General features: G+C 40.2%; 1 protein-coding gene across 1 annotated transcript; it reads left to right on the top strand.

Moving 5' to 3' along the window:
• Positions 1–38,936: 38,936 nt before the first annotated feature.
• On the top strand, positions 38,937–121,038 carry LOC140458089 (sodium- and chloride-dependent GABA transporter 2-like). Its single transcript, XM_072552153.1, has 14 exons — positions 38,937–39,155; positions 52,058–52,192; positions 54,645–54,785; positions 64,884–64,971; positions 79,123–79,255; positions 81,064–81,198; positions 86,204–86,307; positions 86,525–86,649; positions 95,972–96,084; positions 96,998–97,135; positions 99,879–99,981; positions 101,467–101,567; positions 105,631–105,801; positions 120,281–121,038. The coding sequence occupies exons 1-14, from the start codon at positions 38,978–38,980 to the stop codon at positions 120,428–120,430; spliced, it is 1,815 nt and encodes a 604-aa protein (XP_072408254.1). The 5' UTR covers positions 38,937–38,977; the 3' UTR covers positions 120,431–121,038.
• Positions 121,039–125,448: the final 4,410 nt, after the last annotated feature.

Here is a 125,448-nt window from a genome sequence, read left to right on the forward strand (position 1 = left end):
GAGAAAAGCATCCTCTTAAAGAAATTCACTTACAACAATCGTTTTTGAGTTGGGGTCAATGCCATTATGCCACTATTTGGGAAGCTTGACTCATTCAACCATGCCATCATAGACTGAGACCAGTATGTGAAAAGAATGTGCCTTTTATTCTTGGAAAATGACATCAGGGCAGATGAAAAGCAATGAGTAAACCTTCTGACTGCTGGAGGAGGAGCAGCTATTTTGGTTATTAGGAGCCTAACTTTCCCTGAGGCATCAGATACTAAAACCTTTCAAGCGTTGATGGATTTAGTTAAGAAATATTATGACCCCAAGCCTCCTCTAATACTAAGTGTGTATTATTACAAACTGGAACATCGTCTTCCAGACCAAGTAGCAAATCTGGATGCATTAAGCCACCTTCCACTGGCAGATACACCACCCATGGTGCCCCCACTGCAACAGTCCATTATGATTTTAAATTTTCTGGATACTTCCAGTCAAAACTGACAATATCAGAGTTTGGACACAGAAAGATCTCATCCTGGCAAAACTGAAACAGCTGATGGTGATGGGGGAAATCAAAGGGCCATTGCAGTCAAAATTGAAACCTTTTTGGATACAGAGAGACCAGATCATGGTAGAGGATATTATTATGGGAAACAAGAGTGAATGTCCCAAGGAAAGGTTACTGCCAGATACTGGCTTAACTTCACCACAGTAATCCAGGACTTTCCAAAGTGAAGATGTTGATGAGATGTTATGTCTAATGGCCAGGATTGGTTTGAGCTACACTGGAGGAGCAGTGCCCAGAGTGCCAACAAGGACAAAAATTATGACCAGCAGCTACCCAACAACATGGCAATGGCCAGGTAAACCCTGGACCCAGTTACACATTGAACCCATGAAAGGACCTGCATAGTCAATGTTCTTAGTCATTGTGGCTGCCCACTCAAAGTGGCTGGACATGCATGAAGTTCATTTGTCAAAACATGTGGATGAGAATAGAAAAACAGCGCGCAACTTTTACAATACACAGACTTCTGAACATGTTTAGATTAGATTACTTACAGTGTGGAAACAGGTCCACACTGGCCCAATCCGACCCACAACCCACTCCCCTACATTTATCCCTTCATCTAACACTACAGCCAATTCACCTGACCTGCACATTTTTGGACTGTGGGAAGAAACCGGAGCACACCCACACAGATGCGGGGAGAATGTGCAAACTCCACACAGTCAGTCACCTGAGGCGGGAATTGAACCCGGGTCTCTGGTGCTGTGAGGCAGCAGTGCTAACCACTGTGCCACCGTGCCACCCATGATAACAAGCCATCATTTACTAGCAGGGAATTTAAGTATTTCAAAAGTTGAGTGGTGTTTGAAATATAAGGACAACTCCATATCATCCATCATTCAATAGTCTGGCAGAAAGACCAATCCAAATTTTGAAGACAAGCTTAAAGAAACAGCCTACAGCTTCTCTAGATACTAAATTATTTGATTAGAAGACTACCCTTCATGCAACTATAGGGATAGCTCCAGCAGAATTGCTATTGGGAAGAAGATTCAACGCAAGATTAAATATGATCTTCCTGGACTTGATGGGAGAAGGTGAAAAAGTATAAAGAACACCAATGCTGAACACAAGACTCCGCTAAGTGAGAGAGACAGTTTACTTCATGTGATGAACTTTGGTATAAGAACAACATAAATGACTCTGCATGATTAAGAGACAATGTTGATGAAGTCAGGTCCAGTGATGTATAAAGTTTGGATAGTTGTGATGGTCCTGAACAAGCATGTGAACCATCGGAAAACTGCAAACTCGAATAACGGTGTAGGAGCAAAATGGCCTGACTCCTTGGCTGCCTTTCTGACTGTTCCAGAACCCGTGGGTTCTCCCCCTCTGTCAAACACTGAAGATACCTTGGAATCTGAGATGGACATGGCCGATGTTACTGCCTCCACACCTTTGCTGCTTGAGGAAAAGCATAAATTTCTTCCGAGAAGCTCTGGGTGCAAGAGGTGAGTTACTGTGCATTACACGCTGCCCATATCAGAATCAGAGTGGGAGGAACCTGACCCAGTGCTAAAACGCTGCAAGGAGAGCTACAACGAAAAGAATTGTGCGATGTCCTTGGACACGGGACAATGCAGGGGTGGGGGTGGTGGGGAGGATGTGGTATTTGTAATAAAGTCAGCCCAAATGGACTTCTTGAATGGCAGCTCCCTGACTGGGGATGTTCATCTGGTTTAATCAGGGAGCTCTGGCTAATATATAAAAAGGGTGAGTGTCAGAGATACTGATGGACTGGTGCCCGATTCTGTATGAGGCAGTACGATAGTCAAGGATAGTTACTGTGTATATAAAAGGTGAGTGGGTGATGGGATTCAGGTATCAGTGGAATTATTTCACCCACCAGTCGGGGGTTCCAGTACTGAGTTGAGGACAGCACTCCATATCAGTCCAGGCAATTGGCTATGGTCAGGTCTCTAGTTTCAGTGTTCTCAGACATTGGGTCTAGGCCCCTGTAGTTCAGATTGGTACACAGTCAGGCCAGCAGCTCCAAGCAGCCAGTTCAAGGGGGTGGAGCTAATACAGAAGAGGAAGCTGGGCACCTCTTAGCCAGGACTGTCCAGTTAGGTTGTTCAATGGCTGGGCCACACTCGGTCCATCAAGTCAATACATGATAATTCAGGGCCAGTGGGGAGGCAAAGGTGACTGCTGCCAGGATTAGGGGCTGCAGGTTGCAGGAAAGGGGGATAACAACTGTGAAGGAGGGCAGCAGTATCTGCAAGGATAAGATAGAATGGATTGGAAAGGTAGGGCACTTGGGCAGCTGTCCAGGGGAAAGGAGCATCCTGGTTTCACAGGGAGGACAATGTATGCATGATCACACCTGGCATGGTCATCTCTATGTTAGGGATTGGCAGAGGGGGGAAACAATTGGGCAAGTGCAGGCTTTTGTAGATGGGTTGGGTGGGGACATGAGGATGTGCAAATTCTCTCGGCTTAACGGGAAGTTCTGCGGTACAGAGTCAGAGCAATTTCAACTGGAAAGACTAAGTAGGAAGAGGAAATAAGAGGCTGGCTACATAAACTGTTTTCAGAAGAAGGTCATCTCCTGTACACAGGTATATATAAAATGCAGGGTCAAACAAAAACTTCAGTCTTGGTCTGTGTGTGCTAATGGTCTGATGTCCTAGTGTGTGGATTAGTGTTCTATGAAGGTCACAACTTTGAGAACAGTTATTAAACATTGCTGCTCTTCAGGTAAAGAAAGATATAAGATATCTCATTCAAAGTGCTGTGAGACAGATAATAATTATAGTTGACCTGCAAAGTCAATAATTTTGAAATTGATTACCAACTGCTATCTATAATATTCACTGTAACAGCCCATATCCACAATGTTTGGCTATCTATTCTTCACAAATACGTCAGAGACTGATTCATATATTTTTCTTTTAACTTTTATCTTTTTTTCTTGGAATCATTCTTATCCAAATCTGTGTGTATGTGCGTTGAATTATTATTTTTTCTTGGGCTTAGTACCAAATAAACTCATTCTTCTGTTAACTCAAGAAAGCCTGGTTAAATTGGCCCCTTTTAAAACCTGAATTCCTTTGGTCTGGAAGAAAGAAAAGGATTCTTTTTAAATAGGTTTTAACGTGACCAACAGAGAAGTGAGTCAATGTCATTCTTCCTCACCTGAGAGCTGAATGATTTGGAATATCCTAACTGAAAACATAACAAATTGGGGAACCCCTTCTGGGATCTGATTGTAATAAATGCAATGCTTATTTGGAGACGTGACACAGATGCAATGAGTAGAATATTTACAAAGGCTTCCTCTATGTGTAGCAATTATGTGATGCTGTAAATGTTGGTTTCCATCATTAAGGAAGGCTATTCTTGCACTGTGAGCAATCCATAAACACCCAGTAAATTGATGCCTAGGATGAGCGAATTATCCTGTGATAAGAAGATGAATGAATTGTTTACAACCTCTGGAACTTTTTTATGATTTGGAGATGCTGGTGTTGAACTGGGGGTGTACAAAGTTAAAAATCACACAACACCAGGTTATAGTCCAGCAGATTTAATTGGAAGCACACTAGCTTAATCAGGAGCGGCGCTCCGAAAGCTAGTCTGCTTCCAATTAAACCTGTTGGACTATAACCTGGTGTTGTGGAATTATTAACCTTGGAATGTTTTAAACTGAGTGAAGATCTCATTAAAATGTCCAAGATTAAGAAGTGAGTTGAGAAGCACTGAAGCATTATTTCTCCCGTTGTGGAATCCATTGAGGAATCTAGAACAAGGAGACAAAGTTCCAGGTTTAGAGGCCATTCATTTGGAACTGGGATAAGGAGAGATTTCACCTCTCATCATGAATTGTTAGAATGTTATACACCAGAGGCTCAACATTCAGGATGGATGAGCAATTTTGTTCTCTTAGGAAATCATCGGTGCTGAGGAGCAGGAGAGAAAGTGTAAATGAAGCCCCAACCATCCTATTTAATAGCTAGAAGCTTTATGGACCAAATGGACTCCTTTTGCTTCTACTTACTTTGTTCTTCCTTTCAGCAGTGCTTCAGAGGGCTCAAGTAAATGTTCAAGTGAGTTTAAATTAAAATATGATAAGGAATGCAATCAAAGTTAATTTATAAAGGAGGGTTAATATAAGATAACTATTAGTATTTTACCAACTTAAGTGAAATGATTTCATGAATTTCTCCAAGCAATTTACAGTGGTGATGTTACTATATGACTCTTTTCTATCCTGAGCACAGACCACTCTGAAGAACTCCACTTCGTGTCAACCTGCCAAAGACTGCAGCAGGATGTGGTCAGAAGACCCTATGGTTAATAGCAACACTTTATTCTTCGCATGGATTTCTTGTTGACCAGGAGAAGTAGGAATATTCCTCTGGGCACCAGAAGAAATCTTTGGGTCTCCCCTGTCACAATCATCTCACAATTCTCCAGGCCCATTGTCAAGGAAAGGCCACCAGCATTCTCAAAGATCCAGCTCATCCTGGCAATGTTTTTCTATAACCTCTACCATTGGGGAGAACGTACAGAAACCTAAACAAACACACCAGCTGGTTTCGAAACAGTTTCTACCCTACTGTTGTTAGAATACTGAATGGACTCTCAAACTCTTAACATACACCTGTACCTGTGCTTTTGTTTTTGCCACTGTTTACCTACTGTTTACTTATCAATGCTACATAACTCTGTGGTCTGCCTGTATTGCTCGCAAGACAAAGCTTTTCACTGTGCCTTGGTACACGTGACAATAAGTTCAATTTAATTCAATTCAATTCATCATGGCCTTTTTTTAACTAACATTCACTGTAACAGCCTAACCATAACATTTAACTATCATGATGCTTTGCTACAATTGATAATTTTCAAAGTGCATAACTTGCAAAAGGAGCAGAGAAAAAGGGTCGAGGTAGATAAGTGGCAATATAATTTACACACTCATAGCTTCTTGGAATGATACAGCACAAATGGGAAGCCATTAGGAATTTTTCAAAATTCAATCCAGAAAAGACTTCATATTATAAAAATATAATATTACAATAGTAAGGTTTTCACCTGGTCTTTCCAACTTACAAAAGCTTGCATTCCTGTGCAAAGGAACCTAAATCAAGACACTTAATACTCATTGATGAACTAAGCTATTTTTAACCATTTCTGTGCAGAGTATCCTAAAAAATAAATGTTAACAGCATAACCCAGTGTTATTAACCAAAATTGATTCTTCTCTGAAACAATGGAAAAAACTATATGTTATGCCTCTACTGTCTTTTTGCAAGAACAATCCATTTGGTCCTATTCTCCTGTTCTTCTCTGGTAGATCAAAAATATTTACTTGTGAAGTAATCACCTAATTCCTTTTTGAAGGGTATCATCAAACTTGCTTTCACAATACCGTCTTCGAATTCTCAAAAACATATTTTCTTTTTGCCTTAGTTCATGCAGTGATTGGCCAAGGTGGATCTCATTGAGTATGAGATCTGATTGGGCTGTTGACCTGGGCCAATCAGGGAGCCCAGACTGACAGATATAAGCAGGAGTCTCAGGGTCTCCTAACTCTAGGGGCTGGCTTTGAGCTAGCTGGTCAGATTCCAGGTACTGTGTGCATGCAAATAAAGGCTGACTTGACAACGTTATATATGCCTCTGTACAGTTATTTCAGTGGCGATGAAGGAAAGCAGTACGCTCCTAAAGAAATTTCATTCACAACAGCCATCTTTGAGTTGAGGTTAGCATTTCTGCCATCATAACTTTATTTGGGAAGCTTGACTCATTTGATCCTGCTGTCAAAGACTGTGTCCAGTATGTTGAAAGAACATGTTATTTTTTCCAGTCAAAATAACATTGGTGCAGAGGAAAAGCAACAAGTAATCCTTCTGTCTGCTTGGTGTCCCTTAGCAATTTTGGTTATTAGGAGTCTATATCTCCCTGAGGCACCAGATACTAAAAGCTTTCAAGAGCTTAACAGATTTAGTTAGGGAACACTAAGCCTCCAGGTAAAAACAAGAACTGCAGACGCTGGAAACCAGATCCTAGATTAGAGTGGTGCTGGAAAAGCGCAACAGTTCAGGCAGCATCCGAGGAGCAGGAAAATCGACGTTTCGGGCAAAAGCCCTTCATCAGGAATAAAGCCTCTATTCCTGATGAAGGGCTTTTGCCTGAAATGTTGATTTTCCTGCTCCTCGGATGCTGCCTGAACTGCTGTGCTTTTCCAGCATCATCTAATCTAGAACACCAAGCCTCCTCAAATTCTGAGATGCTATTGGTTTTATTCAGTTGTTCAAGTACCAGGGCAATCTGTATTGAGCTTCTTGACCAAGGTTAAGATGATTGGCAGAGGCATATGACTGGGTTAACCCTGAATGAGTTGCTGAGAGACAATTTGGTGTGTGAAATAATGACATAACCATGCACAAGTGTCTATTAGCTGAAGTCCAACTGGTCTTCAAACAGGCACTGCAACTAGCTGTGTCATTACAAAAAGCAGCAAGTAAAGCATGTGAGCTACAGAGTATCCCAGTGGAAGTGGACACCCTCGCCAGTTAGACTGAGCTTGAGGAACAGCACCTGAGTGAAGACAATCACAGAACCTTACGCAGTACACATCCTGAGCAGAGGCACCCGAGGTCAGCCCACAGCAAAATCCCAAACAAAGCCGAACCTCGGCCAAATGGCTGAAATGTTCACCAGCATCCAGGCCGGCAAACTAGTATGCAGTCTTGAGACAGCAAAAGATTTCTATGAGGCCTGACTTGAATAAGAGGACTCGTAGGCCAGTATCCAGGAGACTGCACCCCCTAGAAAGTCTACCTCAATGTGGTTTGGAACAGTTAAATTGCTTAGCAGCATCTAAATCAGAACCAACCAAAGTTAATGCCTGGTTAAATGGTCACCCAGATCTCATGGACATCGATACTGGTGTGGTTGTATTAATGGTTGCAGAACTGGTCTTTAACAAGATTTGCTCTGGACTCCAACTCTTCATCTTGTGCAATACCTTGGCCAGATTGAGAACATATACTGGGGAACTGGTACAAATTAAGGTATGACTTCAGTTCCTGTTACCTACTAGAATCAGTTCGTGCAGTTACCATTGATTACAGTAAAAGCTGGATGTCAATGCGAGGCCAGGTCACATGAAAGCTGCTTCCTAGCAAATAAAGCAGGAGCAAAACACACTCAGCCCCTCAGAGCAGCCAGAACGCTTGTCATAAAAGGTTAGCTCACCCCTTTGTCCAGCATCAAAGAAACATCAGAGCCTGAGATGGATGCAGCTTCGACATTGTCTGCCTGAAGAAGAAGAGGAATTTCTCCTGGCACACTACAGGCTATGGTCCTGTACATGTCACCCATGTACAAGTCAGATTCAGGGGAATCGGATCGGGGATGAAAACGTTCCAGGAGAAGCTACAAGGAAAGGAACAGGCCTGCATCCCCAGACATGGGGGCGGAGGATATAGTGATTGGAATGAGGTTGGCCAGGTGGATCTTGTTGACTATGAGATCCCTGACTGCAGCTGTTATTCTGGGCCAATCAGGGACCCCAGGCTGACAGATTTAAACAGGAGTCTTAGACAGTCTTCTCACTCTAGGAAGTGCTTCTGAACTAGTTGGTCAGAGTTCAGGTACTGTGTACGTGTCAATAAATGGTGACTTGGTGGTGGAATACTGGCCTTTGTGCAGTTATATTAGTTCACTTTAAGTGTTTTTCTGAATTATTTTAAATCTGTGTATTCAGATTATAGAAACCTCTGTCACTGAAGCCCTATTGACTTTGTTAAAATCCTTCAATATTATGAACACCTTTACTAAATTTTCCCTTAATTTACCTGCTGCAAGGAGAATAAACTCAATTTATTTAGTCCTTCATAATAACTGATCTTTTATTCCCAATGCCATTCCAGTAAATTGACTTTGCATCCTCTCTCATGCTTGATATCCTTGCTAAAGTAGATTGACCATAATGTTCCAACTGGGAGTTTAGAATAACTTCCTTGCTATTGTACTCCTATCTTTTATTTGCTAAAACCAAGGATCCCATGTGTCTTTTTAAAACCTTCTCGACTGAACCTGCTACCTCCAAGGATTCACGTAAGCACAATAATTGTACAGGCAATGCAGAAAACATAAAACAGTTTTTTTACCAAATACTTCTCACATGGTCTGATAATTTACAAGATGCTTGAAGGGAATAGTCTTTCACAGACACTTCATGTGAACATTACACATGGTGGGGTAATTATTTTTGCCCACTGTGTGAAGCTGAACTGTCAGTTTCGATTCTCCTGATACTACTGTTCTGCAAACATTGAAGGAAGACTCAGTAAATATTCTCTGATCAACCAGCCTCTAAACAAAGATTGTCAATCAGTGAAGTTCAAGGATTCAGATGTGCATCCTCGGAACTGAATCACTTTCTTTTTATACCTCATGCAAGGATATGTTTACTAATACTTTGTCCACTTAAAATTTGATTAACTCCATTGTCAGATGTCTGCAATTTGATTGACGTGCTGTCCTGCAGTTAACTGAGCTCATATCTCTGTGTAGCTTCTAATTTAGTGAGAAAACATGGCTTCTGCATTAACTCTAGTTAATTTTAAGGCACAGTTACTTTTTCTATCTAAACTCATGAAAAGATGCGAAGACAAATTGTCAGATTATGTAGTCTGACTGTAGCCACACTGGTTGGAAGCACATATTAGAAAAATCATATGGCTGTGTTAAAACCTGTTTACAAAGAGTGATGGTTTTAAAAAGTTGCAAAAAAAAATGCATCATATTAACTTCTTGTGGTTATGTTTCTGTTGTACTAATTGTGTCAACAATTTCTGAATATAATTTCCCAATTCAATTTGTAAAGTCATATGTCATAACTACTTGTACTCAATTTAATGTTTTTGGGGGGAGGAGGTAAGGAGTAAATGATAGTTGGGGATAGAGCCCAAAGCGAAAGAAGAACAGTTGGTCGGACAAAGGATTGGACAATGATCTGGCTAGTACGGTGAACAGCTGTTAATGAAGACTGTTAGTAGCTAACAATGGGTTATGTGTAATAGCTGACTATGTGATAACAGGTAAAAACTGGATTAGTGGTGCTGGAAGAGCACAGCAGTTCAGGCAGCATCCAACGAGCAGCGAAATCGATGTTTCGGGCAAAAGCCCTTCATCAGGAATCAGGAATTTTTACCTATGTGATATCAGGGCCTGTTGTGTGGGTGTGCAGGCTAGGACATAGGAGAGTTCAAGCCCGAAAGTTATTCAACTTGATATTGAGTCGGGAGGGCTGCAGGTTCTGCAAGTGGAAAATAAGGTGCTGTTCTTCCAGGTTATGGTGAGCTTTGCTGGAGTACTGCAGCAAACTTGAGACAGAGATATTGGCCTGGGAACAGGGTAGTTTGTTAAAAAGGCCAATATCACTGTCTCAGGATTGCTGCAGTGTTCCAGCAAAGCTCAACACAAGCTGGATGAACAATATTTCATTTTCCACTTGGGGACTCCTCAGCCTTCTGGACTCAAAATTGAGTTCAATAACTTTAGGGCCCGAACTCCCTCTTGTCCTCGCCCGCTACCCCAAACCCCAGGCCCTGTTATCACATAGTCAGCTATTACACACAACCAATTGTTAGTCACCACAGTCCTCACAGTTATTCACCCTCGTAGCCAGTATTCACTCCTTTCCCTGTCCAACCTTTCTTCTCTCTCTTTGGGCTCTATCCCCTTCTATAGTTTACTCCTTAAACCTCCCTCCACCCTAACTTCTGCATTAAAAAATGACATTTTCCTAGCCACCATCAGTTCTGAGGAAAGCTCACTGGACATAAAATGTTAACTCTGATTTCTCTGCACACACGCTGCCAGACTTATTAGATTAGATTACTTACAGTGTGGAAACAGGCCCTTCGGTCCAACAAGTCCACACCGCCCCGCCGAAGCGTAACCCACCCATACCCCTACATCTACATCTACCCCTTACCTAACACTACGGGCAATTTAGCATGGCCAATTCACCTGACCTGCACATCTTTAGAGTGTGGGAGGAAACCGGAGCACCCGGAGGAAACCCACGCAGACACGGGGAGAACGTGCAAACTCCACACAGTCAGTCGCCTGAGGCGGGAATTGAACCCGGGTCTCTGGCGCTGTGAGGCAGCAGTGCTAACCACTGTGCCACCGTGCCGCCCACCACCACCGTGCCGCCCACTTGCTGAGCTTCACTAGCAATTTCTGTTTTTGTTTCGGATTTACAGCATCCTGAGTTCTTTTGGTTTTGCTTTGATGATTGGTGGGTGAGGGATCAATCTGAAAATAGTTCACAGTAACAATGACAACTTTCATTGTCTCAAAGCACTTTACAGACAATGAAATGGTTTTGAAATGTAGCCACAGACATAATGTAGGAAATAAGAGAATTTCACAACTTGAAGCCCAGGCAGCTGAAAGCACAGCCACTAAAGGCAGAGCAATGAAAGTTGGGTGAGCAATAGTGTACCGAATTAGAGGAGTGCAGGTATCTCAGAGAGCTGTGGGCTGGAGGAGGTTGCAGAGAAGGGCCAGCCCTGAATGAGATTTCAAGACAAGGTAGAGAATTTTAAAACTGATGCACCACTTAACCATGATCCACTGTAAGTCTGTGAGCAAGGGGTGATGGGGAATAGCACATGTTGTGCGATTAGACACAGGTAGTAGACTTCTCGATGACTTCCAGTTGACAGAGGATCAAGTGTGAGAGGCTAGCTAGAAGAGCATATAGCAATAACAGGCACTGAAAAGGATTTTAGCAGCTGATGAGCTGCAGCGGGATGGAGTCAAGCAATGTTATGAAGTTGAGATTAGTCAGTTTAAGTGACAGCGTGGATATGTGGTCAAAAGCTTATGTTCTGGTCAGATGCAACACTAATGATTAGATTAGATTCCCTACTGTATGGAAACAGGCCCTTTGGCCCATCAAGGCCACACCGACCCTCTGAAGAGTAACCCACCCAGACCAATTTCCCTACCCTATAATTACCCCTGACTAATGTACCTAACAATATGGGCAATTTAGGATGGCCAATTCACCTGATCTGCACATCTTTTGGATTGTGGGAGGAAACTGGACCACCCGGAGGAAACTTATGCAGGCACAGGGAGAATGTGCAAACTACACAAAGACAGTCATCCAAGGCAGGAATCAAACCCGGATCCCTGTTGCTGTGAAGCGTCGGTGCTAACCACTGAGCCACCTTGCCACCCCATAATGTTATACTTGTTTACACATTATGCAAGTCATATATGTTTATTAATACTTTGCACACTTAAAATCTGATTCCAGTTCAGCCTGTGACACCTGTCACAGGGAGGGATTGAACTGATGGCGTGGAGGTTAAAGTAGAGATTGACAACAATGACTTTGGTTTTCCCAGTGTTTAGTTGGAGAAAAATTTCTGCGTGCACAGTTTTGGATGTCAGATGAACAGTCTGATAATTTGGAGGCAGTGGTGAATTTGAAATATACGATGGTGAGGTAGAACTGGAGGTCATCAGCTAATGTGTGAAAATTTACTTGTGATTTCATATGATGTTGCTGAGGGTAAAGCATGTAGTTGTATAAGCAATGGCCAGGATATATCTTTGGCAGATGTAGGGTAAAAGGAAAAATCCTTTTATTCAGGGTATAATTACTGCACATGTAAATGGAACTATTTCATAGTGTGGCAGAGTCACTCAGTTCTAAGGAATAGTCACTCGATCAGGTGCGTTAACTCTGATGTTTCTGCACAGATGTTGCCAGACCTGCTGAACTTTTGAGCAATTCCCGTTTTTATTTCATAGTGATGTCAGATCACATGGAATTGGAGCCTATATCTGAAGGGCTGCAAGTAACATGTCCTCTTTCTGTTCATACTACTGTTCAATAAAGGTTTTTGCTATGTACGCCCAGGACAGTACATTAAATCTAACTATACGGTGGTGAAATTGATCAGACCCATAGAACGACAGATTGGTGGAAAGGGCCTGAGTGAAGTAAACCATGAGGTCAGGTCAACAGTTTCCATGACCATATGAATTTAAGAGTAGGAGTAGGCTCCTCAAACTCTTTGGCTTACTCCTTCTTTCAATAAGATCATGACTGATCTGATTCTAAGCTCAACTCTACATTCTTATCTAATCATGACAATCCCCCACTGTCTTGCTTACCACATCATTCTTAAATATTCAGAGATTCTGCTTCTACCTCTTCTTGCGGTAAGATGTTCTGAAGTCTCATGATCCTCTGAAAGAAAAAAAAACTCATCTCTGTCTTAAACAAGCAACCTCTAATTTTATGTTTAAACAGTGACACCTCAGGCTTGGTTCCCTTCATTTCCAGCCTGTCAAGACCTCTCAGAATCTTTTATGTTTCAGTCAAGTTACATATTATTCTTCTAAATATTATGTATATAAGCTTAGGCAGTCCAACCTTTCATCTTAGGACAACCCAACTATTCTAAGTATTGGTTTAATAAATATTTTTCTGAAGTGCTTCCATCTAATATATATCCTTTCTAAAATAATGATAACTATGTTGCACTCCAGGTACTCCAAGTGTGATCTCACCAAAGCTCTTACATAACTGAAGTGTAACTTCCCCACTTTTCTATCCAATCTAAATACTGATAATGATCACAGTTCATGTGACTGATAATATTACATTAGCTTTCCTAATTACTTGCTCTATCTGAATACTAGCATTTTGCAATTAATTCATTGAAACACTCTGGCTGTATCTCAAAGCTCTGCAAAATCTCACCGTTTAGATAATATCCTTCTTCTTCTTGCCAAAATGGACAATTGGAAATTTTCCCACATGATGCTCCGTTTATAACAATTTGCCCAATTACTAAACCTATTAATAAGCTTTTCTGGAATCCTGATGTCCTTTTCACAACCTACTTTTCTACCTACCTTGGTGTGCAATGTTAAATTTAGCAATCATGTCCACTGTCCCTTCGTACACGTCACTTATGTAAATTGCAAAAAGCTGAGGCCCCAGCTCTGATCTGTGGAGCACACCACTCATTATATCTTACCAACCAGAAAGATACTCAGTTATACCTATCTCCATTTCTGGCAATCTTTTATCCATGCCAGGAGGTTTTATTTTCCACAATTACCTTTGATGTTGCTCCTTATCAAATGCCTCTGGAAGCTTAAGTACTGTACTTTGGCAACTTCCTGGCTGCTAAAACACAGATAGAAGTGGCCATTGTACCCAGCATTCCTTGCTCTTTGGTCAAGTAAAATTCTGAATTCACAAAACCCACACACTAGGCACAAGGCAAACACAGCACCAAGGTGCTAATGACATTAGCATAATGTAAAAGATGACAGTCATCCTGGACAGACATATCCATAACAATTTATCCACTAAACAAAAGAGGGCCCAGACAGAAAGGCACTGGGTCCTGCTACACAAAGAACCTAACAGTAGCATGCCATCCAAATGGTTGACTCTGTTTCAAACTATTAATCATATTTTCCTGATTGGCCAGAACTATTGAAAGTTCCAGAAAACCATCTAAATGGAATTAAAAAAAGGGTTCACCTACAGAGGCCTTCTGACAAACCAGTATGACAAGTGGCAGGCACCAGCTAAGAGAGAGAGAGGAGAGAGAAAGAGAGAGAGAGAGAGAGAGCGAGAGAGAGAAATCAGCTTTGCAAACCCAAAGATAGAGCCAGAGAGAGAGCAACTGCACAAATCTACAACAGACTTGGGGAGTATTTTAATCTTAAGGGGCAAAACAAGCCTAGACATAGTATGTTGAGTATTAAAGATTAGTGTAACTTTGTTTCTAATAAAGTTAAGACTGTTTCGCATTGATTCTGGCTTTTGTTCATATTGATTTGACCACTTCGGTATTATGGGACACTTGGGTAAATTCATTCATAACATTCTTGTCGGAGTTGTCTAAATTGTTTATGGAGGAACTAGACAACAGTACATTCACTGGTTCTCTTTTATTTAGAGCTCATGTTATTTCTTCAAAGGACTCCAATAAAATGGTTAAATATTATTTTACTTTCACAACACCATGTTGACTCAGACTGATTACTTTGAATTTTTAATAATAGATTCTAAGATTTACCCAATGAAAGATGTTAAGCCAACTGGTCCTGCTTTCTGTACACTTTCCTCCTACTGTCCCCTCATCTGATGTACCTGAAGTTAAATTCCTGAGCCTTTCCGTACTCTCTGGCCTATTACTTGTTCAGGAATCTTTAATAACCTCTGCTGAGTCCTCCACCCCCTCTAATTTTATCGATAATTTTCCATGCACCTGAATCCTTTCCCCACTATTTAGTTTAAAGCCCTATCCACAATCCTACTTAAACAATTCGCCAGGCCTCTGGCCCCAGCCTGATTCAGGTGGAGTCCAGACCATCAGAACAACTCCCTCCTTCCCTAGTATTGGTACCATTGTTCCATGAATTCAAACTTATGTCACCCATATCAGTCTCACCCACACAGGGAGCAAGGATCTCAAATTTGTTCAACAAGCTCAAGAGCTGAAGCTCCTTCAGCACTACCTCCTAGATCCCTTGACTTGTCTCGCTCATAATCCCACCTCTCTGTCCCTGCTCACTGATGTGTGGTTGTGTTTGAAGCTCAGACCCCAGCTCATCAACTCAGAGCTGGAGTTCCTCAAGCAACCAACCCTTGCTACGGATAGGGTTACTCTGCACCACATTAGGGTCAACCAGCTCCCACATGATGCAGATGCAATAAATCACCTGGCCTCGCATTAAGGCTCATGCTCATCTTTTAGTTTGTAACCTATTTATCTTCCATCTGAAAATACCTGTAATAGATAGCTACTAATTTAACTATCACCAATCAATTAACCTAGGGTTTACTTGTAATGTCACTTGTCTGTGCTGGGCCCCTTATCATTAGGAGAAAGTGAAGACTGCAAATGCTGGAGATCAGAGTCAAGAGTGTAGTGCTGGAAATGCACAGCAGGTCAGGCAGCATCCAAGGAACAGGAGACTCGACATTTAGGCGATGAGCCCTTCATCAGGATTCTCGTCGATTCTCCTGCTCCTCAGATGCTGCCTGACCTGAATGTGCTTTTCCAACACCTCACTCTCGACCTTGATCTTGAGCTTCAATTTATTCTGTTAAAGAAACTTCACAAGCTATGACCCAAAAAAGTAAGCAAAAAGCACCTCTTTCTCTCTGCACAGGCAATAAATACTACACTACCCGGTGACACCATTTCCCACAACTGAATGAAGAACACCTGACAGCTTTTTGATAACATTGCAAAGATTTACCTCCATCCAATTTTATTGCTGTTGTTACAAAATAACCAGATTAGCTGCTGTAATAATATCTTATCTTCCTTAAGAAACAAGTAATGTAAATATTGCGTAAATTAATAAAGCACACACTATTCATAGTACCATAGAGATTTCCTTTCCAGCTATGAATATCATTATTTCCATGTCTTAATTAATTTCTGAAATAATTATCTCAAGAAAGCAGGATGAACCATTAGTTAAATTACACACAACCAACCTTAGTTTGCCTCCAGAAAGTAGTTCCAATTTTACACTGTTGAGCTGAAGAGAAAGCTCTTAGTATGTCATGGAAACGCGCATCAATGATAGCTTTTTATTACACCCGAGTGGAGACAATCTGATATAGCAGAGATATTTGCAGTCAGGTCATTTGCAGTTTCAAGGTCACTTAGGCATAGAACCAGTTGAAACATTTAGAAGCCAGCAGACTAACTGCAACAACAAGAAAATCTCCACATGGTGTGCAATGTTCCAGAACTTGTGCAAAATGTTTAAAAATAATTGTCTGTGCCATCTAAATGTAGAATGAAGCTAATTTGTGAGGGATATAAAATGGGGAAGTTTAATATGGTGGAACCCATGGGCTAGGGTATGAGTGGGGCCTAAATTTCAGGAAAATTGCAACACGTTTGGAAACCAACTTCCTGCTGCATGCAGACAACTCACTCAGAAGAGCTGGATTGTCAATTCACATATCTTAATCACTTATCTTGAGCAGTATGTGACTGTACTTTCTGTTGAGTTCATGTGTTCATGTGAAATGCAAAAGTGAAACAAAGTGGAAAACACAGCAGCAATTGAGGGGTTTCACTAAAATTAATGGAAATACAACAATGAAGGCTATAACAGAGATCTAGTCCAGCACCTTCTGCTGGAATGGACCTCACACCCCCAGTCCATTGACCCAACTAATTGTCCTCAGGACTGAAGGCAGAGGAATGGGGAACCTGTCAGGCCATTCAGGTGCCCATTCCTCCCAAAGAGACAGGCAAGTGCCAGGAACCTGCAAGAGGAGGAATCTCACACAGATCCCTTAGAAGTCTCTACTTGGAACACTCTAGGGGGGGCAAGGCCCCGTCTTTCACTGCGTGTATGTACAACATTTAGTTGTGCAAATCACGGATGGTTCACTTGCGCTGGCATGTCTGGGCCATCCAGACAGAAAAGCCCCTAGCATTACCCAGTGGGCTCCCCTGCTCAGCAGGCTCACTCTAAACCAACCACAGGAAGCAGGGAGTACACAGAGGGGCAGTGGAAGGAAGAGGAAGAAAAAATCTATTGAGGACACCTTTCTGGCACTGGTGACAATTAGTACATTATTTGGCACTTTACTATAAACTGCACTGCTTTGACCTTACATTTGGTTGTTTGTAGCCCTGAGTGTAACTGCTTCAGCATGAGGCGTGATTTAATGACCAAAAAGGATGTACCATGGATGGATGTCTCTGTTGAAGATCTGCTGTAGCACATGTAAGCAAGAGGGACAAAGCATATACAGACCAATGGCACTTTTAGCATCACTGGCTCTTATCTCCAAAATCCCCAAATTGCAGAATTTTAGATGTCCAGATCAGGCACATTTTTCCCTTTGACTGCACCCTGGATCTTTCGATGTTTGCCTGGCTTTCATGGAACTGTAAGAGCAAATTACTGCAAATACTGGAATCTGTACTGAAAACAACAAATGCTGGAGAACACAGTGAGTCAGACAGCATCCATAGAGAGAGAGCAAGCTAACATTTCAAGATTACATAACTCTTCATCAGAACTCTGATTCCAGCATTTTTCATTACCATAGAACTGTATTCAGTTCAACTTCACATTTTCAAGTAAATTGTAAACTCTCAATCTGCTGGTGCAACCAGTCAGATTGTTCTGTTATAATGTACATTTCGTTAACACAATTTGCTTTAATGTGATTGAGAAATTGGGGACACTGTTTCTAATGCATAAACTTTTAAAACGCGTGTTGGCTGTAATGTGTTTACATCACCAACATTTTAAGCACTGTATCTGAAGCTTGATTTTTCTATAATGTGAGGTTGCACAAGAACACAACTATTGCACTATAGAAGAACTACCTGTATAAGCTTTTTACTTCAACACGTTGAGTAGATTGCAGGTCTTCATTCACCTCAGTGGATGTTTTCTTGTTGAACTCGGCATTTTCAAATCCTTAGCTTTGTTTATGCAGCACTGCTGCTTGGTCAGCACTATCTGTGTCAATAGGACTGCTATGATATCAAACATTCTGCTATGAGTGATAATGGATTGAAATGTTTCTTGCTGATGATAGGAAAAGAAAACTTTTCCACAAGTGCTGTAAAATCTGTAACCTTCTCCGTGGTGACAGTATAAATCAATTCTCTTAAGCCAGCATATAGAATTGCAATGGAGCTTGCTTCAGTGGGGTTTCACTACATGTTTCGAAAACCAAATGAAATCTTCTTTCAAGTGCTTCTTGGCTGGTTGGTTGGCAATGGGCTGTTTTTGTACCAGATGTTCTCAGGGAACTAGTTGAATTCCTTCTACTATCACAAAGATGTTGAGGCCAAGAAATGAATGTAGGCACAAAAGTGGAGAGAATTAATTGTGAACCAAATAACCATTTTCAACTCTCACATTGCAATGTAACATTCCTTGAATGTTGGGAATTAAGCCATATAGTTTCACCTTTGTAGTCTGTAACTATTGTTTCTATAGCCATGGTTTTTGATCTGACAGAAAAACCACACTGATTCCTGCACTAAGTTCAAATTCACAAGATGTTTATTGACAGACAAATATTCTGTGAAAGTCAGTGCAGCTGAATTATGAGTTTCTATTAAATTATACATATTCTCTGGGAAGGTCTCCTTTTCTAAAAAAACTTAAGATATATTGTCTTCTGTGGATATTATTTTCTAAAGAGATGGGTCCAAGTGCATTCACTCATTTGTAAGAAAAAGCATTTGGCTTCTTGACAATCTGGAATTGTGTCCAACGTTTGCACATTTTCTGGAAGTGACCTATAGTCTTACAGATGTCATAGCCAGTTATTTTCTATGCTGATGAGGTGATATCATTTCACAGTGCTGACACTTGATCTTAGTATGTACTGTTTGTCTTGCTCTCTGTGTATGCATGTAATGTACCTCTTTAAAGTGACGGTACTTTAAGGCAGAGCTGTATTTTTTCTTTCTGAGCCTATTTGTGAATCTGTCTGAGTTCTGCTTCCAGCATGATTTGAGAAGCTTTCTCCAAACTTAAATCTTCCTTGGAACACAGAAATCTGACAAAAAAAATATTATCGGCAATTCCAATAGCAATTCTGTCTCTTATCAATTCTGACTTCAAACATCCATTGTCACAAAGTTTTCTATCAATCTGTGAGCCATTAATGAGTTATCTACAGATTTCCTTAGAACCTAAACTCTTCTATTAAATCTTGTCCACTCAGGGATTATATTTGTTTTCAGGATACAGCAACACCGCTATAATTCAGAAAGTTAGACTCTTAAGGTAGCATCATCAATTCGGTGCAGATGGCATTTAGTTTGTTCAATTTATTCTGTCATTAAATATATTAACATATCTATTAGCATCAGTCAAGTATTACCTAAGTTCAGCTGAGAGAGCAAGTAGATAAATGTGTCAACTTTCAACTTGCCAACTATAACTTATGGATACAGGGACCAGTGCTGGGGCCTCAACCCTTATGGTCTATATTTCAATGACAATACTGTTTATACTGCAGCCAAAATTGCCTGACAATAGGAGAGCCACTTGCAAAGAGTTTGCAAAATGACATGGTCAATAAAGTGGCAGATGGAGTAAAAGGTGTATATATACATAAAATATATAAAGTTATCCATTTTGATAGGAAGAATAATGAACCAAAGTTTTGTTTAGAGAGAGATAATGGAATTCCAACAATAAAAGAAAGTGAGTATCTTTGTATATGAATTGCATACATTTAGCACTGCAGAAATAGCAATTAATTAGAAGCAAATAGAATATAATCATTTATTGTAAGAGGGATGGAATATAAGAGTAGGAAAATCTTGCTATAACTGTACACAGTATTGGTAAGACTTCACCTGGAGTGTTGTGGGCCCCTTGATCTCATTATTGAAGGAAGAATATGCCTGATATTGAAAGAGATTCAGAGGACTTGCATTGAGGCTGATAATTGGAAGGAAAAGTTGTGCAGGCCTAGTCTGTACTAACTGGGGTTTTGAATAATGAGAGGTCATATAATGGAAATTTTAAAGATTCCGAAGTGCTTGGCAGGGTAGATGCCAAGAGGATGCTTCACCTCCTGAAGAATCCTAAGATTAAGTGTATGATTTAAAAGTATGGGGTCTTCTACTTAACATAGAAATGAGGAGAAATTTCTTCATGCAGAAAGTTGTTAATCTTTTGAATTCTCTTCCATGGAAAGCAGTGGAGGCATTGAATATATTCAAGGATTGAATAAATTTTTGATCCAGATGGGATTGAAGAGCTGTGGAGGCACAAGCAAGAAAGTGTTGTTAAGGCCACAATCAATTTGTAGAATGGTGAAAATGGGCTAAATAACCCTTTCCTGTTCCTCTTCTCATACTCTGATGAGATCACTGCTTATCTGTGACATGATCTGTGACTTAACTCCTTATGTAAACCTTTCCCTTATATTCACCAATAATTTTGGTGAACAAAAATCTATCAATTGCAGGTTTAAAATTGCCTGTTGACCAAGATTCAAACTTCCAAACTTTTATCCTTTGCATATAGATAAAAGTTTCCTAACTTTACTGCTGAATGACTTTTTCCTAATTTTTAGACTGTAACCTTAAATTCTATTTGTCTTTCACCAACAGAAATGATTTTTGTCTATCATAACAGTTTCACTTGGTATCATGAAGTCTTTTGAAGATCATTTACTTCTGCCTTTAGTTATTTCAATTGATTTATCATTGATGCTGCAGGTTCCAACAACCCAAAATGATGAGAAATCTGATGAAGAAGGACAATAGCCATTTTAATGGAAATTAATGGCTATCCTTAAGGAGCACAATATTGAGAGCTGGATTCTTCCTTCAAAAATAAGTTCAGCTTTTTCGCTCAACTGCCTTTACCTACGGTACGGATTTGTTTAGTGCATATGTCTTTTGCTGTAATACTGATAAGAATGAAAAATTTACTTTCAAAGTCATTGCTGCTGGTGTCTTAAAACTCCATATATGTGCAATCAATCAGTTTCAGAGGCTTGTGTAGGAGCCAAATGGAAACTATTTGTATCACTTTCTCCTTATCAATAAGACAGAAAGCAGGTTGACTCAGTCCAAAACTTTTTATTTTTTCAGTCTGCTGTGGAAAGATCAGATGGATGATTGTCAAACAAATTAGGAAGTTGAAAATATCTAATCTTATTTAATGTTTGATGGAAGTTCACTACTTATGATATCCAGAAAAAATGCAACCTGCTGTATGAACTTTTCGAGCATAAGATTTCACAAAGTCCTAACCAGAACATTATAGATACATATGTTGGTCTTTTCCACTTCGTACATTTACAGATTTATGTCACACATGTGGACATATATTGAAATGTAAGCCTCATCAGTTGGAAAGCCTAGAAATAGAAGAACCGTAAGATTACACAGTTCAAAATGGAATTAAGTTGCTGTCAATGAGACAAGAGGAATAAAATTACATTGTCCCATGGTTAAGAGTAAACATGCTTAGTTTAAATGAATCAATGGAGCCAAACACCAACAGCTCTTTCAGCAATGTTGCTGCTGGACTTCTGCAGGTTACAGTGGAACAGCTGTAAAAAGGGCTCAGGTTTGTCTTTTTCTGTGTCCTGTCTTTCTCCTGAGTTTCTACTGGCATTATTGAGGATAGGAAGCCTCTCCTCACAGCAAACAAAAGCCAGTTAGATGGGGGTTGTTGTATAAGGCAGTATGATGGGGTTTGCTGTATAAGGCAGTTAGAGCCTTTGAACGTAAAGGACTGTTCTGGGGATGAACTAAGCAGCTGCAGTACAACTCGTGTCTACTTTTTCCCCAGGTTCCACGTACAGGGCAGCCTGGACTGGACCATTTTTTTCTGTTTTCTCCTCCCCCACACAACTCATCTCTTGCTACCTCAACTTGATTTTTTCCTCCCCTTGTCCAGTCCCTTCCCACTTACATCTGCGATTCTACTGATGTTTTATGTCAGTTGTAGAGTTTCCAGTTCTTGAACACTCAATTCCTTTACACATGCATCCCCCACCCTCACCCCCCCATCGGGATGGTCTCAGAGCTCTCCGCCTCTCCCTGGAAAAAAGGTCTAAACCATCCCCATTCACCGCCACCCTTGTCCATGGGGCCGAGCTCCTCTTCACTCTGAACAACTTCTCCTTTAACTCCTCTCACTTTCTTCAGGTCAAATATGTGGCCACTCTTTCTCCAGTACATTGATGACATTATCGGTGCTGCTTCCCTCTCTTGTTCTGAACTAGAAAAGTTCATCAATTTCACTTCCATTTTCACCCGACACTTACCTTCACCTGGTCCATCTCCAACTCCTCCCTTCCCTTCCTTGATATCTCTGTTTCCATTTCTTGGGATAGACTAGCCACCAATAACCAATACAAACCCACCAACTCCCACAGTTACCTTTTTACACAACAATGACAGGACTCTCACCATCTCACCAATCTCTGCATTCAAGCATTGTAAGTCACCATTTCTGTTACCTCCAGTGGGATGTCACAACCAGATACATATTCTGCTCTCCTTCCATCCCTTGTCAGCATTCCGCAGGGACCATTCTCTCTAGGACACCGTGGTCCACTCCTTCTCCACTCCCAATACCTCCCCAAACCCCCTCAAAACCTCCCCTGCAATCACAGAACGTGTAACACCTCCCTCCTTAATATTAATCTAGGGCACAGGATTACTAGTCTCGTGACACATCCACTATGCCATTGTGTTTGCAGAATGATGGAGTGTAACTAGCAAATGAGTACTATGTAATAAATCTTTCTTGTTTATCAAGATTGAACTAGTCTTCTGCTGAAAACTTTACGTGGGCATCTTTCCCCACATTGTATCAGCAACCTAGACTAATAGCAGCAAGAAGGATATGTGGCAGGGACTCTACCCAAAGTATCCCAAATGGGATACCATGCCATAATAATATGGTGGCAGCATTGGCACTCAAGAATATAATACGGGTGGGATGCCCCATGCTGAGAATTTCTGTGTCCCCGATCAGTCAGATCAATGAGACTGAGAGAGTTTACATATATGATTTCTTGGACAGTGAAAATAGGGCTGATGAACCACTCCAATTTAAACACTGAACTTCCTTTTGAATATTGGCTTACCTGGAAAGTGTAAAAATAAATAAGTCCCCTGGGTTGGATGTGATTTATCCTAAGGTTCACTGGGAAGTCAGGGAGGAGATTGCCGAGCCTTTGGCTTTGATCTTTATGTCGTCATTGTCGACAGGAGTAGTGTCAGAAGATAAGAGCACAGCAAATGTTGTTCCCTTGTTCAAAAAGGGAAGTAGAGACAACACTGGAAGTTCTAGATCTGTGAGCCTTACTTTGGTTGTGGGTAAAGTGTTGGAAAGGGTTTGAAGAGATAGGATTTATAATAATCTAGAAAGGAATAAGTTGATTCAGGATAGACAACACTGTTTTGTGAAGGGTAGGTCGTACCTCACAAACTTTATTTAATTCTTTGAGAAAGTGACCAAACAAATGGATGAGGGTAAAGTGGTTGATGTGGTGTATATGGATTTCAGTAAGGTGTTTGATAAGTTTCCCCACAGAAGGATATTGCACAAAATATGGAGGCATGGGATTGAAGGTGATTTAGTGGTTTGGATCAGAAATTGGCTAGCTGAAAAAAGACAGAGTTTAGTGGTTGATGGGAAATATTCATCCTGGAATTCAGTGATTAGTGGTATACTGCAAGAATCTGTTTTGGATCCACTGTTGTTTGTCATTTATATAAATGACCTGGATGAGGGCCTAGAAGGATGGTAAATTTGTGAATGACACTAAGGTCAGTAGAGTTATGGATAGTGATGAAGGATGTTGTAGATTACAGAGAGGCTGAGAGGTGGCAAATGGAGTTTAATGTGGATAAGTATGAGGTGATTCACTGTGGAAGAAGTAACAGGAATGCAGAGTACAGGGCTAATGCCACGAGTCTTGGTAGTGTAGATAAGCAGAGAAATCTCAATGCCCAGCTATATAGATCCTTGAAAATTGCCACACAAATTGATAGGGTTGTTAAGAAGGCATATGGTGTGTTAGCTTTTGTTGGTAGAGGGATTGAGTTTCAGAACTATAAGATCATGCTGCAGCTGTACAAAACTCTGATGTGGCCACATTTGGAGTATTGCATGCAGTTCTGGTCACCACATTATAGGAAGGGTGTGGAAGCTTTGAAAAGGGTTCAGTGGAGATTTACTATTATATTGCCTGGTATGGAGGCAAGGTCTTACAAAGAAAGACTGAGGGACTTGAGGCTGTTCTCGTTAGAGAGGCAACTTAATTATGACAGATAAGATAATCAAATGGCTAGATAGGTTGGACAGTGAGAGCCTTTTTCCTTAGATGGTGATGGTTAGCATGAGGGGACATAGCTTTAAATTGAGGGGTGATAGATATAGGACAGGTGTCAGAGGTAGTTTCTTTACTCAGAGAGTAAGTAGTAGGGGGATGTGGAAAGCACTGCCTACAACAGTAGTGGATTTACCAACTTTAAGGGCATTTAAATGGTCATTGGGTAGGCATATGGACAAGAACGGAATAGTGTAGGTTAGATGGGCTTCAGATTGGCTCCACAGGTCGGCGCAACATCGAGGGCCGAAGGGTCTGCATTGCACTGTAATGTTCTATGTTCTATATTCTACCTACTGGGATTTTCTTGTATTTGCTGCATTTAATATTTCTGAAATACACTATTTTTGCTTTTTCTTTAGAAACTGGCATCTTATTTGTAGGCTATATACAATGATACAACAGCTGTCACCATAATGGCCAAAATTGTCTAAATTTTTGAGCACCACAGGGGATTGGGCATGGAGTGTAATTGTACTCCAGGCTGCAGAAGCACAACTTCAGCTGTATAGCTTCCTTTACGTTCAAAAATTATTTATGAGCTCTTGCTTGTGACAGTTCAGGGAAAATGCTAAGGGAGAAACAACGATTAGTAGGCAAGTGAGTGTCTATGATGGATTACAACAATGTAATGCTTCATTTCACTATCGATTCCCACACAGAGGAAAGATAATACAGAGCAGCCAAGCAATCAATGAGCGTAGGTCCTCCAGCATGACCAAGTGAATGCTATGAATTAAAGTTAAATTGTAAATGAATCGAAAAGAAAGGTGCATTTGTCATCTTCTTTGTACAAACTCCCTATTGGTCTTTACTTCTTCAGACTAATTCATTGTGTAAGATTCTTTATTTTTTTTCCAGTAACTCTGTGATACAATTTTTATATCAAATTTAAGTTCAGCTGTCACGGTCTGTGATTTGAAGCTTGCAGGTTTTTGGCAAAGTGTGAGTCATTTTGCGTCCAGTGAACAGGTTCTCACTGTTAGACCAATTGGATTTTCTCATCAAGATTTTAACCACATAAATGGCATTTCAGCCCTTGTGGTGAAAATCACATTTGACATCTGCCGCAGCTTACTACGCACTGTTCTCAGAGCAACTCACCAACTCATCAGAGGAGGTCAACCCACCACACCATACCACATGGGTCAATGCCATCTCCAAGGTGAGAAGGACTGCAGTGTAGAGGAAGGTGAATGACATACACTGTTCTACCAATACTCTGCTCTCTGTTACCTTGAACTACACCCTGGCAAGTAATCCCTTAGCATGTCTGGCCTGTCCAGAGCCAAACACTCCTCAAGGACACCCAACTAAACCTCCAGATCCAATGGTCTTCACCATGGATCAGGCTCACCCCAACCTGTCTGTAGACCAGGGTTACTCAGCAAATTGCAGGAGGAAGGAGAAGAAGAGAAAATAGTACCAAGCCATGTAAGGGTGACAACAGCTAACAATGTTATGCAAATAGTTTGCTTTACACACTGCTTTGTGCTCATTTCGTTTTTTCATAAGCCCTTTATTTTAATCATTTTTGAGGGTGCCCTGATTCTATTTAGGCTCAGAATGCTCCATTGCACTCTGAAGCATCACACCTTGAGTATTAATGAGGTGCAATTATAGGGGCATAGATTAAGCACCAAAGACTTCATTTGGAAGCAGAGGCAGCAATGCATTTGCATGACATCAGCTCGCTCTGACACTTCAGATGACCCACCCTTCAAAACTGCACCCTGTGTGGCTGGCTGTGTGCACTGCACTGTACATTGGAAGGAGTTCCCAGCAATGATGGTGTCATGGAGATGCAACACAGAGAGATGCTCAATGCTGCGGGATGCCCCGGGAGGAGGCATGCTGCATGCCTCTGTGACCAACATATCATGTGCTGGAGGACAATATTGTTCCTACGCGAATGTCCAGTGACTGGTTGCAGATGTAGCCCCTTCCCTCACAAATTTGTTCCCTTACCCTGCACATTGTTAGCTCCTTCACCGCCATTGTCCTCAAGAGTGTACGCTATCGATGAGCTTTAGGATTGACATGACAGTCAGTAATCCTCCATTAGTGACTTCTAGCTTCAGTATAAACTTGCTGCAGAGATCCCCAACATTACCCTCACCTTTCTAGGTGACCATTTCATCAGTCCCATAGGCTTTTCCCAGACACCACCCAAGCTGTGTACATGCTCCTCCACCTATCTATCCATTATTTCTCCCTTTCCCCCAGAACCCCTACCTCAATAAATCTGTAAATAGGTGACAGGACAACTGTGGCTCACCACTTAAGATTCTTGATCCGCCATTGTCTGGGGTGAGCCACAGTTGTCCTGTTACCTATTTACAGATTTAATGATGAAGGGGTACTAGGGGAAAGTGGGGGATAATGGGTAGACAGGTGCAGGAGTATGTACACAGCTTGGGTGATGACCAACTAGGTGACCCAACATCAAGCATCTAACATCTAACAGAACAGCTACTAATGCCATGTGTTACAATCTGTATTTTAATTGAAACTGCATTTTTGACATTGAATTCATTCTTTTTTTCAGATTAGATTCCCTACAGCATGGAAACAGGCCCTTCGACCCAACAAGTCGACACCGACCCTCCGAAGAGTAACCCACCCAGACCTATTTCCCTCTGACGAATGTAACTAACACTATGGGCAATTTAGCATGGCCAATTCACCTGACCTGCACATCTTCGGAGTGTGGGAGGAAACCGGAGCACCTGGAGGAAGCCCACGCAGACATGGGGAGAATGTGCAAACTCAACACAGACAGCCACGCGAGTCTAGAATTGAACCTGGGATCCTGGTACTGTGAGGCAGCAGTGCTAACCACTGAGCCATGGTGCCGCACCCTTCCATGGCCAGGGAGACAAAGGCAGGTGGGAAGGGACACCCCAAACATTAAATTTATGGTCCTGAGGATACCCTGTAGGTTGTCTTGTTTACTCATAGAGTCATAGAGATGTACAGCACAAAAACAGACCCTTTGGTCCCAACCCGTCCATGCTAAGCAGATATCCCAACCCAATCTAGTCCCACCTGACAGCACCCGGCCCATAGTCCTCCAAACCCTTCCTATTCCTTTACCCATCCAAATGTCTTTTAAATGTTGCAATTGTACCAGCCTCCACCACTTCCTCTGGCAGCTCATTCTATACATGCACCACCCTCTACGTGAAAATGTTGCCCCTTGGGTCTTTCTTATATCTTTCCACTCTCACCCTAAACCTATGCCCTCTAGGTCTGCACTCCCCCACCCCAGGGAAAAAGACTTTGTCTATTACCTTATCCATGCCCCTCATGATTTTGTAAACTTCTATATGGTCACCCCTCAACCTCCAACTCTTTAGGGAAAACAGCCCCAGCCTGTTCAGCTCAAATCCTCGAACCCTGGCAACATCCTTGTAAATCTTTTCTGAACCCTTTCAAGTTTCACAACATCTTTCCGATAGGAAGGAGACAGAATTGCTCACACTATTCCAACAGCAGTCTAACCAATGTCCTGTACAGTCGCAACATGACCTCCAACTCCTATACTCAATACTCTAACAAACAAAGGAAAGCATACCAAACACCTTCTTCACTATCTTATATACCTGCAACTCCACTTTCAAGGAGCTATGAACCTGCACTCCAAGGTCTCTTTATTCAGCAACACACTCTCGGACCTTGCCATTAAATGCAGAAGTCCTGCTAAGATTTGCTTTTCCAAAATGCAGCACCTCGCATTTATCTGAATTAAACTCCATTTGCCACTTCTCAGCCCATTGACCCATCTGATCAAGATCCTGTTGTAATCCGAGGTAACTTTCTTTTCTGTCCACTACACCTCCAATTTTGGTGTCATCTGCATACTTATGAACTATACCTGTTATGCTCACATCCGAATCATTTATATAAATGATGAAAAGTAGTGGATCCAGTACTGATCCTTGTGGCACTCCACTGGTCACGGGCCTCCAGTCTGAAGATCAACCCTCCACCACCACCCTCTGTCTTCTACCTTACTCACTGGGAGAAAGTGAGGACTGCAGATGCAGGAGGTCAGAGTGGAAGAGTATGATGCTGGTAAAGCACAGCAGGTCAGGCAGCATTAGAGGAGCAGGAGAATCGATATTTCGGGCATTTCTGAAATGTTGACTCTTCTGCTCCTCAGATGCTGCCAGACTGACTGTGCTTTTCCAACTCCACACTCTTCGACTGTTTACTCGCTGCACTGGTATCACCCTGTACTTCCAGCAACTGAGTGAACAAGCATTTCTTAGTCTGAAAGCTACAGTGGTCAGCCTTTAGATGCCGAATTACAGGAAATTCTGGATAATCCCTGTCTCTGGCTTCTAGCAACGCTTCTATTTGGAGCATAAGGATTATCCTGATGTTTGGGATCAGTGTCAAACATTGTAGGTTCAAGCCCTACTCCAGATAGAGTCATAGAGTCATAGAGATGTACAGCATGGAAACAGACTCTTCAGTCCAACCCATCCATGCCCACCAGATATCCCAACCCAATCTAGTCCCACCTGCCAGCGCCTGGCCCATATCCCTCCAAACCATTCCTATTCATATGCCCATCCAAATGCCTCTTAAATGTTGCAATTGTATCAGCCTCCACCACATCCTCTGGCAGCTCATTCCATACATATACTACCCTCTGCATGAAAAAGTTGCCCTTTAGTTCTCTTTTATATCTTTCCCCTCTCACCCTAAACCTATGCCCCCTAGTTCTGGACTCCCCGACCCCAGGGAAAAGACTTTGTCTATTTATCCTATCCATGCCCCTCATAATTTTGTAAACCTCTATAAGGTCACCCCTCAGCTTCCGATGCTCCAGGGAAAACAGGCCCAGCTTGTTCAGCCTCTCCCTGTAGCTCAGATCCTCCAACCCTGGCAACATCCTTGTAAATCTTTTCTGAACGCTTTCAAGTTTCACAACATCTTTCCAATAGGAAGGAAATCAGAATTGCATACAATATTCTAACAGTGGCCTAACCAATGTCCTATATAGCCGCAACATGACCTATCAACTCCTGTACTCAATACTCTGACCAATAAAGGAAAGCTTACCAAATGCCTTCTTCAATATCCTATCTACCTGCGACTCCACTTTCAAAGAGCTATGAACCTACGGTCCAAGGTTTCTTTGTTCAGCAACACTCCCTAGGACCTTACCATTAAGTGTATAAGTCCTGCTAAGACTTACTTTCCCAAAATACAGCCCCTCACATTTATCTGAATTAAACTCCATCTGCCACTTCTCAGCCCATTGGCCCATCTGGTCCAGATCCTGTTGTAATAACTGAGGTAACCCTCTTTGCTGTCCACTACACCTCCAATTTTGGTGTCATCTGCAAACTTACTAACTGTACCTCTTATGCTTGCATCCAAATCATTCATGTAAATGACAAAAAGTAGAGGGCCCACCACCGATTCTTGTGGCACTCCACTGGTCACAGGCCTCAAGTCTAAAAAACAACCCTCCACCACCACCCTCTTTCTTTTACCTTTGAGCCAGTTCTGTATCCAAATGGCTAGCTATCCCTGTATTCCAAGAGATCTAACCTTGCTAATCAGTCTCCCACAGGGAACCTTAAGTATTATCAAGGCTGATAATTCGGTGCAGCATTGAGACACAACTGTAGCGTTTCTGTTTTTCAAACCTAATGTTAAACCTCTGTCATTAATCCCATAGAACTGTTCAACTAGAGGAAGATGTTTTCCTTTGTACTGTATTCTGGTAAACCTGTATTCTGGTAAATAAAAGCAAATGAACTGGTGAGATAGCTATTGCGAAATCTGCTGCCCATAAAGTATCTGCCATCATTCTGACCTTAAAATTCGCCATGAAACACTGTAGCATCCTGAAAGAATGAAGAGTACTGGAAATCCAACTGTTTCACTGTAATTTGTTTATCGTGGAACTGACTGCAGAATATAAGCTCCCTCTGCAGACAATATCTAGTATTATTCTGTTGAGAATTTGTCATTGGCCAACAGCCAATGAGTGTTGAGATGGGGACAGCTCAGTCCAATGTACCACATTCGAAGACCCATATATAGCCGCCGAATAGGAGACTTAAAATATTCAAAGCTCCAAAATTAATATTCAAAACTTGAAATTAACGAGGCTAATGCACTGACAGGGAGCCATGCTTATATATTGAAGTGCAAATTTTAACTCACGGCAAGTGTTAGAGGAGACCTAATCCATTTTAATGACCCAGCCTCAATAGCAACATAGGGCAAACTGCCCACCGGGAACAAACATTCAAAGCTTGGTAACTGTTGTGCCTTCCAGAGGCTACCCTTGCAGGATAGGTGCGGGTTAAGGGGAAATCAGAAGATGACAGTGGTTTAAACTTGCTCTATGATTTCTGAAAATATCTGTTTCTGTTCTTCCCAGCTTATGAAAAATATTTTTTGCACAATCTTCTAAATCTCACAACAGCAGCTTTATTAGAATGTGTGGTCAGGGCGCATTGGACTAAGCTGGAATGGCCTCTGCCTGCCTTGGGCTGATTGCCTGCAGAGGACTCAATGGGCTCATTAAGCAATTGGGCGAACCCTGATTTTCTTAAGTTTCAGGTGAATGCCTCAAATGCTTAACAAAAAGAAGGTAATTCAGTAGCTAGCACCGATGGAAGTTAAAATGCACCAAAATTGCCTCACCAAAAGCAGCAATTCATTTTTCAACTGAAGTCAATACACAAATCCCAATTCCCAGTCTAATTTTACATTCTTTTTGAATATTTAGTCAATTCCATTTCAAATGTGCACATTTCAGTCCAATAGTGGAAAAGGAGAAGGGGAACATTTTGATCAGAGGTAGTTGTTTATAGAAGGTTGTGTTTAAGACAGTAGTAAACTTTAAGCATTTTATAACAGTCCTACCCTGCCAACGTTTTCCCACACTGTGTGGATCAGTACATCATGTTGACCAACTTCATCCTGCACCGAGTACACCTGCAAATTTAGAGATATTTGTCAGTTGGTCTAGCACAATATTTGAAGCTTCATGGACAGATTCCTAAACAATGAGTATTTTATACTAAATAATTATTTCGTTCTAGTGATCAGTACTTGTTCAACATTAAGATTGTATCAAGTCCACAGCACAGGAACATGTTATTCTGCCCAATAAGTATTTGTTTATACTCTGTGTGAGACTCTTCCCACTCTGATTTCCTCTCATAACCTTTCTATTCCATTCTCCTTTGTGGGTTTATCCAGCTACTTCTCGTATACATTTATGATATTTACCTCAGCCACTCCTAATAGTAATGATGTAAGATCTTGAGTTTGACAGCCACAAAAACCTAAACTAGGCAGTTGAGTACATATAAGTAATTTCAGGTTGTTTACTAAGAAGCAACAGATTAAATATGATGCATTGGCTGAATAGACAGGAAAGAATACCATTTGAGAGTTGTTTCATTGCTACCAGAAGATGACCAGTGGATAGTGTCGATTTCAGTAACTTGAGATGGACACATTTTGTTCTGTAGAAGAAGTGTTGGGGAACCCTTGCTCTGTTCTCTTTTCCATCTTATGAAGGTGGCTGCCTGACAAACATTGACCCATGTCACTGAGCACTCATTAATATACATTATATCTAGGGATTGATAGATTACCTTATGTCAATTACTTGCTTGAATCTTTCCAAACAATTAATAAAAGACAGATGGTCATGATGGATACAGTGAGGACTGCAGATGCTGGAGATCAGAGTTGAAAGTCTAATGCTGGAAAAGCACAGCAGGTCAGGCAGCATCTGAGGAGCAGGAGAATTGACATTTCAGGCATAAGCCCTTCATCAGGAATGGTCATCACCCCACAAGTCATCAATCTCTTTGCCCAAAGTCTACTTTTCAGTTTACCTCATACTGAGGGTCATTTGTTAGCCTTTACGAAATGTTCATATAGATAAAAGGGCACACAGAGCATTAGTTTACTGACCGAAGAAAGTCAATATGGAAGCATGAACCAAGAGACCTCAACATTTGTAGAGTCTGTTTATGTGTTTTATCAGAGAAATAAATAAAACAGTTTTTCTGCTGAGGGTGACTTACGGCACATAGGTCAATTCCATATGAATTCTATACTTGTTCATCTAATAGTGATTCATTTTCTTACAGAGAGTTCCATATTCTCACTAATGTTTGGGAAAGAATATTTCTCCTAAATTCACAATTGGCTTTATTAGTGACCATCTTATTTTTATGAGCCCCTAATTCTGGCCTCCACCACAAATGGAAATCTATAAATCTTCCCATTGAATCACTTTCATATAAGTCAAGTCCCTCCATCAGGTCAGCCCTCAATCTTTTATTTTCTAGAGAAAGCATCCCAGGCCTGTTCAGTTTCTACTGCAAGTTATAACCTCTCAGTTCTTGGATTATTTATGTTAGTTTTTTTGCATCTTTTGTCACACCTCAATATTCTTTTTTTATTATATGGAGATTAGAATCATTCACAGTAACTTCTAGTGTACCACGAATTGAAATACTTTAGACAGAACTCCCCAGATATTGAGTCATATCCCATATGCCTGCATGCTGACTTCTCTGTTTTGTCCAGGTTAGGATGCTTTTATGAAAGCGATGGAAGAGAATGGTTGGATTAAACTGCTGAAGGGTTTGAATACTGGGAACATGCCCAAGTGTCTGGCAAACTGTCATGGAATTTGGAGCTAAGGGAGACTGATCGTCGCCACCAAGCAGTATTGTGAGGGGAGTGGCGATTAATGTACCCAGTAGGACAGCAGGGGGAGAGGCCAGCTGCAAAGAGGGCAGCCAGCAGGCAAAAAGAGAGGAAACAACAGCTGGATGCATTACTTTCACTTCCGTTTCCAGTTTCAGTTCTGCATGTGGAAACACAATGATGTCAATGGCACCAACTGCCTGTTCAATCATAATGGTAAGATGTACATTTGTCTAAAGACATTGAAATCAGTCAATGCGTCATGTGCCAAGAAACTTGCTTCTCATGTTTTAATTTAGAATGAGAATGAATAAGAAGTTACACATATAAGACATTAAAGGTTTGCTTCAAATTTCTAGCTTAAGAAGACAATTGTGTTAGACTCAAAAGTACTTAAATAACCAGTATTTCAGTTGCTACTTGGCAAGCTGGAGAAAGGGAGAAAAAATATGGTATGTTACCAGCGATGGGTGGGAATCTCTCTCCCTCCCCTGTTCATCTCAAAAATGGCATTCATTGAAAAAACAAACTGGAGAAATGATCAACCACCAAGAACTCAAAGATATTTACAAATTTCACCACTGCCGAGGATATAAGTTAACCATTAAACAATTGTGATCTCAGATTAAAAACTGACACCCCGAGGACTCTTATTACATAAAACTGTGCAGATTTTATTCTTCCTGTTTGTAACAGACACTCCTTTTATAAACTATACACATACTTTTATGGTTTTTTAAAATATGTTCATGGAATGTGGACTTCACTGGCTAGAACTTCATTGATTGTTCATGCTTAATTATCCAGCAAAAGGTGGTGGTGAGCTACTTTCCTGAAATGCTCCAGTCCTAGGAACAATCAAGGTGCCATTAGGAAAATAGTTCCAGCATTCTGACCCAGCAACAGTGATGGAATGAAGGTTTGGGGCTTGTTATGGACTAGGCCAGACCACTCAAAACATTGTTAAGCAGGCAGCCCAGACCGTAACTTCACTATTTGTTTCGGTAAGTGTACAGTGACTATTATCCAGAGTAAGTTAGCTAGGTTGACTACTAGGTTTTAAAAACAAACAAAAATTTATTCCCAAAGTTACAGAATGAAACACAAAGAACAGAATATAGAATACCCACAGATTTAAGTCCATCCAAACTAGATTTAATTATATTGTTCTGAAAAATACATGCAACAGTCCCAATAAACAGTCCCTTTAACACAGAGCAAAAATAAAACAAAGGCTTACATGTTGAAGTTAGAAGGACAGAAGGAGAGAGGGTCTAGCAACCTGTTTCCACACAGCCCACTGCTGAACGGACTCAAACAAGCCTTCAGCTTTTAGGACTGACCACTCCCTTTTTATTACACATCTAAAACATAAAAGCTTTGACCTGAAGTCTCATCTGTTTATGTATAAACAAAAAGGCCTCTCAGTAAACCCTTTCATCTCTGTTATCAAACCAGTTGTTGCGGAGTCCGGACTGTTTCACGACCCCTCTGGAAAAACCAAGGACACAGTATCCTTGACAAAAGGAACAGCTTTTAGAAAAAAGGATCAGCTTTGTGACAGGCTGAAGCTTACTCTTTTCAGCAAAGTTTTAATTTCATGAGTGGTCTCTCTTAGCAAGACCTAGCAAGTTTCATACCAAACTAGATAACTATCTTGTCTCTATGGCTTCCCTCTTGTTTAATTGTAGAAGGTCCATTCTACCACTTAATGTACCTGGAACAACTCAGCACTGCTGAGATATCCTAGTTTGGCCATAACCCGGGTCCAGCACCATCTTCAAAAGGCTGTTGTGTGCCCGAATGAGGACTGTCAATCTGGAACTGTCCTGTACAGTTCCTGAGGTTTTCCCTGGACATGGCAGACAAGGGAACATGTGCATCCTGCTTTGTGTACAGAGGTCTGGAGGTCCTGCTAAATAGGGTGACAGAGAATGGACATCTTCTTCCCCAGGACCAGCAAAGGAAGCCACCATACCAGACCATGCCAGTGTATTCCGAGGTTACCACCCAAGACAGTGCAGTTCAGCTGTCTGAAGAAATGACCAGCAACGTAGAAAGATCAATAACCACCCCTGACCCTCACCGACGCAAGTGCCATCATCTTCTCTCTATTAAGTCAAGAGAGCACAAGGCAGGGGCAGCCGGGAAGGTATATTATAATATAAAATACTTACCTCACAAATCAGTGGAATGAAGGCTGAACAGGAGCAGAAGCAGACACAGGGACTGCTGGGTAAGTGAAATAATATATTTGGGCAGGGAGAATGTGCAAACTCCACACAGGCAGTCGCCTGAGGCGGGAATTGAACCCGGGTCTCTGGCGCTGTGAGGCAGCAGTGCTAACCACTGTACCACTGTGCCACTGTGCCACCCACTAATAGGGAGGGAAGTAAAAGAAGTGGGGGAATGGCATTGCTAATCAGGGATAGTATCACAGCTGCAGAAAGGGAGGTCATTGAGGAAGCTTTGTCTACTGAGTCAGTATGGGTGGAAGTCAGAAATAGGAAAGGAGCAGTCACTTTATTGGCAGTTTTCTATAGACCACCAAATAACAACAGAGACACGGAGGAGCAGATTGGGAGGCAGATTTTAGAAAGGTGCAGAAGTAACTGGGTTGTTGTTCTTGGTGACTTTAACTTCTATAATATTGATTGTAACCTCTTTAGTCCAAATAGTTTGGATGGAGCAGATTTTGTCAGGTGTGTCCAGGAAGAATTGCTGACTCAAATTGCGGATAAGCCGATGAGAGGGGAGACCATATTGGATTTGGTGCTTGGCGACGAACTAGGTCAGGTATCAGATCTCTTGATAGGAGAGCATTTCGGTGATAGTGATCACAACTCCCTGACCTTTACTATGGACATGGAGAGGGATAGGAGTTGACTGTATGGAAAAGTATTTAATTGAGGGAGGAGAAATTACAATGTTATTAGGCAGGAACTGTGGAGCATAAATTGGGAACTGATGTTCTCAGGGAAATGCACGACGAAAGTGTGGAGATTGTTTAGCAAGCACCTGCTGTTAGTGCTGGATAGGTTTGTCCCACTGAGGCAAGGAAAGGATGATAGGGTGAAGGAACCTTGGGTGACAAGGGATGTGGAACATCTAGTCAAGAGGAAAAAGGAAGCCTACTTAAGGTTGAGGAGGCAAGAATCAGACAGGGCTTTAGACAGTTACAAGATAGTCAGGACGGAACTGAAGAATGAACTTAGGAGAGCTAGAAGGGGGCGTGGAAAGGCCTTGGCTTGTAGAATTAAGGAACACCCTAAGGCATTCTACACTTAGATAAGAAACAAAAGGATGGCCAGAGTGAAGGTGGGGCTGATCAGAAATAGCAGAGGGACCTTGTGCCTGGAGTCAGATGAGGTAGGGAGGTCCTTAAATGAATACTTTGCTTCAGTATTCACTAGTGAGAGGGACCTCATCGTTTGTGAAGACAGTATGAAGCAGGCTGATATGCTCGAACAGGTTGATGTTAAGAAGGAGGATGTGCTGGAAATTTTGAAAAACATGAGGATAGATAAGTCCCATCCGACCAGACAAGATATACTCAAGGTAACAGGGGAAGAGACTGCTCGCCTTTGGCAATGATCTTTGCGTCCTCACTGTTCATTGGAGTAGTACCAGATGATTGGAGGTTGGCAAATGTTATTTCCTTATTCAAGAAAGGGTATAGGGATAACCCTGGGAATTACAGACCAGTCAGTCTTATGTCAGTGGTGGGCAAATTACTGGAGAGTATTCTGAGAGACAGGGTTTATGATCTTTTGGAAAACTATAGTTTGATTAGAAATAGTCAGCATGGCTTTGTGAGGAGTAGGTCATGCCTCACAAACCTTATTGAATTCTTTGAGGATGTGACAAAACTGATTAATAAAGGTAGAGCAGTGAATGTGGTGCATGTAGATTTTAGCAAGGCATTTGATAAGGTTCCCCATGGTAGGCTCATTTAGAAAGTAAGGAGGTATGGGATACAGGGAAATTTGGCTATCTGGATACAGAGTTGGCTGGCCCATAGAAGACAGAGAGTGGTAGTAGATGAAAAGTATTCAGTCTGGAGCTCGGTGACCAGTGATTTCAGCACGGATTTGTTCTGGGACCTCTGCAGTTTGTGATTTTTATAAATGACTTGGATGAAGAAGTGGAAAGGTGGGTTAGTAAGTTTGCTGATGACACAAAGGTTGGTGGAGTTGTGGATAGTGTGGAGGGATGTTGTAGGTTGTAAGGGGACATTGACAGGATGCAGAGCTGGGCTGAGAAGTGATAGATGGAGTTCAACCTAGAAAAGTGTGAAGTAATTCATTTTGGAAAGATGAATTTGAATGCAGATTACAGGGTTAAAGGCAGGATTCTTGGCATTGTGGAAGAACAAAGGGACCTTGGGGTACCCATCCATTGATCCTTCAAAGTTGCCACCCAAGTTGACAGGGTTGTTAAGAAGGTATATAGTGCATTGGCTCTTATTAACAAGAGGATTGAGTTTAAGAGCCGCAACTCTATAAAGTCGTGGTTAGATCATACTTGGAATATTGTGTTCAGTTCTGGTCGACTCATTATAGGAAGGCTGTTGAAGCTTTAGAGAGGGTGCAGAGGAGATGTACCAGGATGCTGCCTAGACTAGAGGGCAAGTCTTACGAAGAAAGATTGATGGAGGCTAGGGCTTTTCTCTTTGGAGTGAAGAAGGATGAGAGGTGGCTTGATAGAGGTGTACAAGATGATGAAAAGCATAGATAGAGTGGATAGTCAGAAACTTTGTCCCAGGAGGAAATGGCTATCATGAGGGGCATAATATTCAGGTGATGAGAAGAAGTTTGAGGAGCGGTGTTCTTTACACAGAGACTGGTGGATGTGTGGAATGCTCCGCCCACTGTGGTAGTAGAGTCAGATACATTACGGACATTTAAGCGATGCTTGGATCGGCACATGAATGATAGTACAATGAGGGGTATGTAGGTTAGTTTGATCTTAGAGTAGGATAAAAGGCTGGCACAACATCAAGGGTTGAAGGGTCTGTACTGTGCTGTACAGTTCTATGTTCTATTACCTCACTCTATTTCTAACATTGTACCCATCTCCTATAAAGACCCAGACCCACTACAGTTTCTACCTTCCCTGACTCACTATCATCACCCCAACTCCCAACAACACTACCCCTTCATACTCACTGCATTGCCTACTCACTCAGGGCATCTCCCTACCTGCACCAAAGGGAACAGTTGTGTCACTCACTTGCATCTTCCTTAATTCTTCCACGTCTCTTATTCCAGGAGGAAAATGATTCATAATAGGACAGAAAGGGTCAAGACAGGTGGTGAGCTGCCTGAATTCAACTTCTCTCCCGTTATGATGAGAGAATCCAGACTCTAACAACCCCAAGCATTTACTGGAATCATGCGATCATAATGATATCCACATAATTTCATTTGAACTAGTAAATCATGTGCATCTTGTAATGTAACATTTGATCTGCTGTTAAATAGTAAAGCAGTTATATTGGCTGTGATCAGAGTTCATTTTGTTTCTTTTACTTATCAATATTTGGTTGACTGATTGATAATTGTTAACTCCCAAACTGTTTCTGAATGCTTTACTCAACTAACTGATTTTTTTTCTAGTACTTGTTATAATTGTTGTTTGTTTTGCAATTTGCCCTTGACGCAAATAAAATGACTAGGCATGTCCATGACATACGCCTGGTGTGAATATTTTAACCATGGTAGTGTGAATAATTTAACCACTATTCTGTTTGCTATTTATTACATCTCAAATTATTTTTCTTCATTTACTCAGCTGAAGAATTTCAGAAAACGAACAGCAACATGGAAGGAGCAAATGAAAAAGTCTTATCCCAGAGCTACTTTTGTGAAAAGAAAAGGAAGTTCATAGAAAGAGAGAAATGGAGCAACAAGTTGGAATTCATCCTGTCAGTTGTTGGAGGGATAGTTGGACTGGGCAACATTTGGAGGTTTCCTTATCTCTGTTACAAGAATGGAGGAGGTAGGTTGTGAAATGAAATGAATGCAAGAGTAAGATACAGAATACAATAGTAAAGTTGAAATGGTGAATATGGTGAAAACCATAGTAAGAACACAGGTAGGATACCATATCCAGTTCTGAGTTCTACTCAATTGAAAAAAAAGCTGAAGCAATAGCGAACACGCAGTGCATGTTTGTTGGGATGCTACCTCAGTTATGAAAATAATAATAGAAAGGCAAACTTGAGAAATTAGGCCTATTCTCATTCAAACAAATGAGTAACTCATTCTGAGGAAGGATTATCTGACCTGAAATATTAACACTGATTTCTCTCTGCTGATGCTGCCAGACCTGCTGAGCTTTTCCAGCAATTTCTGTTTTTGTTTCTGATTTACAACAGCTACAATCTTTTTTGATTTTTATTAAAGAGCAATTGATAGTTGGGTGATAAGTGTGAATGGATGAGACTAAATAAATAGAACATAGAACATAGAACATAGAACATAGAACAGAGAACAATACAATGCAGATGTATCGGCCCTCGATGTTGCGCCAATCTGTGAACTATTCTCAGCTCATCCCCCTACACTAGCCCAAAATCATCCATGTGCTTATCCAAGAATTGTTTAAATCTCCCTAATGTGGCTGAGTTGACTACATTGGCAGGTAGGGCATTCCATGCCCTTACCACTCTCTGAGTAAAGAACTTGCCTCTGACGTCTGTCTTAAATCTATTACCCTTCAATCTGTAGTTATGCCCCCTCATACAAGTTGACGTCATCATCCTAGGAAAAAGACTTTCACTGTCTACCCTATCTAATCGTCTGAATAGGGATAGATAGGGTAGACAGGAATAGAGACTGAAGATATAAGATTAAATATAAGAGACTTAAAACAGAGATGGAGAAAGCTTATTAGATTGAAGGATACAAACGGGCGTTAGTGACTGAAGCAAAGCTCAGGTCAGCATGCTAGAATAGAATCATAGAGATGTACAGCATGGAAACAGACCCTTCGGTCCAACCCATCCATGCTGACCAGATATCCCAACCCAATCTAGTCCCACCTGCCAGCTCCCGGCCCACATCCCTCCAAACCCTTCCTATTCATATACACATCCAAATGCCTCTTAAATGTTGCAATTGTACTAGCCTCCACCACATCATCTGGCAGCTCATTCCATACACGTACTACCCTCTGCGTGAAAAAGTTGCCCCTTAGGTCTCTTTTATATCTTTCCCCTCTCACCCTACACCTATGCCCCCTAGTTCTGGACTCCCCGACTCCAGGGAAAAGACTTTGTCTATTTATCCTATCCATGCCCCTCATAATTTTGTAAACCTCTATAAGGTCACCCCTCAGCCTCCAACGCTCCAGGGAAAACAGCCCCAGCCTGTTCAGCCTCTACCTGTAGCTCAGATCCTCCAACCCTGGCAACATCCTTGTAAATCTTTTCTGAACCCTTTCAAGTTTCACAACATCTTTCCGATAGGAAGGAGACCAGAATTGCACGCAATATTCCAACAGTAGCCTAACCAATGTCCTGTACAGCCGCAACATGACCTCTCAACTCCTGTACTCAATACTCTGAACAATAAAGGAAATCATACCAAACGCCTTCTTCACTATTCTATCTACCTGTGACTCCACTTTTAAGGAGCTATGAATCTGCACTCCAAGGTCTCTTTTTTCAGCAACACTCCCTAGGACCTTACCATTAAGTGTATAAGTCCTGCTAAGATTTGCTTTTCCAAAATGCAGCACCTCGCATTTATCTGAATTAAACTCCATCTGCCACTTCTCAGCCCATTGGCCCATCTGGTCCAGATCCTGTTGTAATCTGAGGTAACCCTCTTTGCTGTCCACTACACCTCCATTTTTGATGTCATCTGCAAACTTACTAACTGTACTTCTTATGCTCGCATCCAAATCATTTATGTAAATGAGAAAAAGGTTAGGTAGATGGTGAAAAGAAAAGGATAATGAGGGTATATAGGAACAACATAAGTGCATTGGATGGGGTTACAGTGAATGATTAAATACCAGGTTAAATGACTTGTTTTCATCCTCTATTTTCCATGTAATCCCATGGAATGATCATTTAAAATTATTTTACAACTGGGTCCTTTCAGGTTTCCTTTGCTACATTCACCCAGCAGTTGCTGTTCTTTGCATCAAAATGCTTTATTCAAGAGGGTTGCTCAATTTATATCCCTTCTAATGGAAGGACATAGACAAAGAGAGCACCATTCAATTCTACAGCCTGTCAGGGTCACACAGGTGTAAGCAACAATATAATGAATGGCTGAATGTTTGACTAAGAAATATTTCCATTCTATGAATATTCAGTCTGTGTGCAGTATTAAGTATCTTAACTTGTACACAAGTATTGAGATATTTATGTATTCAACAATTCAAAAGACTAATCTTACAACCATTCATCAATATGACTGATTGTGAGCAGGATTATGGTTGGTGCTCCTGCAAAGCTTCACTTGACAGTTGAAGCTGTTCCTAATAATGAAGTCCATATCCATATTACAGCAGTGACTACACTTCAAAGTACGTCATTAGCCTCATATGCTCCTTGGGTTACCCCGAGGTCATGACAGGTGCTATATAAATCTTTCATTACAATGATATAAAGAGAAAACGTGAGAGAACAGGTTATTAGAAATCTCTAGTCCCAAATTTTCAAGTATTTATTCAATTTACTGGAGCCCGATAATAAAAACATTGTGAGATTCTCAAACTCAAAGTAACTGTGAGTCCTACATAATATTTGAGTGAAAAGTAACTTCTTGCTTCGAAAGTTGCAGACAATGGTGAAAGGACATCATTCCCTGTAGAATATAGAGGGCAGAATTACTCAGCTGGTCAGGTAGTGTCCGTGGGAAGAAAAAATGGAGGATGGAGAGATTAAATGACAAATGATTCATGTTGCAGGGCCAGAGGGAATGGAAATAGGACAAGTAAAAGTCTCTCAACATTGAGTTCAGCCATTTTAGCAGGGAGACATTGCTTACCTGGATAGACTTTTGGGTTTGCTGAGCACCTGTCTAAGAATGAGAATAAAAGAGTGAGAAACTACTTGGATCATAAGGAGAGAAGTCAATTGACTGAGCTTTACAATTGTGAACTCCAAGTGGCCCTGTGTTTTGGAAGATAAATTGATTGGATGAGAAGATCAATATAACACAGAGGGCTTTTGTCTGAGTTACTTTGATAGTATTTGATGAAGTAGCTTTTTTTTTCCTGAAATGATTACTTCAGTTAAGGTGCACTTACAGTCATAGAGTCACAGAGATGTACAGCATGAAAAGAGATCCTTTGGTCCAACTCTTCCATGCCGACCAAATATCCTAACCTAGTCTAATCCCATTTGCCAGGACCTGACCCATATCCCTCTAAACTCTTCCTATTCATAAACCCATCCAGATGCCTTTTAAATGTTGTAATTGTACCAGCCTCCACCACTTCCTCTGGCAGCTCATTCCATAGACACCCCACCTCTCTGTGAAAAAGTTAGGTCCCTTTTTATATGTTTCCCCTCTTGCCCTAAACCTATGCCTTCTAATTCTGGACTCCCTCACTCTAGGGAAAATACCTTGTCTATTTGTCCTATCCATGCCCTCCCATGATTTTGTAAACCTCTATAAAGTCACCTTTCAGCCTCCCCGATGCTCCAGGGAAAACAAGCTCAGCATGTTCAGCCTCTCCCTATAGTTCAAATCCTCCAACCCTGGCAACGTTCTTGTAAATCTTTTCTGAACACTTTCAAGTTGCATAACATCATTCCGATAGGAAGGAGAATTGCTTGCAATATTCCAAGAGTGGCTTAACCGATGTCCTGTACAGCTGCAACATGACTCCAACTCCTACACTCAATAGTCTGACCAATAAAGGAAAGCATACCAAATGCCTTCTTCACTACTCAGAAAGTTCAGCAGGAATTTAAAAAGGAGGTCCTCGAGGGTAGTAATATCTGGATTACTCCCTGTGTTACGAGCTAGTGAGTGTAGGAATAGGAGGATAAAGCAGATGAATGCATGGCTGAGGAGCTGGTACAGGGGTAAAGGGTTCACAGTTTTGGATCATTGGAATCTCTTCTGGGGTAGATGTGACCTGTACAAGAAGGATGGATTGGACCTGAATTGGAAGGGGACTAATATACTGGCAGGGAGATTTGCTAGAGCTGCTCAGGAGGATTTAAACTAGTAAGGTGGGGTGGGACCCAGGGAAATAGTGAGGAAAGAGATCAATCTGAGGCTGGTATAGTTGGGAAAGGGAGCAAGTCAAACAGTCAAGGCAGGGACAAAGAGAACAAGGTAGGACTAATAAATTAAACTGCAGTTACTTCAATGCAAGAGGGTTGAAAAGGGAAGGCAGATGAACTCAGAGCATGGTTAGGAACATAGGACTGGGATATCATAGTGATTACAGAAATGTGGCTCAGGGATGGGCAGGACTGGCAGCTTAATGTTCCAGGATACAAATGCTAAAGGAAGGATAGAAAGAGGGCAAGAGAGGAGGGGGAGTGGTGTTTTTGATAAGAGATAGCATTACAGCTGTGCTGAGGGAGGATATTCCTGGGAATACATCCAGGGAAGTTATTTAGGTGGAACTTAGAAATAAGAAGGGATAGTCACCTTATTAGGATTAGATTATATACCCCCTAATAGTCAGCGGCAAATTGAGAAACAAATTTGTAAGGAGATTTCAGTTATCTGTAAGAATAACAGGGTAATTACGGTAGGAGATTTTAACTTTCCAAAAATAGACTGGGACTGCCATAGTGTTAAGGGTTTAGATGGAGAGGAATTTGTTAAGTGTGTACAAGAAAATTTTCTGATTCAGTATGTCGATGTATCTACTCGAGAAGGTGCAAAACTTGATCTACACTTGGAAATAAAGCAGAGCAGGTGACTGAGGTGTCAACGGGGGAGCACTTTGGGGCCAGTGACCATAATTATATTAGTTTTAAATAGTGGTGGACAAGAATAGACAGGATCTAAAAGGTAAAGTTCAAAATTGGAGGAAGCCTAATTTTGATGATTTTATGCAAGAACTTTCAAAAGCTGACTGGGGGCAGATGTTCACTGGTAAAGGGACAGCTAGAAAATGGGAAGCCTTCAAAAATGAGATAATGAGAGTCCAGAGACAGTTTATTCCTGTTAGCATAAAAGGAAAGGCTGGTAGGTATAGGGAATTCTAGATGACTAGAGAAATTGAGAGTTCAGTTAAGAAAAAGAAGGAAGCAAATGTCAGACATAGACAGGATCGATCGAGTGAATCCTTAGAAGAGTATAATGGCAATAGGAGTATACCTAACAGGGAAATCAGGAGGGCAAAAAGGAGACAGGAGATAGCTTTGGCAAATAGGGTTAAGGAGACTCCAAAGGGTTTTTACAAACACATTAAGGACAAAAGGGTAACTACGGAGAAAATAAGATCAGCAAGGCAACCTATGTGTGGTGCCGCAGGAGATGGGGGAGATACTAAACGAATATTTTGCATCAGTGTTTACTGTGTAGAAGGACATAGAAGATAGAGAATGTAGGGAAATAGATGGTGACATCTTGAAAAATGTCCATATTACAGAGGAGGAGGTGCTGGATGCCTTGAAATGCATAAAAGTGGATAAATCCCCAGGACCTGATCAGGTGTACCCTAGAATGCTGTGGGAAGCTGGAAGAGTGATTCCTGGGCCTCTCACTGAGATATTTGTGTCACCGATAGTCACAGGTGAGGTGCCGGAAGACTGGAGGCTGGCTAACATGGTGCTACAATTTAAGAAAGACGGTAAGGAAAACCCAGGGAACTATCGACCAGTGAGTCTGATGTCAGTGGCGGGCAGGTTGTTGGAGGGGATCCTGAGGGACAGGATTTACATGTATTTGGAAAGGCAAGGAATGATTGAGGATAGTCAGCATGGCTTTATGCGTGGGAAATCACGTCTCATGAACTTGATTGAGTTTTTTGAAGAAGTAACAAAGAGGATTGATGAGGGCAGAGTGGTAGATATGATCTATATGGAGTTCAGTAAGGCATTTGACAAGGTTTCTCATGGGACACTGGTTAGCAAGGTTAGATCTCATGGAATACAGGGAGAACTAGCCATTTGGATACAAAACTGGCTCAAAGGTAGAAGACAGAGGGTGGTAGTGGAGGGTTACTTTTCAGACTGGAGGCTGGTGACCAGTGGAGTGCCACAAGGATCGGTGCTGTGTCCACAACCTTTCATCATTTATATAAATGATTTGGTGGTGAGCATAAGAGATGAGTTGATAAGTTTGCAGATGACACCAAAATTGGAGATGTAGTAGACAGCAAAGAAGATTGCTTCAGAGTACAATGGGATCTTGATCAGATGGGCCAATGGGCTGTGGAGTGGCAGATGAAGGTTAATTTAGATAAATGCAAGGTGCTACATTTTAGGAAAGCAAATCAGAGCAGGACCTATACACTTAATGGTAAGGTCTTGGGAAGTGTTGCTGAACAATGAGACCTTGGAGTGCAGGTTCATAGTTCCTTTAAAGTCCACTTGGCTTTACACATCCTACACTAATGTATTTGAAATGTCCTGTTAACTGTAAAACATTGGTAGTTTTTAACAATACGTGACTAGTGCACTGTTCAGAGTATTGAATGCATGTCTGTTCATTATTGAGTAACTTTGTGGAATTTATTTCTTTTTGTTTAGTCTCTTAACCTTTTCAACTGAAGCAGTGATAGTGCAGTTTTTGTGACCCTAGATCTCTGCTTTGAATGCGTAGTTTTTAGAAAACTCAGACAGACAACATTTTATTAATTTTATTTTACTCACTTTGTAAATTCCTTATTTATAACAGGATCAGATTGACATTAAATGTGCTGTTTTCCTACAGATTGAGAGAGAACCCTTCAATGAAGGACAGGAACAGGCCCTTTGATCTACCAAGCCTACATCAATTCAAATCCTTATTTAAACCCGCGACATATTGTCACTGCGCAGTTTCTATCCCTCTGTTCGCCTCCTGTTCATGGGTCTATCAAGTTACATCTTCAATGCTGTTAACAGGCCAGCATCCATCACCTCCATTGCCAGTATATTCCAGGCATCCACCACCTTCTGTCTGAAAAATTGTCCCCGCACTTCCCACCTAATCTTTCTCTGTCTCACCTTGAATATATGCCACCACCGTTAGTAACTTTACCAGAGACAAACATTAAAAATATTTCATGCCATTATTAAGCTTATTGCAACCAATTTTTTTAAATTGCACTTTTTTAAAAATAGTGAATTAAAATATGATTAAAATTATAATTTTCACTTGGCTTTTACACATGGTTTGGATAATTAGTCTAGTTTGGATTCAAATTATTTGCAACCCCATCTTTGTTAGTCTTTCATCATCTCTGGATCAAAGTTTTGGAGCAATATAACTCACAGTATTGCTGGAGGATTTTCATTACTTGAACATCTCTGGGTTACATAATGTCACTGCTGTAGATATTTTCCAAACAACATGTTCAACAGAGCTCCCTCGATTGCTTAAGATTCTTCAGTAGTCATTGTGCCTTAAGTAATGACTGCAATGAGAAGTAAATTGAAATTTAAAAATATTAAAAGTCATTCTTGTGAAGCGTGTGGAACTAGGGGTGCTCCTCAACCAAGACAGATGCAGAGAACAAAGTGAGAATGAGATAGAGAAATCAAATGTGAATGTTCAAGGAGCTTCCACTTACACAAAGAAATGGAAATGTTCAAAACAATCATCAAATCTACATTTGGTGTTTCCAGTGTTGCAGTGACCAAACAGTAAGTGATAAATCCAAAACTAGGAAAAGACCACAAATTTCAAATTTACATAAATAAAGACTGGGTTAGGGTGAGGGTTCGGGATTAGTTCCCTGATGATTGTGATTTTGACTGGAGCCAACCTAAGATGTGATAAATAGATAGCAGCACCAGTTAATCAATTTTGGTACTGCCGGGATTGCACACGTTTGTGGCCAATCAGATCAGCTGGGAACTCTAAAGTCATGACATCCTTCTGCTGAGGGGCAGAAGTCCAGTCTTCAGCTTGTTTAGGCCATGGGACTTTGTTTTGCTGCAGGGCAGCCTTTTAAAAAGCCAATTGGTGAATAATAGATAGAAAGGATAAAGGGATAAATAAATCAATATGCCCCTCATAAAATTCAGCCCTTAGAGTATTTTGGTCACAGGACAGTGGTGTTTAGGAAGAGTTGAATGAACAATCATGTTCCTGCTCTTCACACATAGGGAGGTATATGCTGTTAGTCATGGAGGAATAAACCAATGTGTCACAGATCCAATGACCTCTTCAGAGAGTTGAGAAAGAAAAGACGCATGATATGATCAATATTGGAACCAGGTTGGAGGTAACAGAAGTAGAAGATAGTGTGTTAAACATGGAGCAAGGTGGGATGGAAGACAAAATTAAAAGAGTTCATATGATGGCTATGAAAGGAGATGAAGGGCGGGAATTTGGAAGACTTAGAGTGCGTCATAGAGTCATACAGCATGGAAACAGGCCTATCACTCCAACTTGTCCATGCTGACCAAACATCCCAATCTGACCTAGTCCCATTTGCCAGTATTTGGCCCATATACCTCTAAACCCTTCCTATCATATATCCATCCAGATGTCTTTTAACTTTTTTAATTGCATCAACATTTAAATTTATTCTGTTATGTGCCCTCCAATAATCATTATCTTCTTCTTTTTCTTATATTTATCCCTTAAAAAAATATGATGACCTCTACATTAAGTATGCCCTGCAGGAAGCCAAACCATACTCCAACACAAATTGCATAGAGATATTTCTCCTCACTTTCAGAAATTATTTTAAATTGATGACTTCATTGTCTGCACAACCCAAAGATGTTATATTTCCTCCTACTCATTCGTTCAAAGTCCCACTGCTCCAGTGTAAAGTATTTCAATATCTGATGTCCAGCTCCTTAATACATTTTCCATGCCCGCTAACCTTGGTGAAACAATACTTTACGTTCTCTGTCGTATTAATGTCCTTTTTAAAATGAGACATTCAAAACTTCACACGGTATTCTAACTGTGGGCTTATAACCACTAACTTTTAAAAATTTATCACGACTTCTTTACTCTTGTACTATAAATCTCATTCATAGGACTCAAAATGTCATTGTTCTTTTTATACCTTTGTCTACTGACATTAATATTTTCAAAGAAATAAACACGCATATAAATTCCTAGCTCCCTCCAACGATCTCCGCTCTGCAAGGTTCCACAACTTAAATGAACCTTTCTGTTCCCTTTTTCTCTACATATTGTATGTTATTTCTCAGTTTTCCATACTGCATATTGCACCTGCTGTCTGTATTTTCATCAAGCTGCTAAGTTTTGCTCAGATGGTCAACTTTTCCAATTCTTGTTTGTGCTGTGCCTCTGGGAGCTGGGAGCTGTTGATTTGGAGATTGCTTTGAAGTTTAAAATTAACCACAACACACTTACACACTGAAACATAGAGAATGTTCAAAATGAGTTGCATCAGATTATGGGCTGAAAAATGTCATCTCTAAATCATTTCTTTTTGCAATCCTGGTTCATAAATGTTTCCATGAATGTTAAAAATGAATTGCTAACTTACTTTTAATAACTGCCAGAATATTGGCAAGGAGCACTTTCAATTGGTAATATATTTTCAGCGTGTTTTACTATGACGTCAATGAAACAATAATGAGTCATTTTGCATTTTTATAAACTAGTCCAAAAGGATATACTTCAGTGTCTACTGATGACCCTAGCAAAATATGTGCTCATCAAGAAGTCAGGTTCAACCTTATCACAAAGTTAAGGAAATAGTAATTAATTTGTAGGTTGTAAATAATTCCCTGAATTACAGCCTGAGTCTGAAACTCATAAAATCCTTCAAATTCTGATGTCAGTTATCATATCACATCATGCTGTTGTAAGGCAGATGAATCTTGAACACCTCTGACCTGTCTCAGTCAATGTGATGCAAAGAACAGCCAAAGGTGAATTGTAGCATGTTTTTCTACTTTCTTACATGACTTGTAATTGGAAATGTCAGAATGGATGCACATGTTGATGAATGACTAAGATTAGCAGAGCTACTAATACACAAATCCATCTTTAGGGAGGTCTCTTATTAAGCAATTATGCTTAGCCACTCGATATTTCTGGTCATTGTTTAGTAAAAAAAATCAAGGGGCACCCATGCAGGCCTCTAAAATATTCTCAGTGATCATGTGCAGCTTTTGGAAATTTAGGTGGAAAATATATCTTTATTTTTAACTATTGTCTGATTTTTGCTTCACAAGCAAATCCAAAGAGGGATTAGAATCATGTTGTGCATTTTCTGTATAATACAGTGGCAATCAACAATCTAATCATTAAAATTCTACCAGTTTTTGCCATTTTTGCTCCCTGAGGAGGATGTATTAATGCACGATAAGACAGTTTAATAAACTGATATATCTTTCGTTTGCTTTTGATAGTTGAAAACATTTCAAAGGCATAGCAAACATAAGAGAGATATCACTTCAGTACTGGGACTTATTTTAGAAGCTTAAGTTCCAGAAACTTGTTTTTCTGATCCATAATGAGATGACAACCAACGAAGCTGAAAACTTTTTTTTGTAGGAATGACATATTTTTCCACACAGAATTGTTAATATGTAAGAACACTGATATTCCAGAACAGACAAAGCAATTTCTTGTATAAATATGTTTGGGATAAAATTCAATGCTGCACAAATGAACTTTCTGCCTTCCTATAGCCATATGACCTTTCTAACATGGAAACATCCATCTAGCAGCCTGTTTCAATGAAGTTAATGTACAGGTCAGGCTGTTGTTTTGAGAGTTTGTGACATGGTGGCAGAATGTGTGTTGAAAAACTGCAAAAAAATAAAGCACGTACAGTCAGAGGGATGTGAGAATGTTCAGACTGTAAATGTCATAACTAGCACTTGAGAAAGAACAAGGAAGCTAACTATATCCAAAACACTGGATAAGATAAAATGGTAGTAACTTCTGCAGGTGCGAATCGAAATTCATGAACTTTAGCATTTCCTCTATGTTAGTTGGCAAAATATATACCATAGAGAGTTGGAATCTTGTTGAGATAGATGTTTTGAGGTTTATTTGAATGGCTGCAATTTTACAAATTCTGAGTTATCTGATTATTGATATCTCCATACATACACATGATTGATTAACTGAAGGCAATACACTGACTCCATTGCATGGACAGTGTGAATGAAGGTGAGGTGGGTACCTTTTATATTGAAATGTCATATGTTGTGATGTCATGTAACTATCTTTCTGATCGAGAATCTATGCCACAATACAAATTCTTCCTTACCCCTCTTAACAGTGGGAACCAATTTGCAGATAAAACTTTGCAAGGATTCATATAGACATTTTATCTCTTAAACATTCAGATAATGACTTGGGAGCAGGAATCAACCAGTCCTAGTCCTTTTACATTTAGCATGACTTGTAGTTTTGCTCTATGATGTACACTAGGTATGCCTCCTGTTGTTGTGAATGAATGCGCATCAGTTGTCATCTGGCATGCTATCTTCAGTATCTGAGTCGTTGTCATGTGTGATGGGTGGCTGATGATATGTAAATTGAATATGAAATGAATTCTGTTGCAGATAAGATTGGGTGGTGAGCATGTGGGAGGGAAGAACTGTATGGATCTCTTGCCCCAAACATGAACTGCTGATAATGGTAAACCATTCGGAGTAGTATATCGATTTAATGTACTAGAACATCTAGATTTTCCAATGGCAAAATTACAAAATTGTTACAGATATAGAGTCATAGAAACATATAGCACAGAAACAGACCCTTTGGTCCAACCAGTCCATGCCAAATAGAATCCCAAACTAAACTAGTCCCACTTGCCTGCTCCTGACATATATCCCTCTAAACCTTTTATATTCATGTACTTATCCAAATGCCTTTTAAACATTGTAATTGTACCCACAACCACCACTTGGTGTGTGAAAACATTTGCCTCTCATGTCTTTTTATAAATCTCTCTCCTCTCCCCTGAAAAATGTATCCTCTAGTCTTGAAATCCTCCATCCTAACAAAAAGACAACTACCACTAACCCTCATTATTTCATAAACTTCTATAAGGTCACCTCTCAAATTCTAATGGTCTGGTGAAAGAAGTTCCAACCTCTTCAGCTTTTCTTTCTAACTCAAACCTTTCATTCCCAGCAACATTCTGTCAAATCTCTCTGACCCCTCTCCAGCTTAATAATGTCCGTCCTCTAACTGGGAAACTAGAACTTGGCACACTGTTTCAGAAGAGGACTTACCAATGTCCTGTACAAACTCAACATGACTTCCCAACTCCTCTATTCAAAGGACTGAGCAATGAAGGCAAGCATACCAATTACCTTTTAACCATGCTGTCTATATGTTCCACAATCCTACCTAAGGCCCTAGTGTAAGTGGCACCCTTGTTTGTTGTACTAAAATGCAATACCTTGCATTTATCCAGATTGAACTCCATTTTTCAGCCCATTGAACCATTTGATCAATATCCCTTTGTAATCTTAGAAAACCTCCTCACTGTCTATCATGCCATCACTTGGAGAGAGACTTTTGAAGGTATTTTGCATCCTAAAATTCTCTGAAGAACAGAAAAAACAGATGGCAGTAATTATGAAAGCCTTGATGCAAACTTTGAACCTCAAGTGAATGTAAATTATGAACGGCACATGTTCTATATTAGGGTCAAAATTGAAAAAGAGTTAATTTATCAATATGCAATGACATTAACACAGCTTGCAGTATCCTGTGACTTTGCACAACTATAGGACGATCTACCTAAAAGCAGGTTGTATTCGGCATAAGTTGATTGATCTTTTTGACCATTTTGCTTCCATCCAGGTGCATTCCTCATTCCATATTTTTTATTCCTCTTTACCTGTGGAATTCCAGTGTTTTTCCTTGAAATTGCACTTGGACAGTATACAAGTCAAGGTGGAATAACAGCTTGGAGAAAGATCTGCCCCCTCTTTGAGGGTAAGTTGATTAAATAAAGTTCAAAGCAATTAGAAGGAACTACAATGGAAATTATGAAGTTGTTAGACAAAGAGAGGTTCGGAGATAAGTAAATGGAGTCAGAGATTATTAAAGGTAACTAGAATTGACTTAAAAATTACCTAGTGTCTGCTTCTTTGTAGCAAATGCCTGATTTTATGATTTGCTTCAGTGCCAGCAATAAACTTGAATGGTAAATTTTGTTGGAACTGAGAAAAGGTGAACTGATAGAACTGTCATTAGAATTTAAACGCACAAGTAATTTGACTTCACTATAACTGCTCCACAATCTCTGAAATATGAAATGTATCTTGTTGGAATCATCATGCAACAAAAAAAGCTCAGTGGAGTCTGAGTTAGCCTCTCAATATCGAAGAATGGTATCATATTAAGGAGCTGCCACAGAGATCAATATGACTTTGTGCCATGCCCAGTTTGTCCTAAAGAATAACTTACCAATGTACTACTCAAAAGCAAGACACATCCTTTCAGGAGCAGAGAGCTCAATGAGATTCTGGTACCCTTCAAGATATTCCTCTTACAGGACAGCATTGGTAATGGGTGTTGCCTGCTCAGTCTCCTTTCCCAGAACAATGTGAATTGGTAAGGAATAGGATATGAATAATTAGAACAAGTAATGACAACAATAGGCCATCTCATCATGCTATGCCATTGGTTTCCATAAGTTAGAAGTAATCACATTTTAGACTCAATGTGGGTGTAAAAATTACCACCTTTCTAATTTTTGTCAATACATTATGACCAGGTGATTACTTAGGCCCAAGTACAAAAGAGAGAACTCTGCCTCAAATTATTTTACCACCTTGCTAAATATTAACCTTTGTATGTCCTTCGCCAGCTTTCTTAAAAGTTGGACATTTTAGTCCTTTTTTTAAACAGTTAACATACGTGGTTCATCATTGATCATGTTTCTCTTTCTTATTGAATTTTACTGCTGTTAAAATACCAGTGGCTGATGCTCCTTTTTTTGGGTTCTCTTGTGCTATTAGTAGCTTTGTATTCATGGATGAAATTGGCAAGTGTAGGATATCCGCTTTGTGTGCCAAAGGGCCTTGAGCTAACATTACCCTGATATCCCAACCAGCAAATGCCAGGATGCCCCACAGAGTCAGGCAATGTTCTGCTCTAAGATTGCCCTTGCACTTGTTATTTTTTAAAAAATGGTGCCCCAAATTGGGAGGTATCAGGAAGTACTGTGGAACTTTTATTTGGGGATGTTGTGCTGGGTTTTCCATAGAACATTGCTACAATCTCTCAAGGCCCAGGTAGTCTGTCCACCACTATAAAAGAAATAGTGTGTCTCTGGGTCTGCATTTTAACATGGGCATAGATCAGAGGCCATGCCTTCTGCTAGTCTGGAGCTGGACTGCTCCATGCTCCTTGACAGTGTCATGAAGTTGTCCTTGTGAGGATACATTTTGCCGTGTATGTACATCAGCACTTTCCTTTAGCAGAGATCATATGTGATCTGGTATACAAATTATCCTTTCTCTAATTCACAGCCAACTGACCCATCATGAGCTGATAACCCACTCCATACTTGCATCCAAGGTATGTGTATGACCAATATCTCAGCTCGTGGTTGCAAGCGTCAGTGGTGATGACCTTTCATAAATGCTCATCTCTCTGCCTTCTTTGGGCTATCTGCTGGGAAGGCTGCACTCCTTGAGTGTCTGAGGGGAAGGGGAATGTTGGTGTGTGGAAAGGGAGTGGGTGGAAAGCAAGAGGACCTTGCTAATTCTGTCAGCAGCTTGTTAATCATGCCAAATTGATGATAAGTTCGACGTCGAAAAGGAACATAACATGAAATATTGTAGTCATCATTCATGTTCAGGTGGTGTCGTGACCAACTGATCTCATTATAGGTGGTTGAGGAAATGTAGGCATCCTTGCTCCTGGCCAATTCTATTCTGTTGTGTTCAATTGTTTTCCACCATGTTCTTCAAGAGAGAAGCCAGAATGACATGAATGGAATTTCAGCATGTTTGGATGTTGTGCCTGCCATAGCTGAATAGCTAGAGCTAATATGAAGCCAGTGAACAATTTAAACAAACTTGGATTCCTTTGTTGAGGTGTGGAGTTACCTAGATATCTGCTGCAGTATACTATTGTTTCAATTTGCAGGCAGTCCCAAGTTTGCCTACTCAAAATTTCCCCTGAAATTTTAATTAACACTCATCTCATCTCCGATTTGAGTATTCTTAACTTAGCTGATTTTCCAAAATACATAAATTGCTAATATCATTTTTTCTTTCCTGCCTGTGTAAGATAAGTTATAGCACAAAGATAATAACTATTTTAGTGTAGCTTAAAGTTTATCCCATAATAGTGACTGTTTTTATTGAGTTGGTAATCTGCACTATTAAAACAAACTTACATTCAGGGTGCTTTCACTTTCTCTTCCTTTTGGCAGGTATAGGTTATGGAACAATACTCATTGATTTGTATCAGATTACTTATTACATCATTATTCTCACCTGGTCTATCTTCTACTTCTTCAATTCATTCTTTGCTGAACTGCCATGGACTCAATGTGGACAACAATGGAACACAGGTAACACCATAGATGTTCAAAGTTTGGGAGAAGATTTGTAACTCGGGTGCTCGTTGTTGTGGTTCTGTTCGCGAGCTGGGATTTTGTCTTGCAAACGTTTTGTCCCCTGTCTAGGTGACATCCTCAGTGCTTGGGAGCCTCCTGTGAAGTGCTTCTGTGCTGTTTCTTCCGGCATTTATAGTGGCCTGTCTCTGCCGCTTCCGGTTGTCAGTTCAAGCTGTCTGCTGTAGTGGCCGGTATATTGGGTCCAGGTCGATGTGTTTGTTGATAGAGTCTGTGGATGAGTGCCATGCCTCTAGGAATTCCCTGGCTGTTCTCTGTGGATGTCACCTAGACAGGGGACGAAATGTTTTCAAGACAAATTCCCAGCTCGGCGAACAGAACCACAACAACACCATAGATGGCACAGATCTTGAGAAGAATTCTGCTATTAAATTGTTTTTTACATTAATTCTTGGGATGCAGGAAACTATTACTCAATCCTAGCTGCCTTGTCTCAAGTATAACATTTTTAATAAGTATAGATAGGGTGAAAATCATGTATCTCATTTTCATAGAGTCATATGATACATACAGTGTGGAAACAGGCCCTTTGGCCCAACAAGTCCACACTGACCCTCCGAAGAGAAATCCACCCAGACCCATTCCCCTACCCTATCATCCTACATTTACCACTGACTAATGCCACTAATCTACATATCTCTGAACATTGTGGGCAATTTAGCATGGCCAAATCACTTAACCTGCACATCTTTGGACTGTGAGAGGAAACCGGAGCACCCAGAAGAAAGCCACGCAGATACGGGGAGAATGTGCAAAGTCCACACAGACAGTCACCCAAGGCTAGAATCAAACCCAAGTCCTGTGAGGCAGCAGTGCTAACCACTGAGCCCCGTGCCACCCTTTTGTCAGGTGTCATGGACTAAACAAGAACAAGAGGTTTCCTTGGAAAGGAAGTGTAGGAATATAGGTTTAATTTGGGGAAAAATACAGAAAATTGGGCAGAATATGTTACACTTGTAAAATAATTCATTCAATACACGTAAAAGTAAAACAAACGTTTCCATGGATTCCATTTCTGAAGACATTGGTTAGAAAAGCTTTTTAGTTAAAAATCCATCCCAGCACCTCTGCTACATTGAAATCTGTAAAAAAATGGATTTAGCCAAAACAAGTCTAGAAAAAAATATAAAGCTATTACAAATATTCTGTTAAATTAATGAAGTAGAACAGACCATCACTTAAGGTCCCATGATAATAGTTTTCTTACATTTAAAAAAGCATGCTGAGGAACTCAAGACAAAAGGTGGAAAATTATTGGCAGATTAGCCTAACCTCGGTTGTAGGTAAAATTCTAAAATCCATCATTAAGGATGAAATTTTTAAATTCTTGGAAGTGCAGGGTTGAATTAGAACAAGTCAGTATGGATTTAGTAAGGGGGGGTCATGCCTGACAAACCTGTTAGAATTCTTTGAAGAGGTAACAAGTAGGTTAGACCAGGGAAATCCAGTGGAAGTTATCTACCTAGATTTTCAAAAGGCCTTTGATAAAGTGTCTCACGGGAGGCTGCTGAAAAAAGTGAGGGCCCATGGTGTTCAAGGTGAGCCACTGGCATGGATTGGGGATTGTCTGTCTGACAGAAGGCAAAGAGTTGGGATAAAAGATACTTTTTCAGAATGGCAGCTGGTGACAAGTGGTGTCCCACAAGGTTCAGTGTTGGGGCCGCAGCTGTTCATTTTATATATAAATGATCTGGATGAAGAGACTGGGGGGCATTCTGGTGAAGTTAGGTGGACAAGCGGATAGTTCTGCGAAGGTGGGGAGGCTACAGAAAGATTTAGACAGTTTCGGAGAATTGTCCAGGAAATGGCTGATGAAATTCAGTGTGAGCAAATGTGATGTCTTGCACTTTGGTAAAAAGAATATAGGCATGGACTATTTTATAAATGGTGAGAAAGTTCATAACACCAAAGTACAAAGGGATCTGGGAGTGCTAGTACAGGTTTCTCTAAAGGTTGTCTTGCAGGTTGAATCGTGGTTAAGAAAGCAACCAGAACTCTATCAACAAACATATTGACTTGGACCCGATTTACCACCCCCTGAGAAAAATAACAGGAAATAACATCAACATAGGAAATGACATCACCACAGGAAATGACAGCACCAATTCAAAGAAACCCAAACGTATAAATAGAAAGCAGGAATCATTAGAAATGCTTCGTCCAGAGGCTCACTGAAGATATTACCTAGTATGGCGATGAAACATCTGAAAATGAACCTTCCAGCTCAGCGAGCAAACCTACATCCAGAACCTCAACCTGAACTACAAATCTTCTCAAAACTTGCTAATAAAGCAAATGTAATGTCATTTAACTCAAGGGGTTGGAATGTAAAAGCAGTGATGTGCCACTGAGACTTTATAAAGGTCTAGTTAGGCCCCATTTAGAATACTGCATCCAGTTTTGGGCCCCACACCTCAGGAAGGACATACTGGCACTGGATCGTGTCCAGCAGAGATTGAATGATGGAGTGGACTCAATGGGCCAATAGGTCTTACTTCCACTCCTATCTCTTATGGTCTTATGGTCTTAAGGCATAGGACCCAAGTTCAGCTTAAAGGGAAAATACAAAATGGCATCTCAAAGTTTTGTTAACTCTTAGCAATTCAAGTAAACATGATCAATCACAAGAACCAAACTGATCAACCATAATAAATGACAGATGGTATGTAAATTTTAGTTAATGAAAAAGAGTAGTTAATAATTTTTTTCAAAGAGAAATTACTTTAATTAAACACAATAATTAATCAATAAACCAAAGTCATAGTTTGCCTACTATAAGATACTATAAAGAGTTTGACCAGATAAAAGTTCACAAATTCATTATAAGGGACTTTTCATCAATTAAATAATTTGAGAATAACTGACTGATCTTATTTGGATAATGAACCTACACAGAGAGGTAATGAAAGGAAAGGTATGAAATTTGTAAGGTATGAAACAAGTAGATTAAGAACAGTTTAAACCCAAATACTGGAAATAGAGGTGTTGGGCTTCATCAGACAATACATAGTGTGGTAGGTATTTCTTTTTATAAACAAGAGGAATAACTTGCGACCTACATAGGGAATTTAAAGTTTCATTTTACACTGAATTTTGGATACTCTAACAGTGTAACATTGAACTTTCCAATTCTATGTTAGGAGTAAGATTTTGTTTTCCATTCTTTGATAGTCTTAGAAAATTAATACACTTGTAAAAATTATTAATTTGTCTTATATAATTTTCTGAATACAATTTCACAAACCATTCACCTATGCACTCCATAAGTGGTGAGGTATACCTTTTAACAGAGTTTCCCAGAATCTATGATATCTCATGTATTTAGGTATAGGTAATTAACATTCAAAAAGTAAGCTATTTGGAAGATGCTAATATCCTTGCTGATTTTATTTTCCTCAAGGATAACTAGTTCGATTCATTTAATATCATTGACTCAGAAATATGCCTGTGAGATCTGAATAGCATGAATTTAAGTGAGAGAGATTACTAGGGGAATTTACCCAATTTGATTTAGCTTTACTATGGGGTTAAGGGATATAGAGCGCTTCATCTTTCAACAAGGACTTTAGCAAACCAATTCTTTTTGTGACCAGTAACTACATTCTGATATCAGCATTCATTTCTGAGTGTTGAATTAAATTGAATTAAATTGAACAAATTTCCAGATTTGCACTCAGGTTCCCCAGCTTATTACACTAATCTTGAAGTATTCAAATTTGATCTTACACACGTGTTCAACCTTATGAAATAGAGGCACAAGTCATATTGACAGTTGCATCCTATTTGATTGCTGTTATGGAGCATTCAGCTGAGTGGTACTGAGTGACACTCTCAGGCTGGTACCCTAAACCTGTCAAGGCAATGGAATGTCTGCTTCAAAGTGTCAATTGTTTGTTCAATTGGAGCTTTAGTAGAGGTGTTCCTCAGTGCCTGTGCTCATGTTCCTAATAAGAGCCATGCTTCAACTGAGCAGCTAATGCCTTTGTTCTCAAATAGCCAGTATTACACCAGATGCTTCGATTGGACGAAAGTTTTGCGTCCAATAACTCTTCTTCAGACCCTTCTTCTGAAGGTGGGTCACTGGACTCGAAACGATAACTCTGCTTTCTCTCCACAAATGATGCCAGATCTATTGATTTTCACCAGACTCCTAGTATGAACTGACGTTTGGTTCTCAGCGTGGAAGACCCCTGTCTTATCAGATGTTTGCTGCCTTAAAAATGAATCGGGGGAAATAATAATTTCCTTCAACATTTATGGAATGAATAGGATTCTTTATGGTGTCCAAAAGGTTAGAAGATTCAATGATTGCTAAAGTATAAAGAGGCCCAAGTTTAAGCAGTAAGTGTCAATACATTGAAAAGGCCAAAAATTGGCAGAATGAAAGTGAAAGCACATTTAACAGATTTGGCTATTGCAGCAGCATTAGAGCAACAATAATGGGAAATTAATCTCAGGAAAGTCCAAAGATGATTGATAAATGTTTTAGTTGAGATACCAAGTAGCTTTATGCAATCAAGTATAGAGAGATAGGGTTCTGAAAATGATACACGCTGTAAAGAATTGAAAAGAGAATGAAAATAATGATGAATCCAAATAAACTACACTGGTCATAAGTTTCCTTACTCTGAATATGCTGGTTGTGGAATCATGTAACTGCTCAGTTTTAGATAATGCCTGCACTTCAATGATATGTTGACTGGATTGATTAAAATGTTATCTTGATTCACTAAGTGGTGAAGATTGATGCAAAGCTAATGACTGTAAAAGTACTTTACTTTAGGTTTGATGGTTGCAATTCTTTGAGACCATTAAAGCAGGTAATAATTCCATAAAGTAGCTAGAGTAAGCTATTTTATAAGTACTGATGTAGTCTCTGATGAGATACTTCTTCAACTGAATGAACATTCTGTGAAAAAGACTAAATAATTAAATTTGATATGAAGCTTAAAAAGGCAGCTGTGATTTCAATACTAATAGACCTACAGTTTACCCAGTCAGGATATTGTGGTATTCCCTTAATGAAACCTGATGTTTCTCATCGGAGCTTTAGACCAATGCTAAAGGCATCAGGTAAATTGGAGAGAGAGGAAAAAAAACATAATCTTAATGTCACATAAAAAGTTCACTTTCCATACTTGATCCTGATAAAAGATGCAGTTGTGGTTAATGAAGAACATATGATGCTAATAGAAAGGTATAGCGGGAAGTGTGAAATCTCTGCAAAGAACCAGAGAACACGGTCATTTCTTTTGTCAGGTTTTATTGGAACAAGTTGGTTGCCATGGATTTAAAGGGTAGGATAAAGACAAAAGTATTTTTGCTCTGCATGCTGCAGAACTAATATATAGTCAGGACCGAGGGATAAGTTTTAGATCGATTTGTGGAAAAATAGGAGAGGGACCTGACATGGGACACTATTAAAGTTTCTGTGCGATGATGGATAGGCATTTGTCAATAATGATTTCAAAGAAGTGTGTGAACACATGGATATCATGATTATGAATGCTGCAGTTGATATTCTCACATGATTTCTTTCACAGAATTTCAGTTAAATGCTATGAACATTTTTAACTAATCAACAGAACACAAGTTGGCAACTTTCTTTTCTTCAGCAATCCATTGAAATATTTAATTCTAGATAATTGAAGGGTATTGTCGATATTTATTGGTCTCTGGTTAAAATACAAAGCTGCTTTCTGTGCTGTGGTGGTCCTTCTGCTCAACAAGTAATTGCTCAACAATTAATTTTATTCTGCATGTTTGGCTGCTTTCCATGAAAAGAAACAGGCTTTCATAAAAGTGATGTCTTGATAAAAGTTTGGAGGACTTTGAGATATTGCATTATATTGAGGCAGAATTTAATTCAGTAGATTTGGTTTATTTTAAAAGCAAACCCCATGAAGGAATGGAAAGGCCTTGGAAAGCTCCTGAGGGCTGTGAAGGTTCAACTGAGTGTTCAAGACTGAGATCAACTGATTACTACATATTAAAAACATTAAAGGGATGTGGAGCTGATGCAAGAAAATAGTGTTGAATTAGAAGATTAGCCATAATCTAATTGCTGGAGCAGCCTTGAAGAACTGAATGACCTAGACATGTTCCTATTTATTACATTTGTTTTGAAGATTTTGGGTGCACTGTGCCTTTAAGAAAGTTAAAATCTGGCAGAACTACCTGACAGCATCACATGTTCTCAAAAAGATACAATGTAGCACGTGGTCCAGCAGTTAATGTGCCTGGTTGCCTGGAGACAAAAACAGATTTGAATTAGGCCAATCAGTTTAAATTAAACCCTCCAAAAATATCAAATTCCAATCAAATTTGAATTTAGTATATTGACAATCTTAAAAGCCAATGACACAATCCGATGTTTTGGGGACATAAGACTGGGTAAAATTGAACAGTTGAGAGGAGAACTGCCATGCCACCAACATATAGAGACTGCTCAAAAAATAGCTCTCTGAAAGGTACTTTTATCTATCCATGACATGTGAAGTACAATCCCCAAGAAGAAGAAAAGAAGACACAAGAAGACCCAAATAGAAGATGCGACAGCTGGCTGGTTCTGAAAACTTGAAATTTTGGTAATTCTTAATTGGGGGATTTTATTGGACTAGTATTGTAGAGGGGAAGATAAAAGATAGATTAGAGCAAGAATAGCTGTTAATTAATTATATGGACTTAAGTAAGACATTCAACAAGGTTCCCCACGGGAGACTGTTTTTGCAAGATTAGATCTCATGGAATTCAGAGAGAACTCACCTTTTGGATATAGAACTGGCTCAAAGGTAGAAGACAGAGGATGGTGGTGGGGAATTGTTTTTCAGATTGGAGGCCTGTGATCAGTGGAGTGCCACAAGAATCGGTGCTGAGTCCACTGTTTCTCATCATTTATATAAATGATTTGAATGTGAGCATAAGAGGTATAGTTAGTAAGTTTGCTGAAGTCACCAAAATTAGAAGTTTAGTGGACAGCGAAGAAGGTTCCGTCAGATTACAATGGGATTTTAATCAGACAGGCCAATGGGCCGAGAAGTGGCAGATAGAGTTTAATTCAGATAAATGCGAGGTGCTGCATTTTGGGAAAGCAAATCTTAGCAGGATTTATATACTGAATGGTAAGGTCCTGGAATATTGCTGAACAAAGAGACCTTGGAGTGCAGGTTCATAGCCCCTTGAAAGTGGAGTCACAAATAGATAGGATTGTGAAGAAAGCGTTTGGTATGCTTTCCTTTATTGGTCAGAGTATTGAGTACAGGAGTTGGGAGATTATGTTGCGGCTGTACAGGACATTGGTTAGGCCATTGTTGGAATATTGCATGCAATTCTGGTCTCTTTCCTATCGGAAAGATGTTGTGAAACTTGAAAGGGTTCAGCAAAGATTTACAAGCATGCTGACAGGGTTGGAGGATTTGAGCTACAGAGAGACGTTGAATAGGTTAGTGCTGTTTTCCCTGGAGCATTGGAGGCTGAGGGGTGACCTTATAGTGGTTTATAAAATCATGAGGGGCATGGATAGGATAAATGGATGAAATCTTTTCCCCGGGTGGGAGAGTCCTGAACTAGAGGGCATAGGTTTATGGTGAGAAGGGAAAGATATAAAAGAGACCTAAGGGGCAACTTTTTCACTCAGAGGGTGGTACGTGTAGAGAATGAGCTGCCAGACGAAGTGGTGGAGGCTGGTACAATTGCAACTTTTAAAAGGCATCTGGATGTGTATACGAATAGGAAGGGTTTAGAGGGATATGGGCCGGTGCTGGCAGGTGCGACTAGATTGGGTTGGGATATCTGATCGGCATGGATGAGTTGGACTGAAGGGTCTGTTTCCATGCTGTATGTCTCTATGACTCTATGCCTCTATATTTTAAGAAATAAAGCTGTTAGATTTTACTTTAAAGAGTTCTTGGCTTCTCGAATTTTCACAGGGTTACTACATGGGATAAATCTTTTCTGTGTTGTTGGTTTAAGTTAAGAAGGAGGGTTTATCCCGTGTCATAACACATTCTTTTGTAATTGTCATAATAGTAAGAATACTTAGCAAATGTGGAAATCAATTAATTCATCAAGATTATGATTAATCAAAATTAACTTTTAAAACACAAACTCTAAACGGCTGATCGAAGATAATGTGGCATCTTGTATCTCCCAGGTACCTATCCTTTGTGATGAGAGTTTTAAAAATAGAATATAGTAGTTCAAGAATTGAAAGTGATGAGTGATTGTGCCACACAGGACAATGCGACTATATCCATATATATACTATATATATGTTGCCGCATATATAAGAGAATCCCATGAGAGGAGGAATGTGGCCACGTGGAAGGTATAGGACAAGCTACAGGCAGATTTAATATTAATTGAATTCTCAAGATGATGGTTAAATTCATAGTCCATGATTAGGATGAAAGTGATAATGGGGCATGCACTTCATTTTAACTATGATAAAGAGTCATCTAGTCTTCAAATGTTAGCTTTCTTTCTCTCCATGAATGCTGCCTGACCTGCTGTGATCTCCAGATTTCTTTTTGTTTCCAGAAAGTGGACTGTTTATTTGCCTAAAGGATCTTATAGCAAAAAATCAAACTCTGACAGGACAAAATGGCAATAGGACAATAAGAGTCCTCCCTGACAAAAAAAAAGGCACAGTTAGAGGCCATGGCTGTAATTATTGACTAATAAAATAAAGACCACAGGACTCTGTTGGGCCAGAAGTAAAAATGGAAATCTTCACAGTTGTGAATTTTTGGTGACTGCTAATAAACTTGAGGATGACCTAATAACAGAGACGAAACAAAGTGAATTAGATATTTGGAGAGTGTTTGGAGTTAATCTAAGGTAGCAGACACGGGGCAACCAGTTTTGTCTCATAGATGGATTTATACTGAAAAGCTCCCTGAAAATAAGCATTGTGAAAATAAAATGAGGAGTTTTAGGGAATGGTTGAGTGACAAAGATGCTAGGATGCACTTTCCCTCAGCTGGATTAAGTCATCATAAAAATCCTTTGATCGCAAAGTCATGTTTTTACAGGTGAAACTTTTCAGAGAGACGTATCTCTGAAGATATCCAAATGCGCAATGACTATTGGAAGGAAACCAAACCTGACCAAGTGTGTTAATGGCCTGAATGATGTTTCAAGGGTATCTTTTTTTTTGTGAGATCAGTTTTCCTGAAAACAGATTATGTCCAGCTGAAATTTGATCTACCAATGTTTGATTGCTGCCTAAAGGCAAATATTTAGGTATTTTCATCACGCATTAACTTTTTTAAAAGTATGGTACTACAGAACTGAGAGCTGTGATTTCGATAAGTCAGGCTGTGGAGCCTTTAAATATAGCAGCATAGGTATTGAAGCAGGGTAGGTCTGGAATAACTCAAGGGACTGAATTGCTTACTCCTGCTCTTAGTTCTTATATTATTACTTTCTAATTTAAAATGAATTCAGTGTGTTACTCCTAAACTGAAATAAGTCATTGTAGAAAATGATAGACTTAAAGAAACCATGCAGTTGTGAAAATTGGCCAATTGGTTGTGCACACACATAAAACCAGATTATAATTTTAATTTGTTAGAATATAAGGTAATATCTAAATTAAAGGATTTTTTAAAGGAAGTTAAAACATTTAAGAAAATTAAACCTGAGAGATTCATATTGAATTTCCTGTCTTTGGGTAACCCAGAGTATCTTAACATAGTCAACTTTAATGTTGTTTCTTGTGCTAAATCTTCCTGATGGGGTGTTCTTATACAGCAGTTTCATAATATTGCCAAAAAAATCTGCTCCCTGCTCAAAATTCCAGTGCTAAACAGGGGGACATTAGCTGTGGCAAAAATCCCAGTACAAATCCTTCCATTCAATGAATCAATTTTGAAAATCTTGCCCAGAACAATCAATTGTTTTGGACAAGACAACCACCCTCCTCTGAAGCTGAGTTCTAGCATAGTTCCAAGATAGAAAATCCATCTTGTTGGTTTGATATTAGCCCCAAAAAAACTGTTAGCATCTAACTATTCCTTACTTATGGATTTACAGATAACTGTGTGGAATTTACTAAGAACTCCTCAGCTAGCAATTGGACAAAAGGAGAAAATGCCACCAAGCCTATCATTGAGTTCTGGGAGTAAGTAAAACTCAATTAATACTACTAATGAAATACTACTACATTTGTTAGTTGAGCTAGTTTGTCTCAAGAAAGGATGCAGTATGTTTGAGAATGTAGGGATAGACAAAATTACAGTCAGTTCCATGGCCCTGAAATGATATCGCTACACAAACATTTATGTTTCATCTGAAATTCCTTTCTCTGCGACTGATCGTAGATTAATTTCAAAGCCAGTATTGAATATTCCTGATTATATCAAATGGCCATGGATAATGACTAAAGTAAAAATGACCTTCCATTGGGAATGTTTAAAATGGCAATGTAAACTGCCAGATTGCATTCAACACCTGCTGCTTCCAATTCCTCACAGCCTAGGCATTTCCAATGACAGAGAGCAAGGTCATCTTTGTACATTTAATGGCAGTAAAGATGCATCAGCTCTTTCAGAATGGTCACAAGTTCTCCTTTTCTTAATTTTGAATATTTGTATTAACATTGTTTCTCTTAGCCTTCTGCTCACAAGATGATATGCAATGAGGCATGATTTTCCTATTTTCAGTTGGAGGGTTTTCTCAAGTAAGGTTTCCAGTGCCAGCACTGCCATGGCTCAGAACGTATTTTCTTATTAATTATTCAACTGGGTTCTTGGATACCTTCCTCGTGGAACCATGCAGCCAGAGAAGCAGAAGTACACACCACTGCAGGGACCTTCTACCATTTGTGTGACTGGTATCAGCTGTGAGCCAGGGGCCAGCCCTCTTGCTGTGGTTCACAAGCCTCAATTTTCAGATCAACGCCCAGAGGAAAGGAACGCTTGTCTCCAGCTTCATGGATATGGGTTTGGAGGTGTCACTGGATTGTGAGATGGGTAGGAGGGCAGACCTTTTTCCTACAAGCCACTACATGTGGTCATGTCACCAGACCCAGGCAGCCTGAATACAAATTGTAACTTGGGTCAGTTGTGTTGTGTCCCAAGTAAAGCAGAATACCCAACAATGCAGGAAGTGGGTCAATCAACTGCTCACTCCAAAAGGGTAACTTCACTCAACGATGCTACTCACTCTAATTCTGCCACTACACACAGATTTCACCAAAGGCTCATAGACTATATCCCTTAGTAGTTAGTTTATATTCATTAATGGAAAGTGGACAAACTGGCTGGACCCATGTTAATTGTCCATCCCTGGTAACCCTTGAGAAGGTGATATTGAACTGCCTTCTCAAGTCACTGCAGACCATGTGCTGTATCTCTAAACCCCCAATGAGAGGGAATTCCAGGATTGTGATCCAATGACAATGTAAGATGGTTGATTGAGGGAAAAGAAATTGGTGGGATGGTAAATAGTGAAAAGGACAACCTTAGGTTACAGGATATAGGCAGGCTGATCACTGGCAAATGCAATTAAATTAGGATAGATGTGAGATGATGTACTTGGGCAGGACAAACAGGATAGGGGAATATATGATAAAGAGTAGGACCCTGGGAGCATGGAGGATCAGAGGGACATTGGTGTGCATGTTCACCAATTCCTTAAACTGGCAGGGTAGATAGATAAAATGCTTAAGAAGGTATATGGAATACTTTCCTTCATTAGATGAGGCAAAGAGTTTAAGAGCAGAGAGGTCATGCTGGAACTTTGTAAAACATGGTTAAGCCACAGCTAGCGTATTGTGTGCAGTTCTGATATCTGCATTAATGAGGGGGGCAAAGTTGTAGTTGAACTGAAGAGGGCACAGAGGAGATTTACCAGGATGGTGCCTCAGTTGGACAATTTTAGTTATGAAGAAATTTGATAAACTGAAGTTGATTTCCTTGGAGCAGAGGAGATTGAGGGGGTACATGATGAAGATGTATAAAATTGAGAAGCATAGATAGGATTGACAGGAAAAGACTTTTCCATTTGCTTGGTGGATCAATGGCCAGGGCAGCGATTTAAGGGAAGGAACAGAAGGTTTGGAAGGGATGCAAGGAAAAATGTTTTCACCCAAAAGGTGGTAGGAATCTGGAACTCACTACCTGCAAAGAAGTGGAAATTCTCAATGTTTAAGAGTTTAGATGTGTACTTGTGATGCTAATATTGGAGAGAGATTTTAAAGAGGAGTCTAAGTCCTGTGCTCAGTCACAAAAATCGATTTTTAATTAGTGCTCCTTTACCATGCATGGGAGTTCGATTTGAATTTGGCTTTCACATGGGGGCCAGTTGCCCCTCAAATACAGCTCAGGTAAGAGGTGAGTGACATTCTACATTTTCTAACAAAGTACAGGATATTTATACATTCTGCATTACAATGGTTACGTGCAACATTGAGATCAGTGCTTGCCACATTTTTGTTGATCTACACATCCAATCCTGTGAATATACGATCAATGATGGACAATTTCATGATCCACTTGAGGTCCTCCCATTATCTCGTGATATTTGCCAGACCTCCCACCACCTGTCCCTGAATTCTTACAATGATTGACCACATTCCAACACCAATTGTTATGTCTCTTCCTAAACATTTGCCAGCTATATCAAATTCTTGCTTATTACTAGTGACTTTTCAAATTTGGTCATGCAATTCATACCCCTTGCTAATCTTAGTACAGAAGATTAAAACGAATTTCTACCAGTTGTTACAATATTTGTAATATCAGCTCTACTATATGGTTACTTATTAGGTTTAATGTTGTATAACTTTATCCTATGATTCTAAAACTGGCCCCCACTTGAAAGCCAGATTCAGATCGGACTCCCATGCATGGTAAAGGAGCACCAATTAAAGATCGATTTTTGTTACTGAGCACAGGACTCTTTAAAATCTCTCTCCAATATTAGCATCACAAGTACACATCTAAACTCTTAAACGTTGAGGATTTCCACTTCTTTGCAGGTAGTGAGTTCCAGATTCCTACCACCTTATGAGTGAAAACATTTTTCCTTGCATCCCTTCCAAAGCTAACAATTTCGGGAACAACTTGCCTTTTATCTGACATGTGAAGCAGAAGTTGTTTAGTCTCTCGGTCACAGTGACCTTGTTTCAGAATTGTTTCTGCCCCACCTTGCTATGTTATTCATCTCTTGATAGTCTTATGATGTTACCTTGTTTATACCTTTTTGTTGTTCTGAGCTTGCAGATGGAGAAAGAAAGTTTCTTCAAGGGTGTCTTTGCATCCAAGCTAACTGCCTTCAGAAATTTAATTGCACAATATCTAATAAATTTAAGCTTCTATTTATTGTATGTATTTGTAATTATAACTATTTTTAAAAGCCTCATTTCAGGTAGGTCAACCATTCCCTTTCTCTTTCTTGTAAAAGTCAAAAATCTCAGATCATACAGTTTACATGCCTTATCAGAGTCTTACTGTTTGCATTCTCTTCCCATCTTACTAAGATTTAAAGACATTTTGTTGTCTGTCTGTGAAAGCCGTGATTTGAATGATATGAAATGCAGCATAAGCTAAAATTTCCTTCATTTGTCTGGGCCAGTTATAAAGAAAACCCCAAGCACCGAGTTGACCTATATCTTATGGTAATTGACCTTGTCAATAATGTCTGTTTTCCAACTCTTTACCACCTGCTCATTAGCCTTTAATGATTAACCCTTAACGGCATGTTTTGAAGACATCATTTTTGATCCTACCACTGTATCCACCCTGAATCAAGGCCTCACATAAGGACATACATGTTGTCCAATAATCGCAAGCTGATAATACATGTAAAGTTTAAGATCAGCTCATGCTTAACTGGTGACAGATTGTGCATGGACTTCAAAGATTCTTCAGTTCTTACTTCATTTTTACCCACATTGTGGATATTTCTTCAGCAGTTTTCCCTCTCTGTCTCCAATTGCAATCTTTTCCTTCTTCTCACCAAAACCAAAAGTCAGTTTCTCTATGGATTATGTATCAGTGCCTTATCATTTAAAATATGTTTCTGTGCTCTTCCAGGCCACCGTAATCATTTTGTCAAATAGGTGTACATGTCAAGTTTGTAGATGACACGAAGATTGGTTCAAGTTTGCAGATGACACAAAGATTGGTGGAGTATAGTGGACTGTCAAAGAATACAGGAGAACATAGATAGACTGGAAAGCTGGGCAGAGAAGTGGCAGATGGAGTTCAATCCAGGCAAAGGTGAGGTGATGCATTTTGGTAAGTCTAATACTAGAGTGAATTATACAGTAAACGGAAAAACCTTGGGAAAGGTTGATGAGCAGAGAGATCTGGAAGTTCAGGTCCATTGTACCCTGATGGTTGCTGCACAGTTGGGTAGAGTGGTCAAGAAGGCATATGGTATGCTTGCCTTCATTGGATGGGCTATTGAGTATAAGAGCTGGCAGGTCATGTTAAAATTGTACAAGACATTGGTTCGGCCAATTTGGAACACTGTGTACAGTTCTGGTCGCCACATTACCAAAAGGATGTGGATGCTTTGGAGAAGGTGGAGAGAAGGTTTATGAGGATGTTGCCAGGTATGGAAGGTTCTAGCTATGAAGAGAGGCTGAGTAGGTTATGGTTGTTTTCATTAGGAAAAGGAGATTGAGGGGGGAACCTGATTGAGGTCTACAAAATCATGAAGGGAATAGACAGGATATATAGAAATAAGCTTTTTCCCAGGGTGAAGGATTCAATAACAAGAGGTCACACTTTCAAGGTGAGAGATGAAAAGTTTAAGGGGGATACACGCGACAAGTACTTTACACAGAGGGGTAGGTACCTCAAATGCGTTGCCAGCAGAGGTAGTAGAGGCAGGCATGGTAGATTCATTTAAGGTGCATCTGGACAGATGCATAGATAGGTGGGGAGCAGAGGGATACAGATGCTTAGGAATTGGGTGACAGGTTTAGATAGTGGATATGGGACAGTTCAGTTCCTTTGTTCTTTGTTCTTTGTCTAAGGTCTGTTCTTCAGTGCATTTTCACTATTCATTCTTGCATGTTAGTTACTTTCAATGTAGCAACTGTCACTGCACTCTTACATCAGTTTCTCAAGATCATGCCATGCATTCTTGACTTTCGGGTGATCTTTTCGAAAGATCAAAAGTCACTGGAGAGTACCTGTGCACCTCCCGCACATGGTCTAGTTTTCCAAATGGTGGCCAAATCAGCCAATTCAGTTTCCTTACAAAAACTCTCAGGGCTCATATAGCTCCAAGAGAATACTGTTAATTATCTAATTCTATTCATACTTTGATGTCATTGGATATATTCCATTGCAGTAAAGTCAAGGTAAGTAATTCCCATTTCCATTTGATATTGTCACCTTTTTTCTCCTGTTACTATGCATTGTTTTCCAAAAGTAGCCCCGCTAGTTACCATTACAACTGATTCAGGAACACTGCAGAAACCTTACTGCCCAGAATAGAGAGCAAAATAGCATATTTTCACAGTAATTTTAAAAGAGACATCAAATATTATTACTGGGTGATTTCAAGCATTAGCGAATTTTGAATGTTTGGCCTTACTTACATGAGATACATATAATTTCCACAAATGTAACTTGCTAGATTATACTTGCTTTTCCTTCCTTTCAAAAGCATTCCAAATTTGAACTTGACAACAACTAATTTTGTGTACAGCCCCTGCAGTGTTTGGACTAATGGGTTTCAACTAATTTCCTCCAAGACAATCTATCCCAATATTTCCTGATACAAATTAAAACCATCTAGACTGTTTGCTTCCATTGGCTCTTGCCTTATATTAAAATTTAAATGTTTAAATTTATTTGACCTTCATCATTCAATTGAATTTTCCATTGTGTATTTGTGCATATATCATGTAATTTTATCAATCCCAGTTTCAGAAAAGATTTTGCCTCCACAAGACTTCAAGCTCCCTTGTTGTGTTCATGAAACCTATGGATTAATGATATCCACACCACAACATATCTCACAAGGTGTGTGAGAAGATTTTAAAATGACAGTAGGAAGAGCTAACTCTGCTGGTCTTGGAAGGAGCAGAGCCCAGGTCACAAGCTGATATCATGTCATACTTTCATGAATTAAATCCAAAAAAAACCTGTCAAAATCTTTCAATAATCTCAAGCTGCTATTTTAAATTTTTATTCTCTTAAAGGAAGCATCTTCTAAGTAGGTATATGGACAAAACATTTCTCACTTGAAGCTCAAATTGGAAAAAAATGGTTTAACTTGTTCTCAAAAAAGTTAAACCATTTTTTTACAACATCTTTTCTATATCATCTTTTAAAAAACTCTAAACTTTTCAATGAAATAAGATTTGAAAGTCTTGAATCTATGATACTTTCAGACCACTCCTTATTTTAGTACTTATTTCAGTCGAACGTAAGGGATGCTCTCCTCGTAACTGTTATGGGAATGCTCTGTGATAACAATCCCATTTTCACAGAGGGATTTTTTAATTTCATTGAGGGATAGGGTCTTGTTCATTTCTTCTCTAACTCTACATCTGGGTCATACCCCTTTGTCTACAATTTCTGGCTCATGGTTGACATTACACCCTGGCTTTGTTTCACCACACAGCGATGAAATGGGGGAAAATGCTGCCAATGATATTCTCAAGGTCTCCCTCAGATGTGCATTCAGTGAGTCCTTTTTTCACTGCCAGAGCACTGTGACATTCCTCCCTCCTTCCTCCCTATCTTTATCTGCAGCTCCCGTTACACCTCTCCCCAGTCCTGGACTAGAGTTACACCCAAAGTGTTGACTTCTTCACCTTCAGGTGCTGCCTCGATTGCTGTGTTCTTCCGGCCTCTTGTTTGGCTCCCACAGATCTCTACGGGGCACATTTTGATTTTTTTCGATATCAGAGAAGTTCATTTCATCATCAGTTCCAACATCAATATCCATTTTTTTCCAGGCACAATGTTGGCTTTACCTCATATTGGGTACAGTGCTTTCTGTAATTTTCATAACAGGGTAGTTTTGCTGCTTCCACTAAAACTTTAACCTGCTCTTCATGTTGTGTGTGGTCCCTGGGCAAGGTGATACACCCTCGCAGAGTCCAGGCCATCATATAGTATTGGGCTAGGCATACCTCTTATCTGTATATAGGCTAACTCTCTCGCCTCTGGCTAATTTCAGTGCTTGTTTCACAGCTTTAAATCTGCTACATGGGCTGAGTATATTCCAGGGATCTGCCCTCCTTTCAAGTCTTCCTGAACATCTACCACAGCCCATCCAGTGCGAGCCGGTCCCTCATAATATTTTTTAGCTAAATCTACAAATAAATTTATCACTCTGTCTCCTTCTAATATTTCCTCAGTAATCCTGCCACACTCCCTCCATTATCAATTCGTCTCAAACATTTTGTTCCTCTCCCCTTAATGTTTGTGTGACGATCAACTCAAATTGTTTATATTTGTATTTTCTTTGTTAATTTGTTTCATAACTTGTACTAAAATTTGCTTTATTCTGTCATACATACCCTCTGAATATTATAAATTCTATACTCCTTACTTTAGTTTGTTGTCCTCCAGTTTACCATCTACAGATCACCTTACTCATTAGCAATAGCATCATACAATGACTTAAAATTGTCCAGTTCTCTTTCATCTTTATCCATCTTCCAATCTCAAAACGCTTGAATGTTTAAATTTAAATTCTCCTTTGCAATTCCATTCTTTGGTCTATCCCAATTATTTATGGTAATTTCCTCTAGAGAATAGGTCTTGTTAAAAAAAGATGTTTTCTCACTTTGCTGGCCAAATTAACTATTTCATGCCATGTTATTTCTCAAGAAGGTACACATGATTGCAACCTGTCTCTCAGTGCATTTTCCCTTTCTTTGTACCAAGCAATCTTGGACTAGTCTCAGAATATCTTTGCATATTTATGCATTATCTCAATATCATTCCACATTCTTGATTCTCATGTGATCTAATGAAAAGATCTGTGAAGTTTTACTTACCTCTCTATGTATGGTCCCAATGCCTTGGTTGGTGGATTGATCATCAAATTCCATTCTTTTGAAAACAAGGACATAAATGTCACCAAAAGAAAGCTAACAGTTTAGTGTTCTCATCCAAACTTCCCTTTCATTAGAATGCATGTTAACCTCAAAATGCCATTACAAGCCGTTACATTAATTTTGTTTGGCTTTTTCTGCCACCAATCTGCCCCTTCATCACTGGTTCTCATCCAATTTTACAATTCAACTAGTCACCTATCTCATTCCTGAGCCCTGAAGAAATTTGCAGTCCATTGAAGCATGTTCATATAATATCTTAAAACAGAAATAAAACATTTCTGTTTGATTCCAGGCTGTGTGCATGTATTTGTTATTATTTTAAATTTTAAGTAACTATTTCCCTTTAAATGTTATAGAATGCCAGACCATGTGAATTTCTTACTATGATATGCTTAGATATGGCCAGGTTTTGAAATGTCTGATACTCAATATATTTGTTCAAAATTCCAGTTTTCCTTATTTTTAAAGCACGATTCACATCAGTTGACATTTAGGATGAACAGATTTATCATCCGGAATTAAAGATTCACTCATGGTCAAAATAATATTTGGAAGTTCACTCTGGTCAGAAAAAGCAATTCAGAAGATGATTATTCAATCATAAAGATTCTGAAATTAGGAATTTACCCAGAACTTTTTCCTCAAACTGCACAAAACACAAATTTACAGTGTTTTAAGGAAAGAGGAAATAAGTTATGTCATTTGACTTGGTTTTTCCATCTTCAACTGGTTTTATTTAATTGATTCCAGAAAGGTAATTTTTTTAAAAACCTGCTTCTGGGAAACAAATTCTAAATGGACATTTTGTAGTAGGTCTTCTTTTAATATCTACTGAGTTCCTTAAAGGGTTCTCACATTAACCATACATGTTTCAAACTGATAGGAACATGTTCACTACACTTTTACATTGTCGTACATTTGCAAAACATAAACTGAATTCAAAATATCCTCAGATCTTGAGCTCCAGGGAACTAAAACACATAAATTTCACAAGACAACATTTAGCAACAAATAAACAAAAATGGACACAAACACATCCATCCACATCCATCATATTATCAAGCCATCCCTTAGTCTTGTTGCAGAAAAAATGGCCCTTTACTGGGCCGACAGGTCCAAAACCAGAAAGGACTGATGGACATCATCTGCTCATGTTGTATGAGGGGAAAATCCTGGATATGGCCAGAGAAGAACATAAATGTCAATTTGCAGATAGATAGACTTCAATGAGCAAGCAACCCAGTGAGCTTCATTATACTGTGTTGTGCTTTTTCTCTCATTGCCACCTGTTACTCATCATTAATGTGAACAAATGTTTGCCCTTCTTTGATAATTAGTTCTCTCTCCTCTTATAAAAGCATTCAACAGATTCCTGCAAAGAGGCAAGCACCAGAGATCCTCTGTTCCTCTCCAATTTTGAGGAGAAAACCATTTCTGTCTCCTCAGACGATACACCAGCAAGGCTTTCACCTTTATCATCAACGAGCTCAGAGATTTTCACCTCGGTGGGTTCTGTTTCCAGGTTCGACTTGGGTTCACAATCTGACATAAACATAATTGACACATCTCTACACCTGAACGAGGAAGAAGTGCCTTAGATCGCTGATGCCTCAGCGGACAGCTGGATACCAGGCCCCTGTTCCAGTCCAGACTGAAGATGAACCTCGGTTCTTGGCCACTGATGACTTCATCAAACTGCACAAATGGGCACAAGAGCAGCAGCAATGTTTGTCAGAGACAGTGGGTATGCTGGTTTGAAGGAAGGAGGCGCCCACCAATGTTATCACTGGGCAGGATGACAACTGCCATGGAGAGCCAATCAGGGTGTCTGCCAAATATGTACATGGATCTGCACTCAGTCCTTCTAGCTGCAGATATTTAGCATCTACTTGAAGGTGAGGGGGGGCAAGGGACCTTCCCCTCACTGCAAACACCCCTTCCTACAGAAACTCTCTCAGAAACTCCTTCTGAGGGCACACCAAAGGTACCTGAACCGTCTACCTTTTTCCAGTGCTTCCAAAGCCTGCAGAAGTTCAAACTGAAGAGGGTAAGCATGTGCAGGAGGCTCCCCAGGCCCAAAGGCACTAGGAGGCAACCACCTTCTAGGCTAAGGAGGCCAAGCACAGAGTAGGCTCCCTCCATCCTAACTACAAACAGTGGGACTGCAATAGATGTGTTATGAAGCTAAGGAAGAATAAAGCTTGTTGGAATGTCTGCTGCAGCATAATTTTCATTGTCTTACCTCATTAAATCACAACCATGTGAGAGATAAGTAGCCTCTTTAGATATTCCAAGCATGAACTGACTTGTAAATGACCAAGCATTATTGTTCTCTCAAGCAACTGATTGCTTGCCAATTGCTTGATTGTCAAGAGCCTCTGTATCAGGGATCCTTGAACTGTGACATTGAGGACTGCAGCCGAGGTGTTGCACTTTAATATGGAAAACAACGAAGCTCAGCATAATGTGCAAGAGACCTTCCAGTGCCCAGCTTGTACATGTCATTGCTCACGTGTACCCACCTTATGAGTGAGAGTACTGAATCAGTGATGATTCCATATACCTCTTCAGAGAATGGCTTGTTCTACCTATCAGCTTTTCAAGACAGTGCATTGACATTCAATGTTGGGAGATGTGAATTGCCCACTGTAAATATTCCCTGTTTACCCTAGAGCCCATGACATTGGACATTCCCATGTACTTGTTGGTCCTACACCCTTTTTATGAAGTGGTCAGAGTTACTATGACCTGTTTTAACTGCACACCCCCAACATCTGGCACTCCTAATCTGTTTCGATTTAACGAGGTGTCCTATATCAAGGTGTGTGTTCTCTGTGATCCCGTACAATGAAACCCATATTCAAACTTACATTGCCCACTTTTCATTTTCATTTAAGTACCCAAATGATGGATGAATCATTACATTCAGAAGAAATTGTGATGAACATAGAACATTACAGCACAGTACGGGCCCTTCGGCCCTCGATGTTGCACTGAATTGTGAAACTAATCTGAACCCCACCTATCCTACACTATTCCATTTTCATCCATATGTTTATCCAATTGCCATTTAAATACCTTTAAAGTTGGTGAATCTACTATTATTGTAGGCAGTGTGTTCCAAGCTTTTACTACTCTCTGAGTAAAGAAACTACCTCTGACATCTGACCTATATCTATCACCCCCCAATTTAAAGCTATGTCCCCTTGTGCTAGCCATTGCCATCCAAAGAAAAAGGCTCTGACTGTCCACCCTATCTAACTCTCTGATCATCTTGTATGTCTCAACTAAGTCACCTCTCAACCTTCTTCTCTCTAACGAAAACAGCCTCAAGTCGCTCAGCCTTTCTTCATAAGACCTTACCTTCATGCCAGGCAATATCCTAGTAAATCTCCTCTGAACCCTTTCCAAAGCTTCCACATCCTTCCTATAATGTGGTGACCAGAACTGTATGCAATATTCCAAGTGCAGCTGCACCAGATTTTGAACAGCTGCAGTATGACCTCATGGGTCCGAAACTCAATCCCTCTACCAATAAAAGCTAACACACCATATACCTTCTTAACAACCTTATCAACCTGGGTGGCAACTTTCAGGGATCTATGTACATGGACACCTAGATCTCTGCTCATCCACACTACCAAGAATCTTACCATTAGCCCAGTACTCTTTATTCCTGTTGTTCATTCCAAAGTGAATCATCTCACACTTTTCCATATTAAACTCCGTTTTCCACCTCTCAGCCCAGCTCTGCAGCTTATCTATGTCCGTCTGTAACCTGCAACACTATATACAACTGCATCGACCTTAATGTCATCGCACATTTACTAACCCATCCTTCTATGCTCTCATCTAGGTCATTCATAAAAATGACAAACAGCAGTGGTCCAAAACAGATCTTTGTGGTACACCACTAGTAACTGAACTCCATCAACCACCACCCTCTGTCTTCTTTCAGCTAGTCAACTTCTGATCAGAACTGTTAAATCACCTCAATCCCATTGCTCAGTATTTTGGACAATAGCCTACCATAGATCAGTCTGAAGAGTCAATGGGAGTCAATAATGGTTAGGGAACTTATCACATGGCAGTCCATAGAGTCCTTCATGGATGGACCTACAATCCCAGGACTGCTGATACTTGACCTGCAGTTGTATAAGACTCTGGTGCGGCCGCATCTGGAATATTGTGTGCAGTTTTGGTCGCCATACTATAGGAAGGATGTGGAGGCACTGGAACGGGTGCAGAGGAAGTTTACCAGGATGTTGCCTGGTATGGTAGGAAGATCCTATGAGGAAAGGCTGAGGCACTTGGGGTTGTTTTCATTGGAGAAAAGAAGGTTTAGGGGTGACTTGATAGAGGTGTACAAGATGATTAGGGGGTTAGATAGGGTTGACAGTGAGAACCTTTTTCCACGTATGGAGTCAGCTATTACAAGGGGGCATAGCTTTAAATTAAGGGGGGGTAGATATAGGACTGATGTTAGGGGTAGGTTCTTCACTCAGCGAGTCATAAGCTTATGGAATGCCCTGCCAGTAGCCATGGTGGACTCTCCCTCTTTATGGGTATTTAAGCGGGCATTGGATAGGTATATGGAGGATAGTGGGTTAGTGTAGGTTAGGTGGGCTTTGATCGGCGCAACATCGAGGGCCGAAGGGCCTGTACTGCGCTGTATTCTTCTATGTTCTATGTTCTATGTTCTATGTTCTACTGACCGTGAACCAGTCCCTGATTGCAAGGATTCAGATCCTCTGACACTGGAAGGATCCAAATGTCTGTGTAAGAGTGGCCAATCCTTTAGACTGGAATCACATGAGCTCCTTAATTGACCATGGCATTACACCTTGACTGGCTGTAATCCCCTTTCACCCTGCTCAGGGCTACTCACCTTTGAATTTCACATATGGGTACTTGCATGAAGCACATGTACTTTGAGAACATAAATGTTGATTTAACATGGTGCCACACAGTGTCTATTCCTTAACTACTCTATGCTATCCAAGAGCACTAACTGTTTGAACTCCTTTCTGTCTCTTCATTCAACTGTCACACAAATGATAGTGGCTGGTGACCTGTAACTTAGCACTGAAGACCCTGTGTGCTTAGAAAGTAATGCAAGCTCCACAAAGGCTGGCAGCCCAGAAGTCAACGCTCGTGTCAATGAGTGTATCCAAAGGAAACAATGTGAAGCAGACTGAACTTGGCTTCCTCCAAGTAAGCTGTAAAATAAATGAACACTAAGAACTTAAACTGGGAGCCCAAGGATGCATGGATCCATGTGAGTGCAAAGGCATCCTATGTAGATGTATCAGATACACATCTCTACCTACATACAATGCAGCCTGGCAAAAGCTTGCAAGTTGTAGGTGTTCCTGAGCTCCGAAAGTAAAGCGCGATGGACTGAAGTGATGTGCATGATAGTTTGAGAGCTGCCACCATGACATGGTGAGGCTGGTGGTTTGCTGGTGCTGACTAGTGTGGACAAAATGCTAGCAAGGATGGTGGCTAAGTAGAATGTGGGGATGTTGTTGTGAAGAAGCAGTTGATTGATGGCCAAAATAAGCATTTAGCAAGCTGCATGAACTGGGCACCTCCCATAATTTATGTTGTAGAAATTTTCACAGTCTGGTTTCTTAGTGGAAAACATGAAAATTGGAAGTGACATACAGGAAGATTGGAAACATTTTTCTGGAACTTGAGAATCAGACTTTTTCATTCTCATCATATTTTCGCATCTTTTTCACCATTACTCATGTCACAGCAAGGAGGGGAAAATTCTGCTCACAGATTGGTTGCAAGTACTACCTTAATCCTTGAACAAGCGACAATTGAATGAAAGGGCAAGTGTCTTCATGTATCTTGTCACTGTTTATTTGTTTTTCCATCTTAAACTCTCTGCCTGATAGTGCTTAGTGTCCTCAGAAACTGTGAAAGGAGTGACCATATTAATTATCCACTCAATAGACTTCACTTGGCAGAGGAGGGTAAACCTGAAAAAATTGAAGAATAAATAACAAATGTCGGTTTAATTATTGAGTTCTGGAAATTGAGGTATTGATATTTAGTGCCTCTGCTCTCAATGGAGTTGCTGTTTGGTTGGATGCTGTACCTCACAACCCATAGATCACAAACAGAGATTTTTAAGCATGTCTTTTTCAAAATAATGTGACAAAATATAATGTTATTAATAACATTAATAACACTAACTCTCTTTCATGTGGTTCTTGTTCTGTATAGGAAACGTGTACTGAGGTTGTCAGCTGGAATTGAGCATGTAGGCGCTATCCATTGGCAGTTAGCACTTTGCCTTCTTTTGATCTGGATTATTTGCTTCTTCTGTATCTGGAAGGGAGTTAAGTTAACTGGCAAGGTAAGGGGCTGAAGTGGATTAATTCCTTAAAAAAATGGTGAGCGACACTAAGAATCAGGTTTTATTTGTGGAACACTATTATACAGACTGATTCTACATATGGTGAGCTAAAAGGAGTCCTATCAATTTATAAATGGTAAAATATTTCATTGTGCATTTTTGTTTGATCAACAGTGGGCCTGCGATGAGAAGTTATGACTACTGTTATCGATATGACTTCTTTTGTCCTTCATTTTTATTTAAGTGTCACATGACTGAAGCCACACATTCAAAAGAAGTTGATGTAAAGGGCTGAGATAGGAAGGACGTCTGTGTTGATAGTTGGGTGTGTTGGTAGGTGCATTACGGAGTGGCATCCAAATGCAACCTTGTAGCAGAGAAGAGATCAGCAGCTGTTGGTGTGATTCTAATTTGGGATTTCGAGATCTCTCCCATTCTTTCCCGACTCTACTTTAAAAAGCTTATTTTAAGCTCTTACCTTTTTTTCTTTGAAGCCAGTAGATGTCCCCTAAAGCATTAAAATAAGAATAGGTTATGTTATGAAGTTGAAGGCATGTACTGTACCTTTAAGAGAGAGTGAATGCAGGCACCTATCATGTGACTGACTGTACGCATAAAGTGTACTGGACAATTTGAAAATGTAACATTTGAGCTGTAACTCTGATACTGAGTTGTTTTCACAACAATTCAAATTAAACCAATCAGTTTACTTATGCCCCAATATACTCAAACCCAATCAAATTTTAATTTTACTGTTTTGACAACATTAAACCAATGAGATGATTCGATGTTTTGGGGTAGAAAAAGCAAGCATTTTGGACAGTTATAAGAAAGTGAGGACTGCAGATGCTGGAGCTCAGAGGCGAGAGTGTAGTGCTGAAAAAGCACAGCAGGTCAGGTAGCATCCGAGGAGCAGGAGAATCAATATTTCAGGCATAAGCCCTTCATAAGACATCCCAAAACATCGATTCTCCTGCTCCTTGGATGCTGTCTGACCTACGGTGCTTTTCCAGCATTACACTCTCAATTTTAGACAGTTAGCCAGAAACAAAGAGCACCAACGGCCATTGTCAGACTGCCTGCAGACCCTCTTTCAAAAAGGTACTTTTTTCACATGAAACATCTTTGCAGCAGAAGACTGAAGATGACCCAGGGAATCTGCAAACAGAGGAAGTTTGACACCTGAAGACGACAACTGGTTTTGAAAATTGATTTGCTGTAAATTTAATAGGGGCTTTATTGGTGGTATATTTTTATAGGGTGGGAGGTGGATAACAAATTTTTAAGAGAAAGGAGACTTACAGTTGTAAATTATTGTTATTTAATGTTATCTTATGGAATTAAAGAATAAACTGTTAATTTTTTTTAACAGTTTGGTAGTTTTGGTAGTTCTCTGTCACTCATACTTTAACAGATTGTGAGGTGAGGTAAGCTTTTCTGTGTGTTTGGTTTAATTAGCAGAAGGGTTTACCCTGTGTAGTGGCAGCTACATTTAGAGCTGGTGCTGGCTATATTCAGTAAGTCACAGTCTCTCAATGGAAGCTTCAGGCAGCCATTAGACCTATTATTTGAATTTGGGATTCATTTGGGAATGTGGAGACTTGACAACTTCTGTTCCTGGCATTGCACTGGCTTGGAAACTCTCATACCACTGTACTCATTTGGATCAGTAAGCAAAGATTTTTGGCTTGGCAGCAGTATCTTGTTAGATGACAATATCAATTATGAAGCTAAAGCATATAACAGTGTGAAGGAGCATGCAGAAATGAAGTTAGCTATGATTTCTGTTCTGTTTATTTGCTTTTCAGGTTGTATACTTCACTGTTATCTTCCCTTACGTGATGCTTTCCATCCTTCTCATCAGAGGATTAACTTTGCCAGGTGCTGCTGAAGGAGTTAAGTTCTATTTATCCCCTGATATTTCCAGGCTAGCTGACCCTCAGGTAATAGGTCCAAAAACATGTCATTATCATATTGTTATTTGTGGCAGCTTGCTATGTATAAATTGGTTGTGTTTCCTATGTTACAACAATGACTGCATTTCAGAAACTGGCTGTCAAGTTCTTTGTGAGAGCTAGCACTTTTGAATATATTCTGTGTTGTTGGAGTAGTGTTAATGACTCATGAAGATTGCTAACCATAAAACAGTCTAACTTTATTATACCATAATTACTGGTAGGGGAACAGTCTCTTACATTAACTTCTTTCCATGGTACTTCCTCTAAGTATCCCAGATCAAATGGTTATATATCTCTTTCTGGCAAGAATCAGAGACTGTTATAGTTAACCCTTTATGGCAATTTGCTTAACATACTCCATTGTGCATCTTCACCAAGTTTCTGTTCAGATTTCAATGTTCTATAACATTCTGGAAACACAGTGCATCACTCTCCTAGTGTTTCTGTGCATCTAAAGTCTCTTAGCCTCTTTTTGTTCTCTTAGGTAAATGTCATTTCATTCTCTCTCTTTCATGTTCTCTTGTTTTTCCTTCTCTTTATCCTGAGTTTTTTTTTTGAAATTCTTGCTTTTGTACCACTTAACTGTCTGTGGTTTGTTGACTAATCTGTGGTACCTTTCACTTTCATATTTAGAGAATAAAATGTTCTTTTCTGCTATTGGTTCTCTGGACTCTGTTGAACAGAATTCAAATTGGAATCATCTGTCTTCTTTCATCCATGCTTATTTCATCAACTCTGATTTCCACTCTGCTGCTCAGTTGTATCAAAGCTTTTCTGGTTTTGTTTAGTACTGTGTTATGCTGTCTTGACCATGTAAGATTTTAGGTGTGATCATTTTTCCAAATCTGGATTGATTTCTGACTCAAACCTGTTCTCCCTGTTGAAGATCTGATTGTTTCAATGTTGTTATTCTATGATGACTATCAGTTTTCCATTTGCTTACTTTCCTCTCTTGCTTGTACATTTTGTTTGACTTGTGGCATCAATGTATGTTGAAGGGTAGAAATCTGTTTTTGAAACTGTCTTCTAATGATTATCTTGCAAAGGTGAGGATCTATAACTCAAGAACACCAGTTAGCAATGCCTTTTTGTTTAGGAATGCATCTATAGTTCTGACTTCCCTTTCAGATTAGTTTCCATTATCTTCAATGAACTTATGTGAATAAATCCAAATAATTCTGTAAACTTTGAAGCTCCATGTTCACAAATTGTGTGTTGTTATCTGTTATAATATTAGGAAATGCATAAATTACTTTCAATGTCCTTATCACTGCTTCAGATATGTGACCATACAATTGTTTCACCTTAATCCGCCTCAACTAGTAATCCACAATATTGTGAACATGTTCTTTTGTGCTCAAATAATCCATTATGTGGGATTCCCATGGTCTTAGAGGAAAAGTCAGTTACATTTATGGTTCTTTTGATTTCTGTCTCTGAATGATACATATAACATGCTCAGCTATCATTTCTTTCCAGGGTTTTCAGGAGACCTAGCCTCTAAACTGAATGCCATGCTTGAAATCTGTGCACAGTTATATGCAAATGACCTTTTTATGTATTGTAAGATCTCAAGTGTCAATGCTGTCCTTGTATCTATCTCTCTGTCTCTGTCTTTCTCTCTCTCTCTGTCTCTGTCTCTGTCTCACACTCACATGAGAGGTCATGGCTATAGTCCTCTGAGACGATGGTTCTCCAAGAACCTTCAACTCATTGCGAGATGCATAAATAACTCTCTTCTTTAACCACAATTCAGCATCTGAGAAAAGCTAAAACCACTGCACCAGAATTTACTTTAAAGCAAGTACTGTATCATTTTCACAGGGCCTGTGTACTGTAATAATTTCAACTTAACTGTAGAAGACATTAAAGAAGTTTAACAATATCGTGTGAGTCTTTGACATTGTGAACACTTTTACCTTTTTAAACCTTCTGTTTGAATGTTCTGCCTATTCTTCTTCTGTAATAATTTGCTTGAAAATACCCTTCTTTACATCAATGCCACTGCATGTCTTTGGCTGGATAATTTTCCACACCAAGCAGTTAGATTGGAATGCCACTATCAATTGCTTTTGTGTAGGACACATCTCCTCGTCTCTTCTTTTTTTTAAATGTTTGACACGTTGAACTGTCTGTGTTAACTTCAAAATTTGGACCATCTCCCTCTGTTTTGCCCATTTGAGCTTCTGAAGTGCATTCAGCCCAAGGTGAGCCCCCAATCCAACCCCCATAGCCTCACATATACCATGGCCCGTCCATTTGACCTGCACATCGCTGGACACTTTAGACAAAGATGATTTGCCTTTGCTAACATTAAATCTTTTCAGAACCGCAAGCTATCTGATAATGTATCATCCATTACTCTGACCACTATTTCATTGCAAATTATCTCCGCTTTCAAATTACTATAATCAGTCTTCTGCTAATCTGCACAAATCAAGAATAAATACATTGATATATACCCCATATCTCTGAGTATGTTTTTGAATTTTGCATTATTGTGATATGTTCTGCCTGAGATTTAAATGTGTCTACAAAACATCAATATTTTTTGGTAAATGACATCGATTCCCAGATCAAAACTGAAATGGTATGACCACAACAGTCCCTCATTGTGTACAAAAGTGGACTGACCTGTTCACAATCTATTTTTTTGCTGCTAGACCCCAAAATTGAGTGGATCGCTTGTACAAATTTGGTCATGCTTCAGCCTGATTCAGGTTTGCAACTTTCTGGAAACTCTACAGTACAGGTTTTCCATCACTGCTTGCCACCATATACTAATGTGTTAGTTTGGGTGGGAGCAGTTTCAATAATTGCTCAAAAATCCCAGCTATCCATAAACAGTCTGTTATCATTGAAATCTATTTACAGTTCTGTGAACATTCTCTTGCACAAGCTTCTTCCATGTTACTGTCTCTAAGACTCTTAGATCACTTAATTTGATTTATTGTCACATGTATCTAAGTACAGTGGAAAGCTTGATAATGAGCAATACAGACAGATCATAGTAAGCAAGGATATACGGATTATAGAGTGGAAAAAAAAGTTGGACAGAGGCATGCAGATTACACCATACAGGGCATACGCTAGGCAAGATCAACATGAACATCAACATTATTTGAAGTTAGAGTCCATTCAGCAGTCTAATAATGGCAGGGAAGCTCATCTTGAACCTACTGGTGCATGTGTTCAAGCTTCTGTATATTTTGTCTGACGGAAGAGGTTGTAGGAGAGCATTACCAGGGTGGGTCTTTGATGTTGGCAGCCTTTCCACAGTAACGTGCTGTCTAAATGGAGTCCATGGTTGGGATGTTGGCTTCTGTGATGGTCTGGGCTGTGCGCAAAGCCTTCTTTGGTTCTTACAGTTACAAAGGTTCAGAGACAGCAGTTATAACCAGCTTGAGGGTTTTGTTTTGGAGAAGTGTCGATCAGTGCCTGAGATTGTGCACTTTACACCTCCCCAGCATGGCAACAGTGAAGGGTGTTGTGCAACCCCATTGGATGCTTTGAACCCAGTTCATGAGCCCATTGACCAAAGATCACAGAATATTCTGGAAGGTGCAGGATGAGGGGAATAAAAACACCCAACTGTATGCCACCCCCTCAGTGAAGACTCACAGCATGACTTGTGGCAGAAGGTCATATGGCAACCAAGAACCCGGGAGAAGATGCACCCTGACGTGCAAGACCTACCTTGATGGAAGATAGCCAACCCTACATCAGAAAGGAAAGTGATTCCACTAGCCCAATTCAAATTTGTGGATTGTTGTTGGTCAAATCCTTTCTCACACAGAGTTTGATAGAGAGTAAATATTATGGGAATTTGGAAAATGCTCACATGACATTTTTAATTTGGAGAATTTAATTAATAATATCGAGTTGAACTGCAAACTGAATTCTGTGTCCCTTTGTCCATCTCACTAACAAGAGTACTTGGGTAAAGTGTTTTAGTACGTAAACTGTTTGAGGTATCCAAAGCACAGACAACACCTTGGTAGGAATATGTGGAAAACCAGCAAGTTTTATTAATTGTTGGTTATTCTTGTTATTTTGCAGTTGACGTTACAAAGACACATGCCTTGATTTCAAATTTTGCATCAGCACCATAAAAAGCTGGTGACAGATTGTTTATTTTCAACAGTGGTTTCATCTCAGCCTTCAACATTAGCTCAAGCTGACCCAATTGTATCTGTTTAACCTGTTTAACTTTAAGCTAGTCTTCTGGTACCATATAAAACTGTCCACTTAAACCTTTTTTGGGTGGAGCAAATATTAAACAGAGCAATGCCCACAGTGTATTAATTTGTTAAATAGACATAAAAATATTTGTAACTGAAAGAGATAACAGCCGTGAAATTCTACCAAGACTATAGCAGGAAACCCATTCATTCTTTTAAGACCTCAAGGCAACTCTCTCACTAGTTGGGATCTCATTTCAGTCCCTGTAAAGAAGGCACTTTAGCTATAGTAGTAAAAGGTAATGAATCCCAAAGGGGATGGAGCTCTTACCTAAGCAGCCAACTTGCCCATTCATTTTTTTCACTTTTGTGGGCTGACTTTCTATTATCAGAACAGCAGCACAATTATCAGATCATTCAGGAAGGCTGACTGAAATATTTTATTAACATGACTCATCCAGGCCACAGGTCGAATTGATCATATCCCTGTTTAATTTGGGACAGGCTGTTGGTCTCTCCCGCGTGAATCTATAAATGAAATAGACTATATAGAGTTTGTACTTGATTATTCTACAATGGAATGAATGTTTGAGTCAAAGATGAGAGAAAATGTGCTCATTATTCACCAGTTCCTGTGTTGAACTCAAAGATTATGACTGCTGTGAAACTTAATTTTGCCTGAAGCTTTCTTTTACTGCACTGTTAATTTAAGAGGCATTTTTATTTATATGTGTTAATGAAACTGATAATTGTTCACTTCTTTTCGTCTATATGTTCACTTCTACATGTTCACTTCTTTTCAACTTCAGGTATGGATGGATGCTGGTACCCAGGTCTTGTTTAGCTTTGCTGTCTGTTTGGGTGCCCTCATTGCTTTGGGGAGCTACAATGACTTCAATAATAACTGTTATAGGTATTCTACTATTTATGTTATGTCATTTCCAATCATCCTGTAACGTTTCTTTAGCTTGGAATATGATGAAGATTAATTCCACTTCTAGGACAACCTTGGCTATCCCTGAGTTAATATTGTAAAAAAATAATTTATTTTTGTTCATTATTTCATTCTTACCACCAAAATACTGTTTATAAAGCTATACGGGTCAACTAATTTTATTCCTTCTTCTTAGAGATTGTTTGTTCATGAGTGCCTTGAATAGTGGAACCAGCTTCATATCTGGGTTTGCCATCTTTTCTGTCCTTGGATTTATGGCACTTGAGGAAGGAGTGCCCATTTCTGATGTGGCTACATCTGGTATGGAGAATTCCTTTTTGAAATTCAATGTTAATGCAATATTTATCAGCTTTATTTGGCTTAGGAGTGAGAATACCAGAGAATAATAATAGAGCAATAATGTTTAAAAATGAGATAGTTATATGTGCTACAAGAGTAAATGGCTAAAGCAACATCATACTCATTGGTTTTAAATCATTCATTTGGACGGAGCTAGATCTACATGGTTAAAACTCCAAAGGGGCGAGAATCTTATTCACGTATTCAAGTTGGGATCAAGGATCTGATGCTGATTTGAAACCTACATGCCCTGCTGTCAACAGCAGGAACTTCAGCTGGCCTCAGAAAATCTACAGCATGCTTCAAAGACATCTAGCTTATGTAGGAGAGCCTTTGACAGCAGGTAGTGATGGTGAGAGACAATTCAGTTCAGAGAAATACGTTGGCTCAACTGGAAGAGACTTGAGGTGAGGGGGAAGAAAAGCCAAAGACGAGAAGTTCAGAATAGGGCAGCTGGAAGCTTCTGATAGTGGCCAAAGAACCAGCAAGGGGAAGTAGAGCATGCAGTTCTTAGATACCTAGGTAAACTGATTGGCAGCACTCCTGGGTCTGGGAAGCTTAGTGAAGAATGAAAAGCAGGGCTGCAGCAGCAGCCTGAGACTGGTAATTTAAGGAACCAAGACCACAAATATTGCAGAGCTACTGCAGGTGGCCAGAGAGCTGAGAATTATAATGGACAAGGCAAAAAGCTGCAATATAGTTAGATGGATCTGAGCAAGGCCTTTGCGTTTAAGAGGCTAAGAGAAGAAGATCCCTTTTTTGTCTGGTAGACAAGATTATCTGTATGACATAGTTACGGGAAGTTAGCAGTAGGAACTTCATCAACTGATTAGATATAAAGAGTTAATCTTTACAGTATCATGGTAGACCTGCAACATATCAATTGTAAATAGTTTGTTCCACAAAGCTACACTTTTCTGTTAATTCTGTTAATTGCCATGAAATAAAGAAACCATGCTTTATAATCTTCATGTAGTGCATAGGTTTAATTTGCTTGTTATACTTGAATTAGATTATTTGTTGCTATTTGAATGATAACAAAGTGCTCTCAGTTGGTTAGATCATAGAGTCTAGATTCAGTGACACTCTCACCACACCATTATCTACCTTTACCATAATCCTTCAGTAAGACTCTTTTGAATGGCTAAAACATGTGAGGTAGAGGGAAGCTGTGGCTTAATTAGGGACTTTAAGTTGCCCATGATCAGCAACCTTCAGGCTATTAGGCCTGACAGAGTCCAGTTACAGACTGCAATAACTGTTAGAGCTTTGTTTAACACTCATTGCAAATCATGGATTCGGGGATCACAAAACCTTAAATGTGCTGTCATCCTTAGAATTGCTCTCATGTTCAATCATTATTGCAAAAGCTTTCCCTCTACCAAGTATAACAGGTAAGTAAAATATACGCACAGACCAGGAATTCTTTATTGCCTGACAATGAATCTTCATCAACATTAATGGAGATGGATAAGTATAAAAGTGCAGAGCAATCTTATACAATGATATTCATCCAATGTTACAGGTCCATCTGGATACTGTTGTAGCGATTACTCTTGATTTGTAATCAGTAATTTTCCTACATCTTGAGGAGGACAGACTTTAGGATATCTGGCATCTGACCAAAGATCTATGAAATCACTCTCTTTTCTAATGTGCAATGAGGAAGGGTTTGTAGAACCCTGACCTCTCATGACCTCAGTATTAAAAAAATCTAAGGTCTAGACCATTACAGATGCCATAAGCCCTGCAGTAAAGAACCATCTTCAGTGACCATTGAAATGACCATTTTATAGTTGCCTGTTGTTGACATTATCCTTTAGACTGTAGTCAGTTCAAATAAGTTATAAATCACCTATACACTATGCTATAGAACTCCCCTAGTAGATAGTCAAATGCATGCATGATTGCTGATGCACATAAATGTAGTTAGAGACAAAAAAAAAATCCTACAGCTGCTGGAATCCAATATAGACAAGCAGGAGGCAGGAAGAGAACAGCAAACCAGACAGCATCAGGAGATGGAAAATTTGACATTTCAGGTATAACCCTTTAGGAACGAAGGTGGGGTTGGGGGAACTGCAAGTAAAGAGAAGTGGGGTGAAGGTTATGGGTGGGGAGAGAGGCAGTGTGGTGAAGTAGTGAAAGGTAAACACAAGTGGTAGATACGACCTGGTAGGTCATTAGGAAGAATGAAACCGGTATCAACCTATTTCCTATCGACCTTCCAAGTCGTATCTACCATCTGTCTTAACCTATCAGTACCTCTCCACTCTGCCCCTCTCCCCACCCTTAACCCTTCCCCTGCCTTGTCTTTATCTGCAGCTCCCCTGCACCCACCTCCATTCCTGAAGAAGGGTTATACCTGAAACATTGACTTCTCCACCTCCTGATGCTGCCTGGCTTGCTGTGCTCTTCCAGCCTCCTGCTTGCCTATGATGATGCATATTACAACTGAAATCTAACCACATCAGCCAATGGCCTTCTACTAAACTATTTCTTGAGCAGTCCTCTCTACCTCCACCAACTCTTATCCAGGTGTGTTTAGTGAATCACCCAATGCAGACTTTATTACCTTATTTTTGAATTAACAAAAGGGTTGTAATTTTTGTGCTGGTTCTTGGCAAGGAGAAAGATGGGACAACCAAAACCCAAACTCTCTGAATGATGAGAGAGAGAGAATAAGATGAAGCAGATGAAGAGGGGCATATGACAAATATCAGGTTAATGATACAGTACAAGTGAAAGCTAGACTGAACAAAAGTGAAAAAGAAAACAGAAGCAATGGGAGAATCTGAGAAAAGACAGGTAGCTGACATAAAAGAACCCAATATCTTCTATATGCATATAAATAATAAGGGTAGAAAGCAAGAGGCCAGTGGGGGAGGGAGTGCAGTCACTGACCAAATCTACACATGGATGCAGTGGCCTTGACTGAGGAGCTAAATAAATACTTGTAACTGCTTTTTAAGAAGCTTCTACATGATTGATAAAGGGTCATTTGAAATGGTTGGCTGTACCAAAACTGAAGAAATCACTAGGTCCAGATCAGCTGAATCTGAGGGTGCTGAGGAATATAAGTTGGAAATTGTAGAGGTACTTGTCATAATTTTCCATTCCTCCTCAAATCCTCATCAAAGAACTAGAAAATTGCACATATTATATCATTATTCAACAAAGGATCTAAAGATAACCCTACAAGAATAGACCAATCAATTTAATCCTCATGATGTGAAAGCTTGAAGCTGTGATAATTATTATGATAAACATTTAGCTTTATATTCAGCTAAGCTGCTTAGTTAAATGACGTAAATAACCACTCCCTCAACATTTAGTACAGGACCATCAAAGCGTGGATTGGCACAGTGGTACAAAACGAAGCCTTTGCCACAAGCCAGGTTGTACAGCATGAACTTGTCTGAAACAGTCAGCATAAGTAAATGATAAACTCAACTCTTTCCATTTTGTGCACTGAAATATACATACCCCCCCCAAAAAATGGCAAATGACGACCAATAGCGAACTCATTGCACACAATATCTTGAAGATTTTCAATTCTGGATACATTGCATTTTTATTGTATCAAAGATTCACCTGGTCATGCCAGCTATTTTATATTGTGAATACCATTGCTCCAGTGATGGCCATTGTGCATGATCATATTTGGAAGAAGAGTCACTGAACTCATAACATTCACTTTATTTGCTCTCCACTGCTGCCAGACCTGCTGAATTTCTCCAGCAATTGCAGTTTTGGTTTGGTCAATCTGTGGTATCAAGATAACAATGAGGACCAGGAACATTAGGGGCAACCATCAGAAACCTTGTACTACACTGTGAGGAGATCACCTAACTCTCTAACAAAGGGCGTCAGCTAATAGGCTGCACAACTTTGAACCACTGTGTATGTCCATTATACTTCAGAACCATGTGAAATTATTACTCGGTAGACAAGTGGAAAAGCTACCCTGTTAACAATCGTTGGTACTCCCAGGAGTATGTTATGCAGTACTCACGAAAAGGGAAGATCAAAGATGACTATAATTGGCTTGCTGGAAACCAGTTCCTCAAGCTGAATCAAACTCCAGTCCTGAGGAAGGATCACTGGACCTAAGACATTAAGTCTGATTTCTCTGCACAGATGTTGTCTGACTTACTTAGCTCTTCCAGCAATCTCTGGTTTTGTTTCTGATTTTCAGCATCCACAGTTCTTTTGGTTTTACTCAAGCTGAATGTTGGACTGAAAGTTGGATTACAACACCAGACTGATGGCACAGGGAAGCCAGCAGAAATTGTTGATGTGCTCGAAACCAAGATCTTAGAAAGTACAAGCACCAAATGATGCTGTAGTGTGATGAAACAGAAGGAGACCACAAACAGAAAGCCAAACATGATTTCTTATGACAGAATCATGCTCTACGATATAACAGAAAAGAACCTTAATCAGCATTCCAAAAATATGTAGCTGCCTTCAGCAAGAATCACCGAAACGAAAGCTATATGATAAGCAGACTGTCAATATGTTTTAGAGACCCGTAAACTGAATGTAAAATGAAACAAAAACAGAAATTGCTGGAAAATCTCAACAGGTTTGGCAGCACCTCCAACAATCATTGCATTCTGGAGAAGTTCCAGAGGATTGGAAAATTGCTAATGTGATACCCCTATTCAAAAATGGGTGTAAGTGAAAAGCTGATTAGTCTAACATCTATTGTAGAAAAGTATTGAAATCAATCATTAAGGAAGTAATAACAGCACACTAGGAAAATCATTATCTAATCAAGCAGAGTTAGCATGGCTTCATGAAAGGGAATTGTGCCTGACTAATTTATTAGAGTTTTTTGAGGAAGTCTCAACCAAAGTGAATAGAGGGGGATTAATAAATGTGTTGTTTGACAAAGTTAATTTATAAGCTAAGAGCCCACAGTGTTGGAGATGGTATAGATAGAGAATTGGCTCATTGGCTGGAAGTGGCAAGTGGGGATGAAGGGTTCACAAGGATGTTACTGGGACTGGAGGTTTGAGTTCTAAGGAGAGGCCGGATAGGCTGGGAGGTTGAGGGGTAATTTTATAGGGGTTTATAAAATCATGACAGGATTGTTAATGTGAATGATAGGCATCTTCTCCCAAGGGTAGGGAATTTCAAGTCGAGGGGCAGAGCTTTAAGGTGAGAGAGGAAAGATTTAAAAGGGGCCTGGGGGCCAACTTTTTCACACAGAGGGTGATGCATATGTGGAATGTACTGCCAGAGGAAGTGGTAAATGTAGGTACTGTTATAATATTTAAAAAGCATTTAGACATGTACACAAATAAGAAAAGTTTAGTGGGATTTAGGCCAAACACAGGTAAATGGAATTATTTTAGCTTGGGGAAAACTGGTCTGCATGGACAAAATGGACTGAAGAGTCTGTTTCTGTGCTACATGACACTGACACATGACCAATGGGTTCCAGAGGGATGAGTGTTGGGACTACAACTGTTTATACTATATGTTAATGACTTGGAAGAAGGAAGTAAATATACTGTAGCCAAATTTGCAGATGACACTAAAATAGGTGGAAGGCAGGTTGTGAGAGGGATACAAACTGTTCACAGAGAGATATTGATAGGTTCAGTAAGTTGGCACATGTTGGCAAATGGAGTATAATTTGGGAAAATGTGAAGTTATTCATTTAGAAGGGAAAACAAAAGAGCAGAATATCAATTAAATAGAGAAAAGCTGAAGAAAGTTGCAACATAAAGGGACTTTGGGATATTTGTGCATGAAACACAGACGTAGCACACAGGTGCAGCAGGTAATCAGAATTAGAATTCGTATTAGATGTTGTAGTCATGTAAACTGAAGTGTAGGAATACAGGAGTACAGTGAAGAGTGTACAACGTTGCCATTCTCTGATGCCATCAAGCTCCTTCCAAGACACCAGGCAGTGGCTTGATCCGGGTGCCTGCATGAAGATATGACTTAAAGAAGACTTTAACATCTGAATGTTTATGATTCCTTTTGGCTTTGTTTCCTTTATTTCTGCTGTATATTTGAGTCAAATGTGTAACCAATCAGGAAGACTAATGGAATATTGGACTCTATTTCAAGATGGTTGGAATGTATGAGTAGGAAATTCTTACTGCAACAGTCCAAGATACTGGTGAGATCATACCTGGACTACTGACAGCAATTCTTGTCCCCTTATTTAAGGTAAAACATAATTTCATTGGGGGCAGTTCAGAACATGTTCACTAGGGTGATCTTTGGTCTGAAGGGATTATTTTAAGAATAAAGGCTAAACTGGTCTACTCCCTAGAGTTTAGAAGAATGAGAGGTGATCTCATTGAAGCATATAGGACTTTTGAGAGGCTTGACAGGGTAAATGCTAAGACGGTCAGATGGCTTTGTCTCGGAATAAAGGGTCATCAGTTTAAGACTGAGATGTGGAAGAACTTGTTCTCTGAGGGATACAGAATTTTGGAACTCCTTGCCATGAAAGAGCTATGGGGGCAGATTGCTTGTGTACATTTAAGGTTGAGGATAGTTGAGGGACCCTACCCTAATAGTCGGGTATCAGGGGTTACAGGGGAAGGGCAGGGAAGTGAATATCAAATTAGCCATGATCTTATTGAATAGTGTAGCAGGCTCGAGGGCCAAACAGCCAACTCTTGTCCCTATTTATTATTGTCTTATCTGTGGAGAGAGAAACAGAGCTAATGTTGCATGTCCAATAACCGTCCTTCAGAATCCAGAACCTCTAACACTAACACTTCCTTTTTCCACAGATGTTGACAGTCCTACTGAGTTTCACCAGCAATTTCTGTCTTTGCTTGTAAATTACTTGCAATATCTTAAAATACATGAAAACACAATGTAGTTTATTTTGTAATTAGTTAGATTCTTTAAGGCCAAACCTTTTGTCTAGGAAAAAAGGCGATGTTGTAACATGACAGCCCTGTACTTTTTAAGGAAGGATGCTTTAAGCTACTAGGAGAAAGTAAAGACTGCAGATGCTGGAGATTTGAGTCAAAAAGTGTAGAGCTGGAAAATCACAGCCAGTCAGGCAGCTGTTTCCAGCATGAGCTCATCACCAGGAATGTGGGGTGTGCCCAAGGGGACTGAGAAATAAATGGGAGGAATGCAAAAGTTAGATGAAGGTGAGGAGTGATGGTGATAGGTTGGAGTGGATAGGTAGGAAGGAAGCTGGCCAGGTAGGAAAATTCAAGAAGGCAGTGCAGAGTTGGAGGGTTGGATCTGGGATAACATGGGGGGAGAGGAGATGAGGAAACTGGTGAAATCAACATTGATTCTGTGTGGCTGGAGTATCCCAAGATGGAAGATGAGGTGTTCTTCTGAGCAAGTTCGAAAGCCACAAAGGGATCAGTTCCATGTTTTACTTCTCTTTTCAAGGCATACTGGGGGCTCAAGGGTAAAACATTCCACCACCAAAGAGACTCACTGCAGTGTCAACAGCATATCTGTCCTCTTACAGAATATTCAGAACATCTCAGTAGGGAGGAGGCTGACTGAATCTTAGAGAAGGAATCTATTGGAGCTACACATGTGGATTCCTCTGCAGCCTCAGGCAAAGGTATTTGTCCTCCTCAGAGAAGACTGATAACCTTGGCCACAACCCTGTTAAACTGCCTCCTACTCCCATTATCTTGCTTCCCACCTGTATTAGCATAGGTATATGAATCACCCATTGAGAACAGGCAAAACCCTTCTGTTTTAATCTCGTCCCATCAACACATGATCATGAAGAATATGATAATCAGTCCCTGTATTCATTCACTCGTTATCACAGGATATCAGCATTCACCGGACCTTGTAAAATTATAATTACCCACCTTAAACAATATGACCACAATCAACCATGTGACTTATAGACCTTTTGTATTATTTCTATTAAAATGTACTGCCTTTGTGTGTAGAGAAGAGATTCGCAGAGAAGTGTCACCACAAGTAGACACACGACTACTTTTGGGGATATTGAGAATCTCTCGCCCACTGTCCGATAATAAAGTATCCACTGTTGGACTGAAACTTGTGTCGTCCGGATTTGTGGAACAAAATAGACATCAACACCTGTGGGCGGCAAGGTGGCACAGTGGTTAGCACTGCTGCCTCACAGCGCCAGAGACCCGGGTTCAATTCCCGACTCAGGCGACTGACTATGTGGAGTTTGCACGTTCTCCCTGTGTCTGCGTGGGTTTCCTCCGGGTGCTCTGGTTTCCTCCCACAGTCCAAAGATGTGCAGGTCAGGTGAATTGGCCATGCTAAATTGCCCATAGTGTTAGGTAAGGGGTAAATGTAGGGGTATGGGTGGGTTGCGCTTCGGCAGGTCGGTGTGGACTTGTTGGGCCGAAGGGCCTGTTTCCACACTGTAATGTAATCTAAAATCTAAAAAACTGCCTCACCTGGATATGCGTAGTATTCCCTTGACTTATTGAGCAATCTGAAGTAGAAGTGATACGTGCAAGATGTATTTAGCTCCCTGCACATACTAACTATATATACTCTTTATCTTCACATTAAGAACCCATATTACTATTTCACAATCCTCACAAATATCTAAAAGGAGAATGTAACAATGATCAGGGATGCAATTAACTGGATTAATTAGGGAAGAGCATCAGAAATGAGTTAGTAGAAATAGTACATGAAACTAATATGTTTGATGTGTTTTTAAACATAGAGTTCCAAAAATATTTTATAAAGTCACATACAATAGATTTTCTGCAAAATTAAAACTGATGGAATAAAAGTGAAAATGGGATCGTGGATATCAAGCTTGCTGAGTGACGAGGGCTGACTGTTGTTTCTAAGACTCACAGTTGTTATGTAGTGAATGTCCACAGGGATCAGTACTATGATCACTGCTTTTCTTGATATATATTAATGATTTAGACTTGTATGAGCAGGGCAAAATACACAAATAACACAGAACCCAGAAGGATTGTGAATTAGGAAGAGAATAGTGATAATCTTCAAAAGGAGTGAAACAGGTTGGTGGATCAGATGGATGTGTGGCAGGTGAAGTTCCATGTGAATAAAGAGGAGTACTACATTTAGTAAGAAGAATGAGGGGAGGCAGGAACAGAGACACCTGGCTTAAACATGCACAAAGTTTTGAAATTGGCAAGGCAGCTTGAGAATGTCATTAAAGCAGCAAATGGGATCCTGAGCTTCTTAAAGACAGCCAGATTACAAAAGCCAATAAATAAGCAGAAGTTTACATTTTTTCTTCTTGTTAAATTTTGTTTTTTTTTTCTAACCCCTCTGCCTCTATCTCTTGTAGGTCCTGGTCTAGCTTTCATTGTCTATCCAAAGGCAATTACATTGATAGCTTTCCCTCAGCTTTGGGCCTGTTTGTTCTTTATCATGCTTATCCTCCTGGGTCTGGACAGTCAGGTACTGCTTAAAAAGATGTAAGAACTAAACTCTGCTTTGTCTTTTCCTAAACAGGGAAGGCATTAGACTGAGTTAATGAATGCAAGTTTCTTAATGACAGTTCACTTTATTACTTTTCAAAATAACTCTCAATGTTTATTATTTGAACTGATTTTAAAAAAAGCTTTAAAAGGTTACTTAAAATCTTTAAAAGGTATTAACAGTTAATTATGTTAAATTGTATAATGTTTGATGACACTGACCTTTGTACATGTTTCTGGCATAGCTGATCCTGTCACAGTCCAAGTACTGGGATAGATTGGTGCAGGGAGCAGGTAAAGATCAGAGGTGTAAGATTGAGTCAAAGGGCCAAAAGTGAGGGAGATTAGAGGTTGGGCTCAGAGGATGGTGCAGCAGTGAGGAAGATTGAGTTTGAGGTTGACAATTGGGTACGTCAGCATTTGAAAACTCTGGATTTACTCTGTCCACGGAGCAAAGGTCAATGTGATTTATGGTTTTGCTAGAGTAAATGGGAGGGTTGATGACCAAAGGACTCAGGTTTATGGTAATTGGCAGAAGAACAAGAAGATGATGAGAATTTCTTTGACAATGTGTTGTGTGACCAACTGAAATGCATTATTTGAAACTGTAGTGTAACTAAATTCAGCGAAGCATTTTAACATTAAATTAGTTATTAAAACTGAAAAGAATCATCTGCAGGATTATAGGAACAGAGTAGTATAGTGAAGAGATTTGAACAGCAAGCTAAAATAGGTGCAATAGATTAGTGTTCTTTTATGCTGTAAGACTCCCTGAATCAAAAGGATATCCAAAAACTAATTCTAAAATCTTACCTTTAGAGAACTGAAATTTATGTGATGCTTGAAATTTTGTTTTGTTCAGTTTTCTGCTTGGTAATTAGTTCTTGTTTTAGTTTGTAGGTATAGAAAGCCTGGCAACAGCAATATTGGATATGTTTCCTGAGATTTCCCAAAGAAAATATTCCAGGATGATAGTTATCATGGGCATCTCAATCTTTTCATTTGCTATTGGTCTATTAATGCTGACAGAGGTGAGAAGTTTTTTTTTCTAATGTCTCGAATAAACAGATTGAAATTGTGTGTGAGCTCAATCTGTCTGTTCGGGTAAGCTGTAGCAGCCTGAAGGTTCCAAGCTAAACTGACATCATGATTGTCCTTTCTCTACCACAATTTGTAAATACAGCAGTATATTGGTCAAATTTCTAGTAAGGAAATTTAGTTGGATTTCTACAGGTCTTCTTTCATGAATCTGGAACTTTGGCTGTTCCTCTCACTTGGATAGAGATTATGACTGCACCCCCCCCTCCATGTTGGGGACCCTGACCAGTCAGCCCCACCCCACCTCGATGTCAGGGACCCTAACCGGTCACTCCGCTCACCTCCATGTGGGGGACCCTGACCAGTCACCCCACCCCACCCCACCTCCTCCCCATGTCGGGGACACTGACTGGTCACCCCCAAACTGCCTCCACGTTGGGACCCTGACCGGTCACTCCACTCACCTCCATGTCGGGAACCATGACTGGTCACTCCACTCACCTCCATGTCGGGGACCCTGACCGGTCACTCTGCTCACCTCCATGTTGGGGACCCTGACCGGTCACTCCACTCACCTCCATGTCGGGGACCCTGACCGGTCACTCCACTCACCTCCATGTCGGGGACCCTGACCGGTCACTCTGCTCACCTCCATGTTGGGGACCCTGACCGGTCACTCCACTCACCTCCATGTCGGGGACCCTGACCGGTCACTCTGCTCACCTCCATGTGGGGGACCCTGACCAGTCACCCCACCCCACCTCCTCCCCATGTCAGGAACACTGACTGGTCACCCCCAAACCGTCTCCATGTTGGGGACCCTATCCAGTCACCCCCACCTCCCTCCAATGTCGTGGATCCTGACTGATCCCTCCCACCCACCTCCTCCCCATGTCAGGGACCCTGACTGGTCACCCCCACCCTGCCTCCATGTTGGGCACCCTATTCAGTTACCCCCACCTCCCTCCAATGTCGGGTACCCTGACTGGTCACCCCTGCCCCGCCTCCATGTCAGGGACCCTGACTGGTCACCCCTGCCCCGCCTCCATGTCGGGTACCCTGACTGGTCACCCCCACCCCGCCTCCATGTCGGGTACCCTGACTGGTCATCCCCCGCCCTGCCTCCATGTCGGGGAATCTATCCAGTCACCCCCACCCCACCTCCATGTCAGGTAGCCTGACTGGTCACCCCCACCCCGCCTCCATGTCAGGTAGCCTGACTGGTCACCCCCAACCTGCCTCCATGTCGGGTACTCTGACTGGTCACCCCCACTCCGCCTCCCTGTCAGGGACCTTGACCGGTCACTCCCACCCTGCCTCCTCCCCATGTCAGGGATCCTGACCAGTCATGCCAACCCCACCTCCTCCTCACATCGGGACCCTGACCAGTCACCCTCACCCTGCCTCCTCCCCATATCGGGGACCCTGACAAGTCACCCCACCCCCGTCCACATCACAAACCCTGACCTAACCCCCCACTCCCCACTCCACCTCCAAGTGCAGGATGAAGGTCTGTTTTTCTGTTCTTAAATGTTTCCTGATTTGGAAGACTACAATGAAGTTTTAATTTTTGAGTTTGTTGAAAAGTACAAAATGTCTAAGAATAAAAATTCCAAATGTTACTCCCCTAGCAGCAAGAAGGTTTGTCAGCATTTTAATTTGCATTATATTTTTTCAGAAGGAATAACTGATTTGAATTCAATTGTTTATTCTTGTCTTCCAAAGTTTGGTAGAAGATTTGTAGCTCGGGTGCTCGTTGTTGTGGTTCTGTTCGCCGAGCTGGGAATTTGTCTTGCAGACGTTTCGTCCCCTGTCTAGGTGACATCCTTAGTGCTTGGGAGCCTCCTGTGAACCGCTTCTATGCTGTTTCCTCCGGCATTTATAGTGGCCTGTCTCTGCCACTTCCGGTTGTCAGTTCGAGCTGTCCGCTGTAGTGGCCGGTATATTGGGTCCAGGTCGATGTGTTTGTTGATAGAGTCTGTGGATGAGTGCCATGCCTCTAGGAATTCCCTGGCTGTTCTCTGTTTGGCTTGCCCTATAATGGTAGTGTTGTCCCAGTTGAATTCATGTTGCTTGTCGTCTGTGTGTGTGGCTACTAAGGATAGCTGGTCGTGTTGTTTCGTGGCTAGCTGGTGTTCGTGTATACAGATCGTTAACTGTCTTCCTGTTTGTCCGATGTAGTGTTTTCTGCAGTCCTTGCATGGGATTTTGCATGCAAAACTAATGTAGTGTACAAAATCCCATGCAAGGACTGCAGAAAACACTACATCGGACAAACAGGAAGACAGTTAACGATCCGTATACACAAACACCAACTAGCCACGAAACGATACGACCAGCTATCCTTAGTAGCCACACACACAGACGACAAGCAACATGAATTCAACTGGGACAACACTACCATTATAGGGCAAGCCAAACAGAGAACAGCCAGGGAATTCCTAGAGGCATGGCACTCATCCACAGACTCTATCAACAAACACATCGACCTGGACCCAATATACCGGCCACTACAGTGGACAGCTCGAACTGACAACCGGAAGTGGCAGAGACAGGCCACTATAAATGCCGGGGGAAACATCACAGAAGCACTTCTCAGGAGGCTCCCAAGCACTGAGGATGTCACCTAGACAGGGGACGAAACGTTTGCGAGACAAATTCTTGTCTTCCAATTGAAGTGTGGTAGTCTTCGTGAGATAGAACCTGTGACTTTTATTTCTGATTTTCTTTCTTCAGGGTGGGATATATGTTTTTCAACTTTTCGATGCCTACGCAGTCAGTGGAACATCTATTCTGCTCCTGTCATTGTTTGAAACAACCTGTGTCAGTTGGGTATATGGTATGTATATGACTTTAGATACATGACAGAACATTACAGGCTGGTATCAAAATATCCTTATTGATTGTGACAGAGGGAGGAGATACTTTGACCCTGATTTTAATTCTAAGTGGGCTTTGGGTGGGTGCTTTATTTATTGAGAATAGCATGTGTCATAAGCACATTTGCTTCCTCAACCAACCATATTCATAGAATTCCAACAATGGAATCTGCTTATTTTGCCCATCAAGTTCACACTGAACCTCTGAAGAGCATCCCACGTAGACCCACCCACTCCCATTCCTTTAACCCTGCAAATCCCCAGACACTATGGGCAATTTAGCATGGCCAATCCATCTTACCTGCATATTTTTGGACTGTGGGAGGAAACCAAAGCATCCAGAGGAAACCCACACAGAAATGGGGAGAATGTACAAACTTCTCACAGACAGTGGTTTCAGAAGACCCTAGTAGAAACACAGATAATTTGAGTCCTCGGAATATTCAGACTCTTCAAGTTATTGTTGATGCAAAGATTTCTATATATTAGCCCACTTAACATATACCACAGAGACTCATGTGCTGAATGAGACAGATATCTGGAAGTTTACTAATAACGAATTATATCTCAGACTTGCACAAGTCTGGGCTTCATGCTTGCTTATATTAATATTACATTAGACATTTAGTTGACTGACTAACTGTCTGACCTCTTGTCAGTCCAATTGTGGCTATCAGACTGGATGACCAATAAACTTACAGTATATAAAGTAGATGAGAACATTTATATGATGCTGCCATTTATCTTTCTTAAATGTGTAGTGCCTCTCTGTGATCTTCAATAATACCAAAATTGTAGTGTGTATGTTGTTAAATTGCAGGGACTAGAGAATACATGGAAAGGAACTAGTTACTCTTTGCTGCAATAAATAACATGTAGACAAATTGGAGCTGCTTCATGGATTGCTGATTGTTCCCAAAGAGAGTTAATCCCCCAGTACAATTTTTATTTGGTTTTAAGGCTTTCAATATTGTTCATTATGGAATTCTTACGGTAAAGCTGGAAACTGTGATTGTAAAGTGCCAAACTTTATATTTTGTTCAGCGTACAGCTTCCAGTTTTCAAAGCTTCTGAGCTAACAGACAAATATCCATTGCTTTATACAACTGGAATTAATACCCATCCGTGAATTTTCCACTATCAACATGCTAGGGTTATCATTGACTAGGAACTGAACTGGACTAGTCAGGAATGTGATGGAATACTCCCCACTTGCCTGGATAACTGCAGCTCCAACAACACCCAAGAAGCCTGAGACCATCCAGGACAAAACCGCCTGCTTGACTGGCACAATATCCACAAACATTCTCATAAACAGTCTCTCCATGACTTACGTTCAATAGCAGCAGTGTATGACATCGACAAGATGCACTGGAGATTTCATATTAGAATATGAAATATCATGTTACAATCAAACTAACTATACACTGTATTTTACTGTTCAGGTGTCAACCGTATCTATGACAACATTGAGGCAATGATTGGATACAGGCCCTGGTCATACATGAAGTGGTGTTGGCTCATCTTTACTCCTGGCATATGTCTTGTAAGCTTCTCATTTCTTCCAATTTCAGTCCAAATAGTAAGGTTTCAATTATGTTACAAACCCAGCTTTTCTTTTCACAATGTAATGCATCTAAAACTGTTCAAGTAGGTACAAAGGTTTGCAGAATTGCAAATACAAATGGCCATCCATGTCAAAGTGACTTTCTGCAATTGTTTGTACTAGCCATTCACTTCAATTCCAAAGGAATTGTATTGTTTTCTCAATACTAATTCCATTCCTCTTCCTGTCTGAGGTTGAAACAGGTTGTTTGTGGTCTTGGCATCATTTTGACTCTGAAATGAACTTCCATCCCAGCAGCCCATTGTTAAGGTTGCCTATTTCTTTGTTTGTTACATTGACCAACTTTGTCTCTATCTCAGCCTACGTTTTCCTGGGGCAGTCATCCATACCTTTTTTCCCATTGTACTTCTGATATCATGTAGGGAGCAAGTCACAGATCCTACAGGGCATCTCCAGTACCCTATAAAAGGATCAAAAAGTTATAAAGGACAATTTGGTGTTCATCATAAGGGACTGCTTTTGCTGATGCATAGGTGGTAGGGAGAGTGAATAAGCACTCAACAAACCAGGCTCTGAACAGGATTAGGTCTTCTCCAGCATATTGGGGCAGTACAGCCAGGGAAAGGTTGCTCTAGGCAATTGAACAGAGTATGCCTAGAAGGAAGGTTCCAGCTATTAATGGGTATAACTGTCAGATTCTGGAGCCAATAATGCTGAAGAACAATTAGGAATTATTAATTAATTCAAATTCAACCATCTTCCGTGAAGGGATATGAACTATGGTATTAGAGTATTAATCTGGATCTCTCGATTACTAGTCCAGTAATGTATTCACTATACTGCTACCTATTTGCGACCGCTAATTTCTCCAGTCTGTAAATGTTTTCCAAAAGTCTTGCTGCTGTCCCCCTCACTGTTTATTACAATTTAAAGTTTTATCATCAACAAACCCTGCAAAATTTGGATTTCATCAAAACAAGCCATCAGGAGATGCATTAATGGCAGATTCATCAGCCACACTCACAAGATAGTGCAGAATGTCACCTAAGCACAACACAACACCATCCATGCTCTCAAGACCAATTGCAACATTGTCATCAAGCCAGAAGACAAAGGAGGAGCCATCGTCATACAGAATAGAGTGGACTACTGCAAAGAAGTGTAGCGACAACTGAGCAGCCTGGAGAACGACAGACAAAAACCTGCTGATCCAAACAAAGAACACACCTGTCAACTCAACAGACTGATCAAGACTTTTGATCCAGTCCTTCTGAGTACCCTAAGGACTCTCATCCTGTGTGCTTCTTGCATAGGTGACTTCTGCTGCCTTCCGAAGATACACAAAGCCAATACACCTGGACACCCCATCATATCAGGCAATGGAACCCTCTGTGAGAATCTGTCTGACTATGTCAAAGACATTTTGATACCCATTGTGCAAGGAGCCCCCAGATTCTATCATGGCACTACAGATTTCATACAGAAACTCAGCACCCATGGACTAGTCAAACCAGGAACATTTCTTGTCACAATGGATGTTTTGGCTCTGTACACCAGCATACCCCACAATGATGGCATTGCTACAATAGCCTCAGTACTCAATACTAATAACTGCAAATAAAGGCACCATCCTACAACTCATCTGCTTCACCCGCAACCATAACCTCTTCACCTTCGACAATCAGTTCTTCATCCAGACACATGGAACAGCTATGGAGATACTATTTGCCAACATTTTCATGCACACGTTCAAATAAGACACCTTTGCTCACTTTGGATCTTCAACCAATGTTATACACCAGATATATTGACAACATTTTCTCCCTTTGGAACTCATGGTGAGGAATCACTGAAACAATTACGCAATGATATCAACAGGTTTCATCACAGCATGGGTTACTCTTCAAAATCATTTTTCAACGTATGTACCTCCGTCAAGGACAGACATCTCAGTACCTCACTCTACCACAAGCTTATAGATACCCTCACGATGCTGCACTTCTCTAGCATCCACATTAAACATGTTGAAGAAGCCATCCCCTATGGACAAGCACTGTTCAGATGAGGAGGAACGTGATGGACATCTAAAGATGCCGAAAGACACCCCCTTAAGAATGGGATACGATGCTCAACTCATCGATTGCCAGTTCTGACATACCACAGCAAGATACCACAACGACCTCCTTAGAAGATAGAGACAGGATACAACCAGTCAAGTACCCTTTATCGTACAGTATTTCCCCAGAGCAGAGAAATGGAACCATGTTCTTTGCAGCCTTCAACATGGCATCAATGATGATGAATGTCTAACCAAGATTATCTCTACACCCCCACTTCTTGCCTTCAAACAACCACCAAATCTTGAACAGACCATCATTCACAGCAATCTATCCAGCCTTCAGGACAACATCAAGCACAACACCACACAAATCTCTGCAAGACATGCCAGATCACAAACATGGATGCTACCATCACAATTGAGAACACCGCCCACCACGTATGTGACAGATACTTATATGATTCTGCCAATGTTGCATACCTCATATGCTGCAGGCAAGGATGCCCCGAGGTATGGTATATTGGCGAGACCATGCAGATGCTACAACAATGGATGAACAGACACCGCATAACAATTGCCAGACAGAGATGTTCTCTCCCAGTCAGGGAACACTTCAGCAGTCAAGGACGTTCAGCCTCCTATCTTTGAGTAAGCTTCTTCCAAGGTGGCCTTCGAGATATGCAGAATCACCAAACAGAATGTAATAGCCAAGATGTGAAGATGACCTCAAGCGTGATCTTGGGTTCATGTCACGTTACACGTGACCCTTATCATACTGTTTTGTATCTGTAAAATCTTCCTTCCTGTCCTATTTTGACACCATCACCTTCATAACTTGTTCTACCTTAATTAGTTTGTAAAGTTTTTGATTACTTGTTACTTTGGTTAGACTCTTGGCATGAGAGTCTTTATACCCATATTATTCCAGTCATTTGATTTGTCTCCAGCTCCTGGTTTTATTTTCTTGTAATTATCTCGCTGCCTCAATTAGTCAGATTACAGGTCATCCCTTCACTTGCAATTTAACAATTGGCACTTTACTCACACTATCTGACGCTCTGCAGAGATCTATGCTTCGGTCTATCAACAGTCCGCTCAAACCATTTGTATGATCTTTTGATCTCTCAGCTTATAAATTCTGTGTCTGTTTGCCTCTCCTCACTTCACCTGCCGAAGGGGCAGTGCTCAGAAAGCTTGTGATTTCAACTAAACCTATTGGACTGTAACCTGGTATCATGTGACTTTTGACTTTGTCTACGCCAGTCCAACACCGGCACCTCCACATCCTGAGGGACACCACTGTGTACTTTCCTCCAGCCTGATAAGCAGCTGTTCACCACTACCTTCTTGCCCCTTACCTGATTTTGCATCTGTGCTGCCTCAACCTCTTCAATCTCATGAGATTGCTAACAAAGTTTTTTATGTGGTATGCCATCAAAAGCCTTTGGCAAGTTCAGATGCACTCCATCATCTGCGCTACCCTCATCCACCGTCAAGGTTACTTCATCAAAGAACTCAGTCAAATTGTTTTGAGAGGAAATTCAGGCAAGTTCCAGAGGATGGCTGATTGATCCCATTAAATTCCAGTTGAAGTGGATATGTTGCCCCCATAATGCTCATTTTCTCTTGTTTTTTTTGTTTGAAATATATAATTTATTTTCTTTCATTTTTCTTTCTTTCTGTATCACATGATATGGCTTGAGAGCAAGCTTCCAAAGCTTCATCAATGATATCAAATAACCGACTGGCAAGGTGTATATTGAAGTTACCTCTGGAAGTCATTTGGTCTCATTTTTGTAAACTCCTGAAGTAGACAAGTTGCTGACCTCTGATTCTGTCCTGGCCAGGATCGGTAACATTGCCATACCTCACATTGAACTCTAAATCCTCTCTCTTCCTTCATAATTCCAATGTGCTTTCTCTTCAATTTGCCCTTCTGTAATGCATCGCAGCTGGTAACTTCTTCATGTCCTTTTCTTTCAGGGTACTTGCTTTTTCTCACTGATTAAATACAGCCCTCTCAAATACAACAAAACATATGAATATCCAATATGGGGCTATGCTTTGGGATGGTTTCTTGCATTCTCCTCTGTGTCATGTGTTCCTTTTTGGATGCTTTATAAGATCTGCACGACTGAAGGCACCCTTAAAGAGGTAATGCATTATTTTGTTTACAGACTTTGAATTGTAACAATTGCTGACTGTGCTAAAACTAGGATTATGTCTGAGTGTATAAAGTTACAAATCACACAACATCAGGTTATAGTCCAACATGCTAGTGCTTCCAATTAAACCTGTTGGACTATAACCTGGTGTTGTGTGATTTGTAACTTTGTACACCCCAGTCCAACAACCAGCATCTCTAAATCATGACTACTATGTCTGAATGGTATGTTATAAAATCCTATACGTGTCACAATCAGCATGGGTTCAGAAAGTCCTCAGACTAGGATGATAACTTTAGAATTGACATATTCACTGATACTGTCCAGTAATGATAGTATTTCATGAAGTCGATAATATTACCATTAATTTTCCAGTGTTTTCATGGGATACTCCTTCTCATTGAGCTAGCGAATATAGCTGATACCTAATATTGAAGCGAGGATGCTCAAAACTCCTTTATTCCCCTGTCCACATCTAGACTCTGGCCACATTCTCTTTTGAAAAGAAATGATTAATTAATTAATTTTGGGATCTGGACTATCAAACAATGCATATTAAGTTCAGAAAATATCAGGGAACAGGAACACCTAGTAAAAGGAATCCCTGCACACTATCTTTATGGGCAAAGTTCACACTGTGGACAAAAATCAAATTATTTGTGCCCAACTTCATAATGCGATTTGTAAATAAGATGCACATGTCCAGAGTGTGCCCTTGTTGTTGGTTCTACATTGAACATAAAATAACTGATGGCCTTATGTAAAGAGCGGTTGGGATGATACGTCCATTTTTATGTCCAAACCCCTCCAGTGGCAGAGGAACTTAATAGTTTACATTCAAGTGCTTTTCAGTTTTACAGAAGCTTCCCTGCTGCTGTCATGCATCTGCAGAATAGTTACTAAAAGATTTGCAACCACAGGACTGAGGGATGACAATTTATTGCCATCATGAAATACTGCAATAGGAGTTTTTAAACCCTTAAGCTTAAAATTGAATCTCTGAGCTATATCAGGCAATTTCCTTTCACATAAATTGTTATAGTAACAATGGAAAATATGTCCTTTACTTTTGTGTAAGTATTTCGAATAACATTTTTATTGTTGAGATGAGGCATGTTGTCAAAGCTTTCCTTGCTCGCATGGGGACAAATACAAAAGTTACAAATTTAAATCCATGATTTAAAATATGAGAGTTAAGGGTGCTGCTGGTTGATAGTGTCGTCTTTGATTGACCAAGTTATTATCATGCAGAAGGTAACAGTGAATTGTGAGTTCCCCATATTTCCAAGTAATTCAAGAAAGGTGTTAGACTTGAGCATGTCTTTTGTTTTTTATGCAGGGAACAGATCCCTCCACATGACATGTGTTATTTTTAGCAAGTATGAATAAGTCTTTTTGAAAAAATTCTTTTGTAAACCCCTACACTAGTGCCAAAGAGCGGTAGTACTTATTTATCCCCAGCACCCATGTCATGTGTGTGCAGGTGTGGGACACAGTGAAGAAACAACGAATGCAGAAAACTTTATTCATATTCCATCACCAGAAAGAAAGGAGACATCCGAGTGAGCAGTGACAAATAGTGCCCTTCTCATCAAAGAGCAATGCCTAGGTCATCAAAAAAATGAAGCGCGGGGAGGAGGTTGGAATTAAATCAATTCAGAATTGGAGGGTGAAATAAAACATTCCACATACTGCAGTGCCCACAATTCCTTGAAAACCTTGAGGGTGTTGGCAGACACCACATGCTCCTTCTCCAGGGACACCCGGGCTCGCACAGAACTATGGAAGGGGGCAGGCAATCGGCCATAATGACCCCTTTCATGGCCCGCTTCCTGGACCTGTTTATGGCCAGCCTGGCCAGGCCCAGGAGCAGACCCACAAGGAGGTCCTCTAACCTACCCTCCCACCTCCGCACCAGATGGCCAAAGATCAGAAGCTTGGGAATGAAGTGCAACCAAAAACATAAAAAAAAGGTTCTTGAGGAAAGCAAAAAGGGAGTGCAGATGCCCACACCCCACATGTACATGGTCCATAGACTCCACAGCACCACAAAGCAATCATTTTTTAAATTCATTAATGGAATGTAAGATCATTACCTAGGTGAACATTTATTGGACATCCTCAATTGCCTGGAGGGCAGTTAAGATCCAAGCACATTTTAGCGGGTCTGGAGTCACATGTAGACCAAACCAGAATGGTAGTTTTCATTCTCTATAGGAAATTAGTGAACCAGATAGGGTTTTAATGAAAATAGAGATTACGTGATCACCATTAGATTTTGTTTAATTCAAATTTCACCATCTCCATTGATTAGGCTTGAACCCAATTGGGATTCTGGATTGCGAGTCCAATGACTTTACCAGTGTACTACCTCCTATTTCTTTGAGCCCATTATAAACATGACTGATTACCTTAACTAGATTGTTAGTGTAGCTGTCAGTGGACTCAAAACGGTGCAGCAAGTGCTGCCCAACAGCAGAATTACATGAAAAAGCAAATGTTCAGTTTTGGGGTTTGCAAGGATGGTCTGGTTGAGTGCAACGTTTTCTGTATATTACAAGCAGCCAGAGGAACACATTTGCTTTGATCAGTCAGTCATTGAGATTTATATTCTAAGTCCCCAGCATTGCTCTCGCACATGAATTCATACTGCACACTGTATAACCATTTGATATGAAAGAAAACTCTTTTTGGGCTGATTGAAGTGACATATTAGTGAAAAATACTGCTCATGCAACCATTGAATGGTATCAACATGGAATGTTAGCTTAACTTCTGTTTTCCAATTTTTTTTCATACTTTGCTATATCCTGGGGATTTATAGTAGATTAGATTACTTAAATGCAGAAACAGGCCCTTCAGCCCAACAAATCCACATCGACCCTCCGAAGAGCAACCCACCCAGACCCATTCCCTTACATTTATCCCTTTACCTAACACTACGGGCAATTTAACATGGCCAATTCACCTAACCTGCACATTTTCTTTGGACCGTGGGAGGAAACCGGAGCACCCAGAGGAAACCCACACAGACACAGGGAGAATGTGCAAACTCCACACAGACAGTTGCCTGAGGCGGGAATTGAACCCTGGGTCTCTGGCGCTGTGAGGTAGCAATGCTAACCACTGTGCCACTGTGCTGCCCACTTTGAGACATTTGGTCAGGTGCAAGCTTGACTATATCAAAGTTATTCTTCAGTATAAAGATTATCCTGATTAGATCATTCTTGGCTATGTATTGCATTATAATCCCAGTTGATGCTTTAACTGAATAAGTCAGACTCAGACCTATTTTCCCTGCTTGGAAAATAGTTTTCATGACTGTCATGAGCTATGTCTTCCTCAGTGGTGTATTCTTTTGGAAACAAGTTCCCTTTGTACCACTGCCACAGTTTTCATTCCTACTTCCTTCCCTTCTTTTTGGAAGACTCCTTAGACAACGCTACTACTACAATGAGTATCCCATTTTGGGGATTTGACCTTTTAGGTTTCATGCATTTCTCCTAATGAATTCAAGGCAAGCAGCTTTAACAATGTGTCTCTCTTTACATCAATAACGTTTAAAGTATTACAGTGATTTTGCTTTACTAATAGTTGGGCTTATTCAGTTTTACTCTGATAAATAGTTATTTCTTTCAGAGTACATGAGTACCCTGCAGCTGGTTGTTTAAAAAGAATTAACTTGCATTTATGCAGCACATTTTATGATCTCCGGACATCCTAGGAAAGTGTAATCACTGTTATGATGCAGGGAATCGATTTGTACAAAGCATGGTCATACCAACAATACTGAGATGAATTAGTGTTTTTTTTAAATCATGGATGAGGAATGAAGGTTAGTCAAAATACTAGAAGAGGCCCACTGATCTTCTTTCAATATTGACTTCTCAACCTCCTTGGTTGGTTACAACAAAACTTTAAGAAGCGCCAGAGACCCAGGGTTCAATTCCCGCCTCAGGCAACTGTCTGTGTGGAGTTTGCACATTCTCCCTGTGTCTGTGTGGGTTTCCTCTGGGTGCTCCGGTTTCCTCCCACGGTCCAAAGAAAATGTGCAGGTTAGGTGAATTGGCCATGTTAAATTGCCCGTAGTGTTAGGTAAAGGGATAAATGTAAGGGAATGGGTCTGGGTGGGTTGCTCTTCGGAGGGTCGATGTGGATTTGTTGGGCTGAAGGGCCTGTTTCTGCATTTAAGTAATCTAATCTACTATAAATCCCCAGGATATAGCAAAGTATGAAAAAAAATTGGATTCTTCAAGTTTAAAAAGCACAAGCTTATTGCCTGTTAAACGTCCAGCTGATACATTACACTGAAGGCCTTTATGTAGTCACTTGGGCACACACCAGAAACAACATGCACATACACACACACACAGGCACGCAAAGAGTTAAAAGTGGATTGTGCTCAGGATAAGGGAAGATGAATAAATATACGTTTAAGTGTCTTCGGAGTATTCCCAAGGCATAAAGTTTTAGTCTCAGAACATGATGGGTTATTTAGTTTCTTGGCCTTTGGCAGCCGTGAATATCAGAGCCATCGTTTAAGTTCTCAGTTTTCTGATGTTTCCTTCCAGTCAGTGTTGTTACCGAGTGTTTTTCTTCTTGAGAGAGAGAAAGCCTTTTCAAGCCAGTATTCAGTTCTACAGTCAAAAATCCATCTCTTCTCATCTGCCAAAAAAAGCTCATGAAATAAAAGTTGGTAGGATATTCCATCAGCTAATATTGGTTTTCTCAGCATGGTGAATGAAGGTGATATTTCATCTCCAACAGTTTCTCATAAAGGTGCAAATCAGGACCCTTGTGCACCTCCCATAGGGATGGCTGATGAGTTCCATTTCCAAGTAGAAAATGTTGATTTCAGCTTAGACTGTCATTAGTTGAATGTAGATTCAGTGTCATGAAACTTGGCTGACTGGTAATCCCTGTGGCCCTTTTTAAAAACTGTTCCTGCTCATGAATGTCATGAGTATTAAATTGGTAGATGGACTTCAAAGTTCAATAGCCCATTTTTTATATCATTGTGACAAAGAATAGATAAAATATAGTACTTTAAACAGTTCAGCAGGATTAACTTGTCTCTGGCCTCACTTCATTCAGCATCAATGAACATTCCAGGTAAATTCTGGAGCAAATCATGGCAGTGCCCCTTTCAGCAAAAACAAAGCTGATACCCATTAAAACCAAGTCAACTTTCTCAAACTTCTCCTGGGTTGTGATTTTTTTTATGGGGGGAGTGTCAAGGCCTTCGTGAGGCTGGAGAAACAATTCATTAAGATGACACAAGTGATGAATAGCTTTAGCTATGAGAAGACACACACATAACTGAGGTTTTTTTGTTTCAGTGATTTGAGTTGAGTAAGCTTTCTTTTGCCACAGCCAACTTCTTAAACTAGGTCAATTATGTCCCTTCAATTTCATGAGCTTCAACTTTAACAACTTTCTTGTGAAAGACTTTATCTGATGCTTGCAGGAAACCCATATAAATGACAGCTACAGACATTCTCTTGGTCACCACTTTATTCAGCACCCAAAAGATTCTTGAGGTTTGTCAGACATTATCGATCATTTACAAATTCTCCCTGATTGGCTAAAAATCTTCAGGATATTCAGTCACTCTATGCTTAATTATGAACCCTTGCATTTTCCTGGAATAGAATATAGAGGACACAAAATGTTGAAAGGAATTTCAGCTGTTTACGATTTAATTAATGACATTTATCTTCACAAATTTGTGGAAAGTAAGTTGCAGATTTAATATTGTACTGCAGTTGTTGATGAACCATCTGTTCAATTTTATTAGCAGTGACTTCATATTTTGCTGCATGATGTTAATTAACATATTTTTTGAATACACTTTTTCCCCTAGAATCACAGAAAGCTAAGAGAGTTGATAGTTTCTTCCTGAGAAAAATAAAAACATTATTTTCCCAGTATAGATTGATATATATTCCAAAATTGACATCTAGACACTTCCAGCTTCTGGGTTGAAACACAATCGTCTAAAATGTCTTTTCAATTACCTGGATAGTGAGTCATCTTCACACCACCTTTTGTCAATGCTGAGTTCACAGAAATCTTCTCCAATACCAGACCAGTCTCCTTCATGATGTCACTTTCCAGCTTTGAACCACTGCTCATTTGACATCACAACTTCAGGCTGAAGTGGTTGAACATTGGTGACCGTTAGTGAGCCTTTCCTTTCCCAACTCCTGGCTATCTCCTTCATCCACATGAACAATGAGTTGGAGAGCTCTCCAAAGCTTCATCTCCATCTTTTAAGCAGACTGGAAAGCCATCTGAGTAACCTGACCTGGGCCAAGCTGGGTGAGTTTCTCTCCACTCAATACCAGGCCACCCCCACCTGTGCCATGTGTTCATTCTACCAGACCTTGAACCTCCCTTATTCTGTCAAGGCTAAAACATGAGTCCAACCACAAAGAAGCATTTATCTTGCTCCAACCGGCTGACAGCCAATTCACCCAAACATGACAAACCTTCCTTCAGGCAATGGTCCTGTACCCAGAGTAGCATATCCATTCGCATGTTCCCTTCCCTCTGTCTTGGCTGCTCCTATACCCAGAACTTCTATTACTTGAGGACAGGCCAGGGGCAGGAGAGAGAGAAGACATGTCATTAGAGGAGGCAGAGAGATGTAGCTTCTTCAATTGGAGGACCTGTTCCTCATCAGTTCAGTCTCTGTCATCTAAAGGGGTCACCCCTCTGAGTGGATTCCTCCATGATTGAATTTTCCAGTGCAGTACTAGGGCTTTTAGGAGCACATTCATCCATGTGTACTTCAGTTCCTGGTTCAGAGGGTTTTACCAGAATCATTTGAAGATTAAGGGAATTTAGATTGGGAGAACAGCTTAGGATCTCAAAGAATTAAGGTGGCAAGTGGAAAACCTTTCTTTAAAAAAAAAACTGGTGCAATTTACGGTCTTGGAAAGTGAGAAGAAAGTGAAATAGTTACTGCTCAAATCAAGTATTGCCATCATAGTAAAAAGGCACCGCCAGGCATGGTGACAGGGAAATCACAGGCCACAATAGAATTTTTTTTTTAAATGACAGCTCCAAGGCTGTCATACATTGAGAATTAAAGTGATGGAGGAGCAATTTAGAAGCTTAAATGGATGAAGCCTAATGGAATACCATTGAGGCCTCAAAAAGGCTGGAGATTGATTAGTTCAACCATGATAAAGGCAGGAATAATTTATTTAGCATAATGGGATTCGTCCAGAAAAAACATGACCAACATGGCAACAAGGGCTTTTATACAGAATAATGAAGAATTCAATTCCCTTTCAGAGAATAGAAATATTTCCTGTAGGCAGTGGGACTCATTCAGTAAAGCCTTTAAGGAAATTGGCAATTGTTTAATAAGGTCACAATTAGTAGAATCCATTTCGAGAAATCTGTGATTCTCGGGGGAAATCTTCAGTGTTAACTCTTTTAGATCCTTGTACCACACCCTCAATGTTGTTTGTCCCTGTGACGAGCTACCCCAGTTTTTCCAATCTGACAGTATTGCTAAATCCCCTTACTCTTTGAATGATTTCATTTTACCTTCAAACGATAGGAATTCTCCACTTTAACTGGAAAAGTGCAGGAAAGGCTTCCAGTACAGTAGTGCAGTAACAGCATTGCTATATGGAAGAATATCTTTTAAACAAGCGAAACAAATAATCATGTTCAAACAACATGGAAACAGAAGTTATTTTGCCAGGAAGATTTAATTTCCGAGTTGGGCCAAATAGAATTGGACATTTGGCGAATGCAATTTTTATGACACAGAATTGCTCCCATACTCTGTACTAATTCATAAGCTGGACAAGGAAGTATGCTTTTGTGCACATTTTGGAGTGTAGCTGACGGCATTGGAGGTCATGAAAGTATAAAAGAAGCAATTTATAGTTTTGACCAACAATTGCTTAGACTGCAGAATGAATAAAATTCATGAAAGCGCAATATTTGATAGAGTTCAGCATCCAAGCAAATCCGTAAAGAATTAGGTTAGTGACTCTACAGATTGGTGGAAAACTGTGACTCTGATGACTAAAGTCAAAATTCATAAGAGACAGAATTGTTGATGGAATTGCTGATGAATCTTTGGCAGATTTATTACAGTCAATGGAAAATTTGACTCTGGAGAATCCATGGTGAGAGAAGCAAAAAGTTGAGAATCGACAGAGCTCAAGCCTAAGAGACAAAGATCAATCTTATCACTAGGGATCAGTAGAATCCATTCAGTTCTTAAGATACAAACCCCTGAAGGAGACACATGATAAGCCAATAAATTGAACTAGGGCATGTACTAGATACTAGCAGTTTTTAACAATTCTATGGAACAAGAGAGCTTCACTGGTTGCCTCTTAATCTTCTCTGCTCCAAGGAGAATAAGCACAATTTCTCTAATCTTTCCTTGTATCTAAAATCCCTCATTTCTAATATTATTATAGTAAATCTCTTTTGAACTCTCTCCAAGGCTTTAACATCCTCCCTTTAAATAAGATGCCCAGAACTGAACACAATATTAAATGTGATTTGACACATGATTTTTAGAGGTGTGAAATTACTCCTTTGCTTTTATACTGTTCACCTCTATTTATAAATCCATGGATCCGAAAAGCCTTCTTAACAACTGTTTCAACTTGCCTGGCCACTTTCAGAGAATTGCACACTTGAAGCCATGATCCATCTGCACCAGTACTCCCTCCAAATTTGTACCATTGATCCAATGTCATCTCTCCATGTTGCTTCTACCAAAATGGTTTCCCTCACATTATTCTGCATTGGCCAGGTCTGTGCTCGCATTCACCCAATGAAGTTGCTCAGTGTCATCCCCACAATTTACTATTCTTCTTAACTTAATATCATCTGCAAATATTTTGCTCTCAATAACCATCTCAAAATGGTTTATTTAATCAGAAAACATAATGGTTCAAACACCGATGCTCAAGGGGCATCACTTTCAACTCTTCAGTCTGAGAAATGTCCATCTGTTTTCTATTTTTTTAGCCAACTTCTAATCCATGCTGCCAAGAACCCATCAATCCCAAGTATTTCTAATTTGCTAACCAACTTGTTATGTGGCACTGTATCAAATGCATTCTGAAAATTCAAATATACACCATCCTCAGCACTATCCTTATCCACCAACAGTGTCAACTCAAAAAAGAACTCAATTAAATTTGTCATACATGACCTACCTTAACAAAGCCATGTTTTCTGTCTCTTACTAACTTATTTTTCTCTGTGTATTTTTATCTTCTTATGGATTCCTTTTGTTTTGCCACTATTGATGTTGAGCTGACAGGTTTGTAGTTTCCTGGGTTATCCTTTGTCCCTTCCTTTAATAGATGGTGTCATGTTTGCAATCTTCTAGTCCCCCAGGACTAATTCGGTGTCAGAGAGGCCAAAAAAATTTCTGTTAATGGCTCCACAATTTACTCCCATAGCTCCCTCAGAAATCTAGGATACATATCACCCTGATCTGTTAACTTCTCTACCTGGAGTGCTACTCACCATTTTAACACCTTTATTGATCACTTAACATCCACATTTTCAACTGGGCCATTGTCATCTTCATCAAGTGCCCCTGCTATACCCTTTGCTTCGATAACCAGCTTACTGTGCTTGTTCCTTATTGCCCCCCTCTATCCTTGACTAATCTTTTATTATAAGTATGTTTGAAGAGCATTTTGCTATTTGTTTAAGTGTAGCCTGCCATTCTTTTCTCATACTTCCTTGTAACCTTCCTTATTCTACTCTTAGCCTCTCTCTTGCATTTGAGATACTCTTCTTGACTTCTATTGCTAGTATTAGCCTGGTACATACCATATGTTTCATTTTTCTTTCTTGTTCTCTCATCTATATCCTTAGGGTATCCAAATCCTGGATGGCAATATTTATTTCTCACAATATGTACCTAGCTTGCACACTCTTTATCATCCTTTTAAAAGTCTCTCATTTGTCACCCACAGTCTTAGGCACCAAGTGTGTTCCCAAACAACTTGATCCAGTTCAAGTTTTAGCCCCATAAAATTTGCCCTTTTCTAGTCTGGAATCTTATTCCTTGACTGATTTTATCCTTTTCTAATCTAATATTGAGCCTTACTTTGTTATGGTCACTCCATCATGCTGATATTCTCCACTTGGCCTATCTCATTTTCCAAGAACGGATTGAACACAGCTTCCATCCATGTAGGATTGGAAATGTACTGTGACAACAAAGTCACTACTGCCTTCCTGTTTCTCACTTCCAACCATATACAGGGCAACCTTGATTACCCAAACGACACAGGCGGACAGTATTTTGTTCGGACAATCGAATGTTTGGATAGTCGAGTATTTGGATAATACAGTTTACCCAGCCATCAGGACCTTGAGATCTTGTTCAGATAAATTGAAATTCAGATAATCGATGTTCAGATAATCAACATTGTGCTGTAGTTTCTAATGTGGGAACTGCATCTCGTTCAAGGGTAGTGATAATATCTCTTACTAAGACTGCTACACCCCTTTTCTTTTTAACACACCCTATTTCTACTAAAAACCTTATAAGCTGGAATGTTCTGGCTTGAGCCACATTTCTGTCTATGCTGTTATGTCATAGGCCCCTAGAGCAGTTTCTGCTTTGAGTTCCTGAATTTTGTTCACTATACTCTATATATTTACATGCATACGACTTAACCCTGTCCTTATTTCTTTCCTGCCTTTTGATAGGTGATCATTTCTTTGTTTACTGTCAAAGTACAAACCTTCCCTCACTTATTTTTCTTCATTCCCTGACTTCTCTGTTTTGCCCTCTCTGATGCTTTTAAAACTAGGCCCATTAGTCAACCCACGGCATTATTTAGTCTCTCAGTCAGGAGTTTATTTCCATTTCAGCTCACGTGAAGACCATCTCTTCACAGCAGCTTTCTTCTTTCCCAATGTGATCCCAGTGTCCAAAATATATAACCTCCCCCCCCCTACACGATTTCACAAGGCATGCATTTACCTCCCTGGTATGCCTTTGCCTTACTAGTGAAGCTTGTGGCACAGGTAGTATTTCTGAGATTACTGCCCTAGAGGTACTGAGCTTCTAAGGTACTAATCCTTAATTCCTGAAACTGATCCTGAAAGTCCTTCAAGCTGTCGCTGATTCCTACATGAACCATAAACACTGGTTGTTCATCCTCACTTTTCCCAGAGGTTTATCCAGCCATTATGTTATGTGCCGTTCTCTTGCGCCTGGGAGGCAACAGACCATGCAGGACACACAATCTCAGCTTCAAACTACTTTTTTATTTGTTTAACTTGCTGGAGTTTCTTTTGAAGAGGTAACAGTGAGGCTTGATGTGGATAATTCTGTTGATGTACTTTGCATGAACTTTCAAAAGACATTTGACAATACTGTACAACAGATGTATGAATAAAGTTATAATTCATAAAAAAATGAAATAGTAACAACGAGGAGGCAAAATTGGCTGACTAATTGGAAGCAAAGAGTGGTGATTAATACATATATTTTGGGAAAAAGGGTAAGATTTATAATGGAATTCCAAGGAGTCAGTATTAGGATCCTTGTTTTTCCTGATATGTATATATGTTAATAATCTAGATCTGGATATGCAGGGACAATTTCAGAGTTTGTGTGATGTGAAACGTGGCATCATTATAATCCATGAGGATAGTGTTGTATTCCAGAAGAATAGAGACAGGTTGGTGGAATGTGCAGACAGGTGCCTGCCGAAGTTTGATGTGGAAAAGTGTGAGATGATGCAGGTTGGAAGGAGGAGTATGGACCAACAATATGAAATGGCAGGTACAATGTTTAAGGAGAAGTAGGACATGGATGTATATGTGCATAGATCACTGAGGTGGCAGGACAAAGAGTGTAGTTAATAAAGCATACAATATCCTGTATTTATAGAGGCATAGAGTATAAGTGCAAAGTGTTTATGCTGAACTTATACAAGATTCTTATCAAACCTCAGCTCTCGGCCCCATAGCATAAGAAGGATATGAGAGACTCAGTGAGAGAACAAGATAGCATGCCTTAAATGGCCCGCCTCTTGCCAATGGAGGAAGAGGTGTTAGAGCTTGGAAAATGTAACATACCTGGCAAAATGTATGGAACCCCAACAAAGTGAGCAACCTAGCGGGTGTGCACCAAAATCCTAGTAGTAGGCACAAAATATGGCATTCATGTGTCCACCATTAATCATATAATACTCCAGATGATCTGTAGTCAGATGCATGTATTGGAAAGTACATTCCCTCTTCAGTACACATTTATCTCTCAAAGGTCTCCATGCAGCCTTAGAGCCTTTAGGACAACCTTGGATCTCTGCAAAAGAGATAGAAATTTCAAAGGATTTTGGTAGCACTTTGTGACTATCAAAAAGATCAAAACCCGGTGAAAATTATATAGATGTGCCTGAACTGCTGATGATGGCAAGCAGAGCTTTGGTCAATCACACTGGGAGCAGTGTGTGAGAGGAAAGTGTTGTTCAGTTTTTGGTTAATAATATGTCTCTGGAGTCAACAAGGAGCAAAAGCTGCAACTGCAATGTACACATCTGGCAGTGTTTCTACATGGCTTACATATCCATGCATGAGTGAAGGAGCCCATCCAGGCCTCAGGTGAGTTAAGTCTCTGTCATGTGTATGTGTATATGGCTCCCTTCGTTGAGAGAGTGAGTGACAGCCCATCTGGACACCACATTTATTAAACTATACATTGGATGCCAGAGTTACAAAATTCTCTGTGCCATCTCCTCTTCTGTGTTTTAATGCCTTCCTTTGTCTCACAGATTGATAGAAATATTGAGTGTAGTCACAATGGACCATAACCTTTGAATGACCATGTAGGTCTGTGATAGTTTCTAGTTGTGCAATTCCCTAGTAACCATTCCTGCAATAGTAATTATTTTCAGAATATGATCTGGCTCTCACATATTCAGCTCATTTTGTCCACTTAATGCTGAGGCCTTCAACCCAAACTCCATCTGGCAAATATCTATCTCTATTTACCTTGTGGATGCCCTTTGCAGTGACTACACCATGGCATTTAACCTTGTAAAGTGCAAGAAGTCATTGAGCCTTTTGTAGATCTGGACCCAGATTCACTTGTAGCTGCTGCCATCATCGAAGAGCAGAGCTTCCTGCCTTTCCCAGAGGACCTGAAGGAGAATCTTCAAGGAGGCATTGCTACATTGTAGGGCCATTCATTGTCTGCATAAGGGAATGCTACAGTAGTTGGAAGGTGGTGACAGCAGGTCAAAGGGTTGATTTGGAGGGGTGTTCAAGACTTTCAGGACTTCAGGAGGGAGTCTATTATATTTGGATGGGGCAAGGAGGAGGGAGCACCAACTCTAGGGATCCAAGGAGACCATTCAAAAAGGAAATGGCAGAAGTTTCAGTGAAAACCTGCCTGAAAGATGTCACTAGATATCAGCAAGTTAATGTCGATATGGGTGATGTTGAATGATGGCTCCTGTACCTTTGGGGCTGATGACCTCCTGCCTGTCCTGTCACATGATTAACCAAGCTGCTCATCTTTGCATAGCTAATTCATTGTCCAGTGTGTTCTTTTATGTAGCCACTTGTTTGGGCTCTGAGTGAAGGTCCCATATATTTCTGCTCCTGCCATTAGGACATTCAACAAGGGATGAAGAATGCAAAATCCTTCTGTCCAACCCACTGACATTCATGAGGTTGGAGTGCTTCTCCTGCTCTTTCATTCACTCCCCAAGGGAGATTTAAGTTAGGTACCAAAATGTCTGTCTTGACTTCTTAAAGAATTCAAGTCTGACAGGTTACTTTATGACTTGATCTATGTTTTAGCCGTACTGCTGTTGAGCACTCTGGTTGATTTTAGCAGGGTTGCGCTAAGGCTTAAACATTTCAATCTTTGAGATAAGCTGCAAATAGCTGATTTTTGCTTATAGTTAATGACAGCAGAACACTTGCATCATGATTACAGTTGTGTTTGGTTTATTAGACGTCATCTTATATGAAGCATGCACATCAAAACATATTAACATATATACCTTTAAAAGAAACATCAGTTCCTAAGTCTTGCAGCATGAACCAATTGAAGTTTGAAAAGCTAGCTTGAAGGCAGGAAAGTGGAATGGGGATCATTGGGGTGACTCCAGGCTCAATTAGCAAATGAAGAGTCAGCGCTCTTGGTGCATCATTTTGTATTCTGAGAGCCCTTATTGGGACTCATGGCACAAGAGTCAGATAGTCCTGTATGATTTTTCTGTCTATTACAACCAGCATCTGGAAAATCATAAAGGATACATTGAACATTGTACCAAAATTCCCAACTAAACTGAGTATCATGTGAGGATTGAGGCTAAACTGTTTTGCTTGCCCACTGTGTCAAAATACACGCAACATTTAAATTCACTGCTAAGGCACCTGCCAATGATCCATTCTGATGTTGGTTACAAATACATGAATATATTTTTCTCCTGTAGCGCATTCTTCACCACATTCGTCCGGCTGATGACTTGTTGCAGTTCGAGAAATCGAGGAAAGATCCACTGCTGTGTGGCAACCTGAATTCTGAGCTCAAACTGTCTCCACTCGGTGCTCAGGATGGCCTGCTGGAAAGTGTGCCTGTTTGATGCTGCAGAAAGAGATGCAGCCACTTTTCAGAGCAATTCCAGGCTGAAACAATGTCAATAATTTGATTCGCCTCCTTCAGGGACCCAATTTCAGTCATGACATGGCATCAACTTTCCATCATGTGCATTGTGCAAAGAAATCCACCAAATATTCTACACTCCATTTCCCGAATCAAAACAAATAGATGTCAGTTGTGCATTGCAATCAATTTATCAAATAAACCCACAGAATTTACTCCTTGAAGTAGATATATTTCGCTGGTGCATGGTTGGAATTAATTTGTACAGAATGTCAGTTTTGTAGTGAGAAATCTGTCTATCTATAAAATTCCATGTTCTTAAGAAAATTGCCAAAGCCAGAGGATTTTCTAAGGCAATATTTAATATTATCTCAATGAAAGTATAATCATCTTGTTCAATGTACAGAAAATGTTTGTCATCATTCGTAGAATAGGTTTCGCCCTGGATTGAGGAGACAGTTACATGGTTACATACTTATCATCAACCTGAGCTACAAATCTCAAAAATCACGAAGACAGCTTTGTTGCTAAGGCCGCTGTAGGGAAATTATTAAATAAATGCTACAAATCAAATGTATTCAACTAAAATTTTTCTCTTGTACAATTCTGTAATGCATTTTCAAATGGTGCCCATTTTCATCAAATGTTCATGCGTTTAACTCTTTGACATCTTATAGTTGCTTAAGAGGGACATTTATTTGACAAGATTAATTTTTTTAAAAGTTGAAAATATAAGAAAATACAGAGCACTTACATCAATATGTCCTTAGTTTAGGCAAATAGCTTAGCTTGCATTTTCCTCAACCACTTCATCTTAAATCAAAGAACAATGGAAATGGGGTATGATCACACTGTGAGGTCTTTACCATATCTTCTCATCATATGGAGATGAGTTTCAGTACCTGATCTCCTGTGAAAGTCCCTGGTCACCTCTCTGCCATGTAATACACATAACTGCAGGCCCAGATTCCAGACCTTTTTACCTTCTTACATTTGGTGTTTCTGCTGGCCACAGAGCAATCCATGAGAAAGGAACTGACAGAACCTGGAGTTGTTGTGCAGGAGATGGTTAGTAGAGGGCTACCCGCTCTTTATGATTGCCAAAGAAGCATATCTACTTAATTTCTTGGTTTAGTTTGAGGCCTTCATTGAAACTATTGTTTGGGAGCAATCTGTTTAACCCCTCTAACTCAGTGATCATGATCGTGACTGGATATTACTCCCCAACGCTCACCTGCCCCCACTCTGCAGCAATAAGGGTGCAGATCCATCCCTGGAAAACCTCAACCCACCAACTGACCCTACAGAGCAACACCTGGCATGCAAGAAGTTTCCATTCTGCCTTCATTAGTCATAACTTATCCCCATTTGTTTCATTCTCTTTCCCAAAGTAGTCAATGAGTTGCTCTGGGTGACAAAGTCAAAGCAAAGATCATGTAGTGATCACATAAGCACAACGTGGTCTGCAAAACTGGAATCAATAAGAAACACGTGGAAATTGGCATCATGCGTGGATGTTCACTGGTGATTCACAGTGTCAGCATCATTCACAAATCCTCAAATACTGAGGCAGTGCATGCACAAATGCAGAAAATTAACACTCATGCCTCTCAAGTGTCAGGCAATGACCATCTCCAACAATGGAAAATCTAACCATCACCAGTGACATTCAATGGCATTACTATCACTAAATTCCTCACTAACAATGTCTTGGGTGTTATCATTAACCAGAAACTGAACTGGCCTAGTCAGGTAAATACAATGCTGTAAGAATAGGTGTAGAAGGATAATGACAGCAGATTCATGAGAACCTTACCACCTGCCCATTCCCCTCCAAGTTACTCACCATCCTGACTTGGATGTATATTGCCGATTCTTTGGTGTCTTGTTCTACTCCAACACCTCATTTGCAACCATCCCTGTGATGTGGAGATGCAGCACCTTGAACTTTGTCTCCAACTGTTCTCCCTGCCTACTGAACTCTGGCATTATACCTTAGTGATGTCCACCTTTTCCCTCTACACTCCACTTCTGGAGGTCATGGTAGCAGTCACTGCCAAAAATCCCCCTACCATAGTCTACCATCCCATCTAGTGCTGTTACACATACCTCAATATACCTTGAGAATTTCCCCATTACCATCCGTGTTCCCACCTCTGCAAATGCTGTTGCTTTCCCTAACCTCAACCCTGATCTTTTACTCTCCCATCCTTTTAGGCAGTAATCATTTGATTTGCAAACGTTTCTCTACTTTTGTGCTATGAATACAGAGTGAACATAGTGAGGCATCAAATTCTGGGCAAATCTATATTGCATCAAGCCATTGGTGCTTGACAAACAGACACTGTCATCTCAGTGATAAAAGAGTTAGCAGCAATAACTTAAAAGGGGAATGAATGCTCGTCAACACTATCCTATCACTTTTGGAACTTTCAAGTGTTCTATGGGTCCCCCAGGGGAAATTGGCTGTAAAATAAGTCATGCCACTATTATGGTGAACTCTAATGAATGCAATGGAAAGTGGAATGGTTGAAGTGGATCTGGAACAGGATAGAAAGCAACAGATACTCCCTTTTTGATGTAATGTGGTTGTCACTGAACTATTGCAGCACCTTCTACAAGTTGGTTGCTGTGACCTGAGCCATGATGAGACACAATAGAACACCTGAAGAGATAGTTCCTAAATTTGGACTAGTCTTGGGTCATCCCTCCAGTTAAGTCCAGATAGATTGTGCCATATTATCCTGGTGGGCTGTGCTCTGTACATTTGAAACAGACAACAAGGCAGTGTGATAGATGTTGAGAAGCCGGGGAGTGGGATCAGTCATCCTAGGAGAAGGGTGAGGACATGAGCTGGAGGAAGCTCTCCATGTGGATGATAGAGTTCAGCTGCATCAGGCGCTACAAGGTAGATAGGGCCTCATTGACATTCAATTCTTGTAGATGTGAGCTGTGTGCAGAAGACCATTATGCACTGTAAAGGTCTTGATACCAGCTTTTAGTTTGCATTATGAATGCAAACTGCAGTCTGTATTAGTTTCCTTTGTGTTCCCTTTGTACTAGCTGTCAATAAAAGCTTATGTGTGCACTTGTCTGAATACTTGCCTATATGTGATGTGGACAGACAAGATGTGGATGACCATTGGGGAAGGATATTGGGGAAAGAATAGCAGGGACTCAGAGTGGATCTTCAGATAGGACATAGTTAAGGACAGGTAAACTGTGTGGTCTAGGGATTAACCAACAACTAGAGTGAGAGAATGTGCAAGGAGAGTATCAGGCATATTGGCTTCATGTTGTAAGCAGTGTGGCTTTGTAGCTGCTGTGCCATTACATTGCCAGTGAGGGTCATCACCAGATTGCCAACACTTGTCCAGGTGGAAAACAGTGACCCCTCAAAGACTTTGCAGGAACAAGTAATACTGGTCTTTCTGTGAATATCCACTGAATGACAAGTTGTTGTGTGAACATCAAATGGTAAGATAGGTTTGGAATCAGATGAGAAGAATGCAGTTGGGGTCAGGCAGGTGTTAATGAGATATGTTTGGTAAAATGTGGTGAGAAATTACATGGAGCCTGCACTGACAATCTCTCCAAAAAGCTCAACGCAACTTAAACTTAGCTAAAACAAAATCTTTGCATCTTAGGTTACGTAGCCCCTCAAACACGATCCATCATTTAATAAAATAGTGACTGACTTACAAATTAGTGTCATAGTCGCCTATTCATTAATACTTCTAGTTAATAAAAAAGAAAACATCAACTTCTATTGTTAAATTAACAGCTAATCCAGAATCAAATTCTGTGTTTGGAAGGGAATTCCAAACTTGCACTGCACTTCCTGGACCATTTGTTAATTTCATTCCTAATTGTGTGATCCCCTTGTAATTTAACCTTTCTAGTAATTGGTACCAATTTGGTCACTCTATGCTGCATTCTGAAAAACAATATATCCTTTCAAAGTAGTGCTGTAATGAAGTGCTCACCATACTTCAACTGTGGCCTCAAGTATATTCAGGAATTTTTTTTTAATGGAAAAGATGCGTCTTATATTATTGTCCAAATGCCTGGATCTTGCCCATTATATTTCAGTTTGTGCAAATCAATTATATTGAAAACCTAAATATAACTTTGCTAGTGCAATTTCTGGTGATCTTCCTGATTCTGTTGAAAACTGAAACTCCACCATCAGGTTTATTTCTGAGCCATTATTTTAGATGCAGACATAAATGATACAAAACAAGTTATCGTGATATGTGGTATTTATTGATCAGTGCTTGAAACTCTAAATGAATGTAAATATTTCATGCTAAAATATCCAATGATTCTTCTTTCATTTGTATACTTATTCTTCAGAAAAAATGTCAAATATTTAAATAAGTGGGTTTCCCATCCTCTTGTATATCAACAAACTGGAAAAGACCGTCTCAAGACATTTAATTGAGATGGTGCAGTAGGTTTTATATACTTTACATACTGAGTTAAGACAGCTAAATCCTGCAACAGCTTCAGAACAGGAGCCGATAAATGCCATCAAGGATCCTAGACATTTTTCACATGATGATCAGATCTACAGTTTATACTTCCTATTAGAGGTTTAAGAAGTAACATCAAGTTCCAGTTGGAGGTCAATGTTTACATTTACATATATTTCTATTAAATCCCATAAATAAGAACAATCATGTGCAAATTTCAAAGAGTGCAGAGACATCTTGGTTCCTTTCTTTCAGTTTCAATTTGTATTCTGACAGACAAACAAAAGTGTCCAAGACAAGCTTTTGAATTTCTCAGGCAGGCAACATCAGTTAGTTTTGTGTTGTGTGAGGTTTTGAAAGGATAAGCAGCTCTTTCTTTCAAAAAATATATACGAGTGGGGAGTGGTGGTTGGAGTGGCAATGACAAGGATAGGATCTTTAGAGCACCAAATTATCTTCAACAGAACTTTGAACTTCTGTTTGCCTAATAAGACAATTTTTTTTCAGTGATAGGAGAATGTGT

The sequence above is a fragment of the Chiloscyllium punctatum genome, chromosome 32, assembly GCF_047496795.1.
Source record: "Chiloscyllium punctatum isolate Juve2018m chromosome 32, sChiPun1.3, whole genome shotgun sequence".
Taxonomy (NCBI): Eukaryota; Metazoa; Chordata; class Chondrichthyes; order Orectolobiformes; family Hemiscylliidae; genus Chiloscyllium; species Chiloscyllium punctatum.

Coding starts and splice junctions, on each gene's coding strand:
- LOC140458089 (XM_072552153.1), top strand. CDS start 38,978: ATGGAAGGAGCAAATGAAAAAGTCTTATCCCAGAGCTACTTTTGTGAA. Junction 54,786..64,883: donor TGGACAACAATGGAACACAG/GTAACACCATAG, acceptor ATGGATTTACAG/ATAACTGTGTGGAATTTACT. Junction 101,568..105,630: donor TTACTCCTGGCATATGTCTT/GTAAGCTTCTCA, acceptor CTTTTCTTTCAG/GGTACTTGCTTTTTCTCACT.